Source organism: Trachemys scripta, chromosome 4, assembly GCF_013100865.1.
Source record: "Trachemys scripta elegans isolate TJP31775 chromosome 4, CAS_Tse_1.0, whole genome shotgun sequence".
In the NCBI taxonomy this organism is placed as follows: domain Eukaryota; kingdom Metazoa; phylum Chordata; order Testudines; family Emydidae; genus Trachemys; species Trachemys scripta.
Window position 1 is genome coordinate 27,956,189 of NC_048301.1, and position 138,071 is coordinate 28,094,259.

The following is a 138,071-nucleotide window of genomic DNA, read 5'->3' on the forward strand; positions in this document are numbered from 1 at the left end:
TCGGCCAGAACTGGTGTTGGTGCCCCGGGGCCCAACCCGGGCCCGAGCCGCTGGGGCCAGGGCCAGAGCCGCTGGGGCTGCCGGGCACCGCTCCGCCCGGGCCGGAGGGAGCCACTCAGCCAGGGCCGCGCCTCCCCGGAGCTCTCCTCCCCCCCCATCCCAGCTTACCTGCTGCTGCCACCTGCCTGCCCCTGCTTCTTTTCAGACTTCCTGCGAAGATCTGATTCACGGGAAGCGGGGGAGGGGAGGAGCAGGGGGGCAGAGCGTTCAGGGGAGGGGAGGAGGGGGGAAGACAGCTGCGGGGCCGGACGGCGTGGTGGGGCTGCAAGGGATGGGGGGAGCAGGGAAGGGGCTTTGGCTGCAGAGTGGCACTTGGCCGCCGCTTTTCTGTCTATAAATAGCCGACCGGGGGGAAATCCCGGACATTTTTAGATTTTTAGAAATCCTCCTGGACGGCTATTTATAGACCAAAAAGCCGGACATGTCCGGGGAAATCCAGACATATGGTAGCCCTAGGTTTGTGCACCTTCAACACCTATCAAGATATTGCTTTTCAGAAATTATTCAAAGTGGAATGTTGCTAGTTTTTCATATCATGGCCAGATTTTCCAAAGCAGCTTCTGAAATTGCACCTGAACATTTTGTATGCATAAAAACATGAATTTGAATGTGTATTTGAGGTTTTGCATATCTTGAAGATGATGTACATAAAACTGCAGGGGCATTTGTTGAGGTCAAAGCCCCTGTGAAAATTTGCCTCTGTGAACTTAAAGTTTATTTTTATTTACTTTTCAGGGTTAGCTACAGCGACTCCAGTGTTTACCTCCGAAAAAGGATTCCTAATCCCAGTGAAAAGGTTAGTATGTGGAAAAATTTAGTGTCTCCCATTCATTACCTCTAATTATCTCCTAAAATCACAGGCCTAATAAGTGGTAGACTACTAATTATAAAAAGTAATTATATGTGATTGCTAAAACACAACCAAATATAAACCTGTTGATTAAATGAAAGTCATAGAATTTCTGGTTTAAGCACTAAGATATTAGGAATAAAGAAAAGCTTTAAAGGAAAATACAAACAATTTTTAATCAAACCTCGGGTTATTAAGTATATCCACAAAGGAATGTCTAGTCATGCAATTATACAAACTATTTGGGGACTACATTGTAATTTCAATATTTTTGTAGCAGTCAGTGACTTGACATTTCACTTTGGCTGCCATTCTTGCATAGTGAGTTTTCTTTAATTCTACAGTGACACTTTCTGCTATTCAGTAAATAGCAAGGAACATGATGTATGCTCTGTATTTTATGTGCAGTAGCCTCCCAACACCTCATTTATGACCCGTCCTGCACATTGCTGAGCATTTCACAAGTACCTCATAGGATTGGGTTTATTGCCTCAAACTTGCACGGGTTGTTGCATCATGCCACTTGACTAATGGCTCAGTCCTATGCCACTGAAATTAATAGCACAATAGAACACAGTGGTAGACGTGGTTTGTCTTGTTCTCTCAAGAGGTGTTCATTACCTCACTGGGCCCTAGATTGATGTATGTAGCACAGAGAGGCAATAGGTGATGATGCAGCTGCATTCCACCTCTTTGAGCTGGGACTGTGACTCTCCCAAACACAAGGTGAAATCCAGACCTCCTTGAAGTCAATAGGAATTTTGCATTAAATTTCAGTGGAGCCAGGATTTAATGCACACACACTTCATCCATAAAGCTCAGCTACTCAAAGTGTATGCAAGGAACGAGAATGTCACCCACTGTGAATAAAAAATATTGGAAGCAGCAATGTCTGTGGCTGCTTGTGTTTCACTATTGTTGATATCAGACTGAGGTGTTGGATGCAAGGGGAATGTAGTAGAAGCCAGATCTTATTTTGTTGGAGTAAAATTTAGAAAGATTTTTGTACCTAACTTAAAATCAGCTGCTATCTTTGTCGCTGTCTTTGATGCTTGTTTAAAAGCCATTTGACTCTTTTCATTGTGATTTTGTTTATAAATATGTAATTTTAGGAACACGTTAGTGAAAATAAACAGAAGAACACAGACATGGATGAAAGCACAAATCTGTTAATTATCAGGTGGGTAGTGTCTTTTTCATGGCATCCAAGACTTCTAGAATCTTGTACAAGTGTTCTAAAGTGAGATTCAGAATTATTTTGCAGTGGTTGAGACTGATGTATACTTTAGAAAATTATAGGCACTGGCATGGAATAGGATTCAGCACAACTCCTCACAGGTCTGAAGTACAAAATTTGGTAGGTATAGATATATGGCAGATTGTCAACCTTGGCTAGATCTTCTTTGCACATAGCAAGGGAGACTTAGAGCTGTGTTAATTGGGATGCTGAGGATTCCCCTATGAGCCAACAGCATACCACACTTGGTGGAGGGGACATTCCAGGGCAAGGAAAGAATGGGAGAGGGTGGAGTTAAAATGTGATGTGCTCCAATGATCCTGGGCCAGTGGCCCCTAGGAGACTGCTCCAGCCAGTGCATGGCCTTGTCTATCCTGGGACTTTTTTTGCAGGAGTGCAGCTACAGTGTAGATAAGGCCTCTACTTGAGGCCAAAGAGGGTTTTGCATTGACTTGAATGGAACCAGAATTTGGCTCTTAATTAGTGGTCACAGGAGTTAATTACGGAAAACATGCAAAAATGCTATTGGAAAAAGGAGTGTCCAGTTCTCATTTACATGATTGATAGTGCCACATTTTCTGAAAACTGTGTAAACAATGTATCACGTTATGACTGTTTGCAAAACTCTAGCATGAAACTCACTACCTTTGATATCCAGTCAGATTTTCAGTAAGAAGAATGAAAGCAAATCTGCAGAGTTACTCCGAAAACAAAAGAGAACAGGAATATATTTCACTGAAAAACTGGCAAATTTATTCAAAGTTAAAATTTAAAAAGAACCACACTGAAGAAGATGCTGTGTTTACATTAGTAAAATGTGGATGGTTTGCTGTCCCGGGTCATCTTGTGTCATTTAAAATGTGCTCCTGAGGTCTCTCCTGATTTAATTATGGCACTCTGAAGAAGGAAAGCTCTATATAAGTGCCAAGTGGTGGTGGTGATTTTGCATTACAGGACCCAATGAAATCTTCCAGTTTGCAAATGTTGGAGTTGCTCTTGTTAGTCCTTAAATTTCATTTCAGACTTTTGAGAACTTTGACCAAATAGCATCAGAGAATCCACCCACCCTCAAGAAAAGATTTCCAATGTATGCTATCGATGTATAATTAAATTGTTCAAAACCCATCTGGGCAAGAACTTTCAAAATAAATGGCTTCATTACTCCAAGTATTTGAAACCCTTTTCAGAGAGCATTTTCAGAAGTGACTAGTGATTTGTGAGTGCCCATCTTGAGAAACCTGAATAGGATCTGATTTTCAAAAAGTGCTGCGGGTCCACCCTGTGAAAATGAAGTCCCTTTAAGATGTCTCAAGTTGGACACCTAATATCACTAACAATTTTTGATAATCTTAGCTTTGTTTCAATTAAAAATCCATATTTGAACACTGCCCAATATTCATAGGTGTTTACAGTTAGGGGTGGAACCTCAACCGATGTAAATTGGCATAACTCCATTGACTTCAGTGGGAGTTGCACTGATTGACACTACGTGAGAATCAGCCCAAAGTTGTCAGAGGCTTAAAACAGTTGTGTGCATTGGCTCCTAAGAAGTGATACTGCACAACCCCTTGTGTACCTCACAGTTCTGACTCGCTCTCTAGCTGGCTGGACTGTAAGATTAATTGAACTACTGCCTCATAGTTCTTCCCATCTTTCCATCAACAACTTCAGTCAATCCACTGCACGTTTACAGTTGTTTTCCTTCCCCAACCCAACCTCTCTCTCTCATCCATTTTTGCAGGAACAAAAAAGACTTAGAGGCTCCGGAGAATGCTATTCCACCTCCTGAACCTCCATATGTAGAGCAACCCGAGTTATTTTACTTCATTGTTTTCCTCTGGGTGCTGGTCTACTGCCTGTTGCTCCTTCCGCATCTTGTTAGCAACAAATTTTGATTTCTGTGAGTGTGGGAATAATAAAAGACAGTGGCTTGATTTTTTTCATGTGTATGCATATTAATCGGTTCCTTCAGGTGAAGCACAGATAAATATAGGGTCTGGTTTTAAAGGTGATACGAAGATTAGTCTTAACTTACTAATGTGCTATTTATAATGTTGTAGCACATTTTATATTGTGACATTGTGTAGATATATATATAGATATAGATATATGAAAATGGGATGATTTAATATACACAATTTTTGTACATTTGTGCCTTGCTTTATAAAATGCTAAATAAAATTGATAATTATTAGTAGAGACACAGATGATTTAGAGCTCCACTCTTCAAAAATGGTTCTTCAAAAATTGTTCCTCTGGCTACACTTATTTACCTAGGGCCATGTAGCTGTGAAAGAAGGGTAATGTGTGACTTCATGTCAAAGCTTGGTCATCCACATTGGCAGGGCTTGAAATAAACTCTTTTCTGTATTTCCAGTGGAAATACTTTGGTAGAAGAAGCTTAACCTTCCTCCATCAATTATTCTTCCATTGTGTGTTTTGTTTTCAGTTGAAAGGACTTTTCAAACACATGGGAGCAGATTCTGATCTCAGTTGCACCTATAACTTCATTTACTTCAATGGAATTGCATCAGAATTACACCAGTGTAACTGAGATCAAAATTTGGCCCATATTGTTACTGTGTCTTGGCAGAGGAATTGCAAATATAAATCTTGCTATATTTAATAAAAACCTAAAATGCTACTAAAACAAGTTACTCTATTGCACACACGTCTCCTGGGAATAATATGAGAGAACAAATAGTACATGACAGATGTATAGTCATGCTTTACTGGAAGGCACTCAGAATCTGTGGTGATGTGTAAGTTTTTCTGTTGTATATAGATTCTTTGCTCAAGTCTGGAATGAAGGTGAAGGAGAAGCTAATACATTTCCATTAGTGAAATACAAGGAAACATTATTCTGAGCCTCTCATCTTTGTCCTCTCATCTTTGAACATTGTACCCTCTATATTAGCAAATTGGCTGTGAAAAAAAGAAAGATCAAGGTAGCTGCTACCAGAAGAAATTTAAAGGAAGGAAAGGAGAGCCTGGTATAGAGACTTTGATAGAGGATACCTCAGGAAACATTGACATTTCTTCTTTTTATACACCACTGACAAAGAGGCCACCTTCTAAAATATCTTTCAAGGAGCATCTCTCTAAAATAAATGATTAATCATTCACTCCAAAGCAGATTTTTACAGAAGGAAAACATCAGTTGGGATCTCTTGCTTCTTCTGCTGAGTTATCTACTTCCTTGTCCTTTACCATTCAGCCTCTGGAACAGGTGCATCAGTGAATTGCACTTATCAGATCATATGAAGACTCTGCCTTTGAAGACACTAAAACTCATAAAAAACCCAGCTTATCACCTTCTGAGGTGGAGGTGCAACTCAAGAAGATTATAAGCACTGAGATCAATAGGGGAAGAAATGACTACTGGAGAAATAGATCCAGAAAAATGTCGGCAGCCTGTATTACTTCTTTCTGAAAATTTCAAGTACATATGAAGGGACTTCTAGCGCCAGACAAATAGCAACAATCCTGGCTTGCATTTGGTCTTAGTCTTTTGATCAAAAACAGTATAGAAATGGGACAGTAAAAGCATGAAGACGTCAGTGATTTCTTTATAGCGTATACTGAGCTTTTAGCCAGAATGGGAATCAGGGGTATAAGCTTGGGGTCGCCTACTTGGCAATAGCAATAACTTCTACCCATGGTATTTCTGGTGTAGTCATCTGCCACCACAGGCACATTTTGACTTCACGATGCCCTCATGAGGACATGTAATGTTGCTGGTTCTATTTAAACATCCATACATCAGACCACAAAGTGCCTCATAAAAAAAAAAAGAGGTGTTTCATGGGCTTGCACTCAACTTCATTAGAATAAAAAGTATTTATAATAAGAGGCTGTATGTTTAAGATTCCCTTTCAGTACGCTATTTTTAGTGCTCATCTTAAATAAAAGCTCTTTGAAGACAGGACATATATATATGTACTTGAATGTTAAGCACTTCATTTGTACATGCTTCAAAGTTGTTAAAAGGCTTGCTATCTGCTGAGTATTTCCTTCGTTGCACACTGCACTAAATTATTGTATAGGTTCTTGATATTAGCTTGTTATGACCTCTTTCAGTAACACCTCATCTTGGAGGTGCAATTAGGATTAGAAGATAATGCTGCATAGGATGATAGTTTAAACACTTGGGGTGAAATCATGGCCCATTTAAGTCAATAAGAATATTGCCACTGATATCACTAAAGCCAGGATTTCACCCTTGGGCTCTTTCCATCTGTCCGTTATAAGGATCTTCTAGTCCTTTGCCAACATCAGACGAGAGTAGAGATGGGTCCAAGCCATAAATTTGAGAAGCAGATTCAGATCTGGACTTCACCCAAAATTTAAGGGGAAGTAGGTCCAAGGTTTTGGTTCAGGCCTATCTCTAGAAGAGAGATGACAGAATTGAGAAAAGTCTCCGCATATCTGGCACTTCTCTGGAGGAACTCTGGGTGATCCTGGATAAAGTCTCACTGCCTTTGTTAAAAAGGGAAAAAAAGTACCACAAACCAGACACTGAGCTGAGTACACTTTTTGTTGATCAGACAATTGGACGGTAACTGATTTTTGTATTGTGACATTTACTTCATGCAGCTATCCCTGAAGTCTGATGAGTTATTTAATAATTAGTGGCCAAAAGCCGGTGCTGTTGCACGGTTATGGCAAGTGGGCCAACTAATCCATCAGCTGTGCAGTCTCCCTATACAACCAATCAAATTGTTGGATGCAACTTAGCTGTAGTGTAAGGGCAGTGATTGGTTAAGTTACCTCTGATCTCACAATGGACTAGGACTCTTGGCATGGCATAGATACAGTAACTCCTCACTTAACGTCATCCTGGTTAATGTTGTTACGTTGATGATCAATTAGAGAACATGCTTGTTTAAAGTTGCGCAATGCTCCCTTATAATGTTGTTTGGCAGCTGCCTGTTTTGTCCACTGCTTGCAGAAAGAGCAGCCTGTTGGAGCTAGTGGTGGGGGCTTGGAACCAGGGTGGACTTGGCAGCCCCCCATCAGCTCCCCGCTCCCCTAAGTTCCCTGTGTGGCAGCTGCCCAGCAGGCTATCAATTGCCGGCAGTTCAGCTGTCCCTGCCCCCACATCAGCCGTATGCTGCTCCTGCCCTATGCCTTGGAGCTGCTCCCGGGAGCCTTCTGCTTGCTGTGCGGGGGGGGGGGGGGAGGGGAGAAGAAGAGGGCTAATGTCAGGGTGTCCCCCTGCTCCTGCCCCCCGCCTTCCCCATCTACATAGAGCAGAAGGGACACACAACAGGGCTCAGGACGGAGGGAGCTTACTGACAGCAGCTGCTGTATCAACTTACTGATCTACTTAAAAAGGCAATGTACTTAGAGTGGGGTTAGTGTACTTAAAGGGGCAATGCGCATCTCGCTCTCTCACACACACCGGGTGTGTGTCTCTGTCTGCCATGCTGTCTCCCCTCTCCTCCCCTCCATTTGTGCTGCCTTGTAGAGTGTGAGGCTACATTAACAACGTGTTAACTCTTGAGGGCTCAGCCAACTGCTAGTTCATCATTTAGTAGTAAGGCATTCCCTGGGAAATATTCCACCTTCTTCCACCCTCTAACTTCACCACCTCAACCAAGCTTCACAATCATCATTGCTGTGTAAGGTATTAAATTGTTTGTTTAAAACTTATATTGTGTGTGTGTGTGTATAGATATAGATATATCTATATCTATCTATCTACATATATATACACACACAAATATAGTTTTTTGTCCGGTGAAAAAAATTTCCCTGGGACCTAACCCCCCATTTACATTAATTTTTATGAGGAAATTGGATTTGCTTAACATTTTTGCTTAAAGTTGCATTTTTCAGGAACATAACTACAACATTAAGCGAGGAGTTACTGTACATGCCTTACTGTAGCTGTACACTGCACAAATGTAATTTGTGAAGTCAAAATGTCTGAATACTCAAAAAAAATAGACAGTAAGAGGCCACGAATTCCAGTGATGGTTGAACCTGGTGATAGTCTGAACAAGAAAAACTCATAGCCATGCTTGCAGCTGTTTCCATCACTTCGCACTGACTCAAACATTTTAGGTTTCAGTGGCACACACACAATGACAATTTTGGAATCTTCATAGTTAGATAAATATCTTGTGTTGAACTAGTGCCTTTTCTCCCAAAGGATCCCTTTGCAAAACATAATACGAGAATCACTGCACCCACTTCTGAAGTGCAGCCAACTCCGAGGTAGAGCATGGCAGCTGTTTAACACACATAGTAACACTATACAGTAATTTAGGGCAAAAGACTTCACTTCTCTGTAACATTTGGTTAACGCTACAGGGAGACTCCTTCTGTTCATGACAAATTCTTGAATAGATTATTTTATCAGGCTCTTTCTGGTTCTTGCAAGACTCTTGAGCTTCAAGAGAAATCTCTTGGAACTTGGATATAATCTCTTGTTTCCCAAATATTTAGAAAGCTGGCATTGTTATAACAAAGAAACCAAACATCCTCCTCAAAAAACTGATTTCACCAAGAGGAGCTCATTGGATGTCTCAAGGAAATAAACCAAGTCAACCATGAAGATCATTATGATAACTCAGAAACTATATAACTATATAATACAACCTTTAAAATAGATGCTTTACAGCTTTTGTTTTGTGGTGAAACTTGTAGTTAAGGTTGCAAAATAGGTTAAGTGATGACCCACTTTTCCTCACTGTATCCTTAGCTTTTTAAAAAACTCACTTTAGGGGCTGAAATTTTCCATGCATTGCTCAAAACACTGCTCTGATCTAAAGAAATGTAAGTCTGGAATAACTCTATTGATGTCAATGAATTTATTCTGATTTTATACAGATGTAACAGGTGTACAGTGCCCCATTGATTTCAATGGGACTTCACGCAGGCGCAAGAGTTCACCTGCACTGATCCAATTGCAGGACCAAGACCTTAAAGAAATGGGGTCTTTCATAAGTGAGCACTTAGTAATGTAATCTAATATTCAATTAATCTGTGCCAGTTTTAAGGATTTAGGGCTAAATCCTGCCAAAGCATTGAATGTGTCCTATGAAATCTAAGTGTCCTCAACTTCCATTGAAGTCAATAGGACATATTGGCACTCAGTAGCTTGCAAGATCAGAACCTTATGGTGGCTTTAAATCAACTTAAGCACTTACACCATAAGGCAGACTAAGAGCACCTGCCACTTTAAGAGCCAGCTCACCTAGGTCCTTATTCACTTAATAGTCCCATTCACTTCATTGAGTCTCCCAATGTGAACAAGATGATTTATTTGCATGAATAAGAGTTGCAGGATCAGAACCTTAGTCTTTCAAGCAAGTTAATGGAGACTTTTTACCCCCCCCTTCCTCCCGCCCACACGAGAAGAAAAACAGGGAAATTAAATGCAAAAATGTACAAATGCAATATTAAGATTGCACAGTTAATATGGGGTTTCTAAAAGCCCACGAAATGCAGGAGTGAAGATTCCTACAGTACTGATGCTATGTTCCTCACTTTCTGTTCCTCATTTTCTTAAAGGCTAGATTGTGAGATAGGTATTTGGACAGAGGCTATATCTACACTACAAACGCTACCGTGGCACAGTTGCAGAGCTGCAGCTACACCTTTGAGGCACAGTAATGTAGTTGCTTCCTACATCATCAGAAGGGGTTTTTCCATCCATGTAGTCAGTCCACCTCTCTGACCTAGCTGTGTCTGTCCTGGGGATTAGATCAACCTAATTATGGTGCTCAGGATGTGAAATTTTTCACAGCTCTGAGTGACATAGCTACTAGGTTGTTCTAATATTTAAGTGTAGACCAGACTTAAGTGAGGGGCAGCACATGGGCATGTGACCTCTGGAGCAGCTCAGGGGGGAGATTGTGATTTAGAGAGTGTCACTCTCCCTCCTGGTTTCTTCTTCTCCAAGGAGGGAGTTAACTGTGCTGGATCCATACCAGGCATAGCTGTGCCACCTGGTGCATTGGGGATCAGAGCTGTGGTTCCACCTGCCCCATTCCACTTCCTCATTATTCTTTATTTGTTTTATCATGGTGCCTAGAAGCCCTAGGCCGGGCAAGACACAATTGAGATATACACTATACAAACACAGAACTAAAAGACAGTCCTTGCCCATAAGATCTGACAATCTGTCTCCATCTGTGCAGGGTGGAGGAAGTATCCTGATATACAATATCTTGCACGGTACCCCCATTATGTCCCTGCACTGCCATGCGAGCTGGGCCGCAATCTGCCCATGTATTTTATTGCATACATTTATGTGCAATGGGGACAGGTTAGCATTGCTGTAGGAACCTTACATTTTCCATTTCCTAATGTTATTTATTTACTTTGCAACCTTAACACTGCAGGAAAAAGATTTTTTTTTTCTCAAGAAGCAATACTGTGTGTCAGTGATAATGCTACTTCGATGACATCTAATTTGTAATTGTTATAATCCTCTCTTCAATAAGTATACCACTTGCACTATTTTTTTTTTTTTTTGGAACAGCACAAAACTGCCAAAGCTGTACAGTGAAGGAGTGGATCTTTAGGTATTAATTTATGTGGAAAGTATAATCAGAATGCTTAATCCATTTATATTATTTATTTAAACAGAATACGACAATAAGGCATGGGAGGGAAATGGAATCATGCTTCTTATTTTTAGGAACCTTGGATGATCCCTTTACTCTCAAGGGCTAAAGCCATGTTCATTTCTTGAGTGACCACCAAAGCATTGTTCTTTCACTCTGAAGTCTTTGTCAGGAAAAGTGTCCTTCCTCTTCAGTAGAATTTCTGCTGCCCCCTTTCCAGGCAATGGTTATTGCTGGTAAAAAAAAAAAAAAAAAAAAAAGAAACACTAGGCTTATGTTAGCAATAGCTATCTCTGCTTAAGGGACATGAAATCACCCTTTAAGTAGTGGTTATTATATTTTTAACTTCTATATGAGAAGGAAATAAAATGTCACTAACAGCCTGATTTGTGGTTTTACTGCTGGGGAATGGGAAACAAATTCACCTCTCGAGAATACAAAAACATGCCCATTCAACAAGGACCAGATTCCAATAACCTTGCTCATGTTCTGAGATACCTTACTCCACAAATAGCCTCATTAGTTTCAGTGGGACTTCTTGTAAATTCTTCTTGTAAATTGTTTTGTGTTTGTACAGGGCCTAGCACAATGAGGTCTTGGTGCATGACTGGGGCTCCTCGGTGCTATGGTAACAAATAAATATTAATAATGTCTGGTTAGGTACCCTCAAAACAATTAAGGATGGAGAATCTCATCTCGATGACTAAATGCTGCCCATCCTTAGAAATCAGTGATCCAGTCTCTTCACTTTTTTTTTTTTTTTTGAAACATGGAGTAATGTATTACTTTTGTTTAGTCAAACTCTTCTGTTTTTAATTATAAGGATCATACCATCTTCTTTCATTTGTGATCTCATTATAATTGACTTAACGGACCATAACTTAACTGGTGCTTCAGGTATGCTAACACTTTCAGCTATGTTATTCTTACCTGTAAAATGCAGATGAATTACTGTACTTTTGTTACTGTTTTTCAGTTTAAATTTTAATATGTAAAGTGCTAGGTTACTGAAGGAGTTAGAGGGAGTTTTGTGCCAGGAGTAAACATCCATCAGCAAACTTAAATGAATGTACATTTGTTTTTAATTAGCATTCCCTTTCTTTGACTAATTGTCAAGGATGCTGGTTATTTAAATGAGTGTTTGCTGCCTCACCATCAAACCAACTCTGTGCACGTTGTTCAAATATATGTGCCAAATTCTTTAATTTGGTTACATTAATGCAACCCCACTGATATGATTGTTAGACCCCCATTGACTTGTTCTGGGGAGATAACTGAGGGCAGAACTTGGCCCTCTTTGTTCTACACACAACACACACACACACACACACACTTGCATTGTACTGAATAGCGAGGAGAATTTGAAACTCTAACTGGTATTAAGAAGGAAGTATGTATTTAAAAGACAGTGAAGTTTATCTGTAAATACTTCTGAATATTTTCTTGGTCAGGACAGTAGTCCATCCTGAATGTTTGCAATTATTGTTCAGTGCTGATTTTTGTGAAGAAAAAATTAAGAGAAATAAAATGTTTTGTGTAGAGTTGATACGAATAGCAAAAAGAGGTAACTTTTGGAAACTGTTGCTCTGTAATCACACTAGGATGCAAGAGTGAATAGCTTCAAAATTTATTTTATAAAACCTCCAATTTTGAAATAAATGGACAGAATTTCTGTACGTATCTGTTGTCTGCATATTTTCCCATGCTGAGAAATTCCTTTGCTACATTTACTTTTTCAGGAGAAACCATTCTGTTTCCAATAATGTTATTTTCATGCTAAGAGACGGTATTTGCTTGTTATAAAGAAATCTTAAGAAACAGTTTGACAAGCAGAAAACTTACAGACGGCGATTGTTAGAAAACAGGAGCCTAATTTTCTCTCCCTGTCACTTTTTAAAAGGAGTAGATGTTGAGTTTAGGAAGGTGAAGGTTTACCAGCATGTAGAATCAGGTATATCGGGTCAAGCCTTATGTAAGCTGCCAAAAATAATTTTGCTGAATCATGCATTTCCAGAGGTGGATAAATGTCAGCTTTAGAATAAGACTGACTGAGCTCCTTTTCACTTATGATTTTAAGCATTTGAACTGGTGTCTCAATAGGTGAATAGCTGATGCCTGGATCCATTTTACAGTGTTCCCCAGTCACTTCTCTTGCAGAACATCAGTGATGGGGAAGTAGCAGAAGCACAATGAAACACAGAGAACCAGGGCCTGGATCTCTGTCCTCAAGAGCTTACAATCTAAAATGGACAAACTTAGACATGCACATAAACAAAGGAAGGTGGTAGGGAAGAGAATTGTGGGTTATCTTTCAATAAATGTGTGATAGCCTGAATCAGAGCAGAAAGTTTAATGGGCTATCTATCTTGGGTACTTTAAATGGCCCCCCTTACTGTAGAATCCACACACCTCACACTGTTTAATGTAGTTATCCTCCACAATATCCCACTGAGGTAGGGAAGTACTTAACCTTTGGACCATCCTTTCCCACCTAAATCCTACAGGTAGTAAGTACCTCTAAGGATCTGTTACTAATACTGGCCCAATCCTGCTTCCAGTGGTGTAAATGCAAAACTTCCACTCACTTCAGCAGTGCAAGATCTGGTCCCTAGATATAATAAATGCTTAGAACAATGGAACTCAGCTTGTGGTTTTTAATGGTACTTGCATGAGGATAGAGTTAGGAACAAAACAAAAACATTTGCAACATTTGTTGCTATATGTAGCCCTGATCCTGCAATTGGGACTGTTCAGATGTAATGCCTGGTTGCCAAGGTGGACTAGGGGCAGTCCAAGCAGCAGTCAAGTGTGCATGGGTGGTCAGGTTGGCAGGAGGTCAATCGGTATCAGAGGCAGTCTGGGGCAATAGTTGGCACTCTCACAAGAGTCTGTAGCCGGAAGATCCAATCCATGGGGCTAGATCAGCTGATTGGGGAGGTGAGGTTGGGCGAGGCAGCAAGGCAGGGTCAGGCAAGGCGATCTAGGCAGCATCCAACAGGCAATGGTCTATTGCTCAGATAGCTTCCATCCTCTTCCTGTTGGGGTCTTTAAATAGCCCCGGTACCTAATGAGAGTGCTGCCAGTCCATCCAATGAGGGGCCTAGGGTGTGGCTGCTGTGGGTCTGTATGCCTTTAGCACTAAGGCTGTTGCTTGGGGTAGCATTTCAATGCGCTGTTGTGGTACAGTGGCTAAGGATACTGCCTAAGTACTTAGCAGGCTTGGTGAGATCCTGATATCAGGTGAATATTAACTGCAGAATTGAGGGCCAAGCCTGTAGGGCCAAAGTTCTACAGGCCTTAGGAATAGTGTGTGTATGGAGTGCAGGATTTGAACACTGGGAATGTATGAGTGGATGGACTTGGATTACTAGGAGCTGAAAGTAATGCCACATGTAATTGTTTGTACCATAGGTGCCGACTTTCCCTCTTTCCCCTGGGTGTCGACCCCACCTCTGCCCCCACGATGCCCTCACTCCACCCCTTCCATGAGGCTCCACCCCCATTCCAATCCCTTCCCCAAAGTCCCCACCCCAACTCAGCCCCCTCCCTGCCCCTATTCCAACTCCTTCCCCAAATCCCTGCCCCAGCCCCACCTCTTCCTCTGAGTGCACCATGTTCCCGCTCTACCCCGCCCCCCTCCCAGGATGTGCTAAAGCTGCCAAACAGCTGTTTGGTGGTGGCCGCTCGGAGGGGGGAGGAGGGGAGCTTGGCTGCCAGTGGGTGCAGAACACCCACTAATTTTTCCCCATGGGTGCTCCAGCCCCGGAGCACCCACGAAGTCAGCGCCTATGGCTTATACATTTGCAACAGTCTCAGACTTGACCAACACCTCTGTCCTTAGATATTAATAACATGTATGTAGGTAATTTTTGACTTGCAAAGATAAACTTCAGGAGAGCTTATTACAATCATTTCTAAATGCCTTCCTAGTGACTTTATGCAATCCTTGAGTGGGTAGTGCTGTTAGCTACCGATTTTTTCCCCCTGCCTCGATATACATGCTACCTTTGAACAAAATGTGAGTTGATCAAAGTGAAATATATAGCTCCATCTGTTGTAAATACTTTGAATTCAATATCTTTGCAGTAATGTTTTATGGCTGGTCTGTGCACTTGTGGAATTTACTTTGCCATGTGTATGTTTAATAAGAAAATGATAATCTAGCTACATTATTTGTCTGTCAGCCATTACTATATATTGGAGGTAAATCTTTCACTTTGCAGAGTAATGATTCTTATATACCCCTCATGGTCTAAGAATCTCAAGTGTATTACAATTGCTAGTTAATAAAATTCTCCTAATACCTCCAGGAGATATATTCTTCTACTTGTGTTACAGATGGCTAAAATGAGGCAAGAGAGGATAAATGACTTGCCCAAAGTTTTACCAAGAATCAGTGACAGAGCTGGAAGTAGAATCCCAGGGCCCAATCCTCAGGTGGCATAAAATACCAGAGCTCCATTGACTGACAGGTTATACCAGTTGAGGATCTGGCCCCCAAAGGTCTGGCTACCTGCTTTCTGGTTTAATCACTGGAGAATAAAACCTTTCCCTTATATTTAATACTGTACCAAAGTTAACTGCATTTCCCTTGAAACTGACATATTTTTGTAAGTGTTCCCATGTAAATCAGATCTCTTCATTAATAAATGTTATAGACTTGGAAGGAGAGAAATGGGCATAGTGATGATTTGTGTTATTAGTTGTGATCCAAGTCACTTCCAAAGCTGTCAGCATAAACTTTTTGTTCTAGTTTCTTTATCTCAAGAGATGTGTTTTCATTTCAGGTTAAAACCATTGTTCTGATTAATCATCAAAAACTATACAGCTCATATGAAAAAATTGCTTCCTAGGAATAATTGTGTACTTAGATTTCCCTTTACCAATATTGTACTGTGTGACAGTCACTGACACAAATAAATATTATATTTGATATGCAAAAACAGGAGTGTCTAGATCGTTATTGGTTGTGTTTCTTTCCTGACAAAATGAACAAGCAAGTTTCAGATCAACAAATACAGAAAAGTCTTTGTTTACCAGAGAAACGGATTAATTAATTCAATATTAAGATTTTTTTTAGTGTTTAAGTCATTGGTCCAAGTGTCATTCAACAGATACCATTTTATAGCACATACACAATTTTGATAAAAATGGCAATATGGGGTTTCAGATTTGTTTCTTGCTCTGTTGAGTCAAAATGATGAGTTTTATAACTGCCAGCCTGTGAGCGTAACCGGGGATCTGTAAAGTCAAGCTGGGCTCTTTCCTTTTGAAATCATCACAAGTAAAGATGCTGCATGTCAAATTATAACCTCTGTTTCTCTTGGGCAAACCCATTGCTTAACAGGAATAAAAAGCAGCAAAAGTGTATTTTAGTCACTCAAAACATATACACAGAGAAACACATTCCTACCCCTCACCCCAGGCTCAGTCCTCAGCAGAATCTTCAGCTCTCCAGGGCACTGCAGCACACCAAGAACAAATGCCTCTGCCCTGCTTCACCTCATGCAAGCCTAAATTGGTCTTTGGCAGCTAAACAAGGCAATGGTTCTGGGCTGGGCCTAATTTCCCTCAGGGACACTCTTATAGGCAGCATTTTCCTCAATTTCTGGCTCCTGCGAGCCTTCTCTCCTGCAGTGAGAGTCTGCTCCCCCTCCTTGCTAGCTGCCAACAGAGCTGGGCTCTCACCTTTATAGCTTCTCCCTTGAAGCCTGGCACCTGCTTCAGGTGTCAGGGGAGTGATTGGGTTCCTAGCAGCCCATTAAACCATTCCTGACTTGTGGGATTTGAACACCATGTCATTGAAACATTAGTCTTCATTTACAGATGGGTAGCATGAGGCACAGACCACAAAAGCCCAGGGCTAATAAGATCTGCAAAGGAGCCTTAAGGAGTTAGATGCCCAAATCTAACTGAAATTCCCTTGGGCTCCTTTGAAAGTCCCAGTCTAGGTTTTTAAAATGGACTCTGGGTATTGTTTTGCCCTATATTTTTGTACCAATGGTAAGTCATAAGCATTTGTGCTTGTCATTATTGCAGCTGCAGACATGCTAGTGCAAAATTACGAATTAGAAAAATGGCAGCCAGGTTGCAGTCCAGATGAAAATTAGATTTTAGTGACTTGACCAAAGAGTCACAGCAAGTCCAGTGCCAGAACTAAGAATAGAAACGGTCTGTTGCTTCCCAGCAATTTGCTTCAACCGTGGGGCAATACTCCCTCCCAGAAAATTGTTAGCTTATTTCAAAATGTGTCAGTGAAACTGTATGTAGTGTGTGTAGTAAAGTAACAAGACAACATTGTAGCTAGTCTCAACAGCAGAGAACAATAGAGGTCACCATTGACTTACAATAAGAAATCACTTCAGTATCCATTTTAGAACACTGAGCAGATGCACAGAGCCAAAAAGCACGACCTATTTTCTCCTGGCATGATTTCAAAACTCAATAGCATGAACAAAGCCAAGTACCGGAACAGACTGAGTAAAATAATTTTAAAGGTTGCAATTTTGAGTATTCTAGCACAAATAGGGGGAAAAAAATCTCTCATGACAGAATAAAAACAAAACACAACTAAACAGTATACATTTTGAAATGGAAAAAAAGAAATTTCTCTTTGCCTTACAACATTTGTCACATGGAAGAAGACATCAGTTTTTATTTATTTTTTAATATGGAGATATACCTCTCTCATAGAACTGGAAGGAACCTTGAAAGGTCATTGAGTCCAGTCCAGTCCTGTCCCATGTCTTCACAGCATGAGCAAGTACTGTTGCTGACAGATTTTTGCCCCAGATCCCTAAATGGCTCTCTCAAGGATTGAACTCACAACGCTGGGTTTAAGTAGGCCAATGCTCAAACCACTGAGCTATCCCTTCCTTTTTTGTTAGAGATTTTAATTAGTTGGCAATGCCTATTTCTCTTGCTCAATCCAATCAACCTGTTTTAATAATAATAATAAATAACAATAATAATATATAATAAAAACACATTACAGGATGTCCAGGAAGTTGAAATGCTCTGCATGTTGTACTTGTTTAGTGTTCTGTATTGCACAGGCTACATTACATAGCCTAGTGTTAAAATCTTTGTAAGAAATTTGTGAAGAAATTATCTGAATTTACAGTCTGGGGATAAACATTTAAAATCAATTTTACTTACAAACTAGGTGTCCTAAAATAATCAGTGTTTTCAAAACAGAAAAACAATCAGAATAGGGTGACCAGACCGCAAATGTGAAAAATTGGGACAGGGGATGGAGGTTAATAGGAGCCTATATAAGAAAAAGACCCCAAAATCAGGACTGTCCCTATAAAATCGGGACATCTGGTCACCCTAAATCAGAATGATAAAAGAGGATAAAATACAGCACAAGTGTGATCCTTACTGTATCCTTACATCAAATGTTCCTGTGACTGATTGAGCGAGCAGAGGTGTGGAAATGAAGGTAATTGCCCACAATTCTTTCTCTGAATCCTTAGCTCAGATCTTCAAAGATATTTAGGTGTCTAAGTCCCACTGAAATCCGTGAGTGTTAGGTGCCTAAATACCCTGGAGAATCTGGGCCCTTTTGCTTATTTTCCATGAATAACCTTTCAGTTTAGAACTCTAATTCCCCAACATACCCTTTAGTTGAACTTCCCCTAATCAGAAACAAATTGTTTCTTTAAGGGTGGCCTGCAAAGAATTTTTAAGGGTTGTTTTTTCTGCTAAATTCTACTTCAGAAATTATTAAGAATGCCAATTTCCGCTTGTGCTCCAGACATAAGTGGAGAAATAGACACATGTGTTGTGACAACTCCCACTGCATAGGACTGAACAGCTATTCTTTCCTAGGTTCTGTCACAGGATATAATTATTCTTCTAAGAAGAAGCAGAAGGATGCCCCTTGTATGCACTAGAAGCAATACCTAGTCATTTTGTTGTGTTTAATAATGGGGATAGTGTGCTCAATGTCAGTCAGAGGTTCACCCATGTGACACAGATGATGAAATATTTTGCACCTCTATAGTACCTTTCATTTCAGGTTCGCAAAACCCTTTACATATATTAAATAAGCCTCACAATACACCAGTTGGGCAGTAGAAAGCCCTCCACCAGGGTCACCTACTTGGCCAAATGGAAGCGAGTCACCTGCTGTATGGCAAATAAGGGTTTTTTTCCTGAGCGAGCCCTGTTGCAGATCATGCTAGACTACCTCCTGCACCTCAAGCATCAGGGCTTGTCGCTCTCATCTATCAAGGTCCATCTAATGGCCATTTCGGCCTTCCACCCACTGCTTGAAGGCAGGTCGGTTTTCTCTCAGGATATCACAGCCAGTTTCCTCAAGGGCCTGGAGCGCCTCTACTTGCACGTCAGGGATCCTGGTCCTCCGTGGGACGTGAATCTGGTGCTGTCACAGCTCACGGGCCCCCCTTCGAATCTTTGACTCCCTCCTGTCTCCTTCTCCTCTCCTGGAAGGTCGCGTTCCTGGTCACGGTCACATCAGCCTGCTGGGTATCTGAGATTCGGGAGCTCACCTCGGAGCCGCCTTACATGGTCTCCTACAAGGACAAGGTCCAGCTCAGACCATACCTGGCCTTCCTTCCTAAGGTGGTCTCTCAGTTTCATTCAAGCCAAGACATTTACTTACCGGTCTTCTTTCCAAAGCTGCGTAAGTTGGAGGAGGAGCGCAGGCTACATGCCCTAGATGTCAGGAGGGCTCTGGCCTTCTACGTTGAAAGGATCAAGCCATTCCGCAAGTCGATGCAATTATTCATCGCTGTGGTCGACAGGATGAAAGGTCAACCTGTTTCCACTCAGAGGATTTCCTCCTGGATAACTGCCTGCATTCACCTTTGCTATGATCAAGCAAAGGTGTTGCCCCCGGCGATTATCACGCACACTCTACCAGGTGCAGGCCTCTTTGGCAGCCTTTTTGGCCCAAGTGCCTATCCAGGACATCTGTAGGGTGGCCACCTGGTCGTTGGTCCATACCTTCACGTCCCACTATACATAGGCACAAACTTTCTCTGGCACCAATGGGTGCCCGTGCCCCCCCGCCCCTTTCCCGCCCCGACTCCACCCCATCCCCGCTCCTGGTTCCGCCCCCATTCCAACCCCATCCCCAAAGTCCCCGCCCTAATTCCGCCCCCTCCCTGCCCCTATTGGATCCCTTCCCCAAATCCCCGCCCCGGCCCAACCTCTTCCCCCAGCGCACTGCGTTCTCCCTCCTCCCCCCCTCCCTCCCTGCCCCACGAATCAGCTGTTTCACGGCGCAAGCGCTGGGAGGGAGGGGGGAGAAGCAGGATGTGGCGGCGCGCTCGCAGAGGAGGCGGAGGTGAACTGGAGCAGGGGAGTGGGGCGGGGCCACGGGGAGCTGCCAGTGGGTGCTCAGCACCCACCAATTTTTTTCCGTGGGTGCTCCAGCCTCGGAGCACCCATGGAGTCAGCGCCTACTATGCGCTTACCCAGCAGGCCTGGGGTGATGCTGGTTTTGATAGAACAGTACTGCAAGCCGCCAAGCCGTGAACTCTGAGCCCATCTCCATAGATACTGTTTGTGAATCACCAAAAATGGAATCGACATGAGCAAGCACTCAAAGAAGGAAAAAACGGTTACCTACCTTTTTTAACTGTTGTTCTTCGAGATGTGTTGCTCATATCCATTCCATTACCCGCCCTCCTGCTCCTCCGTCGGAGTTGTTTGCAAGAAGGAACTGAGAGGACGTAGGGCCGGCGGCGCCTGATACAACTCGGCATGAGCGTGGCACTGTAGAGGGTGCCTCAGCTGGCCCAACAGATACTGCTAAGGCAAAACTCGCCGACAACTCTTCATGTGGGTGTGCACACACCTAGAATGGAATTGACATGAGCAACACATCTCGAAGAACAACAGTTACGAAAGGTAGGTAACCGTTTTTTCCTATTTGTTTGCATAGTGCCTAGCACAATGAAGCCTCTATCCTGATTGTGGCCTATAGGTGCTACTGTAGTATGTTAATAATTTGAACCCATCAAGTTATACATATGGTTAATTCATGAATACCTGTATTATTACAATTACAGTGGAGCACCCCTAGGGACACACATCTCAAAGAACTTCAGTTATTGTACACGGTGAGTAACCTTCTCTTTCTTTCCCTCCTAGGGTGACCAGATGTCCCGATTTTATAGGGACAGTCCTGATATTTGGGGCTTTTTCTTATATAGGCTCCTATTACCCCCCTCCCTCTGTCCCGATTTTTCACACTTGCTGTCACACTTGCACCCTATTCCCTCTCCAACTTTCCTCCTATTGTTTGTCACACTCACTTGCTGTGTCTGGTCTTAAATCAAACTGTAAGCACTTTGAAGCAGGGACATATCATCTAATGTGTTTGCACAGTGCCTAGCACCATGGGCCTGATCCTAATTGTGGCCTTGATCTTAAGTGGGACCTTTGAGTGTGACAACAATACAAATGATTATAATTATTCTGAATCCTTCCCATGTCATTGAATGTCACATTGGGCACAAATAAGGCTCAGTCATTTCTGTCTATCCTGGACCGCTCTTTGCAGGTCCGTTGTGTTGTAAAGTCCCATATGCTTTCCCTCCCTCTCTGAGTATGTTGAAAGGAGGGATTCTTTCGGTCAGAGCCTTCTGCATGATCCTCCAGCTGCCCAAAGGCATGCCAGCCGTGGCAGTTGCTTTACATATTTCAAATATTTTCATTTTCTTTTCTGGATAACTTTAGAGATAAGGGGTTGTTGAACTCTTTGAAGAATCTCAAATCTCAGCATTTGTCATAAATTAATTCCATGTAATAGTTTTCTAAGGCACTTGCTTTCAAAGATATTTAGACATTCATCTGTACCTTTGGTGGATTTCCAGCTTTCATATCCATGTGAGTTGGAAATAACATTTGAGTTGAAGATTTGTAGTTTGGCTTTTAAGTTGTAGATTTTTGATGACCAAAACTTATGTAAATGTTGCCATTTTGTGACATGGTATCCTTCTGGACATCGCCATTGGCTTTCATGTTACTGCCAAGATATGCAAATTAATAATATTAATAATTAATATGATTGATATTGCCCCATTCCTGCAGAGAGAAAAATAATATTTTTTTGGTTATAGCTTACTGAGCCTCCTGAATTTTACAGTGCAAAGATACATGCAGAGGACACAATATACAGCAGCATGCACATTATGCCATTGAAAGTGAATTGCAGTAGATGAGAAGTGAATTAAGGAATGAATAATTACTTCAGTGGACCCAGGGTTAAGGTAAGAATGAGCTCTGCTAATGCTCAGGATGTGGGGAGGGGCAAACCTACAGATCAGCTGGCAGAAGTAGAATGATTGAGGTCAGTGATACCTGTTAGATTTCTGACTTTAGTGGAGTTCCTGAGATGCAAAATTTAGTGTGTGCAAGTGCTGGCAAGTCTGTAAAGTACCTCACACTGGGCTTGCTGCTGGCATCTAGGATGGAAAATGGACTAGAAAGAAGCATTTGTAATGGGGTGAGATCTATCAGCTGTTCCCAACGGACACAGTACATCCTGGTTCCAACAATCCACCCTGTCTCCTGCCTATCTGCCCCAGTGTGTGTATGGGAGGGAAGGGGGTAATGGCATGGAACCTCAGGCTTCCAAAATTCTTTCTACCTCTAGTTCCATTTACTGGGCCACCAACTGCCATGGAGTCTTTGGGTTTCAATGTTCCACCCTGTCTGTTGAAGGATGATGCTTGCTATTTGAATGGCAGTACAGGTGAAAAGCACATGACCCCATGTATGCACTGTATTACACATGCAGTTTGTCTGCACCCACCAGTGAGAGTACAGCTGTGGTGAAGGCCAAGTCTTCAGGCTCCAACTGTGTTGCACATAAAATGGACCATCCCAAGGCTGCGATTCTTCAATTGGACGCTGGTGCACAGCAGCAACTCATGCAGCTCACCAAGGCTACAGGAGGCCGTAGGAAGGGGCTGCTGTTATCCAAATGTTAACCAGGCCCAGGTAAATCTTTTCTGGGACTATCATCACTAGGACAGGGGTAGTAAACAGGGGGCCTATGGGCCAGCAGATGCTTTTGAACAGAACCCAAAATCATTTTACTTACTATTTTATTATTTTCTCTGGAATCTGGACCTTGACCAAGAAATATAGACCTTGACAAAAAACTGACTACCCCTGCACTAGGACACCATTGTGTCAGTGTGATGACCTCCCCCACCAGAAGTGCTGGAACTAAGGGTGCAGGGGATGCTGCCACACCCCCTGGCTTGACGTGGTTTCCATCATATACAGGATTTACAGTTTGATTCAATGGCTCTCTGCACCCCCATTATACAAATTGTTCCTGTACCCCATCTCCCATCACTGCCCAGGGTGATAGGAGTGGCAGCTCTATGATGAGATACCCCCATCCCACTGACTGCCCAGGGAAGTGTGAGGAGGCATCTATGTGGGGTAACCCCCCCCGCATAGGGAGGTAAGGATGCCAATTTTGCTTGGACGTATTCCTGGAGGTTTCATCACATGAGCTAATCTTTAATTAAAAATTAATCTTTCAATTCTTGGAGACTCCAGGACAATCCTGGAGGCTTGGCAACCCTAGTGGGAGGGGGCAGCTATGCGGTAACCTCCCCCCCCCCCTTATGTAGGGAGGTAGGAAGAGGCATCTGCGTGTGCTGTCCCCCACCTGTGCAGGGAGAGGGCATCGGCGTGTGATACTGCCTCGCGCCACACAGAGTTCAGCAGGGAATCGAGGGAGAGAAGGAACACATGTGAGTCCACGGAATGCTCTAGCCGTCTCAAGCGTTTGCTGTCTCCTGTCACCTAATTGGCCTTCCTGTAAACCTTTGACCTCTCACCCCCCTTTTTACTCCAATCGCCTCACTCCTTTCATGGACGGGGGAGGTGGAGGGTGTGAGCTGTGGGGGATAGAATTCTCAGAGCACGAGTACGCTGCCTGCGTTGGGCGGGCCTATTGTTGTGGGCGGAGGGCTCGGGGCGGTGCTCTATTTGCGTAGGGCCGGCCTCGCAGGGGGAAGGGAGGGCAGGAGGCTGTCCCGGGCCCAGGTGAATGGAGGAACCTGACAGCTGGGGGGAGTGAGGCGGCGGCGGGGAAATGGCGGCGGGAGCAGCACAATGAGACGCGGCCTGTAGCGGGGAAGCTCTGGGCTGGGTCCAGTCCGGAAGGTAGGAGGCGGCCCTGGCATGTGCCCTCGTCGACGGCTTCATGGCGGGCTCGGGGCCCCAGCACCGGGGATGGGCAGCTTCTGCCGGGCGAGTGGTCACGGCCCGCTCCGGACATGTGCGCGGCTCAGCCCCCTTCCCCAGTCCTTGGCGCCCGGCTGAGCCTCCCTTCTCTCCCGCCGGCTGCAACGCATGGTCCACCTGCCGGAGCCGCGCAGGGCCCCCGGCATAACCCCCCGCCTGGCACTGCCTACCCCGGGCCCAGCCATCCCCCTTACCGCCGTGGCCTCGGCTCAGTGGCGCCCACGGCGAAGGGTCTCTGACGGGGGCCTGCGTCCCAGCCCTTCTCGCTGGCTTTGTCTCCTCTCGCCCCAAGGCCAGTAGCACTTGGGGCCTGCTGGGGCGTGTGCGCTCGGCTCCTGGGCCCCGTCCCGGACACCGCTGCCCGCTCAGACAACAGGCCTGTGGCTCCCGGGAGCTGTTTCCCCACCGCTACTCAGGGACCGTCTGCTAAAGGGGCCCTTGTTCTGGGTATCAGTTGTGGGCGGAGGAGAGAAGTAGTTATAACTTAAAACTCGCCAAGAGTAATATTTTAAGGATCTTTATTATCTTTCTCTTCCTTCGCCACTTCCCCCAGTTGAAACGGCGGGGGGGGGGGGGGGGTGCATGCTGTAAATATACAGTGATAACATTGAAAGATCCTCTTCCAAAACCTGTCTGTAAAATATTACAAAGTGAAAGTAGTGCCATTAAAGCATTTGGATATTCTAGTGCCATATGCTATAGAAAGGTCTACAGTAGGGGGGGAAAAAGTGGGTCATGTATTGATATAACCTGAAACAAACTCAGACGCTTCTTTGTGTATTGGTTTTCTTCCAGAGGTAACAGGCCTTCTTCGGTAGAAGGTATCTTGTTGATTAGGTATCGGGGTAGCCGTGTTAGTCTGTATCCACAAAAACAACAAGGAGTCTGATGGCACCTTAAAGATTAACAGATTTATTTGTGCATAAACTTTTGTGGGTAAAAAAACCGCTCTTTTTCAGATGCAAGATTAGGTTGATTAGGTTAACTTTTGATCACTAAAAACTTAGATCTTTTGCACTTAATATTAGTAGTTGTGGCTGTTCAGTTTTTTTAATGTCAAATGATTGTTTAAGCCCAGTGACAATGCATTCCATTAGTGGGTGAGAGAGTTCCTGGCAATTTAGTTTACAAATCTAGGCACCTCTTCTCCCTCCCTCCTCCACAAAAGTGGAAAAAAAAACTTGACCTATATCTTTAGTCAGCCAGTCAGTATATGTTTAGTATAATGCTCATCCTCCCTCTCCTGAACCATTGTCCTGTGTCTTGTTTTTCTCTGCTAGATTGTTAAGTTCATTGGGACAATGAACATGTCTTTTATATTTGTGAAGTGCTATGTACAGAAGTAGTGTTACATACATATTTTTAATAATGGGTCTTTTTTTGATGGTTTGATGTAGGCACATACAGGAACTGAGTATATTTTCAAATAAAACAGGAGTACTTGTGGCACCTTAGAGACTAACAAATTTATTAGAGCATAAGCTTTCGTGGACTACAGCCCACTTCTTCGGATGCATATGAAGAAGTGGGCTGTAGTCCANGAACTCCAGACTCAGTGCCTGAAATGCATCATCACTGGACTTTTTCCTAGGCTACAGAATATTTGAATGGGGAACTCTCTCATTAGTGCAATCTAATAGTTTTGAGCACCATTATCTCTATGAATTAAAAGTGAAGGAACAGGAGAAAAACCACAACTTTTTACTGGGTGAGCTACTTAGGACTAAAGAGGAACATTTTCATATTTTTCATTAAGTACTACAGATTGTGACCCCACAGATGTGACCAGTGTAGAAGGTCCTTCCCTCTAGAAAAGTATTTTAAAATAGGTTTCAGAGTAGCAGCCATGTTAGTCTGTAGCCACAAAGAACAGGCTACTTGTGGCACCTTAGAGACTAACAAATTTATTAGAGCATAAGCTTTCGTGGACTACAGCCCACTTCTTCATATGCATCCGAAGAAGTGGGCTGTAGTCCACGAAAGCTTATGCTCTAATAAATTTGTTAGTCTCTAAGGTGCCACAAGTAGCCTGTTCTTTGTGGCTACAGACTAACATGGCTGCTACTCTGAAACCTATTTTAAAATACTTTTCTAGAGGGAAGGACCTTCTACACTGGTCACATCTGTGGGGTCACAATCTGTAGTACTTAATGAAAAATATGAAAATGTTCCTCTTTAGTCCTAAGTAGCTCACCCAGTAAAAAGTTGTGGTTTTTCTCCTGTTCCTTCACTTTTAATTCATAGAGATAATGGTGCTCAAAACTATTAGATTGCACTAATGAGAGAGTTCCCCATTCAAATATTCTGTAGCCTAGGAAAAAGTCCAGTGATGATGCATTTCAGGCACTGAGTCTGGAGTTCAAAATTTTATATCCATATTTCTGCTCACTTCATAGCCTTTATTATTGAGTAAGGCCTTGTATCCTGCTCAAGAGGTCTGTAAAATATCATTCCTTCCCATTTTACAGATAGCTAACTTGAGGTCATTTCCAGCAGAGCTGAGGGTAGAGCATGAGCCTTACCAATTCATCCACACTCTTTCATTATGTGTTTATCAAATTAATGTTCCTATCTCTCACTAAATGCCATGCTAACCACAGGAGAAAGTAAATCAGGAATGTTTGTCTATTCTTTTTCTTAGTATAAGAACAATAGGACAACTGGAGAGACTGAGAGATTGAAAGTTAAAAATGATAAATGGAAATACTTTTTCACACACTGTGTGATTAGCCTGTAGGTCTAACTGCATGATATAGTTGAGAGCAAGAGCTTAAGAGGATTAAAAAAAATTATACAGCTATATGGATAACTAGTTATTGTAAATATGAAGAGTATAGGCAAGAGTTTTGGGAAGAATATTAAACCCTCATGCATAATCTAATCTCTGACTGTTCGGAATAACTACCTATTAGTTATTTTTTCTTGGTTGTTTTCTTGGTCTTTTGTATCTTCATCTAAAGTATCTGGTACTGGCCCCTGTTAGTGACAGAATACTAGAATAGATGGATCACTGGTCTGATCTAGTATGATGGATCCTTTATTCCACTCCCAGAACCAGAGGTTCATGATCTCCAAAATTCTGCTGCTATTTGAGAAATATTGTCACTTACTGATAATGTGTCCCATCTCCTTCTGGTGTTTAGTTCATGTAGAACAGAGTTGCTCAACCTTTTCAGATTACCACCCCTTTTTTAAAGTAAAAAACATTCACAATCCTCTTACATAAAATAAGAGTAAAAAATGTAAGTGCATCAATTTTTAACAAGCCTATTTAATTTGTGTTTGTCTTTCAAGAGGATGAAAGAGAACACTTGAGCTTGAAGGGTAAGGGTATGTGTGAATGGGGAAATGATATTTTCTTTGGTTTAGATTGTAATAAAATTTCTAACACTTTATAACTCCCCTAGGAGTCATGACAAACTGGATGAGAGAGGCTGACATAGGGGTAGAGTCCTACTTTAGCTCAAAAGATAGAGGCTTGTGGTGGGAATCTGAAGGTCTAGTATTCAAATGGTGCTGGTGACTTATGTGGGGAGAGCCTTATGGTTGTACATGATGAAATTTCTAGTTTCAGTTTTCTGTTTAAAAGATGGTTAGTTTACACAATGTAAAACTGTTTTTTGTTAATCATTTATAGAGCAGCACACTAGAAAACTCAGGTGTTCCACAGTTTGGTCAGTTGTCACACATTTTCAGGTTTGAAGGGTTAGCAGTATGCCCAGGATCATCTCTTGCTGCTTTTGCTCTTTACTACAGATTGCATCAGTTTAGTGAAATTGATCTGATTTTTGTAAGGGTATGTCTACACGGCAAAATTATGCCCACTTAAGTTATGTCAACATACAGCCACTGCAGTAATTAAATCGTTTTTGCATGTCCACACTACACTCCTTGTACTGGCAGTGCACATGCTTACCAGGAGTGCTTGCACTGATTTAACTGTTGTTGTGGGACAGCTTATGAAAGGTGGTAACAGTCGATGGAAGCAATGCAGTGTCTGCACTGACTCTGCATCGACCTAACTATGATGATCTAAGCACTACACCTCTCACAGAGGTGGAGTTAAGTTGGCATAGTGGGCAAGTTGCATTGGCAGGAGCAACATTTTAGTGTAGATGCTTACTGAGTTAGATCAATGTAAGCTGCTAAGTTTCATATTGCTGATACTCTTGGGGTAGAGGAGCTGTAACATAAGCCTCAAGAAGGTTGCTTTCATTGATGCACCTGCTTATGTTCAGGAACAGCAGTGACAACAAACATGTCTTTTTGCTAGTGGGCAGGAAAGAGGCAGAAAAATAGTAATATCTCTTCTTAGGTTGTCTGCAACAATCTTGTTGTGTGGAGACTAGATTATGTGTTGCTTTCTTCCAAGTCATCCTGACTCAGTGTGTCCTTGGCCAATTCACTTAACTTCTCTGCACTTCTGTTTCTCATATGTAATATGAGAATAATTGTTACCTCACAATATAGGGATAGAGGAGCATTTTTAAAGATGTGACCATAACATGTTCTCGTGTGTGTGAGGTGTGTTTTGTTTTTTTTTTTGGTGTAAACTCTATTATAAACTTTTTTGGGCTTGGGTTTGTTTAGAGCAGGGGTCGGCAACCTTTCAGAAGTGGTGTGCCGAGTCTTCATTTATTCACTCTAATTTAAGGTTTTGCGTGCCAATAATACATTTTAATGTTTTTAGAAGGTCTCTTTCTATAAGTCTATAATATATAACTAAACTATTGTTGTATGTAAAGTAAATAAGGTTTTTAAAATGTTTAAGAAGCTTCATTTAAAATTAAATTAAAATGCAGAGCCCCCCAGACCAGTGGCCAGGACCCAGGCAGAGTGAGTGCCACTGAAAATCAGCTCGCTTGCCACCTTCGGCACACGTGCCAGAGGTTGCCTACCCCTGGTTTAGTGGATAGGCTGCTGACCTGGGGACTATCCCTAGCTCTGTCACTGAACTGCTGTGTGACCTTGGGAAGTTACCTAGCATCTGTGCACCTATTTTTCCTTCTTTCCTTTGTATATCCTTTCAATTTATATTGTTAGCTCTTTGGAGCAGGGATTGTCTTTTACTGTGATTGTACGTTGTCTAGATGATGATGCCTGTAGATATAAATGTAATACAAATTGGTAGTAAAACATGTTACCTGGGAATTTTCTTAGGCAACAGGCCCTTAAAAATGTTAGTTTGAAATTTGTGTGTGCCATGTAGTTAAAAGTATGATCACTAATCGAGGATGCTTGGTGTGTGTTTTTTTAATTTATGGGGATAGCAATAAGTGTGGTTATCTCCAAGACTTTAAAAACAATGGTGCTATCTGAGTTGCATACATGGATGCAAGAGGGAGATGCAAAGGTTCCCTACAGCAGATTTTTTTTAAGAAGTGGCTTCTACCATTTTTATTGCTTTATACTGTGTAAAGAGGGCCTGAAAAGTTCTTTCTAAAAAGGAAAAAAATTAGAAGTATTTGGATTACTAAAATTGGTCTTGCCACTGTTGCTGGAGTAATTCTTGGTTGTCTCAGAGCAGGTGTATTGTGAGCCGTCTTGATTGAAGTGGCAGGGATGTACAATTTTTGGCTAGGACTTCCTTTCTTCAGAATGTTCATTATTAACTGGTGTTAAACAGGTGTTAACAAAACCAAATTATTTTTAACAGCCATTCTAAAAATTCCTTCCTTTTTCAGTTGATCAGCTTTCACTCTCCTAATTCATATATTATAATATCATTAGTTCTCCAGTCACCATAGGCTTCCGGATTGGGCCACCTGAATCTTTTGTTTAAGACAAAAACATCTTTCAGATTTTATAAATTGTAGAGAAGCAAAAAAGCACAGTGAACTTTGCAGGTTACCTTCAAAGCGCTTAAATTTTAGTTGAGGTAGGTCCCCCTAATCCACTCTTCACAGGAGTAAGACATCAAGGACAATTCACCCTTTGAAAGTTAAAATTACCACTTGCTGTTAATATATCTTAAATTTGGATCAGTTCAATTCACAGGGCTGGATCAAGGTATTTTAAATCCTCGGATTATGCTTTGAATAAATAAATAAATTCAATTAGACAGAATTGAAAGTAGTTGGGAAACCATCAGAAGATGCTCAGTATGGTGGAATTTCTCTTGAACAGTGGTAACTAGAGCATTTAATCAGGAATTTTCCTACTGGGATCTTTTTGGGGAAAAAGCGTGAGCTGTAACAGATGACAAATTTTTGGAGGAGCAGGTGTTTTTTTGGAAGATTATAGGCGCTCTAGGCCTGTACTTTACCTTGAAGTAGTTCATTGAAAGGAACTGGGAGAATGCCAAAAAGGTTTGAGCTTCATTGGTCTTGGAAAGACATGCAATCAGGTCCCAAAGGACAAGTAATTTTCTCTGTGGCTTACTTAACATAGTTAGTGCTTTACTTGTGTAGGACCTGAGATGTGAAACCTGTGTCTTGGTTAATAATGAGTTCTCTGGCAAAACTGCAGTCTGTTCAGGACTGCATTTTACTTATGCAGAATGGAAGGGGAGTTCCAGTAAGGAAACTAATGGTTTCAGTAATTCTGTTTACAGACAGACAGCCTGATTGCCTTTATCTCAGTGGATAAGGGCCTACAAGGAATTACTGGATAGCATTTAGTGTATGTTGTGGCTGGGACAGGGAGCAGGTGTGTTTTTCTGGCAGGGTTTCAAGCAATATGTCTAACTATTTTAAAAATGGAAGTTGATTCCCAAGAATATTTATAATTTCTAAAAATGTCCATCAGTCCATTCTCTCCCTGCTGCCCACCACCACTAATGTTCTCTCCTACTAAACTCAATCACTCTCTCCCTGAATAATCAATAAGGGACTTGCTTCTGGAACTCTACATTTATTGCCGTTAGAGCAAGACCATTAACACAAGACAGCAGGACAGAAGATAAGTTAGTGTGTGTTTCTCTGCAACAGTCAAAAGCCTGTTATCCAAATCTCTCTCTCAAGCTAAGTAGCTTCATGTTCCATGATATATAAAATACCCTCTTTCCTTTATTCAATTAATTCTATATCCCACACTCCTCCCTTTCTCTCACTTTCATTTAGGTACTTAGCTTCTTTTTTGTAAAGAGAGATGCTTGATTAGGATAGCTGGTGCAGTCATCTTGAGCTGCTTATGTCACAAAAATTGGCTAGGTAAAGCCATGATTTGGACCAAAGTAAGTATTCTGAAGACTTTCTGTCTAATATATCATCTGGGAAGAAGCAACTAGATTGAACAAACTTGTGTATTTGGCTATCTAATGAAAGATTTCAGCAGCTTCATAAGCAAAAAGCTAGCTACTGTAAAATCTAATAACAAAGGTTTAAATTTGGAAACTCCCACGTCTAAGCTTTTGGTTACTCAAAGCAAGTCTGGAAAGGAGTAGTAACAGAGCAGGGTGGATAAAAATCATGATTTAAAAAAAAATATTTTTAAACGTACATGTTGCTAGTGTTTATACTTTCCATTTTGAAGTCTTAAATTGCTAAAGTGGATATTTTGTACTTGTTTCTCTAGTTTCCTAATTGTTATATGTAAAATCTAAAATTATACTATCTTTTTTCTAAGAAGTTTCTCATTTAACAGGATGATCTATGGAAAGATTAAGATCTCATTAATATCCTGACCATGAGAATAACACAAAATTGATTAGCAAATAGTCTGCACTATATTTACCAGTTGCACCATCTTCTGACACACTGAATTTCCACAAATCAAGAAAGCTGAACAGCTTCAACCTTGTTGTATTCCTCTACCAGGCTTTATCATTTGAAATTAATGGGACTTATGCTCCAGAGTCACTTAAGGCTGACACTGTCAAAAGCACTTAGGTGCCTAAGTATGGGTTTTGGAATCTAATTTTAGATTTCAGTGTTTGAAAATTTTGGCCTGTGTACAAAAAAGTTCACAGTAACTTTGTTAGTGTACTGAAAGTCTAAATAACTTTTCATTGTTAATGCTGCAGCAGTTTTGTTTTGAAATGACAAAGATTTAATGTCACTAAGAAATTTTTAATAAAAATGCAGCTTTAGTGCCTGATGCACATAGCATGCTTATCTTTAAGCATATGAGTAGTCCCATTGACTTCAATGGCACTAGTCATGTGAGTTAAGCTATGTACTTGCTTTTGGCCTGGTCTACACTACAAACTTAGACTTAACCTGGCTTATGTCAACCTATCTAATATATGTCTACACTACCGAGCCCCTTCTGCTGACCTAGGTGGCCTCTAAAGTTAACTTCTGTACTCCACCTCTGTCAGAGGCATATCTCTTAATTCGACATCCACGAGTCGACATAGGGATAGTGTAGACACTGCGTTGTGTAATTCAAATGAATTGGCCCCCAGGAGGTGTCCCACAGTGCTCCGCTGTGACCGCTCTGGAGAGCACTTTCAACTCCACTGAATGCCAGCCAGGTACACAGGAAACAGCAGCTCCCCTGTTAAAGCCCCGGGAACTCTTGAATTTTCGTTTCCTGTTTTATAAGCATGGAGAGTTGGCCAGCACAGCTGATCATGGAGACTCAAGGCCGTAAACGCGCTCCAGCATTGAGTACACAGGAGGTGGAGGATCTTATTGCTGTGTGGGGAGAAGTCTGTGTAGGCAGAGCTCCAATCTAGCAGAAGAAACGCCGATATCTATGCCAAGATTACATGGGGCGAAGGACTACACCAGGGACATGCAGCAGTGCCACGTGAAAATAAAGGAGCTTCGGCAAGCATACCAGAAGACAAGGGAGGCAAACACTCGTTCTGGTTCTGCCCCATAGACATGCTTCTTTTATGAGGAGCTACGTGTGATTTTCGGCGGCGACCCCACCACTATCCCAGAACACTCCCAAGGGACCTTGAGCAACAACAAGGAGGACATTGTTAACTAGGGGGAGAAGAATGTGAGGCAGGCAAGCAGAGGATTCATTCTCCCCGACAGCCAAGAACTGTTTTTAACTCTGGTACATCCCTTCACAGGACCAATTGACAGCAGAGTGTGATGTGGCGGAAGGCACCTATGGTGAGTACACATTTCCAATCAAACTGTAGGGCAGGGGTAGGCAACCTCTGGCGCACGTGCCAAAGGCGGCACGGGAGCTGATTTTTCAGTGGCACTCTCACGCCTTGGTCCTGGCCACCCATCCGGGGAGCTCTGCATTTTAATTTAATTTAATTTTAAATGAAGCTTCTTAAACATTTTAAAAACCGTATTTACTTTACATACAACAATAGTTTAGTTATATATCATAGACTTATAGAAAGAGACCTTTAAAAAGGTTAAAATGTATTACTGGCACGTGAAACCTTAAATTAGAGTGAATAAATGAAGACTCGGCACACCACTTCTGAAAGGTTGCCGACCCCTGCTATAGGGGTTACACGTTTGTTTGTTTGTTCATAAATATGAACAAAAAATTAGGTGTAATGGGTATCTGAAACATTAAAATACAATGCAGTTTGCTCAACTGTAACAAAGATAACTTGTTAGACAAATGGCAATTGAGGGAATGTCTACAGGGCAACTAGATGCCCGTGCCAACTGACTTGGGCTTGCAGGGCATGCGCTGTGGGGCTGTTCCATTGTTGTGTAGACTTCTGGGCTTGGGCCGTAGCCCGAGCTCTGGGACCCTCCCACCTTGCAGGGTCCCAGATGCCAGGCTCCAGCGCAAGCCCAGAAGTCTACACAGAAACAAAACCGCTCCACAGCCCCAGTCCAAGTCAGCTGGCACAGGCCAGCCATGGGAACTCTGCTGGCATCATTGCAGCACACAGCATTGTAGCATAAGGGCCAGATCTCTGTACCCAGAGTGATAACGTATATGGTCACCTAGGGGAAACGGGGACGTTTTCAATGTTAGCCCTTAAACTGCGAACTGTTCAACAAGTAATCGACCCCCTTTCCCCCCATTTGGTGAACTATGGGTGACACAATCATGCTTTCCCAAACATGATGCGGTTGGAGGAGATCACTGTATATTGCAAGCAGTATTGGGGGAGGAGAAGGGGGGGTGGCAGCTTCCTGTTTGTCTCACCCCCCCCCCCCCCCGACCAGTGCTGCTTATGTAAAAAAACAAACTATGTGCGGGGGGAGGGGGAGGTTTACTCTGGTGCATGTCCTCAAGCACCATCCAGGTTGCTAGGGGAACGGGCTTTTTTCAAGTTCCAACCTATGATCCCAGGGATGTCTTCATGAAAGCAGCAGCATAAGACTTCTCGCCCATGCCTCGTGGTCTTATTCACCATGGTTGAAGTAGCAAACCGACTCTTGCAATAGCCAGCAGTTGTGATTATGTTGTGGCTTGCAGTGAAGTGTATTGAGGGGTGATTTTCATTTATTTATTTATTAAAGTTAACCTTGCACCAGAAACAATGTATGCATTGTCAGTGCTCCCCTTGTGCTTTGCTGAAATCTGGTCTGTCGGTGCATCCTTCACACAGACTTTCCCAGATTAGAAGGCGAAAAAAGATTTAATGCATGCCTCCGAGAGTGACAAGACCGAGCTCAGAGCATGGAGGATGAACCTGGATGTGGACAGGAGAGCATGCTGGGAACAAGAGTGTGCCATGCAGGAAGAGATGCTGTGGATTATGAAGGAGCAATCAGACATGTTGAGGTTCAAGAAAGGAAGCTGGATGCTAGAGTCCCTCTGCAGCCTATGCTGAATCTGCCGCCATCATCACCCAGTTCTACATTCTCCTGCCCAAATGTCCTATGGGGTGTCGGAGGAGTGGTTCAGTATCCCTTGCACTCAACACCAGGGGAGGGTACAAGGACCAGAAGGCGCTCATTCCCACACCTTTGATTGTTGTTGCAGTGTAAGCAACAACTGTAAGCAAATTTTCCTTGTCCCCCCCCCACCCCCAAGTGGTGTTAGCCCTTTTGCTCCAGGTTATTTTACTTGTGTGTGTGTGTGTAATAAAACTTAATGGATTGAGGAGAAAAGGCTCTTTTTTGTCAATCAACAAATGGTGGTAGGTGGAGTTTACAGGGGAAAAATTGCAACAGAGGGGACACTTTGGTAAGGAACAACATAGATAAGTGTCACATTACTCTGGCTCATTGCTGAAACTGGTTTTCAAAGCCTCATGGAGATGCAGAGCTCCTCAATGTGCTCTTGTTGTTGCCCTGGTGTCTGGCTGCTCAAAATTGGCTGCCAGGCAATCTGCCTCAACCCCTCACCCCGGCGGAAACTTTTTTCTTCCTTTGTTTCACAGATATTATGGAGCAGACAGCAATAACAATGGGGATATTGCTCTCACTGAGGTTCTAACCTAGTAAGCAAACAGCGCCAGTGACCTTGTAAACGTCCAAAGGCACATTCCACCACCATTCTGCACTTGCTCAGCCTATGATTGAACCGGTCCTTACTGCTGTCCAGGCTGCCAGTGTATGGCTTCATGAGCCACGGGAGCAGGGGTAGGCTGGGTCTCCCAGGATCATGATTGGCATTTCAGCATCACCAATGGTTATTTTACAGTCTAGAAAGAAAGTCCCTGCTTACAGCTTTCTGAGCAGACCTGTTGTGTTCCTGAAGATATGCGTGTCGTACACCATTCCCGATGTTGGTGAAACAGCCCCTGTGATCGGCCAGCGCTTGCAACACCCTTGAGACGTGCCCCTTTGGTTTATGTACTCTTTGACAAGGTGGTCTGGTGCCAAGATATGTATTCTATTTATCGCCCCACTGCAGTTAGGGAACCCCGTCATGGCAAAGCCATCCACTATGTTCTGCACGTTGCTCAGAGCCACTACCCTTCTTAGCAGAAGTCTGTTAAGGGCCTGCAAACTTGGATCAGAACAGATCACACGGTAGATTTACCCACTCCAAAATGATGCAATGCCAGACTGTTACCGGGCAGTGGGGCAAGCTTCCACAGAGCTATTGCCCCTTGCTTCTCCACTGTCAGAGCAGCTCTTATTTCAGTATTACTGCGCTTCAGCGCTGGGGAGAGCTCTTCACACAGTTCCTGGAAAGTGGCCTTATGCATTCAAAAGTTCTGCAGCCACTGCTGTCATCCCATTGTTACCCAGGGTTCTTTCAACCCAAAGCTCTTGGTAACTTTTACTGTGCGAGGAGGTGTCAGGAAATAAATCGGGAGACATGGCTGTCCGACGGATAGAGGGCTGGCACAAACAGGACAACACAACAGTGCTTCCACTTAAAGCTAAACTTTTAGACTCAAGCACTTACACATGTCCGCAACAAAATTAGTAAAATACCCCCAACCCTTTAATTAACAAAGCTGAATGAGGCTCTCGAGTGGCACAGTGGCAGCCCGTCTGCCAGTGGGGTACACAAGATGCATCCAGAGGGAGAGACCAGTCCCAAAGAGGTCCCCCCCCCATCTCAAGCTTTTTCCCCTTATTTATACATTATAGTAATGCAATGACATGTCCCTTAAAGAAAACTTGTCAAGCAAGCAGTTCCCATGGGCAAGCAAGAGGCTCCATCTGATTATTGATTAACTAGGTGTGGGTCTTTCCAGAGTCTGCAGCCTTGAGACCCCAATAGATATTCCTGGGGGTACATCCTGCTCTTTTAAAATGAATGTATCAGCAACTTTAACACAATTCTTATCAGGAAGGACGTGGGGTCAAGCTGCCCTTGCTGTGGCACCCCCAAACCCCCTCCCCTCCTGCCTTGGTCAAGCTGAGATTGCTGAATGGCCAATTTACAGCTTCCTGACTAGGCCGCCTTTAACAATAAGCCATAGTGGTTTTAGGCACTTTACTGGTTTGCCATAGTCTCCCCATACACAATGGGCGCATAATGATGCGGTCCCACCAGCCAGTACTAGTTTCCCGGGCCCAGAAATGGCACTCAGCAGTGTCAAGGTGATGCGTGACTGTTGCCAGCAACTGCCAACTGCTCCGCCCTGTCTTCCAGCAGGGCTGCTTGTGTGACATCACATTGTTCCACACGGCGGCTCCTGTGTAGGCTGTGTAGATGCTGCAGGATAAGGTGCAAGGTGTTTGTAATGCTCACAACAACAGTGTACAGCTGAGCGGGGTCCATGCTTCTTGTGCTATGGTATCCGTGTGGATAATCCAGGCTTACGAAAAAAGATGTGAAAAAGGCTTGGCTTGTTTACTGTTGATTTCAGAGAGGGAGGGAGGTAAGTGCCATCATGGGAGGCTAACACCATGTTTCCATAACCACCCATGCCAATGTTTTGGTCCCATAAGGCATTGCAAGCCCAACCCAAAATTCTACTCGGCTAGGTGCCCTGTGGGATAGCTACCTATAGTGCAGTGCTCCATGTGTCCGTGCATCCTCACTAGCAAGACCTACATCCCGCTGACACGAGTGTAGTGTGGACCCGCAGGATTGATTTGCTTAAATTGGAGGCTCGGTGTCAGTTTATGGAAAGTCGACTTAACTTTGTAGTGTAAACATGGCCTCCGTCTTTGCAGGTCAAGGCCCTAATTTTCATTGTTTTGTTTTTTGCTTGTAGCAGTTCTGTAAATCTCAAATAAAAGACCTACTAGTAGTGGTATTTAACACCTGTTCCCCTCCTCTCCCCTACCAAAATACAGTATTTATAATTTAGTTTGTCATTAAATAAAATTGTTTAAATCATTTTGGTTTTATTTGCTCCACACAGAAACCGAGAAGGCTTTAGTATTTTGTGACGTGCTTGCTAAACAATTCTTCTCTCCACATTTGGCTTAAGCTTCTGGCTACAGGACCATCTTAAGATTTTTGGAGAGTGCCAAAGTTCTTTAGGACCTTCCTTACCCCCCTTCTCCTCCTTGCTATAATAGTACCTTCTGTGTAAAAGAATTGAAGGGGGAAAATTTTGGACTGCCACTAGCCTCTTTCTCTGCAGAAGAAGAAATCCAGTTGCTTATATGGATCTGTTAATGACTATACATTTACATTTTTTGGGACAGTTCTCCAAATAAGGTGGGGATCTTCTTCGAGTGAGTGTTCATGTCCATTCCAAGCAACTGTGTGCACGCCAGCTGGAAGATTTCCCCCTAGCTGCGAGAGCGAGCAAAGTTCTAGCTAGCCGTCACCGGCGGTAAGAAGGAACTGAGGGGGTGGAGGGTCAGCGGACCCCTATATAGGGTGCCATGAAGGCTACACTCCAGGGGGCACATAGGCCGACCCTACGGCGCAGCTAGGGGAAAATCTTCCAGCTGGTGAGCACGTAGTGTGCACACACCTGCTTGGAATGGACATGAACAACAGTTACAAAAAGGTGAGTAACCATTTTATTTGGAGGTGCAAGGTCTTCCTTTGTTCAAGCATTTTGCAGACATTTGGTGAATGTTAGGTTCTTTTTTTCCTAATTATGTAACTCTAGAATCCAAATTATCCATCAATATTATGCAGTCATGACATCATAGTTAAGGATCCCTATAGGAAGATATTTTAAACCTTAATTCAAGGGCTTAAGATATCCATTCCGCTCCTTTTCTCTCAAACTTAGAGAGAGGGAGTACATAAAGGAACATAAATTAAATATGCTAACCTAAAAGTTGTGCATCTTCCTTCATCCCATTTTTTTCCTCCTTCCATGCGTGATCTATTTTATGCATCTACATACCTAAGATTTAAGACACTTACTACTCGGAGTAGAGGGTGGGCTCTAGTGAAGGCTAGGGTAATGCCCGGGTGAGACACCCAGATCATACCCCCTTGAAATAACTGTGAGCAAATGGGCCCTTAACTCCCGTTTTGAAATTAATCCTCTTTGATCCCAAACTATCCACAATAAAAATCATGAACTGTATGGGAAATTGTAAGCAGTAGCTACAAGGTGAGCTAGATTGAGATAAATAAAAGTGAAAATCACAAATCAGGGTAACTTTTTAGTGACTTACAGGTTAAAAACAGCCTCTTCTCTTCCCCCCTCCCCCGATATTGCAGAAATATTTTTGTCTTAATAGCAAAAGTGGAAAATTTCAGGTAATGGAAAATTTCCAAGCCATAGTTTTAGGGGGCCCAAAATAGGGCTTCATAATGAAAGTTGGTTGCAATCTTTAATAGGAGAGGCTACAATCTTTATAATATATGAAAAGGAGATAAATGGGTTCCGAGGGATAACATGGGTGAGATAGGAGCCTTTTACCAGAATTCCATCAAAAACTAAATTGAGTCACTTCCAATGTTGGTTATTTGGAAGCTATTATTGGGGTTAATGCTTGCGTGGTTTGTGTAGATTGTAGTTTATCAGTTTGTATTTACAGGCTGAATAATTGATGTCAGCCTTACTGGCAGTTACTGACATTATTGGAGCTAGTTTCACAAGTAACAGTTTGAGAGTTAACATCTGTAATATTTCACGGTTCTATTGAACACTTTTTTGTGAAATATTTATGTGAACACTTTGTTGTAAGAAGTAGGGCTTTTACACCTCTAAAAACGTATGCAGTTGGACTTCAAGTTTCCTCTTGCTGTTTACATTGAAAATTCCTGATTTAGTGCCATAGGATTAAATAGAAGAAAACAGATTGCTATGTTGCTAAACAACTTTGAATATGTAAATTTATAATTTAAAGCATTTGAAGAGCAAATATAGCTTGACTCTAAAGGAACAAGAAAAAACTAAAGTACAAAGGAAGTTGTATTTAAACACTTTTTAATCTCATTTTATAACACACACAGTAGTTAATACAAATTTTCATCTTCAGCATGTGTTTTATAACATTAACTAAAAATAACAGACTCAAAGACTCTAAGGCCAGAAAGGACCATCATCATCTAGTCCAGTGGTTCTCAAACTGTGGGTTGTGACCCCAGAGTGGTTCAGGGCTCTGTTTTAATGGGGTTGCTGGGCCTGGCATTAGACTTGCTGGGGCTCGGCGCCGAAGCTGATGCCTGAGACCCACTGCCTTGAGGATGGCGTGGATTGCACCCTCAGCAAGTTTGCAGATGACACTAAACTGGGAGGAGTGGTAGATAAGATGGAGGGTAGGGATAGGATACAGAGGGACCTAGACAAATTAGAGGATTGGGCCAAAAGAAATCTGATGAGGTTCAACAAGGACAAGTGCAGAGTCCTGCACTTAAGACGGAAGAATCCCATGCACCTCTACAGACGAGGGACTGAGTGGCTAGGCAGTAGTTCTGCAGAAAAGGACCTAGGGGTTACAGTGGATGAGAAGCTGGATATGAGTCAACAGTGTACCCTTGTTGCCAAGAAGGCTAATGGCATTTCGGGCTGTATAAGTAGGAGCATTGCCAGCAGATCGAGGGACGTGATCATTCCCCTCTATTCGGCATTGGTGAGGCCTCAACTGGAGTACTGTGTCCAGTTTTGGGCCCCACACTACAAGAAGGATGTGGAAAATTGGAAAGAGGGTAACAAAAATGATTAGGGGGCTGGAGCACATGATTTATGAGGAGAGGCTGCGGGAACTGGGATTATTTAATCTGTAGAAGAGAAGAATGAGGGAGGATTTGATAGCTGCTTTCAGCTACCTGAAAGGGGGTTCCAAAGAAGATGGATCTAGACTGTTTTCAGTGGTAGCAGATGACAGAACAAGGAGTAACAGTTTCAAGTTGCATTGGGGGATGTTTAGGTTGGATATTAGGAAAAACTTTTTCAGTGGGAGGGTGGTGAAGCACTGGAATGGGTTACCTAGGGAGGTGGTGGAATCTCCTTCCTTAGAGGTTTTTAAGGTCAGGCTTGACAAAGCCCTGGCTGGCATGATTTAGTTGGGGATTGGTCCTGCGTTGAGCAGGGGGTTGGACTAGATGACCTCCTGAGGTCCCTTCTAACCCTGATATTCTATTCTATATTCCATAGTCTATGAAGCCCTTATGCTTTGACCCCTCTCCCCCCCCACCCCTTGCACCTAGGGCGGTGGGGCTTGGGCTTTGGCACCTTCATCCCCACCCAGAGCAGTGGGGTTTTGGCAGGCTCAGGCTTCGGTCCCCCCCTCCTGGGGTCATGTAGTAACTTTTGTTGTCAGAAGGGGGTTGCAGTGCAAAGAAGTTTGAGAACCCCTGATCTAGTCTGATTTCCCACACATTGCAGGCCACAGAACGTCACCCCCCACTTCGGTAGTAGGCCCATAACCTCGGGCAGAGTTACTGAAGTCCTCAAATCTTAAAGACTTCAAGTTACGGACAATCCACCATTTACTGTAGTTCAAACCAGCAAGTGACCCATTCCCCATGCTGCAGAGGAAGGCAAAAAACAAAACAAAAATCCCAAAACAATCCAGGGTTTCTGCCACTTTGATCTGGGGGAAAATTCCTTCTCAACCCAAAATATGGCAATCAGGTACACCCTTAGCATGTGGGCGAGACCCACCAGCCAGACACCTGGGAAAGAGTTCTCTGTAGTCACTCAGAGTCCTCCCCATCTAGTGTCCCATCTCTGGCCATTGGAGATACTTGCTGATAGCAGTCACAGATGGCCACATGCCATTGTAGGCAATCTCACCATACCAGCCCCTCTATAAACTTCTCAAGCTCTGTCATGAAAGAAGCTAGGTTATTTTGTCCCCACTGTCCCTTTGGAAAGCTGTTCCAGAACTGCACTCCTCTGATGGTTAGAAACCTTTGTCTACTTTCAAGCCTAAACTTACTGATGGCCAGTTTATATCCATTTGTTCTTGTGCCAGAATTGGCCCTCAACATAAATAACTCCTCTCCCTCCCTGGTTTTTATTCCTCTGATGTATGTATATACAATAATCCTATCTCCCCTCAGCCTTCGTTTTATTAGGTTAAACAAGCCAAGTTCCCCAAGTCTCATCTTGTAAGGCAGGTTCTCCATTCCTCTGATCATCTTACTAGCTCTTCTCTGTATTTATTCCTGTTTGAATTAATCTTTCTTAAACATGGGAGACCAGAACTGCAGACAGTATTCCAGATGAGGTTTCACCAATGCCTTGTATAATGGTGGTAACATTTTTCTATCTACACTGGAAATTCCTCACCTGATGCATCGTATGATTGCATTAGCCTTTTTCACAGCCGCATCACATTGGTGGCTCATAGTCATTCTCCTTCTTTGTCGCTTTCAACTAATATATCCCCAGTTTATAGTAAAAATTCTTTTTGCTAGTCCCGAAGTGCTATTAAATTAAACCTTGCATTATTAAATTTCATCCCATTTCTGTTACTCCAGTTTTCAAGGTTGACCGTATCTTCTTGTATGATTCCTGTTGTCCTCCATATTGGCAGTACCTCCCAAGTTTGTGTCATCTGTAAATTTTATTAGTGCACTCCCACTTTTTGTACCAAGGTCATTAATGAAAATGTATGGGTCCAGGACTAATCCTTGAGGAGCTCTAATCGTAACCTCCCTTTCCAGGTCTCACTCCTGCTCTTCTTTTCCATCTCATGGCCAGCTAAAGGAATTTTCTGTTTTGTAATAGAGTGTAACCGCTGGAATGGATTCACTCCCTGAACACCAGATGTTTTCCCCATACTTTCTCTTGCAGCCAAAGGTCTTTGGGTGCCTTTTGAATAGCTTCAAAATGAACTGGGGCTGATTGAGACGGTCCAGCAAGGTGGTTTTGGCACCTGAACATTAGTCTCCACTTCCCCCCCCTACCCCCTCTTTCCGGATGACCATTTTACTTCCAGTGGAACCTCTACTTTGCTGGCAATCAGTTTGGGATCACACCGAGAGAGCTGCAGAGCAGTCTTAAAGATAACACCCTGCCTATCTGCTGCTGTTCCCAGAACCTGCATCATACTGGAAAGACTACAACCATATTCAGATAGGAGGAGGAAAAACACCTTCAATGGCACTTCACACAAATACCCACCATAACTACTTCCACTTGTCCTGAGAGTCTTGGTACCAGTACCCCCCCCCCCCCCCGCACCATACTCCTTCTGCTAAACCCTTAAGTCTTGTAATTCTCAGAAATGCTCCCTGCAGTGTACTTCAAAGCTATGTATACATGCTCCCTATACTCGATTTACAACTCAATAACTGTCTATAATACAGTCAATTAAGGGGAAGGAAGTAATTTCCTGTGCCCGTGGTTGTGTGTTGGTTAGTACTGTGTGGTTCCCTTTTAACTGAAGGTCTCTCCCAGCTCTACGTGTACTTAGCCTCAAAGCAGTTTGTTAGACTATAGAGAGAGTTAGGGCTAGTTAGAAAATTTTGTACTGTCTTCACTTTCAAAGCTCTGCAACAGGCTTCTATGAAAGGTTGTGGAATCCCCATTAATGGAAGGTTTTTAAGAACACATTGGGCAAACACCTGTCAATGATGTCTAAGTTTACTTTGTCCTGACACAGCACAGGGGGCTGGACTTGATGGCTTCCCGAGGTCCCTTCCAGCCCTACATTTCTATGACTATCTGCCTCTAATGGGTTTTCTAGCCCTATTCAAAACTCAGGTAGGAGTAGAGAAGTTATTTTACCTCTCTGTTTGGCACTGATGCAACTGCTGCTGGAATACTATGTCTAGTTCTGGTGTTCTCAATTCAAGAAGGATGTTGATAAATTGGAGAGGGCTCATAGAAGAGCAACGAAAATGATGAGGATTAGAAAATCTGCCTATTAGTGACAGACTCAAGGTGCGCAATCTGTTTGGTTTAACAAAGAGAAGGTTAAGGGGTGACTTGATTACAGTGTATAGACAACATACAGTTAATAATGGGCTCTTCAATCTAGCAGAGAAAGGCATCACACAATCCAATGGCTAGAAGTTGAAGCTAGACAAATTCAGACTGAAAATAAGGCATACATTTTTACAGTGACAGCAATTAACTGCTGGAACAGTTTACCAAAGTCGTCATGATAGTGAGAATTAAGTGCCCCACTATAGACCCCTCAAAGAGACCTGACTTTTCAGAGTAGAAAGTCAACATTTCTGAAAATCAGACTATTTAAAGTTGTCTCAGGTGGGAGCACTCCAAAAATGAAATCCCTAGTCACTTCTGAAAATATACACCACTGTTCTGTATAATCATAGTGGGAGAAATGTTCCCAAGTGATCAGTAGTTCGGTTCACAGTAGTGATGAGGAAAGACTTTCTTAATGTTTGCCCTTAAACTATTTGCTTAGGAGGCTACTTGGAGACTGATGTGAGTTTTGCTACTGACTTCAATGGCAGAAGGATTGGGCCCATGGTTAGTAAGAAATCAGACAGTAAGGGTAATTGCTGACAGAATTTTAGCCCTACTCTTATACGGGGCTGGATTTAGGAAGTGCAGGGCCTGATTCGAATACCCGGCGGCGGTTCGGGTGTTCGGCGGCACTTCGGCGGCAGGTCCTTCACTCGCTCCGGGTCTTCCGCGGCACTGAAGGACCCGCTGCCGAAATGCCGCCCAAGACCCGGAGCGAGTGAAGGACCCACCGTTGAAGACCCAGACCGCCACCGGGTGAGTAAAAATTTAAAAGGCGCCTAAGTTAGGCGCGCTTCTTTAGGACGCGGGGCCTTCTTAGGTGCGGGGCCATTTTCGGGGGAATCGGCCTAAAGCAGGCCCATCTCTTATAATTAGGATGGTATTTTATTTTACTGTATGTATCTTTTTGTGTACAAAACGTGTCTATTTATAATGCTAATAATTGCATCTAGTCAAAGAACTAATTTTTTTTGGTTACTGTAATAGTGTCATGGCTTTGTTTTGTTGCATTTTGTTTTCTAAAGAATAATTTACATTTAAACACTGCTTACCTTAGGAAAAGGTTTATTTGTTACTTAATGTTACTATGGGCTGCCAATCACCCTGATCTGTCAAACCATTTTATTCCTTCTGAATGCTTTGTTTGGTACTGAATGGGAAGAATGAAGATTTTTTTTTTTTTTTTTTTAATCCCGGAGATTTTGCATAAAGTCTTTAGCAATTTTAGAAATGACTTGGCAACTGTTGACATAAATACTGTTCCTGCAATTGGACCCATGCTGGCAACCCTTACTCCTGCATGGAGATCGATTGACATGAGATGAATTGTGCAGATCCAGCAGCAGGATAGGGGCCTAATGAGTGAATTTTGTGAATTATTTTTAATATTTCCATGATTCCCTATGGTTTTATTAGAAAATTAGTGTAGCAGTTTGAGGGGGGAAATTTCTTTATTTCAAACTATAGAAGATTTTTAAATCAAACAGCAGCTTTGATAATTTTGTGTTGGAAAACACTGTCATTGCCACACTTCTGGAGGTTTTTTAATTCTGAAATTCTATTTTGGCTTTTTTTCTGGCAATCTTTGAATTACTAACTATAGATAAAATAAATTAAGTTTTTATTCTTTTTACAGCACAGCTCTTTGAATTACTTTTTAGGTACCACAATGCTTGTGAATCAGTGTCTGCCCTTCCTACTGGCCTGGTGTGTTTTGGCTAAGTTTACTGACATTTGGCTGAACTTTAAGTAGCAATTAGACAAAATGCCTGGAAGATTCTTGCCAAGGTTTTCAGAAGTGACTATTGAGTTTGGAAATTATATTTTTTGAGTGCTCAACTTGAGCCACCTTAAAGATGCCTGATTTTTAAAGGGAGGGTCCTCAACACTTTCTGAAAAATCAGGACCCTTTAAAATTAGTATAGTTAGGCCTCCCAAATCAATAGTTACTCTTGGAAAATCTCAGCTTTTAGCTTTAATTATAAATGAATTGTTTTATATTGCATAAACAACTCAAAGAAAATTTTAGTTACATACTGCTAAACTAACCTTGTAAAACTTATGAACCAATCATAGGAAGTCCCCTTATATATGTTATATTGTTCTTAATGAACATTTGTCATTCATTTTACCTTTATTAATCACAAATGAATGTGTGAGTCCTATTATCCTACAAAAATGAAAACTTACTTTGGCTATACAATTTCTTTCTCCACAGTAACGCCATCGTACATTAAATATCTTCTCTTTCTAGTTTTGTCATTTAGCAGTGTCATGGTTTCCCCTTTTCTTCTTTGTGTTCATTTAACACACTTCCCACTTACTGTAGATTGCTTGTTCAGTGTATAGTAAAAGAGACCTTTGACTGTAAAATTTGACTGGTATCTGCAACACACTTCAGTGAAGGAAGGGAGTGGGTTTTGTAGTTTGTTTTGGTAACCATTTGCTATTGCCATCTTTCAGCAGTGCTCACTGGCAAGTTGTTGATTCCTTTGGCCTTCAGACAGGAAGGGTTGGCTGTCTGCTGCAACAGGTCTTTGTCCAAGGTTTCAACCAACATCATTTAGATGCTAATGTGTTGTAAGCTTGCTGTTTTGTACTAGAACTTGACTGAGTTTCTGGTATGTGGCCTATCTGGAATACATGTTAGTTTTGGCCTTAAAAGGGCCTATCGTGCTGAAGGGCGGTCAGTGTCTGCGATTAATTGATGCCCATCAATTAAAATTTCAATCCCCTGTTTTACAGCTATGTAGTGTTAAAACAGAAGTTGTCAGTGAATTTTTCATGAATCAGTGATACTTAATCCATTTCCATTTTGTCACCTTAATGTGTTTGCCTCCTACATTAATAATCAAAAACTAATATTATGTAGTATATGAAGTTAGATATTATGCCAAAGGATTCTGTCATTTTTTTCTGTTCAGATTAGTACATCACTGGAAATTAAAAGTTTAATATTATAATATATTTTGACTACCTCTCTGCATCAGAGAAAACATTCTGCTCCCCTTGTAGAGAGAACCATTTCTATCTTTAACAAGTTTTTTTTACCAGATTTAGCAATTTTACTAGATAGAAAACAATGATTTCTTTAATAATATACTAACAGCATCTGAAATGATTTTACTGTTAGACTATATGCTATTTCAATAGAAATTATGCACGTTTTAGACTGTGCGAATGAGCAATTTGATGGTAACTAACAAATTAGACATAACAGGAACTCATTAAACTTCAGCACTGATCACTAAATGTACCAAGTGGTTGTCTGTACTTTTCCGGAGAAAAGAAAGGAAAAAAGAAATTTTATCCTGGAGAAAAGGGTCTTTACATGAGACAGATGTTTAATATGGTAGCTTGGGATATAAAGTTCAAGCAGTTCTCTCTTTTGCACAAGAGTGCAAAATATATCATTTGATTTTACATACTGTACTCTATATTTTCCTGAATGTAATGGAAAACCCTTTTGTAAAATGAAGTAATAATTGTGTTTGCATTTATTTCACCATAAAACTAATGCATGCTGTAAGCCTTTTAAAGTATGGTCAATATTAAGTTTCTTTAAAACTCCATTTTGGTAATAAATGAAACACACAGTGAAGTGTGGCTTTTTTTGTTTGTTTGTTTTTGTTTTTTAAAGCTGTAAATCTAATTGGACTTTAGCAATTACTTTAGCAAATAAAACAAAAAATATGCAAATATCTCCTGAGCACTTAGAACCGATATTTTAGACACTCACTGTCTGTATCCCCAGCCAAGAAAGGACATATGATGATTAGATTTTGAAGGACCATGTGCTGTTGCCACAGAGCTAAATATTAAAATGCAAGAAAACAGACTACCACATGGCATGATTGATTTTTATGGGAGTTCATGTTAAAGTGTTCTCTTTTTATATTACCTTATAGGTTACCTAGGGTGAAACAAAATTACAGGCTTGGAAACTCTGGAAAAGCTCAGTAGCAGCATTGGAGATAAAAATGAACACACTGAAGTAATCTTTAGGAATGTCCTTTTTTTGTTAACTTTATTAAAACTGATTAGGATAGAAATTCTTATCAAGGTTCATTTTGTATTTTATCTTTTCAGTAACAGTTTGTTTACAAAAATGGATTTTAGAGCTTTTTTCTTTTGGTGAATGGTTCAGTCATTCTGGGAATAAATTGAGTAACTTCTGTTGCTCCCTTTTCTCTATGGGGATGTATATAGTTGTGAATACACGAAGTACAATTGCTGCTTAGAGACTATCCATACTTTTGTGGTTCAGATGCAAATCTGTGGAGCAGCAATTACAATGTTTGTATTAAACTAAATTATTGGTTAAATCCTGATAGTTGCATTTATACAAATGACATTTAAATATATGGATACTTTTTAATTTGAACTTCGATTTTGGACAATGCACCATCTTACTAGATATTAATCAATAAGATATTTTAAAATTAATTCAAATATGAATGTATTGACATGTTCAGGAGGCAGTAAAATACACTCAGTGCTTTTTCATGCATTGAGGGCGTTTGTTGAGGCTCAAATTAAAATTTGCACAAAACATAATTTGAACTGTTTTTGCCTTTTTCGTTTGTTTATCACTTAGAAGTGAAATGAAAGGAATTCTGTATTGGTGTGTGTGAAAAATGTAGCATAATTAAACGAGATACAGAACAACTGCATTTCTCTTCTAATTGTCATTCTTGTTAACTACTAACAGCCTATTGGTTTTCAGCAGTTGCTGAATTTAAAATATGATTTTTTGTAGTCGTTTTAAAATGTCCAGGTAAAATAAATCTTGTAATTTGTCTTTTCACTTCTTGCTGAGTCTTTTCCTTTTTTGAACTTTCATTTCTTGAAATATTTTTTACTCACTTTAAAAAATACAAATTCTGAAATTTTTACATCCGATTCTCACTGTTAAACTAAAATACTGGAGAATATGTTGTCACTTTCAGGATAGACCTTTAACATAAGAGCTTACCTTTCCTGTGTACTGATATAGATATATCTCTCTGGATGGTTTTGAGAAATTACATAAGGGACCTTTACATTACTACTTATGACCAAAATATTATTGTCCGTTCTTTTACAAATTCCTTGTATTTTGCACTATTTACAGAATTTTTGAGCTATCCTTTTTTAATTCCACACTGATGATGTTAATTTTTTTCATTTTAGAGCAGAAGCTTGCAAATGATGCAATTAATGTACAAACTGATATCATGATGTCAAAATGCAGTTCAAAGAACACAAACACAGAGATCTCAGAAATTAAAACGGTAAGTCTGCTTTATAATATGAGAGAAACAGATTACAAACAAGTATATGTGTATCAAATTAGGCATTAACATGTTTTATTGAATTTCTTTAAATGGCTAAACCTTTAGAACAATACTGTAAAGGCTTTTTAGGTTCACAATCTAGGCTAATATAAATATAAAATTATTGAATAATCTGTAGTTTAATTTTATATACACACACACAATTTTTACAAAGTAGTAGCATTATTTTCTCCGTAAGTGCGGACTATGTAAGAGGCAGGTAGCTAACCAAAAACAATTATAAATGCTTACTATTAGATTAGTCATAAACTACAGACCTTTAAAAATCATATTACGTTTCATAAAATTAGAAATGTTTAACTTATTTTTAAATTTCAATGATTTTTTAGATTTAAACATTTGCAGTATTGTGAACTCAAGCATTATGATGCAAGTGAATTAGACTCAGAATGAATATATACTTTTTAAAAAAGGATGGAGGGGTGGAATCTTGCCAGTGTGCTTATCTAAACTGAAAGAAATACAGGAAGTAAATAGCACAAAATAAGTCAGACTTGATTAAAAAGTACTTTGTTTTAATGATAAGGCAAAAAAAGTAAGGATTTGCACTTGACTCAATTTTAGCTCCATATATAACTTCAGGAGAAGAAAACACTGTCAAAATTATTTTTCATAGCGGGGGGGAAAAGGTGGGGTTTTTTTAGTTCTCTAGGAGGTTTCACAATGAAGAGTGATGCAGAAATTATTTATTTATTTATTTTAATTTGCAGTAGTGTGCTTCTTTCTGTGCTACATTTTTAGCTAACCTGGAACTCTGCTCAGTTAGCTGATGGGGTGAAGGTGTGCTGTCCTGATTCTTGTGACTGTTGGGAGCCGGGGCTGCTCTGACATAAGCTTGAAATGGCCCCAGTGAGCAATCACACGAGGCTGGGACTTCTGGAGCTGGGTGCTTTGGCTACACTGGCTCTGTCAAGGCTAATTCCTCACTCAGGCACTTCGAGTGCAGAAGGTGGGGGCCTGCAAGGATTCTAAAAATTAATACTGGCCACTTGAGGCTTGTATTAAACTCCCAAGGTTACAGCTTTTCTCTGATGTTGGATTGGTAGATGCTGCCACCATCCAAGTGCAGAACCCCTTTGAGAGCTCAGGAAGGTGCACTTGGGAATTTCTTCCTGTTGGGTACCCTCAAGCCCTTTTACTCCCCCCACTCCCCCCTCCAGGGAAGAGCTGAGAGAGAGAGAGGGGAAAAAAAAGGAAATCAGCTGTTGCCACCAGCTAATTAAACAACATCTGCACAAACCTCTTAAGACACACAAATCCAATTCTGTTCTTAAAGGGAAATTTTATTAAAAAAAAAAAATGCATCTGGGAACTCAGGCTATTGCTAGATTTTAAAAGAGCAACTACAAGAATTATGCACCAAGAATAGCTTTCTTGAGGTCCACCTTAACGGTTGCAAGCAAAACAAAAGCACTTGGGGTTAGCACAGAGGAATCCACAAGCCATAAAGAAATAAAAGGGATAAACCTAATTGTGTCTTCCTAGACATTTCCTGATCTACTTACATATCTGGGGTTTTAAATGAGTAGTTTCTAGGTATGATACTGATAATTTTTTCATACCTGGCCTAAGCTTCTTACAGCATAGTTGCTGCGCTGTCTGCCCCTCCCCAGGAGAACAACCACAGTCAAACAAAAAGGGGAGTTTTTTCTTAATTTTAACAAGTTCTAGCCTTTCCATTGGCTCTTTTGGCCAGGAACCCACTTACTTCCTTTTACCTATGAATACCAGTGAGACTTTTTAACCCTTTACAGGTAGGGCCATTAGAGAACAGCTACTAAGAGGGATTTTATAGCTGCTGGCTGACTGGGTGCCCATAAAAGGGAGCGATTCCTCCCCTCCCCCCTTCATTTATCACAGCCTCCTACCGTCTGAGCATCCCCAGTATATCCTCTGTGTCAAGGAGGCCATAGAAGGGGAATCTGTGTAGTGCCAGCTCTGCACCTTCCAGGGCAATCCTTAGCTGTCTGTTTAGGGCAGCTTTAGAGCCCCTCTCCTTCACCCCTTTGCAGGGTGGTACAAAAGGGCTATAATGTGGACCAGAATTTGGCTCTATGTATCTTTGTTCTGCTAAAGTGGGAACTTTCCTTTCTAAAACTTATGGACACTGTTTTGTTATTTCTAAGGCCGGTCTCCATTAGAAATGTTTGCTGGCATATCAGTGTCAGTTAGGAGTGTGCCAATTTGTGCACTGGCAAAAGTATACACATTATATGCAGCTATGCCAGCATAAAAGCCCTTTTGCTGGTATAGCTTATTTCACTCTGAGAACTGGTTTAAACTATGCCGGCAAAATCACTTTTTTGCTGGTATAAACTGCATCTACATTGGAGGATTTGCTGGTATAGCTATACCAGTAAACATTTTCTAGTTTAGACCTGACCTTAGTGTCAGTTCTTTAGTCCCCTTTCTCATTAGAGATACCACAGTTTTAACCTAGGATAAGGGTGGGCAAACTATGGCCTGCGAGCTGTTTCAAGCCAGCCTGCGAGCTCCTGCTGGGGAGCCGGGTCAGGGCTGCACCACGTTGCTCCCGGAAGCCGCGCCATGACCCCACTTTGAGGGTCAGGGGCCGCTCCACACCTAGATCCAGAGAAGGGACATGCCACTGCTTCCGGGAGTCGCTTGAGGTAAGCGCCGCTTGGAGTCTGCACCCCTGAGCCTCTCCCCATGCCCCAACCCTCTGCATCAGCCCTAATCCCCCTCCTACTCTTCAAACCCCTCAGTCCTAGCCCAAAGCACCCTCCTACACCCCAAACTCCTCATCCCCAGCCCCACAACCAGAGCCCTAACCCCAATTTTGTGAGCATTCGTGGCCTGCAGTACAATTTCTATTCCCCGATGTGGCCCTCAGGCCAAAAAGTTTGCCCACCTCTGACCTAGGATGAGGGACTTCAAAGGTCCTAATTTGCTGAGACTAAGTTCTAAATTGTCCACCATTTCAGCAGGTCAGGAAGAATCCGTCAGGAACTCCAGCTATTGACAATACTACATGGGTTATAGAAGAAGCTCTTCAGAGGCAGGTCAGTCTAACATGAGCCTCAACATAATCCTGATCTTATTAAAATTATTAGAGAGGCTTTGCTGAGCAACAAAAAAACAGCCTTTTATTCTCTCAGTATGCTTGTTGAGAAAGCAATATTCTGCTTACATGTTGTATAGCGTGTATATAAAGATGATATCTTGTTGGTTCACATCTTGTTATACATTGCCTAAAAAAGTCTAGGGTTTTTTGGTTCAAGAAGGGAATTAAAAATGAAGTTAAATAATTGCACCATATTTCCAGTGAAAGATATCTCAGGGAAATTTGTTCCTAGAGGGCTTTTGAGTATTTCAGCTACAATACAATCTCTTTGCACTTTTCTTGAGTTTAAAGAAAACAAACCTGAGATCCCAAACTTTTCTAAGAGATTATTGGAACACAAAACAAAAACTAAGCCCTGGTCTACACTACAGGGTTAGGTCGCATTTAGCCACGTTAGGTCAATTTTATAATGAAAAATCTACACAAGCAACCCCGTTCCGTCAACCGAAAGGGCTCTTAAAATCAACTTCTGTACTTCTCCCCGGCAAGGGGAGTAGCGCTAAAATTGACCTTGCTGAGTTGAATTTGGGATAGTGCAGACGCAAATCGACGTTACTGACCTCCTGGAGCTATCCCAGAGTGCTCCAATGTGACCGCTCTGGACAGCACTTTCAACTCTGATGCACTAGCCAGGTACACAGGAAAAGCCTCAGGAACTTTTGAATTTCATTTCCTGTTTGGTCAGCATGGTGAGCTCCATGCTTGTGGTGCTATGGCGTCTGCACGGGTAAACCAGGAAAAAAGGCACGAAATGATTGTCTGCAGTTGCTTTCATGGAGGGAGGGGAAGGGAGAGGGAGACTGATGACATGTACCCCAAACCACCCGCGACAATGTTTTTGACCCATCAGGCATTGGGAGCTTAACCCAGAATTCCAATCGGCAATGGAGACTGCGAGAACTGTGGGATAGCTTCCCACAGTGCACCTTTCCGTGAGTTGATGCTAACCACGGTAGTGAGGATGCACTCCGCCGACTTAATGCGCTTAGTTGGGACCTACACAATCGACTGTATAAAATCGATTTCTAAAAAGATGAAAGAAACTGACTTTACACAAGATTCTGAAGTGCAATCCAGAATTCTTAACTCTTAATTTTGGAAATATTCAAGAAATCAATTACTGTAGAAAGGAAGAGAATCCTATTTCAATGAAAGTGAAACTTTTCTCACTTCATCTGGTTATTGTTGAGGTTTTTCTCCAAGGTTAGAGTGTCTTTCATGTAAGACTTCTACTTCTCAAGTGAAAAACAAAGTGAAATCTTAGGATAAATAATCCCAATACTGTTTTAATTTTCAGTTCTTATGGTCACCAAATATATCTTTGATAAAGCAAATGGAAACGAATAAATGTTTAATGCTGGTTTTAAAATTAGCTAAAAATGTATATGCTACCTTTTGTTAAATATTAGTATTGTGAAAGGTATATTGTGTGTGTGCCCCAAGTTTGGCAAAGAAAGGACAACTTCTGCCTCAAAGACGTTATCCACCAGGATGGCAGCAAATTTAAAAGCAAATAAGTCATCAAATGTACAAAAATAGGTATAGAATCTCTCCACATTTTGCAGGAACTGGCATGGAATGCTTCCAGTTAATATTTTCCATTTCATGGTTTAATGTTTACTTTCATCTGTTGATGCTCAAGTTCCATTACATTTTCTTTCTTGATACCCAACAGATGGAAATGATATCATTTTTGATCTTTCTGGGTTTTATTTAAAATGATGTATTTGGCTGATATATATAACTTATTTTTCTAAAAATAAGTGTTTGAGTATTGTAGCAAATGAGAGCAGTTAAGCAGAGAAATTCTGATGCAATTTTTGTATAGTTGATGAGTGACTTGCTTTTAAATTTGCTGCCTATCCTGTGGATCCATTCCTGGAAACACATTTCCTGAACATCTGAGTGTGTTATTTAGAGGGGAAACTAGAAGTTTGTTGGTAGAGTGAAAGCTAGGTACAGAACTTTAACATCACTAGGATTATGTCAGATAGAAATTCATAGATCAAGATTAGTAACTGCTGAAAGAACAGATCACTTAACTATTGGGTATGAAAACAATTATCTTCTGTTGATGAAACAGAAAAATCCTAAAATGTTTCACAGATTCATGTATATGATATATTACACATACAAGAACTATGTTAAAAACATTAAGTTGCAAAGTCAAGTACTGAAAAGTTAGGAAATGCATATGCAACCTTAATTCAGCCCCTTTGTGGTTACATGATCACATACTAGTTTTTCCACAGGACTCCTGTCCTCATTTAATTCACAAGAGAGACAGTGCTTACTTTCTGAGCACCTACTCTATATTTTGTTTTCTCATTGTTTGTGACCCCAGGTCTTATTTATTGTATATTATACCTCTACCCCGATAGAACGTGACCTGATATAACACAGTAAAGCAGCGGGGAGTCCCTGGCCCTTTAAATCCCCACCCGAGCCCCGCTGTCAGAGCTCCGGCGGTGATTTAAAGGGACCGGGGCTCCCCGCAGCGGCTGGAGCATGAGACCCTTTAAATCACCGCCGGGGAAGCTGGTCCAGTCTGGCACGGCGTCCTGGCCCGGATATAACGTAGTCTCACCTATAAGGTGGTGAGATTTTTTGGCTCCCGAGGACCGCATTATATTGGGATAGAGGTGTATTCAAATTCTGCTCTGAACACGGAATTATTAATTTTTCTTTGGGTTTTTCTATGGCACTCAACACTATAGTATCCAGGAGCTTCACAAACATTAACGAATTTATCTTCACAACACTTCTTTGAGGTGAGGGGATGGTATTATCCCCATTTTACAGATGGTGAGCAGAGGCACAGAGATTAAGGTCAAAAGTTTCCACTAACATCTAATTTGAGATGACTGGGACATGATTTTTTTCAGAGTACTTAGCATTTTGTAACACTTTATATGTTCAAAGCATAGCTCCCAGTCTTCCTAACTTGACATTTCCTAAATCAAGTGATTTACTTTGCAACTTTAATATGTTCTTTTAACATAGTTTTTGTGTTTGTAATATGTTTTATTTATACACATGTGCACACACACACTTTTTGTGTAAAATCTATAGAGAAAATAAAAATGTACTCACCTGCTGCTGAAGTGCAGCTACCTCAAGAGTAGAATGTAGTAATTTTTAATGATGAGACTAGTTACTCAAACTGAAATTACAAAGAAAATATTTACTAGGCAGAGTGTATTACTGAAGTAGTAATGTGAGCAGGATTCTGGAGTTAACATCTTTTGCTCTTTCAAATCTATTATGGAATCTGTTTAATGAATGGGCTAGTCAGGACCTTGGTTTTACATTTGATCTGAAAGATTTCAGCTCCAGCAGCACATTTTCTCCCCATGAGACTCAGAAAGGGTATAATTTCAATATTGCTGTGAATGGAAATACCCCCTACTGAATCACAACCACTCTTCGCTACATCTGGGTTTTTCTTGGAGGTCTCCCATTTAAACAGTCACCAAACAGTCACAGCCCAAAGTGGTATGGCTGCTATCCTACCAAGGCTAGTAGGCCTAAAATTGAACCTGTCAGTTTTGTTTTGACACAGCAAATAAGCTTGCATGTTGTGCTGCCTCTGCTCTGTTTTTGTGAGCCAGCAGATAGCTTATACAATAATTCTGAAGTATTTTTTCCCTCCCCAAGTTTGGCTTCAACAGCTTCTTTGGGTTTTCTTTTTCACTTCCACTAATTTACAAAGTAATGTAGAAGATAAAGATTAGCAGGTATGTTCATTGCCCACACTGACCTGGCAGGCCAACTATTTTATTTTGTCCAGCTGCTGTCTGCTTCCCTTCTTGGATAGTTTCAGGGTCCAGTTAATTCCTCTCAGTAGATTCTGAACACAAGTACTTAGTTGTTGACTGTTTCCAATCATAACCTTACATTTTTTTCAGATAAACCGATACATTTTTTTTCTTGGTTTCTAGATACTTCTGTACTATTTTAGTTTATTAAAGGACTTATTGTTTTTCTTGCTTTTGAAATAGAAACTTTGAAGGGTACAAATCTTTCATTATTCTTCTTCCAGAGCTTGCTCATGTCCATTCCATGTTAGGTATATGCATTCCGCATGCACTGTTGCCAGAGATTTTTCCCTCAGTGGTGTCGGTTGGGAGCTGCTGGCCACGCACCCTCTGTTCCATCTTATCGCTCATGATGGTTGCTGGAACGACCCCTCTTTCTTCGGCCGGGCTTCTTCCCAGTGGTTTTGGGGTTCTAATCCCTAGTTTGTTAATTAAATCTAGTTTTCAGTGTTCATAGATTTTTGTAGTTAGTGTTAGTGTAAATAATTAGTGTAGCTATATAGTCCCTATCATCGAGGGACTTCCTTTGCCCCAGGGGCCGGGCATGCCCCGATCCCCGGGTTTCAAACCCTGCATAAGTGCCAGATTTGTCAGGACTTTAGACCCCGCACCAAAAAGGACAGAATAATAAAACTGAAGGCTACCCTAATCTCAGACCAGCTTCAGAGCCAAGTTGCTCCGATTCTGCACCGAGCACTTTGGCTTCAGTATGAAGCCCTTCTCCGACACCGCACTCTTCCTGGCACCGTTCACCGTCTCCAGTGCTGAGGAAGAAACACAAAAAACAGGGTGCTCACCGGTGCAGAAAAAAGAAAAGCATGGGGAATGGCAGCACAGTGCAACCTGCACCATGCTACTCCTTCGACCCCTGTCCCATGGTGGCACAGTTGACTCCATTCAGAGCATTGAGTCTGGTGCAGGACCCTTTGCTGACACACAGAAGCTACTGCGGCTCTAGCAGTCTCTCTGTCCCATCAACCCTGGAGGCATTTGCAGTGGCCAGAGATTTACTTTCACTCCCGGTCACCCCAGCTCCAATGGGAAAGCTGTCTCCTCCGATGACTGAGAGCAGGAAAGAGCAGTGAGTGTCAAGCTCCTTCCTGCCACTGGGCCCTGTGGCACCCTTTAGAGGCAAACTGGCCCTAATCCTGTCATCGCATCCATCTCCATTCTGCTGCCAGTCCCTGTACCCTCGGCACCATATGGAGGCAGAGAGAGGTACCGCTCTGGTCACCAGGGGAGGATTCTTCATCAGAGTCCGAAGGGGAAACGTATGTGCAGCCTAAGAATCCCCACCAGTACTCAGCCTATGTGCCACCGGACATCGGTGTGGGTCCCCTCGCTGGCACTGGCCCATGAGCCAGTGGCCTGTGCAGTGGCCATACTGGAACCATTGGGGAATTACTCCGGTACCAGGTCCTCCCTCCCATTGATCGTATTCTGTGGTTTCATAGAGGCGGAATACTGTACCTTCCCGCTCGGCGCTGGACCTTGACTCCGGTACAGACATGCAGGAGTTGGCTCCCATATACATTGTTGATGCTGAAGAAGAGGAAGGAGCCCCATCTCCGGTGCAAGCTGCCTCCTCATCCTCCCCAGACGAGGATGTCTCCGGGCCCAGTAACTCGCTTCCGCAGGACATCTTCAAGGCCTATCAGGATCTTCTGGGGCTGGAAACTGAGGAGCTTAAGGAAACATCCCACAGCCTTATTGACATTCTGGCTGCAGCAGCTTCCTCCAAAGTGGCCTTCCCCATTAATGAGGCTGTAATGGGTCTGGTCAAGGCTCTGTGGCAAACTCTTTCTCTGCCTTCCACCTCAAAGAGGGCAGAGGAGAAATACTACGTGCCAGCAAGTGGGTTTGAGTACTTGTACTTGCGCACGCCTCCCACTCCCAAGTTCCCTAGTTGTGTTGGCAGTCAATGAGAGGAACAGGCAGGGCCATTTGAGCGCTACCCCCAAACAAAGACACCAAAAAACTGGACCTGTTTGGGGGAGAGGTTTATTCAATGGGTAGCCTTCAACTGCATATCTCTAACCAGTAAGGTTTGTTAGGGAGATACAATTGCAATCTGTGGGACTCCCTGGCCAAGTTTGAAGGCTCTCTACCTCAAGATTCAAGGCAAGAATTCTCTTGAAGGAGTGTAAGAATGTGACCAGGACCTCTCTCCAGGCGGCTCTGGACATAGCTGACACAATAGTCAAGACAAAGGTCTCAGCTGTCATCATGAGGTGTCGCTCTTGGCTCCAGTCCTTGGGACAGCCACCTCGTTTCTTGGTGCCATCTCTGAGACAGGAGCCTTATAAAAAGACAGGGAGGGTTTACTAGTGGCATCAACCTCTCCTGTCCACCTCAACTTCCCAGCCAGGGTCTCATAGGTACTTCGATGGGCCCAAGCAGGCCTTTAGAAGGTGTGCCTGGGCGCGCTATACCAGCTCACTTGTCAGATCCTGCCTCCTGTTTATTTTTGGACTGTTTGTCGCACTTCAGCCTGGTGTGGTCCTGCGTAACATCAGACTGCTGGGTGCTAAGTACAGTGACAGTTGGCTTTACCCTTCAGTTTTCATCCACTCTTCCCTCTAACCCACGTCCTCCTTCAGGGCGGATCACCTCAGCAGATCCTCTTTCTCTGATCATAAGTGGTCCCTTCATCTGGAGATCTCCAGGTTCTTCTTCCAAAGGTGGGGTTCTCCACAGGTAGACCTGTTCACAACCAAGCAGAACAGGAACTGCCATCAGTTTTGCTCACTGCGCAGGCTCAGTCTAGGCTCCGACACCTTCCTATTCCCATGGATAGGGCTCCTGCTGTACGCTTTTCCCCCAGTTCTTCTGGTTCACAAGGTCCTCCTGAAAATCAAGCGGGACAAGATGAGGGTTGTTGTTACAGCCCTGGTGTGGCCACGTCACATCTGGTTCGACACACTGCTGGATCTATGAATAGGATCCGCTCTTCCACTTCCGCTCCGTCCGGACCTCATCTCAGAAGACCACAGCCGGTTGCTCCTCCCCAGCCTTCCTCCCTTTACCTAATTGCATGAATGTTACATGGCTGAATCCAGAGGAGCAGGCCTGTTCGGAGTAAGTTCGACAAGTCTTATTAGGTAGTAGGAAGCCTTCCACTTGGGCTACTTACCTGTCCAAATGGACGTGCTTCTTCCTGTGGGTATCTCACTGAGATCTCTTTCCCGTTTTGTTCTTCCCTCCAGGCTATCTTGGACTACTTGCTCTATCTAAAGCAGCAAGATCTGGCCCTGGTATCTCTCAAGGTGCACTTAGCAGCAATCTCGGCCTTCCACCTGCCTGTGAACAGCAGATCAGTGTTTTCTAATAAGATAATGGTTCGGTTTCTCAAGGGATTGGAGAGATTCTACTCCCAGGTACGCGAACCGATCTCTCCATGGGACTTAAACCTGGTTCTGTTGGGGCTCATGGGCCCTCCTCTAGACACACTAGCATTGTGCCCTCTACTACTTCTCTCTTGGAAGGTTGCCTTTCTGGTCACCTCATCCAGAAGGGTCTCTGAAATCAGGGCCTTATGTCAGAAGCACCATACACAGTGTTCTTCAAGGACAATGTCCAACTGCACCTCCACCCGTCTTTCCTGCCAAAGGTGGTCTCACAATTCCATAGCAACCAGACAATTTTCCTGCCAGTCTTCTTCCCAAAGCCTCACGAGAACTCTGAGGAGCAGCAGCGTCACTCATTAGATGTTAGACCTCCCTTTGCCTTCTATATTGAGTGGATTAAATCCTTTTTCAAATCTAAACAACTCTTCGTAGCAATAGCAGAAAAGATGAAAGGGCTTCCAGTATCAGCCCAGGACCTCTCTCCAGGCGGCTCTGGACATAGCTGACATAACTGGATAACTGCCTATATTTGGGCTTGTTATGAGCAGGCAAGTGTCACACCTACAGCCTGTCCTAATCACTTACTCTACGGGAGATCAGGCCTCTTCATTGGTGTTCCTTGCACAAGTCCCAATCCAGGGCAGCAACTTGGTCATCAGTACATACTTTTGCATCCCACTACGCCATCACTAGACAGGCTCAAGATGATGCCAGGTTTGGAAGACCACCGTTGCAGTCAGCATGTCCATGAACTCCAAGCCCACTTACTGAGGGTACTGCTTGTGAGTCCCCTAAACTGGAAGCAAGCACTCAAAGAAGAAAAAATGGTTTCTAACCTTCCATAGCTGCTGCTTTTTGAGATATGTTGCTCATGTCCATTCCGCAACCCACCTCCTACCCCTCTGTTGCAGTTGATTGGGAGGAAGGAACTGAGAGGGTGTGTGGCAGGCGGCACCCTTTAAAGTAGCACATGAGCACGTGGCTTGAGAAGGCGCTAGAGCCAGCCTGATGGATACCACTGAGGGAAAAATCTCCAGCAATGGTGCACACACCTAACATGGAACGTGAGCAACACATCTCGAAGAACAGCAGTTATGGAAGTTTAGTAAAGTTTAGTAACCGTTTTTTATGGCTTACATCCATACCCATTTTAGACTGTGATCTGGTCAAATCTTAAAGCTAAGCAAACATGTCCCTGCCCTTTACTCGGATGTGAGATATATAAGGAAAACCCTGCTGCTGTAGAAGATAATGGTAGTGGTTCAGAAGGAGGCCTTTTTTCCTCAACTTAACCCAAATTCCCATGACATTATGCTATTTCAGATGCCGTTTACCTGATGAGACAGTGTATGTCATTGTATGGCATTACTCATGCCATTTGTGCTCATTAGAGATCCCATGGTACTATTTGTTTCACTGTAGGGTGGTGGTTGCTTCAGTAGTATGACCAAAAAAAATCCAACTATGGTAGTTATCTTCTATCTTCTTACATTTATCCTGAGTTTAAATTGGATACATAATTCTTCATTTGCCTCCAGAAAAGACTACTGCTCTGGCAGAGGGAGATTGCTGTACTTTAACCCTAGAAATGGCAACTTTACCTGATAGGCAGAAAACCAAAATTATGGTTTTAGAATAAATGTGGTGTCCACAGTCTTACAAACACAGCCCAAACTGCTTATGAATATGACCTTTATGCCATAAATTATAGACGTCTCATCAGATAGATGGCATCTGATAAAGCATAATGTCATGGGAGTTTAATGTCTGGCTTAACAGTGACTAACTTCCTGCAATTCCATTTATCATAGAGGGGTATGAAAGAAGGGAAACATGCTCCATTTCTGGCTTTATGTCCAAAATTGAAATTTTTTGAAAGTATTTTAGTCACTGGAACATGTTCCTGGAAAAAGAAATAAACGTTCATACAAGTTTTCTGAAATGAGTTTTGATGTCTCACCAAATTTTATACCTGTATGAACATAACCCATAGCATCCCCAACTACAAAATTCACAGTATTATCAACTTCCCCTTTGTTTGAACTGCACTTTCTTTTTTGGAATTCTGTAGCTGTTCTCTTCCAAACTTGACAATTTCTACTTAGTGGAAACTAAAATGTTCAATCCAGTCGGCCAAATTTCAGCAATATTGTCATACAGTTCCTTGGCGTGTGTGTGTGTGTCTTCTCCATCAGAATACATTTTGGCCTAGGGAAAAATGCGTTGGGCTGGGAGCCTGAATACCTTGAGTCCAAGTCTTTCCTCTTTTGCTGACTGGTATTAATTATGAGTGATTCATAGCACTACTTATTGAGCAAGGTCTTGGGTGTCATGCCCCTGAAGTGAAGACCCTGAGACACTGCTGAGAGTAGAACCTCTATGACAGAGCCAAATCTCATCAAGTAAACCAGACTACCTCTCAGAATAATTAGGCCAAAGCTTCATGCTTGCCTGTGCTGTCTGTGAAATGGGACTACTCCTGCATATATCCACAAAGCACGGTGAGGCGCAAAAATGAAGGATCCTGTTGAGCTATGGAATCACATACCGTTTTCTACAAGGTGGTGAAACAGGATTGCTATGGTTTTTAATTCTTTGCTACACATTTTTGAGGTCCTTGATACACACTTAAATTTTAAGTATCTCTTACACCATTACAAAATTAAAATATTGATTTGACCTCTACATGTGTCTGGCTTCAAAATCAATATATTTCTTGCTGTCAAAAACTTTGTACCATTGTACCCAATGAGTTTCTAGTTTCCCTAATCTGACTGATATTCTGCATTGTTTTTTCTTCTGGGGAATATTCAGAGGGAAATCTGTGTCCTATTATTTCCTCATCAGAATTTTTCCAGCAAAAGAGAGACTTTTCAGAATTTTAGAGAGACAAGGTGCGTGAGGTAATATCTATTATTGGACCAACTTTCCAGAATTTTATCATCTTACTCTGTTTCACTTAAAGTGGAACTAGCACAAGTATGTTATTTCTCATATCTTGTAATTGAACATATTTCTGGACCTTGTAAATAGAGACTGTATTAACAGAATTAAGACAAATTCAAGAATGTGAACTTGATGTTACTCTGGGTTTCCCCTTAAAAATGCAGGTTCTCTGAGTTTCTGTTACATTGGTTAATAATATGCTGTCCTCAGTATAAATATGAAATTGAAAAATGACTGTTTATTTAGACCTCTTAGTTTACCTCTTACTTATTGTTACTATTCTGTAGATATGAGTAAACAAAAAGCTAGAACTTCCAAGAAATAAAATTCCAGTAAAGGTGTTCCCAGATAAACTCATACCGAAAGTCTGTCTTTTGCTTTGTGCTTTTAATAATGCATGATTTTAATGCCTTATTTTTTTCATAGTAAGCTGTGCTGGAACAAAAATGCAATGAAAAAAACACTGGATGAATGAATGAATGAAAAGCCCTGCTTTGCAATACCTCAGCATGGCAGGACTGCAGCTTATGACCCCTGCTTCCTCACCAATGGGTCCTTTTTTTGGACTGCCATGGCAACAAGAAGCAATTCACGATAACATTTACACACCAAGAAAATATCAGGTACTAATGACAATATTATTTTTCATTGTCTATGCAAAAGATTTAATTTTCATTTTATCTGTTTATTCGAGATAACCTTCTTAAGACTGGTTTTCTTGTTTTATGTGCATTTGTGTTAAGAGCTTTCCATTGCAGAGGGACCACTGGACGGTTGAGATGATAAAGGAGCACTCAAGGACAATAAGGCCATTGCAGAGAAACTAAATGAATTCTTTGCATCGGTCTTCATGGCTGAGGATATGAGGGAAATTCTCAAATCCGAGCCATTTTTTTTAGGTGGCAGATCTGAGGAACTGTCCCAGATTGAGGTGTCACTAGAGGAGGTTTGGAACAAATTGATAAATTAAACAGTAATAAGTCACCAGGACCAGATGGTATTCACCCAAGAGTTCTGAAGGAACTCAAATGTGAAATTGCAGAACTACTAACTGTGGTTTGTAACCTATCATTTAAATCAGCTTCTGTACTAAATGACTGGAGGATAGCTAATGTGACGCCAGTTTTTAAAAAGGGCTCCAGAGGTGATCCCGGCAATTATGGGCCAGTAAAATTTACTTCAATACCAGGCAAACTGATTGAAACTATAGGAAAGAACAGAATTGTCAGACACATAGATGAACATGATTTTTGGGGAAGAGTCAACATGGTTTTTATGCCTCACCAGTCTGCTAGAATTCTTTGAGGGGGGTTAACAAGCATGTGGACAAGGATGATCCAGTGACTATAGTGTACTTAGATTTTCAAAAAGCCTTTGACAAGGTCCCTCACCAAAGGCTCTTAAGCAAAGTAAGCTGTCCTGGGATAAGAGGGAAGGTCCTCTCATGGACTGGTAACTGGTTAAAAGATAGGAAACAAAGGGTAGGAATAAGTGGAGAGAGGTAAATAGTGGTGTCATCCAAAGGTCTGTACTGGGACCAGTCCTATTCAACATATTCATAAATGATCTGGAAAAAGGGGTAAACAGTGAGGTGGTAAAATTTGCAGATGATACAAAACTACTACAAAACTTCATAATTTACTCAAGATAGTTAAGCAGACTATGAAGAGCTATAAAGGGATCCCACAAAACTGGGTGAGTGGGCAACAAAATGGCAGATGAAATTCAATGTTGATAAATGCAAAGTAATGCACATTGGAAAACATAATCCCAACTATACATATAAAATGATGGGGTCTAAATTAGCTGTTACTGCTCAAGAGAGAGATCTTGGAGTCATTGTGGATAGTTCTCTGAAAACATCCACTCAATGTACAGTGACAGTCAAAAAAGCTAACAGAATGTTAGGAATGATTAAAAGAGAGAGAGATAATAAGGCTGAAAATATCATATTGCCGCTATATAAATCCATGGTACGCCCTCAGCTTGAATACTACATGGAGATGTGGTTTCCCCATCTCAAAAAAGATATATTGGAATTGGAAAAGGTTCAGAAAAGGGCAACAAAAATGATTAGGGGTATGGAATGGCTTCTATATGAAGAGAGATTAAGAAGATGGGGGGTTTTCAGCTTGGAAAAGAGACAGCTAAGGGAGGATATGATAGAGGTCTATAAAATCATGACTGGTGTGGAGAAAGTAAATAAGGAAGTGTTATTTACTCCCCTTCTCATAACACAAGAACTAGGGCTCGCCAAATGAAATTAAGAGGCAGCAGGTTTAAAACAAACAGGAAGTATTTCTTCACACAGTGCATAGTTACCCCATGGAACTCTTTGCCAGAGGATGTTGTGAAGGCCGAGATTATAACGGGGTTCAAAAAAGAACTAGATAAATTCATGGAGGATAGGTCCATCAATGGCTGTTAGCCAGAATGGGCAGGGATAGTGTCCCTAGCCTCTTTTTGCCAGAAGCTGGGAATGGACGACTGGGGATGGATCACTTGATGATTACCTGTTCTGTTCATTCCCTCGGGGGCACCTGCCATTGGTCACTGTCGCAAGACAGGATACTGGGTTAAATGGACTTTGGTCTGACTCAGTGTGGCCATTCTTATGTTCTTATTGCAGTGCTCACTCTACTTCTTAACAGTTGCAGTAATGATAGTGGTACCATACCTCTAGCCAACTGGAAATTCAAGACATTGTTTTTCTATACCAGCCACTGTTTAGTTTGCAAATTGGCCAGAAAGCATGGCTCAGGAGTATTGTCATGCTCATTTCTTTAATTATTTGAAAGCCTTATGTGTGACGAGTGATCTGAAACAGCTGCTTTGATGACCTAAAATGTTGGTCATCCAGCTATCAGAATAAAAATTGCTTTAAGTTGATGTACATTTTTCATCTAGCGCTGTGCTAGGGTGAATCATACAAGTATTTCAACATGTAGAAGCCATACAAGTATAAATGTGTAACCCATGTTAACATGCTATGGTTCCTTGTCCTTCTCTAGTGGCTACACCACATAGAGATTAGAGACTGCTGCTGCCTTTGAGCTAATGGATCTGGTCTTTTTGCTCAACTGGTGAGGCTCATATTTTTTGATCCAAAAGTCATCTGCAGGAATTAAACCAAGGACACCGAGATATCATTACATGTAATAAAGATGTATTTAATCAGATATTTACAGGACTAGCAAAGTGAGGTACTATAGCTTTTAAAACACAACCTGGTTTATATGTTTCCATGTTTTGAGTGAAACCAGACAATGTGCTTTGTGGTAAATAAATTTCTTGTACTATAAAGTCAGTGGCAGTTCTCGGGGACTAATTAGTTTTAAAAATACCCATTGGCTCATCCACAGTTCATACAGGTACAACTTCTGTAGATAGTTTTTGCTTTTGTTCATTGTTTTTAATTACTCCACCTGTGCAAATAGTGACTTTTATCATTTGTAAATTTAGGTTGAACTGCTTGAAGCAGCTTTGGATCATAATACGATAGTCTGTTTAAACACTGGCTCAGGGAAGACTTTTATTGCAGTACTACTCGCTAAAGAGCTGTCCTATCAGATCAGGGGAGACTTCAACAAAAATGGAAAGAGAACAGTTTTCTTGGTCAACTCAGGTAACAAGAAAATGGGGTTTATTTGTTTGGTGTGTGTGTTTGTTTATTACGGGAATAATCCTTAATAAAAATTAGATAAAAGTGACCAGTTTTGTTTCTGACGTGTTGCACAAAATTGCAGGATAGAATTACGCTTATTCAGTCAGGCATAGTTTCCATAAAGGGTTTGAAAGCTTCTGTGTGTTCTTTACCCCCATGACTTTTGTCCACTAGAAACTCCACATTTTTTTTCTGTTGTTTTGCTAGTTCCCAAGACCAGACCAAGAAGTGAGTGAGGGCCAATTTACTTTGAGATGTTGTTTAATTTCTGATCTCTCTTGGTGGGGGATGAGAGACAAACATGGAATGGTATTGTGAACCATTATGCTTCTCTGTATGGTGCTTGATTTTTGTCTTCTTATAATTGTGTATATCTAGTTTAGTTAATTTGTTTATCTAGTTTTATACTAATTTTAAAGGTGTTATAAAACTCATGGATACAATGGCATGTACACTTAAGACTAAAGTATTTAAAAATTCTTTGCCATTTTGTAATTGAAAACTGTAAACTTTTTTTTTTTTTTTTTTTAAAGCAAATCAAGTTGCTCAGCAAGTGTCAGCTATCAGGACCCATTCAGATCTGAAGGTGGGGGAGTATTCAGTTTTAGAAATAATTGAATCATGGACAAAGGAGAAGTGGAATCAAGAATTTGCTAAACATGAGGTAAGATATGTAATATAACTGCCAAAAAAGTGAAAAGTTTACAGTGCAGGTAATCTGGGAAGAAACAAATTTTTACCCAAACTAAATGCTATGTTTTGATCAAGTCCATCTCATGCTTGGTGCAAAGTTCAACATACTTATTTAGATGCAAACATAGAGATCCAATATTCCTGAGAGTACCCACGGTGTGTCTTTGAGAAGCTGGGCTTTCAGTACTCCTTTTTTCAATCACCATATCTCTGATGATGGTGCCCAATCAATATTGGTATTGTTGAAATCCCCCATTATTATTGGGTTTTCTGAGCATTTCACAGTCACCATCACCACACTGGTCAGGTGGTTGGCAGTATATTCCTACTGCTATACTCTTATTATTCAAGCATGGAATTTCTATCCATTTTACTATATTTGACTCTATGCTTTCTTTCACATATAGTGCCACTCCCCCACCAGCACAACCTACTATGTCATTTCTATATAGTTTGTACCCTGGTAATACTGTGTCCCATTGGTTATCACATTGGCTAACATTGGTACCATAATAGAGGTGCAAACTATATGTATTCTCCAAATAATAATAATAACAAAAACAGTAAGAGGACCAGAAAAATGCCAGTATGGCTAAACAGAGTAAAAGAGGCAGTTAAAAACCAAAAGATTTCCTTTTAAAGTTGGAAATCTAACATCCTACTCTGGTAAATAGAAAGGAGCGTAAACTCTAGCAAGTCAAGTGTAAAAGTATAATTAGGCAAGCCAAAAAAGACTTTGAAGAGCAGCTAGCAAAAGACAAAACCTAACAGCAAAAGTTAAGGTACATCGAAAGCAGGACGCTTGCCAAACCATCAGTGGGACTGCTGGGCAATCGGTGTTAAAGGAGTACTCAAGGGGAAAAGATTGTTGCGGAGAAACTAAATGAATTCTTTGTATTGGTCTTCATTGCAGAAGATGTGAGAGAGATTCCCATACCTGAGCCATTTTTTGAGGTGATACTTCTGAGGAACTGTCCCAGAATGAGGTGTCAGTAGAGAAGGTTTTTTGAACAAATTGATTAAACTAAACAGTAATAAGTCACCATGAGCACATGGTCTTCACCCAAGAGTTCTGAAGGAACTCAAATATGAATTTGCAGAATTACTAACTGTGATGTGTAACTGATTAAATCAGCCTCTGTACCAGACTGGCAGATAGCTGATGTGACATTTAATTTTTTAAAAAGGCTTGTGAAGCAATTCCAGTAATTACAAGCTGGTAAGTCTAGCTTCAGTACCATGCAAATTGGTTGAAACTATAATAAAGAACAGAATTATCAGACACCTAGATTAACTCAGTATGTTGAAGAAGAGTCATCACGGCTTTTTTATAAGAAAATGATGCTCCACAAATCTATTAGAATTCTTTGAGGGTGTCAACAAGCATATGGACAAGGGTGATCACAGTCAATATAGAGTTCAGTACTTGCACTTTCAGAAAGCCTTTGACAAGGTCCCTCATCAAAGGCTCTTAAGCAAAGTAAGCTGTCATGGGATAAGAGGGAAGGTTCTTTCATTAATTAGCAACTGGTTAAAAGACAGGAAACAAAGGGTAGGAATACCTGGTCCATTTTCACAATGGAGAGAGGTAAATAGTGGGGGTTCCCCAAAGATCTGCACTGGGACCAATATTGCTCAATATATTCATAAATGATCTGAAAAAAGGGATAAATAGTGAGGTAGCAAAGTTTGCAGATGATACAAAATTACCCAGGACAGTTAAGTCCAAAGCTGACTGAAGCGTTACGAAGGGATCTTTCTAAACTGGATGACTAGGCAAGAAAATGGCAGAAGAAATTCAGTGTTGATAAGTGCAAAGTAATTCACACTGGAAAACATAATCCAAGATAAACATACAAAAGGGTGGGTTGTAAATTAGCTGTTCTCACTCAAGAGAGAGATCCTGGAGTCATCCTGGATAGTTCTCTGAAAACATCTGCTCAGTGTGTAGTGGTAGTCAAAAAAGCTAGCAATGTTCGTGGTAACGTGCTAATAGCTAGTATTTGTTGCATTTCTCTTTGTATTTTTAGGTTCTGGTTATGACATGTCATGTCGTTTTGAACGTTTTAAAAAATGAATACTTATCCCTGTCAAACATTAATCTTCTGGTGTTTGATGAGTGCCATCTTGCAATCCAGGACCATCCGTATCAAGAAATTATGAAGGTAGGTCACCATTATTTAACCTTTTTATCTACAGCGTCTCTAATTTCACTGAGGTTCAGATCACAAATCTGTTAGTGAAAAGTTCACTGGCTAATTTGACTTAGTGTAAAGATTATTACTTAAAATCATTTTGGTATGTATTGCTCTCAAGAAGGAAAATATTTGAATTGTGGCTACCATTTTATGACAGAATGATGTAGCAACTGATAGTCAATGCTTTAACGCTATTCAAAAATGTAACTCTTCATAAAATTGTTTTATTTGGTGCTGTGTAGGTTTTTGATTAGTCAAATTATAAATATACTGTAGAGTTTCTTGATTAGATAATTTATTCTAGTGTATTCATCTCAAATAATTTTATATTCTTATGGTGTTCCCTTTTAAAATATGTTTAGTACAATTGGGGCAGTAAGAACAATAGCACTTTATTTTTTTTCATGTAGATAACATGGGCTTCCTTCATTAAGTAAGTTGCTTGGAAACAAGAACTTAACACTTGTTTGTGGTAAAATTTCAGACTAGAAACGTGAAATGTATCTAACTTTTGCATAGCAGCTAAAATATGGATTTGTATCTTAAAAGGTATTTCATGTTTTTAAAATAAAATGCTTAAGTGTCACTCCTCTTCACTACAAAACTGAGGATGAGAAACAATGGAAAGTGTACAGTGTATTTTGGGTTGCTGAATTTACTGAAGAGTTATTGGAGTAAATTGACATCATTGATCCATAGAATGGTGAAACCAGTATCTTTACCTTAACGTACATTGGTGATTGGTCAGGAATTGATGTAGTAGTGCAGCTAATTTTATTGTGAATTTAAAATTGAATCTTATTTTGAGTAAATGGAATTACTGAACCTTTAAAAAGCCATTGATAAAATAACCATTTGAGAGAGTGTGGATTTTTTTTTTTTTTTTAAATACATAGGTACTGATTTCTAAAGCTTTAAGCTTTTGTTGTGAGGGCATTTTTGGCCCTGTGCGTTATTTGCCCTAACTGAAATGAACCAAGCAACTCAAAGAGCATCTCCTTCTGTATCTTTTTTTTCTTCATCCTTCCTTCTTCCTCCACTCCTTCCCCAATGAATGACAGGCTTAACCAGGGATCATGTGGTAGGTTTAATTTTTTTATAGTGGTATTTTAATCCTTTGACATGTTGTAAACACTTAAAATGTGGTCGTTTTTATGGTATAAATGTTGACAAGGTACCTCATACCTGCTTTTATGTGCTTTGAATATCTCTACTTAATAGAATGTTTAGCAAATTTCTGCCTTTGCATACTTTTACTAAAACAATAAAAGTTAAAATTTTATATTTAACATGTTTCAATTTTCTAATTTAACTATAGTTGGTTAGTTATATTAGGTTGAAAATATCCATTGTTCTTTTTCTGACACCTGGTGCTGAAATATTAGTTGAACCTGAGATCTAGATATTTATCTGTAAAGATGCACTCAGGATGCGTTGGTGGAGGAATTGACAGTTTTATTACCCTGCTGTTCTGGTTTACTTCACAGATCTGTGAGAACTGTCCATCCTGTCCTCGAATCCTGGGATTAACAGCTTCCATTTTAAATGGGAAATGTGATCCTGCTGAGTTAGAGGAGAAGATTCAGAAACTGGAGAAAATCCTAAAGAGCAATGCTGAAACTGCGACTGATTTGGTCGTCTTAGATAGGTAAATTTTAATACACAATTGTCAGTGTTAAATTTATATTTGTGTTTTCATATCAGTAAGATTGAGGAAAGAACACTATTAGTAGCTATGTTTTTTATGCTCATGAATATATATGTGTGTATATATAAAATTATACATACAGTGCCATCACTTTATTAAAAAAATCGATGCTAAGTTTCTTTCTGAATAGTGAGAGCTTTTAAATATTTTTAAAAGGAGCAGTGAAGAATTACCTAAGAAGAGATTTCTGAAAAATAACTGTTCCTTAGATTGAGAGCTTTTGGGGGCAGGGACTACAATTTATTATGTTTGAAAAGTAACTAGTATATTATCGAGTTTCATAACCTGTGAGCTGGTTTTGGCAGGATTTTACAACTCCCACTACAAGGTCTTGCAGATTTTAAAATTTTACTGTGGTTATTAAAAAAATGACAAAAGCAATTCAGAAAAACTATCGCTGATAAGTACCGTTTTCCGTATATTTGTATAGAGTCAAGAACATTGTGGGTGCTACCTAAATACAAATAAGTAGTAATAATAGCCTCTGCTTGTCAAGTAGCAGAAGAAAAATGTGTACGTTCATCAACTTTTGCATCCATAGTCAGTGAGTTAATCGTAATTGACCCCCTTCCCCCCCCCCCCCCCCCCGGTTTGGTTGGTATAAACATAAGTAGATGCTTTATTTAAGACAAAGTAAAAGATGGTACAATCGCTTTATCCACTAGTATACACTTCAAAAGGAGCTCTTATCTAAACTTGAACAATGCTCTTTTGCAAAGCTCACTTTCTTCTTTGAGTGCTGGTTCCTATGTGTATTTCACACGTGGGTATGCATGTGCACCATGCGCATTCACCCAGTTTTTCTTAACAAGCACTGTCTGTTGGCCTGCATGTGAGCATTTGCTCGCCTCGTGCTCCAGACGAAAAGCATAAGAGACAGTGTGGGCCGATGCCTCTACAGGACCTTCTTACCACTGCATTGCCTGAGTCAGAATCCTCTGTGTCCAGTTATCTTCAGATTCTTTCTTCTAATATCCTGTAAATAGATATTGTAAATGCGTTTTTATATTAGAATAATTAGTTTTTATAGTATAGTTAGTAGAGCTTGCTTTTCCTTTTGCTGGGGAGCCCCTTCCCTCAGTCTGGGACTGTGCTCAATGTCTCGGGGTTCAAGAACGTTGCATCACTTGCCCTTGCTCCTTCTCCAAGAGTGGTGACCACCAACATTGCCTCTGCTGTTTGGATGATACTCAGATTTCTGCAAAGTGCAGCATCTGTTGCTCATTTCCCCCTGCAAACACACACAGCTCGTGAACCTTAATTGAAGAAACACCTTCTGGAGAAGGCTATGAGACCTCACTCTGATCTCGGTCAGGGAGACCCCTGTACGTCGGCCCCAACGGACAAGCAGCACAAGCTTGGGAACGGAGTTAAGAGCTGCTAAGCTCAAAGACTTTGTATGAGAGTAAGTGAAACTCATGGTTATGAGGACAAATCCCTGTCCAGGTCTCTTCCTAAGAGAAGAGATCCCTTTCCAACACCAGACAGGTCGAGCAAGTCTTTGCATGCAGATGTTAAGGGCTCAGGACTGCTTAAGACCCCCTAGCAGGAGCGTAAAACATGAAAGAAAAAGGATCCATCTGTTCCATTGGGGTAAAGACCAGCATCCCAGAACTGTTGGATGGAGTTGGTGATCTGACACTTCAGCAGTACCATCTCGTCCTTCAAAGGACCGGCCTACAGCAATGTCTCAGGACACATCGTCACTTTCAGTCATGACCATCGGAGCACCCTGAACACTTGGATGTATGGACACTTATGTCTCCTGAGAGGATATCTTTTTTCCCTTATCCTCAGTCCACTCTCCTGTTAGGCCTGATCTTCCTGTGAAGGACTGCCATACCAGAGGGTAAAACTACTTCAATAACACAGGAGCCATCTCCACTTTCACCCTCAGAGTCAGATGCTCCTGCCAGTCGTTTATCTCCTCATAGAGAGATGAGCCCTGGCAGGGAGTCAAGGAGATCTGGACTCCCTTCTCCCTGGTATGACTTTCCTAGGGATTGCTGGTACCCGATGCCATGGGAGCCCCCTCAACTGGTTGACCCCTCATATAGGCCTTATTGGAGCTTTTGGGATCCATATAGTAGACTCCTGGATCCATCCAGGCACGTCTCCCACTTGGCATCCTTTGGATCTGTCGAAGTAGGAGGTGGAGGAAATTGATCTGGATCCATAGGAATCAGTGATACCAACATCCTCATTTCTGGATGAAGGAATCCCTCTGTCTTCACCGGACAACCACAAGCAATACCAGGAGCTACTGCAGAGAATAGTGAATGACCTTCATAACCCACTGGAGGAGATCCAGGATTCCCAGCAGTGACTGCTTGATGTTCTGCAACCTACAGGTCCAAGCAAGGAGGACTCTGAGGTTGGACCTGTTGGGAAGATAGGTATTCTCCTGTGAGCCTGCAATTCTGTATTACGATCTGGCTTTGTTACCATAAAAAGATTTTAACTTCTACTTTAGACTTGCAGACTTTAAGGACAGAGCCCAATTTCAGTCCTTCATCGAGGAAGGCCGGCTAGTGGCAAAAACATCCCTACAAGCTGCAGTGGATGGTGCTGACGTGGCAGCCAGAGTGCTAGCCACTTCTATAGTTATGAGGTATAAGTCTTAGCTTCACTCTTTAGGGTTCCCCAGAGAGGATCAGAACATACAGTGGACTCACCATTCAACAAATCAGATTTGTTTAATGACAAAACTGATTATTTATGCTTGTTGAAAGACTCTAGTCTAGATCAACCATCCACACCCTGGGAATTTACACCCTGGCCCTGAAGAGAAAATACTGCAGGCAGGTGTATAGACCAAAACCCACACCCTCCACAATCTTTTTATCACCAGTGTTCAGCCAAGCCTCTGTGCAAGCTGCAGAGGACTCATGGGCTGAAAATCGAGTCCTCTACCACCATGACCTCCACCCATCCACCCACCTGTAAAGGGTTACTTTTGACTCTTCGGTTGAGAATCTCCCATCGTTATTGATGCCAACAACTTCTAGCCCCCGTCTTTGGGGGCCAGCTCTCACTTTTTGCCCACAATTGGAATGCTATCACAACAGATATTTGGAGTCTAGAAATTATCCACTATGGTTAATCCATCAATCTTCTCTCCTATTCTTCCCACAAATCCACTTCCTGGTTCCTCTTCAGAGATCACTTTCACAAGCAGATTCTTCTCCAGAAGGTGGGTTCTGTTCTCCAACAAGGGGTGATAGAATGACTGCCACCTCAGTATTGAGAGAGGGTTCTATTCCACAGACTTTTTTTTTTTTAGTCCTCCAAACAGATGGAGAGTGGATACCTATTCTGGACCTTCAAAAACTGAACATTTTTATTCAAACGTCAAAATGCAGGATGGCTATATTAGCATCAATAATTTCCCTCCTCTATGTGGGGAGGAGTGGTTCATGACTCTTAACATGAAAGATGCTTATTTTCATGTAGATATTCATCCATCCCAGAGAAAGTTTCTTCAGTTCCTGGGAGGTCAAGTGCGTTAATGATTCAGAGTCCTTCTCTTTGGACTAGCAACAGCGCCCAGGCTAGCCACAAAGATTTTCTCTGGGCTGGCAGCCCAAATGAGATGTCACAGTTACTTCCCATATTTGGATGATTGTCTCCCAATAAATTGCTTCAACAATAAGGTCAGATTGGTGACTTTGTTACTGCTTTATCTTCTAGCAGCGCTGGGTGTCTGCATGAACAAACAGAAGTCCATTTTGATCCCCACACAGACAATAAACTTTATTGGAGTGACATGACTTAATTTCAGCAGGAGCTTTCCTCCCCACAGAAAGATTCCAATCAGTGAGCAATTTGATATCACAGGTTACTTGCAGACCAAAGACTACGGTTAAAGTATGCTTATCTTTTATTAGCCCAGTTGGCCTCTTACATTTATGTGACACTATTCGCCAGACTTCAGCTATACTGACTACTGGCTTGGCTCTGGTCTATCTACTCACCAGACAAGGACCACATCAAGAACAGAGTGACCGTTCCCATAAGGATCATCACCTCTCTTACCTGGTAGTCGAACTTGGAACCAGTGCAAGTGGGAGTTCACATCACCATTCCCATCCCTAGTGCCTCCATCATAATGGACTCATCCCTTCTGGGTTGGTGTGCTCACTTGAATAACCAAACCATACACTTGGACGCCACAGGAGGCCAGGCTGCACATCAACCTGCTAGAAATGAGAACAGTCTACCTCAGCCCATTGTCTTGCTCTCTTGGTCTGCAATCCCTCTCTTGCTTCAGGACAAAAAAGACTTTGAAGAGCAACTAGCAAAAGACACAAAAACTAACAGCAACATTTTTTTTAAAGTACATAAGAAGCAGACCAAAGAATCCAGGTGGCCACCAGATGACCGAGGTGCTAAAGGAGTGCTCAAGAAAGACAAGGCCATTGCTGAGAAGCTAAATGATTTTTTTGCATTGGTCTTCACTGGAAAGGATGTGAGGGAGATTCCCACACGAGCCATTCTTTTTAGGTGACAAAACTGAAGGAACTCAAATTCAAGACTGCAGAACTGCTAACTGTGATAAGTAACCTATTGCTTAAATCAGCCTCTGTAACAGATGACTGGAGTATAGCTAATGTAACACCAATTTAAAAAAATAAAAATAAAAAAGGCTTGAAAGACAATCCTGGCAATAACTTCAGTACCAGGCATATTGTTTGAAACTATAGTAAGGAACACACAGATTAATACAGTATGTTGTGGGAGAGTTAACACAGCTTTTATAAAGGGAAATCATGCCTCACCAATGTATTATAATTTTTTGAGGATGTCGTTAAGCATGTGGACAAGGGTGATTCAGTTGATAGTGCACCTGGACTTTCAGAAAGACTTTGATAAGGTCCCATACCAAAGGCTCTTAAGCAAATTAGGCAGTCATGGGATAAGAGGGACTGTCCTTTCATGGATCGGTAACTAGTTAAAAGATAGGAAACAAAGGGTAAGAATAAGTGTTTCATTTTCACAGTGGAGAGAGGTAAATAGTGGGGTCCCCCAAGGAACTGTATTGGGACCAATACATATTCATAAATGATCTGGAAAAAGGGGTAAATAGTGGGGTGACAAACTTTGCAGACAATCACGTCCAGAGTTGACTTCGAAAAGTTACAAATGGATCTCACTAAACTGGATGACTGAGCAAGAAAATGGCAGATGAAATTCAGTGTTGTTAAGTGCAAAGTAATGCACATTGGAAAACATAATCCCAGCTAAACATACAAAACGATGGGTTGTAAATTAGCTATTACTGCTCAAGAAAGGGATCTTGGAATCATCCTGGACAGTTCTCTGAAATTATCTGCTAAGTGTGCAGCAGCAGTCAAAAAAATCTAACAGTGTTAGGAACCATTAGGAAAGGGATAGAAAATAATACAGAAAATATAATGGCATTATATAAATCCATGTTACACTCGCATCTTGAATGTGTGCAGGTTTGGTCACCCCGTCTCCAAAGAGATATATTAGAATTGGAAAAAGTATAGAGCAGTGCAACAAAAACTATTAGGGATATGGAACAGCTTCCGTATGAGTATAGATTTAAAAAAAAACTGGGACTGATTAGCTGGGAAAAGAGGCAACTAAAGGGCTTTATAATAGAGGTCTATAAAATCATAAGTGGTGTGGAGAAAATGAATAAGAAAGTTTTACATACGCCTTCACAAACACAGGAACCAGGGGTCACCCAATAAAATTAATAAGTAGTATGTTTAAAACAAGCATACAAAACACAGTCAGCCTGTAGAACCCATTGCTAGGACATGTTGTGAAGGCCAAAGGTGTAAGTAGGTTCAAAAAAGAATTCGATAAATTCATGGAGAATAGGGCCATCAATGGCTATTAGTCAAGATGGTCCGGGACACAACCTTATGCTCCAGGTGTCCCTGAACCTCTTGACTGCCGGAAGCTGGATTGTATGACAGGGGATGGATCACTTGATTAAATTCCCTGTTCTGTTCTTTTTCTCTGACGCATCTGGCACCGGCCACTGTTGAAAGACAGGATACCGGGCTAGATGGACCATTGTTCTGACCTAGTATGGCCATTTTTATATTCTTATGTTCTTTAAAATATGGAAGAGTCAAGTAGGAACTGCTACCTAGCTAAATGGAGATGCTTCTCTACCTGGGTGCAGGTCAGTCAGTCTTCCTCAGACTCTGCAGATATTCCAGTCATGTTAGATTACCTCCTGTCATTGAAGAACTTGGGTCTGTCCCTTAGCTCACTGAGAGTCCATCTCACAGCAATCAGTACTTTCCTTCCTCCAGTAAATGGATGTTCCATTTTTACTCGCACAACAATAGTGAGATTCATAAAAGGCCTTTCCATCAATGGTCAAGCTTTACCTCAATGGGATCTCAAACTTGTCCTTTTAGTACTCACCAGACCACGATTTGAACCTTTTAGATATATGTTCTGTGTTCTCACCTTTCTGTGAAAGATGCATTTTTAGTTTTTAATTCAGCCAGAAGACTGAGCAAGATGGGGGCACTCATGGCAGACCCACCATATACAGTTTTTCACAAGGAGAAGGTTTCCCTTCATCTTCATCCTAAATTCCTCCCTAAGGTAATTTTCTGAATTTTTTTGTCAAACAACCAATCCACTTACCTGTTTTCGTCTCAAAACCTCATGCTTCCATTGGAGAGAACCTTCATTCCCTGGATGTCAGATGTGCCCTGACATTCTATTTTCAAAGGACCAAGCCACTGAGAAAATCACTAAGACTGTTTCTCTCTCTATAGCAGAAAAGTTGCAAGGACCAGCAGTATCTTCTCAGAAAATCTCTAAGTGGATTTCTGATCACATCACCACGTGCTACTAGTGTATCCATCCTCTGGATGGAGTAAGGGAATACTCAACAAGAGACAAAGCTGCTTCTACAGCATTTCTGTGGGAAGTACTGATACTGGATGTATGTAGAGTGGCTATCTGGAGTTCCAGTCACATTCACAAAACATTGCATGCTAGTTCAGGCCTCAGCTTCAGTGGCAGCGGTGGGGACTTTAGTCCTTCAAGCATCTTTACTGCCAGCCTTCTCGAACCCTGTCTCCAGTCTGAATACTGCTTGTCACTCACCCACATAGGCACTAGCACTCGAATAAGAAATAAAGGTTTACTTACCTGTAACTGGGAGTTCTTCAAGATGTGTGGTGTCTAGCTGTAGTCCATTATCCACCCACCGTCCTCTCTGCTTTGGATCCCATTGGATTCACAGTTAAGAAGAGGAACTGGAGAGGCATTGGCCCTCACTGCCTCTTATACCCTCAATCTGGAGCACAAAGAGAGCAATTGGGCACTGCTTGTTGAGAATCTCCAGATGCGGGCACGTGGCAGGCATGCATACCCACATATGAAATATAGATAGGGGTCACACATCTCGAAGAACGTCAGTTACAGGTAAGTAACATTCATTTCATACATGACTTTGACACATACTCACTCATTCCTGAAAAGTTCAAATATATGTGTTTGGCTCCTGCATAGCGTGTGAATTATATTTATGTCGTCTTTTTTGAGAGATACTAACTCTTAAGGCATTAAAAAATAAGTACACTATTTTTGATGTACTATATAATATCTTAAACTGTGTATTCATTTGTTTTCTGTTTGTTACTACTAAAAAATTAAAAAAAACTCAAATTGTTTATGGCTGTCCTTCCTGCTTAATGTATAGCCTTCGTAGCTAAAAGCAACTCTGACTTTCAGCAGCTATAGTTGACCAAATCTTTTGCTTCTCTCAATGAAGATATACTTCTCAGCCATGTGAGATTGTGGTAGATTGTGGACCATATACCGACAAAAGTGGGCTGTATGAAAGATTGTTAAAAGAATTGGATGAAGCACTTAACTTTCTAAATGACTGCAACATATCTGTACATTCAAAAGAGAGAGACTCTACTTTAATTTCTAAACAGGTAAGGACATTATGTCCGATGTGAAACACATACTTAGATTTTTATCGTTGCTTGTTCATTGCTTTCCAAGTTAATTACAGAAGCTTTTATTTTAGTTCAGCCAACCTAAAATATATTAACAAAATTAATCTTAATTTCCTGTGACTGATTGTGAAGTTTTTCCTTTGAACCATGGGTGAAATCTATTGAAGTCAATAGCAGAACTCCCACTGATGTGAATGCGTCCAGGATTTCACCCCCTAATTCTGTGACTTTAGAACTTCGTCAGATTTGTGGATCATACACCTCTACCCCGATATAACGCTGTCCTTGGGAGCCAAAAAATCTTACCGCGTTATAGGTGAAACCTCGAACTTGCTTTGATCCACCGGATTGCGCAGTCCCCCGCTCCCTCCTCCCCCCCGAGCGCTGCTTTATCGCATTATATGTGAATTCATGTTATATCGGGTTGCCCTATATCGGGGTAGAGGTGTATTTTCTCTTTCATTCTGCAGAATTATTTTATTGCTTATATATTGGCCATTATTGTTAAGGCCCAGTGACTTTTCCAAATAAGATTTTAATAGTGCAATAAAAAAAACAAACAAAAAAGGGAAATGGTACTTCAGGAAGTATTCTGAAAAAATATCAGAGTCTTCCTGGTACCTCTGAGCAGTCAGGAATGGAGAGGCAGAGAAGAAGGGGAAGAGAGAAGGATAGTGTTTTCGAGTGGAATTTTGTAGAGCGATAAGAAACCTCATGGTGCAATATTTTAACTGTATTGTGATGCTTTCATTGTAATATTGCATCAGGATGTGATGGGTCATGAATCTGTTTTAGTGATATAGCAACATCACAACACAATGTCAGGATGTCACAGTATAGTGTTTTGTGGCATTTGGCCGCTTGACTCAATGACAAAGATGCCTTTCGAGCAGGTTAAGTACTGTTGCACTAACCCTATTTAAATTAATTGAAATGAAATTTATTTTTTCTTTAAACTGTTCTTTTCTCTGTTTAAAGTATAGTTTTCATTTTCTTAGTTTAATTAAAAAGATTTCCTTTGATAGAACAGACTTCATGAGCTCTAGTTAAATACAGTGAATAATATATAATGAATCGAGATAGTTATTTGTGGAATTTCTTGGCAAATTATCAGTCTCAGGTAATAATGCAGAAGTGCCTATTGAGAATATTGCCTTGTTTAAAAACTTGTTCCCCATTAGACTAGGGGGATAATACTGTCCAGTTGCTCATAACTGCATTATGAATTATTTTTTAGCATAATTATTTTGAGGCAGATTTCCAGATTCAGTGCCATCTGACTACAAAATAGTAACTAAATCCATCTTGTCCAAGGACAAAAGTGATAAAATATAGAGTGTAGCTCTAGCGGCTGGTGTTTCTGGTGAAGTATTTTTACGTTTTCTCCTATTGTGTTTGTGGGGGACTTCTAAATGAAATAACTGTATATATCTTTTACAAAGAAACCAACCACTATTGTGCTTACAATGAAGATTATCCTCATATTATAAATGAAAGCCCAATATAAAATGAATAAATTATTTACTATATCCTGTTGAACTGGGGTTTGAATTCATTTGTTGTAGATACTGTCAGACTGTCGAGCTGTGTTGGTGGTTCTGGGACCTTGGTGTGCAGATAAGGTAGCTGGAATGATGGTGAGAGAGCTACAGAAGTACATCAAACATGAGCAAGAGGAGCTGCACAGGAAATTTTTATTGTTTACAGACACTTTCCTAAGAAAAATACATGCACTGTGTGAAGAGCACTTCTCACCTGCCTCACTTGATCTGAAATTTGTAACCCCGAAAGTAATAAAACTGCTTGAAATCTTGCGCAAATATAAACCATATGAGCGGCAGCAGTTTGAAAGTGTTGAGTGGTATAATAATAGGAATCAGGATAATTATGTGTCTTGGAGTGATTCTGAAGATGATGATGAGGATGAAGAAATTGAGGAGAAAGAGAAGCCAGAGACAAATTTCCCTTCTCCCTTTACTAATATTTTATGTGGAATTATTTTTGTGGAAAGGAGATACACAGCAGTCGTCCTAAACAGGTAAAGCTTTTAAAAATGAAAATCTTAAAGAATGTAACACATTGACAAAGGGAAAGGTGTGTTGTATTTCAGGAAAGCCACTCCATTTTGTATTTGAGTCAAACAAGAGATCTAGAACATTTTGTCCAAGAACCAATATGAGCTTTTGAGTAAAATTTTCAAAAGTACCTCAGTCACTTTTGAAAATAGGACTTAGGCTCCAAAATCACTTAAGCACCTCTGAAAATTTTATCCTGTGACCATATATCAATGTGATTCCAGCTTAGTGGAGCACAAGCTTATAATTGTAAGTTTAAAAAAAAGTTTATACCTGCAATATTGGAAAATTTGGAGTTTACAAAACTCCTTATTCAGTAAAATGTCAAGTCCTTGTGTTCCTTATCAGCAACAAAAAAGGTGGCCACTGGGGCATCTGCCAAAAAATATTGAAGATGTGTGCAATACTCTTGTTGCATAAGGTATTTTTTTTTTCCTGAAAAGGTGATCTGTATTAGCTATACAAAAAAACCACTTTACCAGTAAGTGCTGATTGCCCCAAGTAAACAATGAAAGAGGTACTTCAGCAAATAAATTAACTTTTTTTTCTGTTTTTTTAAACAGCTAATATGCTGAAAAAATACCCCCATACAATTTATTTTGTGCATTCATCACATATTAACATTAAATATTTTTTCTTAAGTTATAAGTTTAAACAAGATCTCTCATGGAAGGAAATGAAAAGTTATTCAACCTAACAGTACATGTCCTCTACTCCACCATGCACAAGCACACCTTGCCATTTCCACAGCTGTGGTACACCACAGATCTTGCTCCACAGCTTTAGCGCTGTTCCGTTTTCACCCTTCTGTTCATATCATTGTACCAGAATATTTTTTCCCCAACAATAGAAGTTGGTTGTGTAGGAAGATACTAAAGGGTTTTATGCAGAAGGATGGTTTTTTTTGTGGTAATTTCCTGGGTTATTTCTACAGCTTAATTAGGGAGGGTATCACACCTGCGGGGATGCAAGGACAGCAAGAGAATGTTATCCTTCAATAGTTGTGCATGAACTCTTAGTTATAGGATAAAATCTGTAGAAAAACCTCCATGGGGAGCAACCCTTATGTGCAACCAACCCCTATCAATCAAGTTTGCATTCCCCAGTCCCTATCAATCACGCTTACATGTATCTACCCTCTCCTCATTCTCTCTTCCCTCTCCTCACCCCACCAAATCAATCAATGGGATTTGTATGAGCCTGCTCCTTGCACGCATCTTTCAACCCCTCTCTCCCTTTCCAATCAGTCTTCTGTGTACCCAGTCCCCATTCAGCAAGCAAGGTTATATGCCCCATCAGTCTGGTTTGTGTTCACTCCAAATACATTTTCAGTTATAAAAATAGTGGATAATTGTTAAAAGTGACCCTAAATCCAAAACTGTCTTTAAAAACAAAAGCACACTCTCTTGCATTAGGGCTCCTCAGGATCCACCTCTCCGCCAATTTTTGTGTAGATACCTGTTAAAAATATTGTCTATCAGTCAACAAAGAAAAGTTTCAGACAGAGCCCAGATTTAAAGACTTCCTGTTTAGTTTCTTTTCATATTTTTTTTTTTACATATTTTCCATAGAAAATTCAGAGGACATAAAAAGTAACTATGTTTGAAACTTCACACCAACTGATCCTCTTCCATTTAGAGAGAAACAGGATTTTATGCTGACTGTTAAGCCCATTTTGGAACACAACTGTGGAGTCACTACTAGGCACCTCCATAATTTTTTGTGGGGTCAGTTTTCCCAACTGTAAGACACATTGGCTAAAGTCAAGATTTGGTAAAACTTTGTTGCACTCATAAAATGTTTGCATATCTAATTACCTGTTTGCCTCCAGAGACACACAAATGAAAATGTTTGCCATGGATGCACATATGAATTCTGAAGAGGCATAAATTAAGTCATGTCTGTTTGAAGATTTGGCCCACATTTTATTGAAAAGCCTGTAGCAGTTACAACAGCTTATTGATATTTGTTCAGTGGAGTTTTCAGTAAATGCTTCCTATTTTTTTTTAAACTGCATAGCTAAATAATTTTATTTCTTTTGGAAAGAAACGTAATGTTCTGCACCTGCCAGTACTTAATATTTATTTGGAATTTGGGCCTGATCCAAAATCCAAGTTTTGGATCAGAACATTTATGAAGTGTGTGTTAATTGAATGTGCACGTTAATTATTTGATCACTGGACATATCCTTTGAACTGTGCATTTCCCCACATGCACACTTTCAGTGTATTTTATCCTTTTTCTTTTCCTTTTTGCACCCATAAATGGATATGTTCATGGAAGTGTATTATGTGATAAAGTCAAGTCTTCAGTGAAATGAATACATGTTTTTAATAATTTTTTTTAAAAGGTCTTTACATTTAATGAAATCTGATAAATATGCCTGGCAACCTGAAATAAATATTACATTATACTTCAGGGAGTAAAGGGGATTATGAAGCCACAGTTAATATAGACTACTAAATTATACATTATACATTTGATTCAAATGCTATTGTACATACCTGCATACTTTACATGATTTATAAATCAAACTACACCCTGGCTGCCACAACACTTCAAACTTACAGTACATTTTATTTATTTAGATTGATAAAGAATTAACAATAAGGCACTTATCTTAAGACTCCGGGCAACCTTCACATCAATTATGGTGACCAAAGTATAAAATGAATATTGAGCATCTAACTCCCCCTCCAAAAGTCAACCACCGAACAAAGATTCTCAAAAAAAAAGTTTCCCCACCCTCACGCAAGTTCCAAACTTAACCTTCATCAAACCCTTCCTTCTGCATAGAATCATATGGTTAAAAGGTACCGTAAGGGTCATCTAGTCTAGCCCCCTGTCAAGATGCAGGATTTGTTGTTTTTAAACCATCCAAAACAGATGGCTATCCAGCCTCCTTTTGAAAACCTCCAGTGAAGGAGCTTCCACAACCTCCCAGGCAGTCTGTTCCATTGTCCTACTGTTCCAAAAACATTTGTGAATAGATTGGGTTTACAGATTATTTGGAAGGTCAGCAGATCCAAGGTGTTTCAGACCAATGGCTGAAGACCTCTCACTACTGCCAGTTCCCTGTCCTTTCAATTGAGAGGGATTCAGCTCAAAGGCATCCGCTAATTGCAGTTTCAGCAATAGGGCACACAGAGAAAGGCAGTCTTCCCAAGTCGGAAGATCCCAAAACATTTAGGGCTTTATACGTTTTATAACCAACACCTTAAATTCCACCCAGAAGCCAATAGCCAAGCCCTGCACATCACAAAGTGGGCCAGATCAATATATAGGCACTGTTGACGTCTACGGCTCCTGGAATTATGTAATGGAGTCTGATACTGGTGATAAAAAGGGGTGCATGGATATGTCTACACTGCAATTAAAAATCCTCGGTTGCCTTGTGCCAGCTGACTTGGGCCATGTTTAATTGTGGTGTAGACGCTCAGGCTGGTGGGAGGGTCCCAGAGCTCAGGCTGCAGCCTGAGCTCGAATGTCTGTACCGCAGTTAAACAACCCTTTAGCCCCAGGCCTGCGAGCCTGAGTCAGCCGGCACAGGGCAGCCTTGGGAGTCTAATTGCAGTGTACACATACCCTGTGGCAGAAACAGGTAAGAATTTAATATGAAATGATACTTAACTACTAATCCCTTTCTTCAGAACCTAGTATTATTGCCTAAATTGTAAATATTACTGGTCAAACCAAAATTTGCCTAATCTGTGTATAGTAATGATCACATATCATTTTCACCCACCAGTTACAAATGCACAACAAAATCAGTTGTGTCATAAATTATTAGATGTGTGTTAAAAGCATTTGTTCATTCATTGCCATTGGTATTTTTTAACGTGTATTTCAGTTGTATACCTCAGGGAAACATGGGGGAAAAAATCTATTTAAGAAGGTTTTTGATATACTTTTTACTGTTTTCGTTTGTCCATATAGGGAAAACACAGTATATGTGTGACATTTCTGGGTACAATCCAGACTAATGAACAGTTCTGTCACTCCTGCTTTGCAACATGGGATGCCTTACAATGCCTTACTGAAGGGTCTCCCACCTGTGCCACTCACAAGCAGCCTTCCAGCATGCAAGCCACACCCTGAGTGTTTGTGTGTAGCTACAGCCTGCCAGCCACACTTGGGTTATACTCTGGCTCTCCCCAGCCTTGGTTATACTGCAAGGTGTCCCCAACACACCCTCAGTCTTAGATTTCCCCCCCAGAAATGTATGCCCATTACTGCCCAGCCCTCTCCTGAATAATACAAGCTTTATATAAAGTCCATTATTACTTTAATAGAAATAATATGCATGCAACTTGCCATCCCAATTGGATTTTCCCAGAGACTTCAATTTAAACACACTTGTTTAGATAAAACAATAAAACAAGTTTATTAAGTACAAAGGGAGAGATTTTAAGTGAGTACAAGTAACGAGGCATAAAAGTCTGAAATGGTTACAAGAAAAACAAAGATAAAACACAGCTGGTGCCTAACTTAACACACTGTCACATTCAAAGCAGAGCTTTCTCTCCACATCCTTCTTAGGATCAGGTCAGGACCCCATCTCCCAGAATCCAATGAATGCTCTCTTTGTTGCTTCAGGTACTGCCAATGCAATGGATAGAGAGAGGGAGGGAGGTGCTTTGGGGTGTTTAACCTTCCTTTTTATAATTTCAGTCCTCCCTTTGAAAAACATTTCCAGCTGGGTACCAGGGAACCAAAAGCCTATGGGGAAGGATGTTCCCTGCCGCTTGTTCCTCACCAGTTTGAGCTTTCTTTGTTTCCCTTCCTGTTTGATGACTCTGTTTATTGCTTAAATGCAAATTAAACAGATCACACATTCCTTTGTTTGAGACAGACCTGTGTGGAACATACGGCGTTTACACCATATTGTAGAATCTTATAACTTCACATACAGTGTTACCCCACACATTTTATCAGGAGGATACTGACCAGCAAATTGAGGTTTTCAAATGATACCTTACAAGACATATTTGTACAGAGATAATTACAATACTGTGTAAGTTGTGAATATATGGATACATTCTGTCACAGTATGTTACTAGTTTATGGTTAAAAATAGAAGTAAAGCTCTTAATACATTTTCATGTAAGTAATTGCCTATAAAATTGTGCACTCTGAAATGTTATATTGCGATGTCATTAATTGTATATTTCTCTACAAGTGAAGTGCATTTAAGACCTTATGGGATCTTTAAGTAGAAATCCAAATTTGAGATTTCTTACTTTTGATCATCTTTGATGGAATAAAAGAGCTTTAGAGAATAGGAATATCATCTATAAGAAGAAACAATGGTAAAGATTTTCAGGGTCTGCCTCCCCCCCCCCCTCCAAATCAGGCACATAACTGCCCTCCCAATTTTCTGCAATATCTGGACCAGGGAGGGATTGATGTCCATACAGCCTTTGAACTAACAGACTCTGGGTCTTTTAACACAGGCAGTAAAGACACATTTTTAGACCCAGAGATTCCAGGTTCATCCCCCACTGCAGAGGACTCACCATGGGGCATTGCATTTCCCAAGCAATTACTGTGATTATACACACACACACACGTGTATTTATACAGACAGATGGCTAGTTGCTTAACTTATTCATGAAATCACAGTGTTGTACAGACAAATTTTTAGCTTATTAGGCCTATAAGAAGAAGGGGAAATACAAAAGAAGAGACCTATTTAAAAATGAATGCAAAAGGATGAATAAATATGTATAATCATATAATCCATGTTCAGTATTATTGAGGAATTTATTATGTTTTCAGTTAGCTGGTGAAATTAATATTTAGATTAAATAAGAAAGATACAGGTCTATATTTTTAATCACAGTGCTAAACATATCTATATTCTCATTTCTCAAAACATTACAGCAAATTCTTAAAACTTTTTGTCATTATCATATATGAACAGAAAATATAATTTAAATTGTGCAGGTATTATCCTTAACATTAACCTGATGATCTTGCAATCCAACACCATTATCCATAACAGTAAAACAATTTCTGTATATATCACTTTCTAATACTACCTTATTTAAGCTGCAAAGAATCAAGTGAGTCTTGAACTGTTTTGTGTTGTGATTGTGGAGTCGGTGTTCTTTCCGAAGCATTGTTAATTTACAGAGCTAAGCCTTGATGGAACAGCTAGTTCCCTGGTGCACGGGGTCCACCCTCACACAGATAGTTCCAGGATACGGGACCTTACATTTCATATTCAAGACATTTTTATTTGTGTGTGTGTGTGGTATACACACATACGCTTTTCAGTTTGTTTTCTATTTATGAATGTGTGCATATGTACACCTATACAGAATACGCATTCAATGTAGTTGACAACGCCACAACAGATAAAGGTGTAAAATGTTTGAGTACAGAGGTTTGTAACATTTGGAATAGATGTGAACCCTTGGTCCTGGTTTCTTAGTTTCTGTCCTTTGTAGATTTTAACAAATGACTAATGGTGTGGGACCCTGAGTTCTAGGGTGTCCAACATGAGGTACCTTGGGGTATGTCTACATAGGAATAAAAAACCTGCTGGAGCCCGAACTTGAATGTCTACACTGTGACTTTTAGACCCACAGCCCGAGCTCAAGTCAGATGATGCGGGCCAGCTGCAGCTGTGTTGCAGGTCTTTTACCCCTATGTAGACATACTTTACGAGGAGCCTTTTTATTCCAGTGGGGATACTTGGCACTTCCTGAAAAGTAAGCCCCTTTAAAGGTGTCTCAGTTTGGGCACCCAGAAACTGAGGAATCCCAAAATCACTGGTCCCTTCTGAAAATCTTGGCCTTCAAGTATAGACTTTTCCATAATAGACCCAAAGCATGTGCGTATCTATGCAGTCCATCTTTGATTATCCCTACAGAAGTTTTCACCATAAACTTTCACTTTTAGAAGAAAAACATACTAAGGTCATCTGTATATATGTTAGCAAAATACCCGATTACCAAACTTCAATTTTTAATATAGGTCTTACAAACGAAAGATTAACTTTCATTTTCTCACCTGTGCCCGACTCCAACATGTGTGTCATATTCTTAGGTTGATAAAGGAAGCTGGAAAACAGGATCCAGAGCTGGCTTACATCAGTAGCAATTTTATAACTGGACATGGCATTGGAAAGAATCAGCCTCGTAACAAACAGATGGAAGTGGAATTCAGAAAACAAGAAGAGGTAACTTAAGTGAAAAGAATTATACCATAGTACTATGTTCAGAATCATTTCATTTGCAGGCAAAATCTGTGTTCAGTAACTCCTGGAATCTCAGGAAGTATTCTGACTTGACAGATCTGCACACTTATTTGTGGTGCAGATGTTTTTTCAAAAAATATGTGTTTAGAAAAATTGGGTGTTCCAGTTATATAATTGAATAGAATTTAAAATGGTCTGTATAACTAGTTTCTTGTCTTGTCACATAATCAACCACTTAATTCTCCTCTAATGGGCTAACAGTGCTACATTACTGTTTCACAGAAAATAAAGTGTTTTGGAATTTCCTGACTGCTGTGTACAATATTAAGCTCTTTTGTAATAACAGTAAATTGCTGATCATTAAAAGCTCAGATTTACATTGAGTCTACTGTAGAATAAAAATCCATTGTCTTGAATTTCATGTTGGGACCTTAAAAAAAAAAAAAAAAAAAGTTTTAACTGCATTTTGGATTTGAACTTGATAAAAGCCATATTTATAACCTGAACCCCAGTAATTGCCTTATTAAAAAAATTAAAATCACCTACCCTATTACAGCCTGACGTACTTTGATACCATTAGCTTATTAAATTCAAAGAAATAAAATGTAACACTTTTAAAAATTCAAACATAGCTTCCAATTTGATGATAAAATCTATGAAAATGGCACATCCTTGCACTCTGAAATCTGTATTTGATTAATTGGGCTGGGTGACTGATTAATTTTGCATTACAAGGTTTGTTAGAACGTATTATTGGCCAGGATCCTTTTAACAATAAATGTTGTGTGAAATGTTTGTTTGGGCTGTATCCATGATAGGGAGTGGGGGAGCATTCATAAATGAAAGACTTATAATATTGCTCTGTATTTTTCAAGGCTGTTGTTAAATGGTGATGTGGTGTAATAGGTATTAAGTAGAGTCCATTAATGATTTAGCAACCAACTCATTTAAAAAGCCAATAGTTATTTTAATAAGATCCTAAAACAAAAGTTGAAGAGGACCAAAATTAGGGAGATGATTAGTATTTTAGTTGAAGGGAAAATATTTAGAAAGAACCCTCATATCTATCATTTAAAATACCTACAATTTAAAAACAGTTGAAAAATTAATCTTTGTTAATCCTATTTCAAAACGGAATCTCTTTTGAAAATTAGTATGTCCAACATTGCCAGAAGCTGGATATGGGCGACGGGATGGATCACTTGATGATTACCTGTTCTGTTCGTTCCCTCTGGAGCACCTGGCATTGGTGACTGTCGGTAGACAGGACACTGGACTAGATGGACCTTTGGTCTGACCCAGTATGGCCGTTCTTATGACCTTACCTACATTGAAATTTGGAATTAGTAAATACTGTTGGCAGTTGTTCAGTAACAAACTTGATTTAAAAAGTAGCCTAACACCACATGAACTGCAACAAGTAGTTTACTGTAGTTTATTTTGTAGGGGAGGGAGGCTATTTCTTTCACACATAGTATAATGGGCTATAAATTCTTATGGGTTTTTTTTTTTTTTTCCTTTTAAGTGAACCTGATTTTTACTTCCTTTATATTCCTTTTCTGGGTTTTACAGTATAGTTTGACATTGTTATTTTTGCAAGTATTTTTGTCTGGATTTCTTATTTGTTTGTTTTTATATATCTGTTGTGACTTTTCTTTTAGCAGGTTGACCATAATTAGCAGAAACATCAACTGTGGAAATTGTCGTTTCCAAAGTAATGCTTCAACATCAGAAATGCTGATTGGTTATTCCCAAATTGATGTTCAGAAATGCTTTTCTGAACACAACATTGCTGGAGCATAGCCAAAAGATATGCAGCATTGTAAATAATCAGGTTTTCCCCACCCTCGTGATTAGAGGTTCCCACATTTGTTTAGATTCCCTCATAATTTGATATTTAAGATTTAATTCCTAGGAAGCCATACTGTCTTTTTCATTAAATGTTGTTGCTCTAAGAGTCTCTGAAAAGATTTTTTTATTGTTGTTTATTTTGGTTGAACACTGTAATCCTTCTGATTCTTTTTAAACATGTTTTTAGAATTCCAGTTCCATCCTTTTGGGGTTTTTTTCCGTAGCATTACAAAATTCATTAAAAGAAATTCAAACAGTTATGTACAGAACTGATTTCTTAGACCATTTCTTTTCTTGATTACTTTTATAGGTACTTAGAAAATTTCGAGCACATGAGACCAACTTACTTATTGCTACTAGTATTGTTGAAGAGGGTGTTGACATACCAAAATGCAATTTGGTGGTTCGTTTTGATTTGCCCACAGAATATCGTTCCTATGTGCAATCCAAAGGAAGAGCCAGGGCACCAATCTCAAATTACATCATGTTAGCAGACACAGACAAAATCAAAAGTTTTGAAGAAGATCTTAAAACCTACAAAGCAATTGAAAAGGTATGTATCCAAAGGAACATACTTCTTGGTTAGCATAATAGTAAAAAAAAGTTGCCTGTTTCTCATCACATACTGTTCTTAAAATGTTAAGATCCTCAGAAACAAATGCTCGAAGTCTGTTGATACTAGTGAAACTGAAACTGAACCCATCGTGGATGATGATGATATCTTTCCACCCTACGTGTTGAGGCCAGATGATAGCAGTCCAAGAGTTACAATTAACACTGCGATTGGACACATCAATAGGTATGAGGCAAATTCACTTTTTTCCTTTCACTTTGACATCTTCAGATACTGAAGTTCTCCATTGACTCTCACAACAGGGCAGCATAAGGCATGGCACTGCAAACTTCCCCATAACACTATACCAACATGCTTCAACTCTATTCTCAATGAGATCGCCCCGAGTTAGAGAGGGCAGGCCTGTTGTCAGATCCATTCAGTCCTTGTCTGAGACTGCCAACAAGGATACCAGTTCTGATGGTTGGCATTAGTGATGTGGATTGACTTTCTACTAGGAACCGCACAGGGATATGAACATAACATGACTGTGTACTCCCATTGCTTAATGCATTGCTGGAATGTACTGAGTTACTATGGTGATATAGGCTGTATAAAAACCTTTGTAAAATAGAGACCACCAGCACATTTAATAAAGTCCACCATTCAGCTATCCTATGGGTAGAGATGTAGTTGCTTTTGACAAGGCCAAATTTTAAAAAGTGCTATAGTTGAGAGAGGCCACATAAAATCCTCTCGCTCACATTTCTGATAGTTTATGATCTGTTGCCTTATTTTAAAAAGGGTATTGGATGATGACATTAAATCATTTTACTTTACTAAATATTAATTTTGGGAAATTCAAGAGATAGGCAGAACTAAAATCTTCCATACTTCCTGCATTAGTAATTTGAGAGTCCCTCTAAGCTGTACATAGGATCTTGCTTTTGGATTTAGAAAGATAGGCTTTTTAAAATCTATTGTCAAATTAGGTACTGCGCAAGATTACCAAGCGATCCATTTACTCATCTGGCTCCTAAGTGTAAAACCCGAGAACTATCTGATAATACATTTTATTCAACTCTCTACCTGCCAATCAACTCACCTCTTCGAGCCTCTGTTGTTGTAAGTATTTGGTATGGGGATGGAAATAAGTGAATTATGTATGTATATATGCGTGAATGAATTTTCCATTGATATTAATTTGTAGCCAGTATATATATGCTTTTTTCTTTTGCTGTAACACACTCTGTAACTACTTGCAGACCACTTCAGCTTCTTTTATTTATAGTCTCAGCAACTTCCTTTCATTGTACATCCCAAAGACTTTTGTTGCTTTTCCTGCAGCCTCTCTTCCTACACATTTGCTTATTTGAGTTGTGCTTCAGATATATATTTCTGCACTTTGCATAGGCAGTATAAGAGTTGATAATGTTTTAAAAAACAGTAACTCTTTTGTGATGAGTTTTAATGTCTCTTCTGTCTGAGTTTATGGAACCATTATAATGTTAAGTTCTGACCATTTCAATATATTAGTAAAGTATGTACTGTTAAAGATAGATTTAAGATATTTTGTGAAATATTTTGTAGGGTCCGCCAATGAGTTGTGCAAGACTGGCTGAGAGAGTGGTAGCTCTTATTTGCTGTGAAAAACTTCATAAAATTGGTAAGAGTCTCTGAAAACAAGGATCTCTTCGGTTAAGGAAAAAAATCTTTATATTGAGGCATTTGGAAAGTTGTAGGTAAAGACTTCTGTCATATATAATATGGTAGTGGAGTTCATGGTTTGACCCGATTGCGCAGTGTTCTGTGATATAATCATATAATGAAATAATTTAACATGCATCCATGTAGAGGTGTAGAGTTTAAGGTTGTCAAGGGAATCTCACCACTGAATTTCTGTGGTTTTTAAAATGGTAAATTCAATATCGATTGCGGTAACATGGAATATGGTCTTTATATAGGAAAAAATTTCAGTGTCAGCTAGCAAATCACATTTCAGAGTTCTGGTGTAATTTGAGAGCTATATTTCTCAGACTTGAGATAACCATAGAATATTATTTTCTAAAAGTTCATTATAACAGCTTTTGTTATGTACAATCCAAAATTCAATGCTTTAAGTGGCAGCTTCTCTAGTTAACTACAAAATATTTGAAAACTCTAAGTTCTTCAAATGCTGGTCCCTATGTGTGTTCCCTGTGTAAGTATGCATGTGCACCATACACCTGAATTCACAGAGATCTTGCAAGTAGTGTCCCTTGGTCTGCCTCCAAGCCCAGGTTCCCTTTGGGTTCTGCGCCAGGGATATAAGGGAAGGTGTGGACTGGCTCCTCCAGTTCCTTCGTACCACCACATGGTCTGAGTTGGAATCCTCCAATGTCTGGAGCTATCCTCACATCAAGTTTGTCTTCATCTTGTAAATATAATTGTATATACTTTAAGTGGTTTTATAGTTTTCTGTATTGGTAGTGTAGCTTAGTTCCTCATCTGGTGGGGAACCCTCTCTGTCTCCCCTTTTGGGAGTAGGACTATGCCAGAATTTCAGGATTCAAAAACTCTTCATCCTGCCCTTGCTCTTTCTTGGTCAGTGATGACCACCTAAGTTCTCTCTTGGCTGCGTGGCAGGGCAGCCTGCACACCAAACCCCTCCTCCCCAGGCCCCACCCTAGAGCCCTCACCCCCACACACACCCCAACCCCCTGTCCCAGCCGCCTTCTGCATCCCAAACCCCTCATCCCTAGCCCCACCCCAGAGCCCGCACCCCCAGCCGCAGTCTTCACCCCTCTGCCCACAGCCCTGTGAAAGCTTCCATGATATCGGTACCAACATTGGTGCTGACCACAGCCTTAAAGAGTCGAAGTACCATCAGCTGCCAGTACCGATGAGCACCAGATGGGATCCTCTCTCCCCAACTGTACCAACCCGGTCCTGAAAGCACCCGTCAACAACTAAGTATGTCATGGCACCGGATCCAACAAAACTGACAACCAGGACTGTTTGTACTCCAGAATGGACTGAGACATACACTACACCAGAGGAAATCTTCATCCTCCTGGACTCACAATTTCCTCTATTTTTTGGCCTGGTCCTTCTGAGGCCCATATTGACCCCAGAAGAGGACACCACTTCAAGGAGGAGGAGTCACTCCCCCTATTCCATCCATAAGCCAGAGTTTTCTTCCACTGGTACTGACAGTACTGCTGATGGAACTGGATCTGTCCTTGCCATAGACTAAATCTGATGCCCAAGGCAAAGCATCATCTCCTCAACCTATGGAGGTTATCCCAGACAGGACTTTGAGAGTGTCTTGGACCTGTCTTCTGCGCAAACAGGGTTACCCTCCAAGAGAGCGCTGGTACCCACTGTCCTGAGGTTCATCCCAGCCAGCCTTCAACCCTTCATACTGGCCCTGTTGGCATCCATGGGACCCTTATGCATGACATACCGAATCCATGCACTCAATCAAAGAGTCTCACCGTCCTCCTCCTACTAGACAACAGCAGCCAGCTCTGCAGGAGTATGTGGAAGAGGAAGATGATGAACTGGATCCTCTGGTACTAGCAGTGCCAACAGACATCATATCTTCCTCAACTGATGAGGTAGTTGCCCTGTCTTTGTTCTCGCCCAGTGGGGCAATACCAAGCACTGTTGCAGACATTGGCAGCAGAGCTTCAAATTCCATTAGAGGAAGTTCAAGATATGCAACACAAACTCTTGAACATCTGGCAGCTGACTGGACCCAACTGGGTAGCATCCCTGTGAATGAGGCATTTATGGAGGCGAGCTAAAGTGGTATGGCGTACCCTGACAACTTGTACCCCTACTCCTAAGGGGAAGAATTCTTGTTCACCAGCTCTACCCCTAACTCCCTAGTAGTGCAAGCAGCCATGGAAAGATCCAGGCAGCGACACCCAGGAACTACCCAAACGTACAAGGGAGGTCAAGATGTTGAGCTCCCCAGAGAAGGAAGGTATTCACATCCATCAGCCTTCAGTTGAGAATTTCTAACTACCCGGTCCTTTTATGAACGATGCAGTGTTACTGGAGTTCAAAGATAAAACTCCTCCAGGAGGACAGGGCTCAATTCCAGACCCTTTTTGAGGAAGGTAGACTTGTGGCAAAACCTCACTGTAAGCTGCAGTCGAAGCAGCTGATACCGCACCAAGATCTATGGCAACCACAATAGTAATGTGCCAGGAGTCATGACTCCACTCCTCAGGGTTCCCAAGAGAGATTCAGAACACCACCAAGGAGTTGCCTTGTAATGAAACTAATCTTTTTACCGAGAAGACAGACAAGTCTTTGCACTTGTTAAAAAAACTGCAAGTCAACCCACTGCTCGCGAGGCATTTATTCTCTGGGCCTGAAGAGGAAACATCATAAATGATCATATAAGCCAACGCCTCTTTCCTTATCCTTTCTATCACTGATGATTCTCCAAAACTGCGCAACAAGCAACAAGTTACAGAAATCAAGATATGCAGTCTCCATATCAGTGATAGCTACCCAACCTCAGCCACCAGCTAAACTATAGAGTGCCACCTCAGCATCAAGGGAAAGGGTTCTATTCCAACTGTTTCATATTTCCTAATAAAAGGGGAGGCTGGAGGGATTCTTGACCTACGTCAGCTAAATACCTTTATTTACAAATTAAAATTCTGCCAATGGTTATATTGGCGTCAATAACTCCTTCCTTGGAAAAAGACGCATGTTTGCAGCTGTCCACATACAAGATGTTTGCTTTCATGTGATCATCCATCTATCCCGCAGAGCGTTCCTCAGATTTCTGGTAGGTCAGGAACACTGTGAATACAGGGAACTCCTGCACAATCTGGCAACAGCACCCAGGGTCTTTGCAAAGGTCTTTTCAGTGGTGGGAGCACAGAAGAGATGAAACAGCTACACCATCTTCCTGTACTTGAATGACTGGCTTCGAACAAGTAGATAATGCCTAGGAGCTCTGTTGGCAACCTCGTCCATTACTCTGTTTTTTGGCATTGTTGGCAATCTGCATTAAAAAAATCTATCCTGATTCCATGCAGATCAAAGACTCTATGGGGGTGACCCTGGACTCAACTACATCAAGGGCCTACTTTCCTGTGAACAATTCCATGCCATGAGCAGTCTAATAAACCAAGTCACTTTCAGATGTCGAATGGCCAGTTCTGTCTTTCTGTGTTAGGCCACCTGGTTGCCATTATGTCAGTCAGGAGGGTGAATGAGCTGAGGGCTCTTATGGCTGACCCACCCTATACTACATTTCATAAAGATACAGTATCCTTTCTCCTTCATCCGAATTCTACATAAACTAATAGATTCACTTATCAGTATTCTTCCCAAAGTCTCACACCTTGAGAAAGGACAGGAGACTTCTTTCTCTTGAGCTCAGATGAGCACTGGTGTTCTACATGCAAAGAATGAAATCTTTTAGGAAATCTCCTAGACTGTTTGTTGTTGTTGCTTGACCTCATGCTTGTTCTGCTATATCTTGTCAGAGACTCTAATGGTATGTCTACACTGTAATTAAAAACCCACGTCTGGCCCATGCTAGCTGACTCGGGCTCATGGGCCTCAAGGTAAGGGGCTGTTTAATTGCGGTGTAGGCTTCTAGGCTCAGGCTAGAGCCTGGGCTGTAGAACTCTTCGAGGTGGGAGGGTCCCAGAGTTCAGGCTGCAGCCTGAGCCCAAATGTCTATTCTATAATTAAACTGCCCTGCAAGTCTTAGTCAGCTGGCACGGGCCAGCCATGGGTGTCTAAATGCAGTGCAGCCATACCTTGCATGGATTTTTTTTTTTTTTTTTTAAATAAGCGCATCTATTCCACTAGAGCACAGAAAGCCTAAGTCTTCTCTGAGAGAAGTTACCCTCTACTGGACGTTTAAGGTGGCAACCTGGAGTTCCAGGAACACTTTAGCAAAACATTATATATTGGCCCAAGGCTCTTCTTCTGACATAGCCTTTGGAGCTGCAGTGTGGCAAGCAATATATACTGCCTGCATCCTTGCATCCCTCTCCTCTTTGAATACTGTTTGTCAGCGATCGTGTGGAATACACATAGGGACCAGCACACAGAAAAGAAATGGAGATTACTTACTTGTAACTGGAAGTTCTACAAGATGTGTTCCTATCTGTATTCCACTACATACCTCCTTCCCTCCGGCTTTGAATTACAACTGGATTTGTGGTAGAGAAAGAACTGGAGAGGCATTGGTCCGCACTTCCACTTATATCCCCAGTGCAGAGCACAAGGGAAACCAGGGTGCAGGCATGGACCAATAGACACTATTTGCAAGATTTTTCTGGTCTCGGGCTTATGATGTGCATGTGTACCCACATGTGGAATTCAGTCAGGGACCACACATCTCGAAGAACTTCCAGTTAAAAGTAAGTAATCTCCATTTCTAAAGAGGGCAAAGCAGATTTTCTCTGAACCATAGAACATGGTCAAAAAATGAAAATCTCATGCTGACTTCAGCTGTATTGCTGCTAGTAAATATGTCATAAGTACATTTCTCTATTAGTGTGTTTTTTAAACCAACATCCCATAGAATATTGCTAGAGGTGCTGTAAACCAGTACAGAAAGTCTGTACCTATCCAAAGAAAAGGGAGTAAGAAATCCTGGGTAGTTGACATTACTGTGTGCAAATCAGTTCAATCAAGTAATTCAGTCCCAGGCTGCCTTTAATTGGTGTGGGAAGTTGATTTTTCCATGACTACTTCAGCACAGGGAGAATATTTACATTTTTTATTTTAGATGTACTTTGGAAATCTTAGAGTTCTGCATCAGTATTATTTTTACTCAGAACAAATTAGCAACTTTAACTGGTAAGAAGTTAATGTGTGAACGGTATCATGATTAGCATGTTCTCACTACTATTTAGTCAGGCCACCTAAATATTATGTAGCCTCTAAGGGTATTTTTACACTTTAATCAGACATTGCTGGGTGGCCTGTGCCAGCTGACTCGGGCTTGCGGGGCTTGGGCTGTTTAATGGCATTGTAGATGTTCAGGCTTGAGCTGCAGCCTGAGCTCTGGGACCCTCCCAGCTCACTGGGTATTACAGCATTGGTTCTAGTCTGAACCCTAACATCTACACCACAGTTAAACAGCCCCTTAGCTCAAGCCCTGTGAGCCTGAGTTAGCTGGCATGGGCCAGCTGCAGATTTTTAATTGCAGTGTAGACATACCCTCAATTCCAAAAAACCTGCAAGATGCTAGTTATTTCATTGAATGAACACAGCTAATCCATAATATTTGAAAAATTGAAATGTGATTATTCATATTACTATTCACCTGTACTCATTAATAAAATTAGGTGAACTGGATGATCACTTGATGCCGGTTGGAAAAGAAACGGTTAAGTATGAGGAGGAGCTTGATTTACATGATGAAGAAGAAACCAGTGTTCCAGGAAGACCAGGATCTACAAAACGAAGGCAATGCTACCCTAAAGCTGTTAGTATCATTCATTGCTGTCCACATCTAAGATTTAATAGATTCTGTTATAGGCAGGAAAATAAGACAAGTTTTCTAAGTTTAAGTCTCCAACTTGTCTGACAAAGGAGTGTTTTTCAACTGAAGGTTTTATTTTAAGGTGTGTTTCAAACTTTTTAGCAGGATGGTCTTTACATTAAAAAATATATAGTACTGGCTTCTCTCTGCATGTCTGTCTCTCTTTTAGAGAAAAGAGGGTAGGTACTAGCTGTAAAGGTAAATCTGTTCAGAGGAATGAAAAATATTTTGCATGCTAGCTAGCACTCTTTTTTGTTTAAAAAAAATTAGCTAGTTGCATTTTATCCCATGTATAATTACTATGTATAGTATAGCTTTCAAAGCTGGTTGAAAGAAACAAAAAGAAATTGTGAAATTTTGGATGACATTTTTCCCTGGTTTTTTTTTTCTTCTTTTGAAAAAAAATTGTCTAGTTGTAATATCCAGACCGTTTTTCTTCTGTACCTCACAAAGATAGCTCTCTATCCCTGATGGAGTCTTGAAAATCATGGACCAAATTCTCTGTTATAACAGTGCAATTCTGTTGAAGTCAGTGAAGTTTCACTAATGTAATTGAATGGAAAACATGTCCCAAAGAAACTAACAAGTGTCAGAAGAAGTTTGTAAAACTTCAGCATCCAGTACAATATGTCAAAGTATAGAATTTCTTTTTCTAAAGTCTGTGAAATGAAGTCATGTGACTCAGACTGTTGTAGTGTTGTGGGTAATTTTGACTTTCGGACATTTTCAGAGGCAGAACTTGCTGCTTTTTATTAATTTCAGATATTTAATTTTGATTTAAAGATTTACCATTTGAACATGGAACATCAAATTTCGGTTTGAACCTTAAGTTGGTAGAGATCACTTTTTTCAAATAGAGATTTATTAAGGCACAGTGTTGGTATAAGTCACGTTAGTTCATAAACATGTTTATCACTCTACAGGAGTATTCTTCTATTAGATTTGTTTAACATAATATATAATAGGACAACTAGTGCAGAGTTGATCTGTCACTTTGGCAGGTTTGTTATAAGCTGCATTCTTTATTCTTCTTCATGGAAAGTTCCAAAGATTCATTATGATGGGTCTTCAACTTGCTTCCATGGATGTAGAACCAGCCCTGTCAGTCACTGGTAGCAGAAAAAGGCCCCATTCCCTGACATTCCTTCCAGAGGATTGATAATTAGTAGTACAGGATATATCCTTTCAACAGTGTATTTTGTAGCTGCTCAGGAGGGCCATGGCAACCTCAATTAAAAACAGAGCCAAGAGACTGGAAAAACAACGCAAAGATTCTATCATATGCACCAGTCTAGATCCAACCTGGTGTCTGTCCCAGAAATAGACTTGGTGCACACATGTATCTCACTCCTCTCCATCAAAGAGTTGGTGATCCCAGCTGAGGGAGATTTTTCCACCAAAAAGACACCATGGATGGGAGAGTGGACTCCTTAATCAGAAGGAGTTGCAAGGTGACTGGACATCCACAACCTCTGTGTACTTTGCAAGAGAAGTTTTGTGTCATCTTTCTGGAAAAATTCTTTATCAACAGCCTTCAGTCACATCTAGCGATATCCTATTGCTCTCACCCAGAGCAGTGGGATACAATTCAATATCATGTAGGCATATGTAGCATCAATCATAGAGAATATTTGTCCAGGTAAATCAGCTTCTAGAAATTCCCACACACTCCAGTAGGAAGCTTTTTGGAAACCAATGGATAAGGTAGTCACAGACATCGGAAAAGTCTAGGGAAAACTTGACCCTAGTCAGCTATTATAGAAAGGAATATAGATAACATGAAATTTTCAGTCTCAGAAGTACAACAAAAGAGACAACCTCTTCAGAAGCAGTAGATTGAACAATCCAGGGTAAATGGGGAAAACCTGTTTCTTAAAGCACTAAGAACTCATCAGTTTAAACCACTGGAAGAGGTATTGGGAAGGACACTCTGATGGAAAGGAAATATGACAATATCTATCACCTCAATAAAGGTGACTTTTTGCAATATGGAGTATGCTCAAAAGGCTCGGTAAAATACCTGTCGTTCTGAGATAATTTTTCAAACTGGCAAAAAGAAAACTTTTTTTCATAGAAATCAAGAGTTTTTCATGTGTTTTTGTCCCAACTCTTTGCATCTGGAAAAGAAACTTTAGCACACTTCAGATCTATAAGAAGCACTCAGTGTTTTTTATGTAAAAGCCAGGAGGGTATCTAAAACGTCTAGTTTTTTTATTAAACCAGATGGATCATTTTTCACTCCTACAAAATAGTAAACCTTACTCATCTATCAAATATCAAATCCCATTTCTTAAGAGCAATGATGAGCACAGGAGCAGAGAAGTTGTATCGTTTCTACAAGGAGAGCTGGAAGGCAGTCACATAGTCACCATAAATGCATATGTTCACTGAAATCCTCAGATTGGTCATCCAAACTTCAGTCAATGTCATTTTAGGCAGAAGAATTCTGTGGCCAGTGCCACAGCCAAGGAAAGGTGGGGTGTAGATATAGTTTGCCTCATTTTTTGGTGTACATAAGTAAAGGTTGAACTTGCTTCTCATTCTGGAGGCATACTACTGAGAAAATCCTAGTGCAATCGGTCTTTGAATCTTAGCAGAATGTAGAATGGGAAGACTTATCCAACCTTTATATAAAAGCTGCCTTTATTTGAGAAATAAGGTCCAGAGAGCATGGACACAAAGGGCTCATCCAGAGGTGGATAGATATGGAAAATGGCATTCAGCACTTTCATTTTATTCATAGGGAATATTGTTCTGGTGCTCTGCAGTAGGAGAGACTTTTGTTTTTCAGCGTAGAATTAACACAATTGTTAATTTAGGAAAGTAATACTTGTCTCAGCTAGCAGGAAGTTCTGGGTATGAGGCATTCTCCTCCTGGCTAATGACTCTGAAGTCTGGTTTTGACCCCAACCTGCAAGTAGGCTGAAGACCAGTTATAATGGGTCTTGTTGTTCAAAAAAAAAAAAAAAAGGGGGGGGGGGGTGGGGGGGGAGAGAAATTCAGGTTAGTTTGGGTGAATTTTCCTGTTCTGCCTTTTAGAAACATATCTCCAAAGGTTTTAATAAAGTATTATGATTTTGTTTCATACCAGTCTCAACAGATCTTATGAAATATTTATTCTAGGAATGCGAATTCAATGAGAATTTGCTGAAATAGTCATATTAACATATTTTTCTCTCTTTGATTGTAGATTCCAGAATGTTTGAGAGATAGTTACCCCAAACCTGATCATCCCTGTTATCTGTATGTAATAGGAATGGTGTTAACTACCCCTTTGCCTGATGAGCTCAACTTTAGGAGGCGAAAGCTGTATCCTCCTGAGGATACAACACGATGCTTTGGAATACTGACAGCCAAACCTATACCTCAGGTAATGAATCTGACTTTCTCTTACCCATCTGTGCCTGACAATCCTACTACTATTCATGACTCAAAGCACTGAGGCAGGCCAGAGACCAGAGCACATGTCAATTCTGCCTTCCTGGCGCAATCTTGAAAACTGGATCTCCAATTATCATAGAGTATTGTATACAGTTATTTCCACGGTTTAACTTCTTCCTATCAAACTTTTCTCATTGTAATTTTATATTCTCTGATTGAGAGTGCCAAATTCTTCTTCTAAGGTAGGACATTTCTGACTAGCCTCATCTGAGCTGAAAATGGGAGATAAGGCTAAGCACAGGCTGAGGAAATATACCTCTTCCTTTGCTTTTTCCCAACCATCCATCGAGAGGAGATCTGTGCTTATGTTGTGCTCAGAACAAATCATGTTCTGTTACCTGTTCAGAGGGCTTGTCCACACAATACCAACCATGGCCCTGCACTCAGCTGTATCACCAGCACTCTTCAGCTCCTTCAGCACCTCTATAGTAGCAGGAGTCTGTGGCATCACAGTGCAGGGGTTATGGACACTTTTAGAGCTCTGCTGCTCCCTCACTGTAGTGTCCACCTAGCATTCCTGGGGTGCCTGTCCCACATTCATCAACTCCCTCACTCCCAGAAGTTTGCATCTGACTATTGGTAAAGGTAATATCTCCCTCCCCATAAATCATCCCATAGATTTTGTGTTTTATAGGGATACAAGCCCCATTACACATCCTCTTTCTCAGCACACTCCTCCCCCAATGTTGTTAAGACCCTTTGGGCCACTCATTTATAATTCTATGCCCTTCTGGGCACAGAATCTTATCAGACTCTAGGAAACTATGTAATTCCAATTTCACTAGTGCCTGCTCTTTGTGTATCAGCTCGTGCACAGCATCACAACCGAGCCCGTTTCTAGCAATGGCTCTCCACACCTGCCTCCTCTAAAACTTGCTGACAAGTTGAGAAACAAGTAAAATCTTTCATGCTAGTTCTCAGTAGCGCAAGGAAAGGGATGATTGCATTGTTTTTGATTCAGATTCTGATCAATCCTGAAAGAAACAGTTAGGGATCAAATCCAGAAGAAAATGTCCTTCACCTAGTCTCTCTCCACAGGAGAGAATGAAATCCTCAGTGAAGATATGAGGATAGCATTGCCCTTGTTATTGATAAGAAAATGCAGGGCAATTAAGAATAACTCTAGAGAGAAGCCAAAGTTTAAAAAGGGAACTTTATCAGGTAGCCCCTGCTCTCTAAAAAAGGGTCATTTTCTAGGTTAGAGAGAACTTAAACTTTTCTGAACAGTGAAACTGTATCAAAATGATGGCTTCCACTTGCATTTCTGTATGTGTAAATTAATGTTCATTAATACCTAAATCCTGACAAAAACATGAATCACTGTTCTATAGGGACAGTCCTATTCTGGAAGAAGTACATATGGTATTTTCTAAGACATCTTTCAGTATCTAATTTTTGTTATCTTTTGGTTTCTCTTTATGTACTTAGATTCCTCATTTTCCTGTGTACACACGTTCTGGAGAGGTTACTATATCTATTGAGCTAAAGAAGTCTGGTTTTATGTTGTCTTTACAAATGCTTGAGCTGATCACAAGACTTCACCAGTACATTTTCTCACATATTCTTCGGCTTGAGAAACCTGCACTAGAATTCAGACCTACAGAAGCTGATTCAGCCTATTGTGTTCTACCTCTTAATGTTGGTAAGGATTGAGTTTCTTTAAACATTCCCTTTAGTTTGCTTTATAACAACAAACTAGTTGCTTTAGTATTTTGTCAGCCTTCAGAGTTATCATATTTCCTATATCATTTTAATATAGTAACAACAGGAGAAATATGTTAGTATGCAGGTTGGTTTCTGTTACCTTTCCCCACTTCTTTGCAATTCTAAATGTGCTTGAAATTAGTACAAATCATCTTTTAGCAGTATGTTTTCAGGTGAACCAGGAAGAATCTAAAACTATCTAGATGTGCTGTTATAAGTGCAAGGTTTTCCTCAAGATTTTAGGGAAGAGGGGAGGCAAAGAGTGTATTGACAGCAAATAGTCTTTGCAAGTTAAAACTATACAACTTCCATTTTGGGAAACCCAACAAAATAAATGAAATATGTCTTTTCTTTTTAAGTTGATGACTCCAGCACTTTGGACATTGATTTTAAGTTTATGGAAGATATTGAAAAATCTGAAGCACGTACTGGCATTCCCAGTACAAAGTACACAAAGGAAACTCCATTTATTTTCAAATTAGAAGATTACCAGGATGCAGTTATCATTCCAAGGTGAGGATTGTATCATCTGTGACGTTCAGTGTGTAGAAAATGTATCATCTGTATAAATATTTGCCATATAAGTTATGTAACTTATGTATTGGAGCAAAGCAATTGCCTATATTTAGTATACACAATTAACCTGATGACATTTGAAGATAAATTACATTATTTAATAATAGAGTCATTTTGATGACAAGTTTGTGGTATGATTCATACAGAAATCTAATACTGGGATTTTAATGTATTGTCACTACAAAATCTGTTACATCCCCATAAGGAACAGAGCAAGTCACCACATAACTTCCATAGTATTCTGCCAAAAGCTGACACAATACCAGCAGCTAGTTTACTGGAACTATTTTAAATTGGGGAGACTGGTGATGAGCCTGTCTCTAGTTACATCTCCTTGATACAGAAGTCTTGCCAGAGCAGTCCCAAAGACAGTGAAGAATGACCCTCTCACTGCAGCTCCATCAGCAGTATCAATGATGGGAATGATTGCAGAGACAAGCTGCTAGTGGCCACCAGTGTTTTAACCACCATGTCCTCTAAGAATGGCTTAATGACATGGGGGTAGGTCCTAAACTGGCATAAATGTCATAGTTGCATTGACTTCAGTGAATCTATGACTTTTGATCCCAGCTGGGGATTTGCCCAGTTGTGGTTAAAAGACAGTGGATGGTCTTCACTAGCACCCCCTCTGTTGCTACCCCCAGTGGAACTGCATTGGTAGTAGTAACAATGGGAGACTTAGGAGTTGAGGAGGGGGAGACTTGAATTACATTCCTAGCGAGAATTATTTGTTGCCAACTGGTAATGGCTAGGCAAGGTGAGTGGACAACACAGACTACTGATACAATTGAATATTCTGTCTCATTTGTTTGTATCTTAAAATAGAAAACCTCTTAAAACCTGCAAATAGTGCATGTATTCAGTTTACGTAAACATGTTTCTATCACAGTTACTCTTGTTATACCCCTGTTTGACTGCAAGGGATTGTCTCTTAACTATGTGTTTGTACAGTGACCAGAATCATTAGAGTACACATAATAAGTAAGCAAGGGCTGATAAGTTAAACGAGTTTCCTGAAGGCTGCTTTAACTTAAGCATCCACAGTTTTCTAGAATTTTGAAAAAAATTTAAAAAAAAAGATGGTCATGGAAAGTAACAGTCTTTGTTGCCATTTTGGAATAAGGTTGAAAAGATTAAATAAATTATTAGAGATTTTACTTCATTTAGAGAAATCTACTCAGATATGTAAATATTTAGATAGGAATTGAAAATGACAGACACATCAGAAACTAAGACCAAAGTGCCAAAAAATAAATATGCAAATCTCATAGTTAAGAATATGTCTTGCTAGCTATCTCAATTTGTGCAAAATGGTGTGTGAACATCACATGTATACTAGCTTTAAAGGGCAGTACTAAACCTCTGGAGTATTCCAGTGCTAGAAAATGGATATTTGAAACTTTTTCTACTTTTGTAAGAAGGAAGAGGCCATAAATGGGTTGAGAACCAGACTCAAATGCCAAGTGTAGTATTGGTATAAGTTTGTATCATCCTGGCTTCTGTGGAACATTCACCTACCCTATGGGAACATTCACCTACCCTATCCTCCCATCTTTCTTCAAGGGATTTTTTAATTTTGCATTTGGCTTGTGATGTTTTTGGTTTGTCTTAGGGATTTTTTTATTTATTTGAAATAACAGCTTGTTGAAATAACAAAAAAAAATTCTGTTTATTTATTTAATCATTCTAAAATTGTGTGATAGGACCAACGTCTTTTTATAGAAAAGTTTAAACATATTTAAGAGCTTCTGAAAAATTAAAAATGTTGGGACTAAATTTCTATATTGGTTAACAAAAATATTTATCATTTGTAAAATAAGTACTCAGATTGAAGCAGACAGTCTAAAGTATATATTTATTTCATTATATATAACCCCTTTAAAATTGATACTTAATTTTATTAAAATTAGGTGTTCTGGGTTCCTATTTTTTCACAGAAAATAATTGTATAGGGTAATTAATTTTTTTTCTACTCTGTTGTGTATATAAGTTCTTATACTGCACTCCTCATCACCATAGTCTTTGATTTGGCACATCTATTCAGTTTCTGCACAAAGAACTAATTACTTGAGTTATGTAATAACTTAGAATCATAGACTATCAGGGTTGGAAGGGACCTCAGCAGATCATCTAGTCCAACCCCCTGCTCAAAGCAGGACCAATTCCCAGACAGATTTTTTGTCCCAGATCCCTAAATGGCCTCCTCAAGGATTGAAGTCACAACCCTGGATTTAGTAGGCCAATGCGCAAACCACTGAGCTGGCCCTCCCCACAATGCAGAATCAGAGCCTTAGGTAGAAAATTTGTTCAAAGAATGCTTTTCATTCCAAACTATCTGATTTTGTTTAGGTATCGAAATTTTGATCAGCCTCATCGATTCTATGTAGCTGATGTATACACTGATCTTACTCCACTCAGTAAATTTCCTTCCCCTGAATATGAAACTTTTGCTGAATATTATAAAACTAAGTATAATCTTGACCTGACCAATCTCAACCAGCCACTGCTGGATGTGGACCACACGTCTTCAAGGTGAGGAGATTCTGAATAGTATAAACCTAGTTTAACTCTTTTTTGGGTTTTATATCTTATGGTCTTGCAACATTTATAATGAACCATTTTGTTCTGTTGTAAACTGTGTGATAAAGTTGACAATCTTATTTTCAAAAAATTTTATGTCATTTTTTTTGGGCAGTCATCATTAAAGGGCCTGATTTTCAGCGGGCAAATGCTTTCTGAAAATAAGTTGTTGTTTTTTTAAAAGTGTTGGTGGTCAAAATCATTTGAAAACTTAGTTCAACATGGTTTAATTAGAATTTTTTGTATATTTACATTAAAGGAAATATTTTCACAATATATTTTTAGACTTAATCTTTTGACTCCTCGCCATTTGAACCAGAAGGGGAAAGCTCTTCCACTAAGCAGTGCTGAGAAGAGGAAAGCTAAGTGGGAAAGTCTGCAAAATAAGCAGGTAATGAACTGCTCTCCATTCTAAATTGTTTAATTCAGCTTACTTTATTAACCATACTTTAGAGCTTTTGAGATTATTTTTAAAAGTAAAACTCTCTCCCTCCTTCAAAGATATTGGTTCCGGAACTCTGTGCTATACATCCTATTCCAGCATCGCTGTGGAGAAAAGCAGTTTGTCTCCCCAGCATACTTTATCGTCTGCACTGCCTGTTGACAGCAGAGGAACTGAGAGCCCAAACAGCCACTGATGCTGGTGTAGGGGTTAAATCACTTCCTGCAGACTTCAGGTATTTACTATGCCACACATATATGCATTATAAATCTTCTTGAACAACTAAGTGAAAATTTGCAAATGCTGCAACAGTGCAAAATTGATCTGCTCTGTATGGCTCATATAATTTTTTCAGTTGGGCATATAGCTAGAAAATACTTGATTGTAAATAGTGGAGTTCGATACTACAATGATCTTTCTTTAAAAAAAAAATGCCCTACTTTTTTAATATGTAAAAATGTACATACATAAGGAGTTTTCTCATGCCTTTGCTTTGAGATTTTTTTTTTAATCAAAATCAACATTTATTTTGCAGATATCCTAACCTGGACTTTGGGTGGAAAAAGTCCATTGACAGCAAATCCTTCATCTCTATTCCTAGCTCTTCTTTAGCAGAGAATGAAAATTACTGTAAGCACAGCACAATTGTAGTCCCTGAAAATGCTGCACATCAAGGTGCTACTAGAGCCTCCTCTGCAGAAAATCATGACCAAATGTCTGTGAACTACATAACATTGCTCAGTGAGTCACCCAGTAAACTCCAAATCGATGTATCGGTAGAACTTGCAGCAATTAATGGTGTTTCTTATAATAAAAATCTTGCCAATGGCAATTGTGATTTAGTTAACAGAGACTTTTGCCAAGGAAATCAACTGAATTACTGCAGGCAGGAAATACCTGTACAACCAACTACCTCATATCCCATTCAGAATTTATACAACAGTGAGAACCAGCCCAAGCCCAGCAATGAATGTACTCTACTGAGTAATAAATACCATGACGGAAATGTTAACAAATCTACCTCAGATGGAAGCCCCAAAATGGCAGTGACCACCAATATTTCAGAAGCTCTTAATTTTTCAAAAGACAGAATGGATTCTGAAAAGAACTGTTCCAGTGGATACTCCTCAAAAACTCTTGGCCCAAACCCTGGTCTCATTCTTCAGGCTTTGACTCTTTCAAATGCTAGTGATGGATTTAATCTAGAGCGGCTCGAAATGCTTGGTGATTCATTTTTAAAGCATGCCATCACTACATATTTGTTTTGCACTTACCCAGATGCTCATGAGGGACGCCTGTCATATATGAGAAGTAAAAAAGTGAGTAGCTAATGATCTATCACTATTTTGTTAAACATTGGCTACAAACATGATTTATAGATAAAATATTTGAACACTGAATAGGTAATATGTTAATACATATTTATATGTACCAGATATTGTCTGTCTAAAAGAAAATTACAGCCTGTGTTATAAATTTGCTCGCATGCATGTTAGGAATACAACTGTACAATACAATCCTCTCTTCTTTAAAATGACTAAAATAATTCATTTGATATACAGTCAAAATAAATTAATATCTGGATTATATCATAATTAAAGCTACATTTATGGACAGACTTCTCCTCAGAACTGTTAATTTTTTTTTATGCCAAGGTTTAATTTAAACAATGGGCTTGTGATACATCTTGTTAAGGTGGTAATCAAGAATGCTACTGTATAATGGATGTGTATTGTGTAAATTTTTACTGTTGTTCAGAAAGTTATAATTTTATTTATAAATAAGGCTTTAATTTTTCAAGAAACTATAGACATAAATGTTAAAAAGTTACTTCTGTTTTTAGGCCAGGATTTGGCCAGCCACAGGTACAATATTAGGAAGGCTGCATAATAACCTCTGAGAACTGGAAAATATATCTGTATATAAATTATTATATGCGTGTTTTATTTTAAATAAGAAATGCATGACTGTTTTACAAATATGCTATCATTTATTTTAAAGGGACAAGAATTTGTTTAGGCATATAAAATTGAATACATTTGTATTCTCATATACTTTTGTATGCCTGTATACGTAGATGTTTATAAGTGTTTTTTTCTTAAAGGTCAGCAATTGTAACTTGTATCGTCTTGGGAAGAAGAAAGGGCTGCCTAGTCGTATGGTGGTATCTATTTTTGATCCACCCGTCAACTGGCTCCCCCCTGGTTACATAGTAAACCAAGACAAGAGTAACGCAGACAAATGGGAGAAAGATGAAATGGTAAGCGCTCATTGAAATATGTAAAGACTTAAATATCTTTTTGTATATAATATTATGTCACAAAGTGGAGGGACGGGAAAACTAGCTCTCATTTTATCAGGCTTCAGCAAAATGTAGCTTCCTACATCTTCATTTCCTACCTTTCTTTAAAATATCTATATCATTTATGAAAAATATGGGGGAAAGAGATGTTGATGGAGAATTTAGGAAGGGCAATTTGTGAAACAAATTACTGAAGATGGTTCAGAAATGAGTGTATATCTTAGTGGCATAATAGCTTAAATATTTTAAAAGAAAGCTTCCATCCATTATTCTCAGCACACTTTTGTGGAAGCGCACATAATTTGAAGTGTATCCCCACTCATGCAAACTGAAATATATGCATAAATGATGTTTTTGACTAACATTTCTGTACTGCACACTATTGGTGGCTAAACATCATTTTGCTGAAATATGAGCCCATCTTTGGCAAAATGGGCAGCACAACATCAGATTCTGTGAGCTAGTTTTTGTCCTGCTTTACCAGGTGCCCTAACTGCTACCTAGTACAACTAGTATTTTCTTAGTTGTGTGATTGAGTGGAGGTGATGATTGGTTTGAGAAGTTTCTCAATAGTAATTTACTGTTGCCAGATGGCATTTTATCTTTAATGGTTAAAGATTGATCATTCCTTTTCTACAGTGGTCTCAAACAGAACCATTTTTCTTTTTTGAAATTTAAACTTTAAATAGGTGAGGGCTGAAGAATCTGTTTAGCTCCTATCCAGAGTGAACACAAAAATATCTTGACTACTTTTAGATATTTTGTTTGTCTCGTACAGTGCAGTTCTAAACATGTTGTGCAGTTCATCTGCTGATCCTAAACCAGAGTTACAGCTGACTGTAGACTGATCTTTGGTCCCTAATGTTAAGCCCCGATACTGCCAAGGTGATGGACTTTTCTGTGAGATTGTGCCCACCAGCAGGCTCAGAATGGCAACTCTCAATTAAAAACTTTGCAGATTTCATTTTGTAAATGACTTGTAATACCTGCATGTTTCACCCTATGAACTCTCAAACAGTTAGAGTAAAAATGGGTGCTCTTGCTTTAAAAAAAAAAAAAAAAAATCACTAATCATATTGCATTAATGACTTAATCTGGTAAATATTCAGAATGTTTTCTTTTTTTTACTCAATACAATACTCTGAATACAGAACCACCAGAGGGCACACAAGAGGACTGTTAAACAGATGTACTGTCGGACTAAATCTTTATTGAAGAATAAAATCTGATTATTGTAGTTCTGTATTCTGCCAAAGTTTCATTTCAAAAGGATTTATCATTATACTATTCTAAAACTAAAATGGCATATTTGAGGCTGCAGCTGATAAATTACTTGGGGGGGGAAATTATTCTTCGTAACCCTTTAACTGCTTATGTCCTTGCCATTCACAGATTTTATATATATTTCAGTCCAGTACTCATATTGGACAGTGATCTCACAAGATACATTTATTGCGGTCAAGTGTAAAATAGTAATTTCACTGTCAAGGAATAAATTCCATTCTTCTTGGGGAGAGGGTTAACTAGAACTCTGATAATACTTTGAATAACTGTTGTTAAAACATTGTAGACAAATGCTGGGATTCTTGGCCTGGCCGAACCATATAAGAAAAATGCAAGTAGTTTAGTTGTCTGATTTAAATAACTAAATTTGAAAAAGCATAAAAGGAACATTTAAGCATATTTGATCTTTGGTTTGAAATATAAGTAGTGACAGGAAAAAAATGTGTTTATAATTTATTTAAAATAAATTGAAGGGTTTTTTTGAGCTGTGTGGGTTTTGAAGCCTAGGGGCAGTAGTTTCTGAAAAAGTGCTATCTAGCACAAAGCAAAACGATCAGAATTTGGCTTCCAAATGACTATATAATGAAATATTAGGACTAGTTTGTTCTTTCTCACAAAGTTCACGTATCTGTATCAAAACTCTCTTCTTTGCTCAGAGTTCAGGGTGGTGGTGGTGTTTTTTCCTTTGGGAAAATTTAAAATTGATAGATCTCATTCATAATCACTTAAGTCTATTTTGAAACTGCTGTTTGGGCATCTGTCATTCTTAATTGGAGTGGTCAAAATTCTGCTTTCAGGCCAGATATGGAGTATGGAGCTTTTACCGTTCATTTTCCTTTCTAATATGGAAATGTGGCCTCCTAATACGTCATTTTCCAAAATACTATATGCTCCCTTCTGATCAAATTATTTGGAGCACTGCATGTTAGGGCCATAGTATCTCCAAGCCATTCATCCATACTTAAAAATGAGGGCAAATATAAACTCTTCCATTTTATTCAAAGTGGAATGGTCCTTAGGCTTGTAGGCCCCAATCCAGGAAAGTGCTTTGGGTCTGATCCTGCTCCCATGAAATGGCAAAACTTCCATTGACTTCAGTGGTGCAGGATCAAGCACGCAAGCAACTGCACTGACCTTAAGTGATTTCTTGGGTGAGGGCCTTAGCAAGCTGCCAGTGCAATCCTTAGTTAGGTAACATTTTGACATACCTGTTTTTGTTGATTTACTCCAAGCCATACAAATTTGATACCTGTTATTTTTCATTAATCATATGTATCACTAATTTTTCCTCCTTTCAATGACAAATTCACAGAGCAGAAATAAAATCGAGCAACAATGTAAAACAAAAATTATATCTACTTCTAATTAAACTAAAATGTAACCCAGGAGATTTTGCTTAACTGAATACCTCTTAAGAGAATTAACAGTCTCTTAATGTATCCCCTTTGGAGTAGCTTTTGAGTTATTGTATTGTTTCACTCAATGTGCACATTAATATTTTGTCCAAAAATGCAATTTTTAAGAAACATGATGTCTCAATTTGTGTTTTCTCCATTCTTAGCCTGATCTTACGAAATATTTGCAATATTATAATAATGCATGACAAATTGGAAAAATCTTTTTGGCAAAACAGAGTGTGGAAGGTTCTCTGTTAGAACCTACATTGTCTTAATTTTTTTCTGACTCACTTTTTTCAAATACAGCTCATATTGCATAATCAAAAATTGGCCTGTGCTTCTCCCCACCCCACCCTTTTTTTTTTTTTTTAAAGTTAGATGACTTACCAAGTTACTGAATCCCCAGCACAATCTATCCAGGCCATCACCCACATAAACATTAAACTTTTGCCAAACTGCCATTAGAGCTCCTGGGTTTTTTTGTCTTTTCTGTCTATATATAAAAATCACTGTATGTTGATTCTCTAAATTTGTTTTCCTTCATGTTTGCCAGTAGACTACAAACTACTTGATAATGTGGGAAAACTGGCACTTTGCTGCTTAGAGAAAAATTATTACAGTAGCCCAAGGATAAAAGGGATTTTTATAATTGTTTCACTGGAACCCTTTTTCATGTTTCATGTATGTTGATGTGAATATCTCAAAAGCATGAATATGGGGCAGCTTGCCTATGATTTACCTCTAATAAGGTTTGCAAAAACCCTATAATAAAATTTATGTACTGTAGAAATGTTCATATTACCTTCCTTGATAGTGTATGGTAGCATTACTTAGCAACCAGAGAGAGAGAGAGAAATAAATTTTGGTACATCTAATGTCACTGTTTTTAAATTGGTGTCATGTCTCCCCCCCACCCCCGTTTCTATGTGCATAAGTGGGTTATGGGTGGTTTTTATTTTTTTAAAGCGACTTCTGTACTAGACACAAGTAAACAAAAAAAAAATCCTCTGCTTTTTTTGTATTCCTATGAAACTTAAATGCTTATTGTAAGAAATTATATTTAATATATATTGTAACAATAAAGGTTGCTTCTAGAAAATTTCATTGTACTCCAAGGCTTTAGTCTTAGAATGAGAATAATAATTGGTATTGCTCTTTGCATCTGATTAAACAAGCTAATTCATATCAATTAACAAAAAACAAATGGTCATGCTTTTAAAGTTAGCTGACAGTGGTTATAACTGAAAAGTTTTATCTCTTGTGCTTTCAGAGTTATGAAACTCGTTTAAAAGGTAATTAATTATACCTTTTTTTTCCCCCGTGCCTCATTTTATTTCTTCTTTCAGACAAAAGAAAGCTTGTTAGCTAATGGTAAACTTGATGACGATTATGACGATGAAGAGGACGAAGACCTAATGTGGAGGTTACCCAAGGAAGAAGCTGACCTTGAAGATGATTTTTTGGAATATGATCAGGAACATATCAAATTCATTGATAATATGTTAATGGGATCTGGGGCTTTTGTGAAGAAAATTTCTCTCTCACCCTTTTCAACCACTGATTCTAGCTATGAATGGAAAGCACCCAAAAAATCATCCCTGGGTAATATTCAATTTTCTTCAGATTTTGATGATTTTGACTACAGTTCTTGGGATGCTATGTGTTATCTGGATCCTAGCAAGGCTGTCGAAGAAGATGATTTTGTAGTAGGCTTCTGGAATCCGTCAGAAGAAAACTGTGGTGTTGATACAGGAAAACAGTCCATCTCGTATGACTTGCATACAGAGCAGTGTATTGCTGACAAAAGCATTGCAGATTGTGTGGAAGCCTTGCTGGGCTGCTATCTGACTAGCTGTGGTGAAAGAGCTGCTCAGCTTTTCCTGTGTTCATTAGGGTTGAAGGTGCTCCCAGTAATGAAAAAAACGGAGTGGAACAGCACTTTGTGTTCTAGCAGGGAGAATTTTAACAGTCAACAGAAAAATCTTTCACCAAACTGTGCTTCTGGCTCTGTAGCCAATTCAGAGTGTTCTCTGTGTAAAGAAATGGAGTATGGCTGTTTGAAGATTCCACCAAGGTGTATGTTTGATCATCCAGATGCTGAAAAAACCCTGAATCATCTGATATCTGGTTTTGAAAATTTTGAGAAGAAAATTAACTACAGTTTTAAGAATAAGGCTTATCTTCTTCAGGCATTTACTCATGCCTCCTACCATTACAATACCATTACTGGTAAGTTGTCTGAAAGAAATTACTTCATTTCAGTATTAGATTGATATAAATAAAGGATGTACAGTGCAGATTATTTTTTGTGCACAGATCTTGACTTTTTTTTATATGTGAAAATAATTGCCTCTTAATACAAAAATGAATACCAAGAAGGATCTTCTTTCTGCTGTTTTTAAGGGATCTGCCAGTTAACTGTGTGTGACCTCTCACTCCCTAAAATGCTATCAGGGCACATGAGCGACTCACAATTCCCTAGACCAACTGCGTGGTATAGGGCACCATAACACAGGTTTTTTTTCTAGACTGTGGAGTTTTTTCATATTTTACCTCTGTCCCCTCTCTCATCAGCTGTTATGTGCTCAATACTAATCCTACATTCAGCAGGGTGACTTAGCAAAGAACCTCCAAAACTGCAGTGCCTCTAGAACTAGCCACCGTGGTTTAAAAAAAAAAAAAAAAAGTTTTTTTAAAAAATGGTGTGTTTTTTTAAAAAAAAAACAGTAGTTATTTCATTGATTTTTTTATCCCAAGAGCATCACCTTGACAATATTCACGAACCACCTTGACTTCACTGGAGCCGAGATTTCACTTGTAGGCTGAATTAGTCTGTTTTTGGAGTGGCCAAGTTTGGGAATGCTCAGGAGTACCTTTAGAGCCCAGTCCTGGGGGGTATATGTATTGAGTTTCCTCAACTCATACTGAGGTCAGTGGTAGTTGAGGGGTGTTGTACCTAATGGGATCTAGATCTTAGGAAAGGATCACTTTCAATCAAGTGACGTCTTGACCAAACATCATGGGGCCTCGGAAAGTGGGAGTAATGATTTTCCAGGAGAAACTCCTCTCAAAAAATCCTCAGCTCTTAACACAAATCCTATTGAAATGTTAATATGCTACGATAGCGGTCTAACAAGGAGAATATACGTAGTATTAAAAATTAACATAGCATTTTAAAGTGCTTTACCTGGAGAAAGAGCTGTTCTTCTACAAACATTAAGCTTCACAGTACTCATATGAGGTAAGTGGTAGGTAGTTATTCCTATTACACAAATGAGAAAATTGAAGCATAGTGTTTTGACCAAAGTTAAACAGTCAACGGCAGAAACTTGAATGGAATCTAGGAATTTAAATTCCCAGTCTCCTACTTTAATTGACAGGGAAGAAGATTTTGGGGAAACTATTAATGTTAGTGATAAATGTTTTCATGAAAAGTAAAAGTTAAAATGTGTCAGGATCCATATTATAGGTACTGAAAACTGCTTCATTCTAGTCATTTCATTTTTAAAGCTTTCTGTTTGTTTCATTTTTTTCTTTCTTTCTTAACCTATTTCTCATGCCTTTCTAGATTTGTGCTGGCTTTTATTTATACATTAACAACAAAACCCCTAATTCAAAATTAAAAACAGCACATCTGAGAGTGAAACATCATTGAACACTTAAACTACAAAAAATCTAAAGGAATAGAAAATTAGCTCAGAAACATTTAAAAAAGAAAGTGGGACACTTTCATAATTGTGTATTGATTTCTTTATTGAATTTTTGAAAGCTTGGTTATCATTGTCTATTCAGATGAACACAATTATACTATCACTTGATGTTCTTTTCGATCAGTCAGATTTAAGGCATTTGAGCCTTCATTATAAGCCCATATTTTTGCCACGATGCTGTAAGTATTTGGTTCAGAAGAAGCTTCATTATTACATATAATTTGTGAAGCTTTTCCTTATATTTGGAATCCATTAAAACAGGCAGAACAACCTTTTAAGATAACACTGAAAACAAAATCCAGTAAAAAGATATCTATGTTTAAACATGGATAGATATTTATCTTTTTTTGAGCATTGGTTAACTTGTGGTATTTACATAGTAAAAAACCAAACCTTCTATCCAGAGAGGCCAGGAAAGAATGTGTTACTTAAATAAACTTAATTGTATTGCTGTACATTTTTTTTTATTTCCAATGCTTTAAGATTGTTACCAGCGCTTGGAATTCCTGGGAGATGCGATTTTGGACTACCTCATAACCAAGCACCTTTATGAAGACCCACGGCAGCACTCTCCAGGGGTTCTAACTGACTTACGATCCGCTCTAGTCAATAATACCATCTTTGCATCATTAGCTGTAAAGTACGACTACCACAAGTACTTCAAAGCTGTCTCTCCTGAGCTGTTTCATGTTATTGATGACTTTGTACAGTTTCAGATGGAAAAGAATGAAATGCAAGGAATGGATTCTGAGGTTAGTAGTTTTTGAAAGTGTTTGTGTTCAGCGTCTGATTTTAGCATGTCATCAGAATTCTTAGCACAATACAGATTTTTATAATGTGTTAGTTTTGAATGTATAGCAGCCAAAGAAGCAAATGGATGCCAATAATGTAGTAATTTACTTAGCATAACTGCATGCTTTCATTAAGCAGTTTTTACTAAATGAAAGTGCTCAGAAAATAACTTCTTAATTGGATGGAGACCAGATTTTACGCCTGGGATCTTCTGTGATATCCAATGAAGGTGATATCACACCATGCTTATACCACAATTTTTCCCCACACCACTTCAACAGTGTTCATCATCACTGACTGAGAGGCCCTGTTTCCACTGGCCAGGGAAACACTGTTAGTATCTTTCAAGTGAACTATTTTAAGAGCAATTTGGTTGGAGATTTGTAAACACAGGCTTTGGACTGGCCAAGAAAACTTAAGTAAATTACATGTTGATGGACACTTGTTTGCTGGGAAAGGAACTAAACCAAATCATTTCAGATAAGCTACTAAACAACCACATCATGGCAATGGCTTTCTGTCTCAGCTGATCTGGGTCAGATTCAAACCAATTACCAAGAAAAGAAAGATGAGACCCTTCTTTCTATTATCAACCCCATCCAGTCTTCCTTAACATTTTGGGTTGATCTTTGTCTGATAAGTGTCTTCTGTAGTAGTCTTAAAAAGTGTGGTTTAATTGCTTTTAGAGCAAGAACCTACCTTCAAATAATAGTGTTGATTAAATCTGTGACTAAATACTTGCCATCTTTATCTTCAGTAGTTTGTTCACTCCATTACTCAGTTTAAAGGAGACAAAGGAGTTGAATCTATATAGATATATATACATTTTTGTCGCCCTTGCATTTACTACAAACCAAAACCTTTAAATTTTCCATTGCAAGATGAGAAAACTCAGGGGACAAGTGTCAAATGATGTAATCACAAAGGATCAGTCTCTGCCACCGTTGTATTGTGTAGTATTCATTACAATGGGTCTACCCAGTATGAGTAAGTGGCGTAGAAGCTAGATTTAAAGTTTTACAGCAGTGGTTTTTGGCTTTGTGAAAGTGACCTAATCATTTTAATATGGTTGAGGTGGTACCTCAGAAACACCAGCAGGTTATCAAATGGCTCGAGTTCTTTAGTTCTTGTTTCTATCTACTACTCTACCTGCTCCCTGTGCTAGTCTGGCACTAGGTTACTGTGTCTCTTCCTTTAATTTCATCACAGTTAATGCAAGAACCTTTGCTTCAGCAGATCCTGCCAGTTGGACCAATCTCCATGCATCTCTCCATGTCACCAGCTCTTCTTTTTTCAAATCTCACTCCTAAAACCTCTTTTGTCCCTTACCTTGGACCTTACTTTTATTATTTATAAGGGGAATAGAACTTCCTAAAGTGTTTTGCAGTACATTTAGTGTGAAATACACTGTGCAAATACAGGTGCATATTTGTTTAACAATAAGATTGCTGTTTGAAGAGTTTGCACATTCAATCTAATTCCCTGTTAGACCTATTTTAGGAGTAAATGTTGGATGGGACTAATACATGGAGTAATACTGTACCTTTTAAGAGGTCGGACGAAGTATTTGCCATAGAATTTTAAACTCCTGAACGACAACCAAGTGAGTGAGAGGCGGCCAGTAGGGGAAGAGAAAAGATAGGAAAATGTTCATTTCCATTTATTTGGGGGTGTGATGGTCAAAAACAGTTTTATTCAATTCAGCTTCCTGTGTTGTTTGCACTAAGGCAAAATGTGGACAAAACTGTATAAATTGAAAAAAATATTATTGTAAAGGACTATATTCAAATCAAGATGTACACATAACACAATACGTACACCTTTTTACAGTGCAAAAATAACAGAACTGCATAAAAGCATAATAAACCATTGAATAAAACGCTGCATATATGTTAAAGGCAGCCTCTCTGGCATCAAGTAGCTAAGCATACAAATAGTATAAACTCAGTCTGACACTGAGTTGTTGTTAATAATGACTCATTTCAATTACACTTATGCTACACCTGCCTTTTGTAACTAAGAACGTATGGAAAGAGTGTATGTGAGTTACATACCATTTAAACATGGTCTATTCAACCAAAAATTAGACTTAGGCTTTGAAAGCCTCCTTATAGGAGATGTTTAAAATATGAACTCTCTTGGTTATGCATGGCTTACTAGCATTAACTGACAGACGCAAGTCTGTTTCTTACTGGGAAAAACAGACCTACGGTGAAATTCTGCAGAATTAGTACAAGTGGGATTCAAAAAGCATATATGGTATCTGTATGTGGTGGGTTTATTTTATTTTACTGTTTACACTCACATGTTTGAAAAACACTAGATCCAGCTACTTGGTTTCATTTGGGAATACAGCAATGATTTAGCTGTGGGAAGGTGTCATTGAAAGACTCAAAGAAGGCACATAGGACAGGGCATTAGAGAGAACTTCCATATCTGAAGATGGTTTCTTTTTAAAAAAAAAAAAAAAAATGTTCAGTGTAACAACTGTCTCTTATAATTTCAAACAGCTCAGAAGATCTGAAGAGGATGAAGAGAAGGAAGAAGATATTGAAGTACCAAAGGCCATGGGAGATATATTTGAGTCACTAGCTGGTGCCATTTATATGGATAGTGGGATGTCTTTGGAAATGGTTTGGCATGTGTACTATCCTATGATGAGGCCATTAATAGGTAATGTGTCAGCTTTCATAGAGAAAAAAGTTTTAGTATTTAATTGTCTTGTAAGGGGGGGAAAATCAAGTTTACTTTTTTTTTTTTTAAACTATAGAAAAGTTTTCTGCAAATGTGCCTCGTTCCCCAGTGCGGGAGCTGCTGGAGATGGAACCAGAGACAGCCAAATTTAGGTAAGAGTAAACTTGCTTGGTAAGTATTGCTGTAAAATATTTTTTAAACCATGCTTCATAGACTACTGAGAAATTTTAATGGATATTGATTGTATTTAATCTGGCCTGTATTGAGCAAGAAAGATATTCTTTGTGCTTACTGATTACTTTTTTAGGACGTTTTCCCTCAGAAAACTTTCTAAGTAAAAGATACAAATAAAGCCTATTTAATTATATATTTTATACACATTATATATTTTATCCATAGGAAGACCATGTGAAGAGTCTTTTTTCACCTTTGCTTATGTTGGTGGTAATGTGTGTGGTTTTTTTTTTTTTTTTTTTTTTTTTTTTTGCAGTCCTGCAGAAAGAACTTACGATGGAAAGGTCAGAGTAACAGTGGAAGTTGTAGGGAAAGGAAAGTTTAAAGGTGTTGGCAGAAGCTATAGGATTGCCAAATCTGCAGCTGCAAGAAGAGCACTACGAAGCCTCAAAGCAAACCAACCTCAGGTCCCAAACAGCTGAGATGCCTCTTTAAAAAAAAAAAAAAAAAAAAAAAATCCCGCAAAATAATTTTTTTTAAAGTTGATGTTGAGAGGAACAAATTGAAGACAGAATTTAATGTTTGTTTGATAACAGAATAGCTAACAAAACATTTAACGTGTATAAAATTTTGGAACTAATTGTAGTTATAGGTTTTTGCGCAAACACAATCTTGTCTTCTTTCCTCACTTCTGCTTTGTTTAATCACAAGAGTGCTTTAATGATGACATTTAGTTAGTGTTCAAAAGAATTGTTGTCAGGTTTTTTTGGTTTATTTTTATTGTCAGTACAGCTTTGCTTAGTGTTAGAAGGCCAGGGATCTTATGCCTAATGCAGATGCTTGATTTATACATAGTAATCTTGAAATTCCTCAATCTGTGCACTAGTGCCAGTCATAAAGCAGTTTATAAACTGTACAGGATGATTTGGTATAAGAGAGAATAAGTGTGCCAGTATTGTTGTCCCTTCACACACACACCCCCCCCCCCAATGTCATCTTTGCATCAAGATGACATTCTCAGTCATTATTGCACTTATTTGTTAGGGACAGGTTTTTAATTGAAATGGCTGGCTTACTGGCAGAAATAAATTTCAACTTCCTGATGCCACATAGTCTTGCATAAAAAGGTTCTTGCCTTAAAAGTAAATAAACCCTCATTAACAATCTTTAATTTCTGATCTTTTTGGAGCAAACTTGTTTTACATTCCCTTCATTTTTATTATGCATTTTATGATGATGCAGCTCTATATTTACAGTACAACACATTAGTATAGCTGTGACTTAACTTATTACAGGATTATAATAGAAATTGTATTCATATATATGTAATGAGGTTATTTTTAACAATTCAGAGGAGGTGGTAAGTCTACAGAATTTTTTTTTTTATACTACAAACAAAAAATGGTCTTTGGCTAAAATTCCAGTTTTACACAAACCTGCAAACTAGATAGTTCCAAGACTTGGAAACAAATAGTAATGAATAACTGCACAGTGCAGACTGTTGCTCTAACAAAATAACCTTAGACATATCACACCTAAAATATGCTGCAGATTTTATAATCAATTGGTTACTTATTTAACAAATGGAGCACCTTTACACTTGGAAATGTTTCCACATAAATTTCTTACTGTGCTTTTCACAGAGTTGCATGCATATTTCACTTACCAAAGCTGTGCTGTTAAATGCCATGAAAGCTGATGTTTGAGATAAACTGCCGTACTTTTGATAAATCTGTGATTTAGGTCCTTAATTTAGAGAAACTAGCTCATTGTTGTTTCAGTCTATTTGAAAAAAATCATACATTTTTAGGCTTTGCCTAAATCATACATGTTTCTTTAATTAGATTTTTGTAGGCACTCTTCACTTAAATACCTCAGTTCTGTTCTGTTCTTTTCTTTTTTGCATGCATTGTTTTTTGTTTTGTTTTTGTTTTGGTGCTATGTTTATATATTATGCTTGAAATTTTAATTTTTTGCACTGTAACTATAATACCTCTTAATTTACCTTTTTAAAAAAGCTGTGGGTCAGTCCTGCACTCCCACCAATATCAGCAGAGATTTGCTGCAATTTTGCCCTGTTAATTATGCTTGAAGTTTGAGAAAGCTGAGCAAGGTGTTTTAATGTTTTCCAGCACATTGGTCTGAACTTGGTGCTGTTTTATGTGTTTAAATTACAAATAAATACTGTATTTCCTGCTTTGAAATCCCCACTCCCTTCCATACACTCTCACTAAATAAACAACAACAAAAAACCAAACCCTGTCAGCTGTAGCTTTCTAGAAAAAGAAAACAAAAAGCCTTTGTGCAAGGGATGGACATTAATCTTCTCTGAAATACAGAATTTTGTCATTAGATTTTCTATCTCAATTTTTTTTAATCTTAAAATTATAATAATTCTTACAGAAACCTGAAAACAAATTCCTGGTATCAATAGTATAATAATACAAGTGCTATGTTTTTAAAACAAAATAACATTACTGTTTTTGTTCTTTAATCATGAGAGCAAAAAAGTATCATGGGAAGTTTAAAACCTGCAAGTCTTGAAATATATTTAAATTAAACTTGTTTTATACAAAAGAAAAAAAAAGAATTAACTTTGTATGAGTAAATTGGTATGAACCACCACACAATTAAACATTTATTGATAACCATTTCGTTCAGTCAGGATTTTACAGCACACCAACGGAAAGTGGATTATCACTAACATGAAAATTCCATGGCACCTGGCCCAAGGGTCAATTTTTAAAATAAGTCATACCATCCCTAAGGCTTAAAAAGAATAAAAGTTAATTATATTACAATGAATAATATAAAATAAAAATGGTGGGGTCCTCTGCAAACACTTTAAGAAATAGGTTTCTTTCTTGGATGCCTGAAGGTCATGGATTCTCACTGTTTTGAGGTAAATCTGTTAGCAGTAAAAAAATGATATGGAAAATCAAACTTTTGCTACCAAGTGTTTGATGTAAAGAACACAAACAAACTGAATTTGGTGTTATGCTCTGTATTTCAGCAGTGGCCAATGATCCCCTTGTTCCGTGTTTCCTATGAATTGGTAATAAGAAATGTGTAGTGGCTGACTATAGTTTCTGCTGCTGATGTTTTTTAAATGCCGTAACTCTTTTCCAGTGTGACCTCATTGAAATGTTTCATATCCTTTGGGATAGAAAAATCATCCTAGTTTCCATGCTGTACAACTATGTGTTTCACTCTTCAGTTGATATGATTGTGATATTGGATAGTGTATGCTATTAAAGACCTAAATCTGATCATTTGAAGGTTGGGATAGAAATCACTTGGCAATGCTGTAAGCACAAGTGTAAGTGGACTGTTGCAACCCATCTTCAAAAGCAACCACACAGACTCCTCATAAATAGTATGGGGGTTAGTTGGCATGAATCTTGTTTTTGATCTTCTTAGTTCTATTATACTGTACTTTAAACAGTCCTCCTAACTATGCTGCATTTTTATTTTTATGGCTTTTTTTTTTTTTTTTTTTGCGCTGTTCTATTCATGTAGCACAAATAAGCATTGCACTTGGTACCATGCTTTACCTCATTTCAAGGAAAAAAAAATATGCTTAACAGAGAGGAAAAATGTGGTTTGGCCTTGCTGCTGTTTTGATTTATTGAATTCGAAAAAGATAATTATAATGCCTGCAATGTGTCATTTACTTGCACAACTTATATAGGTCATTTGTAATGTCTGTGGCATTTTTACTGGGTATGAAAATACAACAAAGACGTTATGAAAATCTTGATTGTATTTTAAAGCTATTGTTTTTTATTACATCATTTTTACTGTTATGTGAAGTAATTAAAATTAGAATGACCTCTGACACTCCTGTAGTTATCTCTGAACAAACCAACATGTTGTGCGCATAGTGTAGTTTTTACGAGAAGACAGCTCATAGCAATTTGGTCAACTTTAACTAAATCTCCCCTTTTTCTGGATATTGAGGGATCTGTAGTGACTTCTGAAGTGTTTATTCAGCTTGATGCTGCTAACATTTATATCAAAAGGCCTACTATTTTTCAGTCTCATTACATGAAGCTATGCTGTGACCACAGAGTACAGAATTTAACAAGAATTCAAGCCAATCTGAGTACCAGTTCAGGGTATGTCTTCACTTACCGGAGGGTCCGGCGGCAGGCAATCGATGTTCTGGGATCGATCCCGGAAGGGCTCGCCGTCGACGCCGGTACTCCAGCTTGCCGAGAGGAGTACGCGGCATCGACGGGGGAGCCTTCCTGCCGCGTCTGGACCCGCAGTAAGTTCGGAATAAGGTACTTCGAATTCAGCTATGTTATTAACGTAGCTGAATTTGCGTACCTTAGTCCGAAGTGGGGGCTTAGTGGGGACCAGGCCTCAGAGTATAATGCAAAGCCTAATAGATACAGGGACAGATCCTTAATTGGTGTAAATTGGCGTGGCACCATTAAGGTTTAGAGTCATTTCAGTTTACATCCGCTGAGGATATGCCATTAATTGTTTGTCTGAGTTTGGGTTTCTGTCCCGGTGTTTAAAAATAGTCATCATCTGGGAAATGTGTTTGCTTATGTGTATGACATACGTACTACAGACACACCTATCTATATAGAAAATACAAGAGGCTTTGGATCACAATCTTAGCAGCACTTATGAAGCTGAAGACAACACATTCCTATGTAATTTGTAGTGATGTTACATTTGTCTATATTTGGCCACATCCCATTCACTTTTTTTTTTTCCACATGAACAGTCTCATTGAAAATCAGTGGATCTGTTGTGAGTCCAGTGAGAAGGATTTTTACCTGTGGTACTTGATTATTGACACATTTTGTATTTTTCAACCACTTAAATCCATTTAACTTCTTGAAAATTAATCTTTATTTTACACATTAAGTTAAAAAACATAGAACTACAATTTACGACCCTGAAATGTAATCTAAATATCAGCTGTAGCTCCATTAGAATTATGTTGGCAAATATGAGTAGAGGTCATTATTGTATACTCCACTAGCAGTTAAAATTAAGTTATTTCAAAAGTAACTAAAAATATATACACTTTACCCAATAAATCCTTTAGATCTCTTCCCCCTTTTAATTTGGATAGCAACCACAGACTATTTAAATTGCTTTGTAGAGACACTCAAAATGCACTGCAGCAACAAGTTATGTAGAAAAACAACAGCAAATGTTTGTGAACAAGAACTGAGAATTGCAGGTGTTTTTATTGTGTATATAGTTTGATATAAAAGATGGTTAAAATCAAGTAGAATGAATAACAAATAAAATTTGATGAACAATAAAATATTTACCATCACATGCTGCAGCTATCTTTAAGGGACATAAAATGTAATTCATTCATACTGTAATCATGCTGCAGAAATGTGCAGCCTGCACCTTATGGATCACAATTACCTTTAATAGTTTTTTGTAACAATTGTAGCTGAGTATATCTCCAATAAAGTTATGGTCTGTTCACTGTGAGTTGTCTTTCTTTAGTTTAATTAGACTGTTAGAGCCTTTCAAAAAATATTAATCTTTTATTACTCACAATTTTTACTTTTCAGTTTGCATCTAAATAACAGTCTTGTTATGTAAATGTAAAATGTATTTAAACTAGACTAGGAAGTAATGTGTGTGTACAGTTCCACTCATCCCATCCCATCCCATTCCACTGATGGCCAGTCAGAAGAAAATTCTCAAGGTTTCTTTAGAACTATTTTAAAACCCCCATATATACCTCTTAACTCAGATATGAAAAAATGGCCCTGCAACCACAACTGGGTCGGTGTGGGTGTGCCCTTACGCCTGCACAACATCCCCTTAAAGTCAGTGGGACGTGTATGCACCCAGGTCTGTCTGCACAGGTGGGATTGCACAATTTGGGCCAATATTTTTAAGAAACAAATTTGTTAACCTATGCAAATAAAAATACATTGACGGTAAAACCATTTTTCCCCCATTTATGGTGTTTTGGCATCTCACTCATCTGGGATACTGAAAACAGACTAGTCCAGCTTATGCACTAGTCCCATGCTGCAAAGTTTAAGGAGGCAAGAGAGACCTGTCAGTCACCAATCAAGGATTTGCTCGCCCTTCTAGAAAATCCCAGTTTGATCTGCCTCTTGGTATCAGCAACGGGCAATTTCCAGCCATCATCCTCCTCTCTAAACTAAAAATCATAAAGAAACTCCTACCCTGTTTCCCCGAAAATAAGACATCCTCCGAAAATAAGGCCTACTTACAGTTTTGCCTCTCGTTGTAATATAAGGCATCCCCCCGATAATAAGGCATCCACCGATAATAAGGCATTTTTCATTTCTGAAAAATAAGACATCCCCTGAAAATAAGACCTAGCGCATCTTTGGGAGCAAAAATTAATATAAGACACTGTCTTATTTTCGGGGAAACAGGGTACTAAAATGCCAGTGTGGCGCCACCATTTTTCTTTTCCTTTTCCAACCTGGTATTTGGTTAATGGGTATAAAGTTAGCCATCCAGACAATAACCAGCATAGTTAAGTAAATAACTGTGCTCTGGACCATTTTGATTTTTGGGGGGGGATGGCATGGGGGGGACAGCCTAGAACGGGGATTCTCAACCTTTTTCTTGCTGAGGCCAAACCCAATATGATATAAAAACTCCATGACCCACCTGTGCCACGACAACTGGGTTTCTGCATATAAAAGCCAAGGCCAGCAGTAGGGGTTAGCAAGCAGGGCAATTGCCTGAGGCCACCGTAAAGCTATGTTTCTCAGGCTTTGGCTTCAGCCCTGGGTGGCAGGGCTCAGGGCCCCAAGCTTCCGCCTCAGGCAATGGGGCTTTGGCTTTCTGCCCTGGCCCCCAGTGAGTCTAACACTGGCCCTGCTTGGCAGACCTCCTGAAACCTGCTTGTGGCTAATTGGGTGATAATTTCATGGATTCCATTTAATTGAGTCTAAAGTACTGAGTTATATGAAGAAGATGCAAGACCACCACTCAGACTGCCACATTTCTTAACATTTATGTAAAATTATCAAAGTGGCTTGTGTGCATTCCCTTAAGGAAAATGACCTTCATACTTTCAGGTGACACTGTACACAAGAAGAGGGCAGCATTATCTCCTGCAAATGTAAACAAACTTGTTTGTCTGAGTGATTGGCTGAACAAGAAGTAGGACTATGTGGACTTGTAGGCTCTAAAGCAAGGATCTCAAACTCAAATGACTATGAGGGCCATATGAGGACTATTACATAGGCCCGAGGGCCGCATCACTGACACACACAGAATCCGCTACCCCTGGCCCCACCCCCCTCCACCCCTTCCATGAGGCCCCACCCCTATTCCAACCCCTTCCCCAAATCCATGTCTCTTCTCCGCCTCCTCCCCCTCCCTCCTAGAAAGCACTAAGCACTGCCAAACATTTGTTTGGCAGCAAGAAGTGCCTGGAGGTAGGCAGAGGAGCAGGATGCGGTGTGCTGGGGAGGGGAGCTTGGTGGCTGCAGGAAATAACTTGGGGGGGAGCCACGGGGAGCTTGGCAGGCCACAGCTCATAAATCCGTGGGCTGCGGACCCCTGCTCTAAAGTTGTATATTGTTTTGGTTTTGAATGCAGTTATTTTTTGTACATTATTCTATGTTTGTAAGTTTAACTTTCATAATAAAGAGATTGCACTACAGTACTTGTATTAGGTGAATTGAAAAATACTATTTATTTTGTGTTTACAGTGCAAATATTTGTAATAAAAAATAGTGAGCACTGTACACTTTATATTCTGTGTTGTAATTGAAGTAATATTTGAAAATGTAGAAAAACATCCAAAAATATGTAATACATTTCAACTGGTATTCAGTGTGATTAAAACTGCAATTAATCATGATTAAATTTTTTGAGTTAATTGCGTGAGTTAACTGCAATTAATCGACAGCCCTAATTCCTATTATTTTCAGGATGATTTGAATAGTACAGAATAATGTTCCAGCCAGCAACACTTCAACTACATAAAAGGTTGTTACAAGGATGAGGGAGAAAAAATGATGTTGTTAACTTCTGAGGATAGGACAAGAAGCAATGGGCTTAAATTGCAGCAAGGAAGGTTTAGGTTGGACATTAGGAAAAGCTTCCTGTCAGGGTAGTTAAGCACTGGAATAAATTGCCTAGGGAGTTTGTGGAATCTCCATCATTGGAGATTTTTAAGAGCAAACACCTGTCAAGGATGGTCTAGATCAGACATGGGCAAACTACTTGGCCCGCGGGACCATCCTGCCGAGTCCCTGAGCTCCTGGCCGGGAAGCCTAGTCCCCAGCCATGCCGTCACACAGGCCGTGCTCTGGCCCGTCACTCCTGCTAGGCAGCGTGGGGAGTGCAGCTGGCTCTGGCCGGGTGTTACGGCTGTGAGCTCCTGCTGCTGGTAAGGGGGCGGGGGGTCTTGGGAGGCAGTCAGGGAGGAGGGGGGTTGGATGGGGCAGAGGTTCTGGGGGGGATGGGGAACAGGGAGGGTTGGGAGTGGGAGTCCGGAGGGGCCTGTCAGGGAGCAGGAATAGGGGTCGGGAGGGCGAGCAGGGGGCATTGGATAAGGGGGTGGGATCCTGGGGAGCAATTAGGGGTGGGAGGGGGCGGTCAGGGGGCGAGGAGCAGAGGGCGGTTGGATAGGAGGTGGGACTGTGGGAGTCCCGGCGGGGAGGGCTGTCAGGACAGGGAGGTTGGATAAGGGGCGGAGGTCCCGGGAGAGGGCGGTCAGGGGACCAGGAGCAGGAGGGTTGGCACAGCCCTCAGGCCAAAAAGTTTGCCCACCCCGGTCTAGATAATACATAGTCCTGCCAAGAGTGCAGGGGACTGGACTAGATGACCTCTCAAGGTCCCTTCCAGTCTTATGATTCTATGACTCATCACCCTCCTGTTAGGTGATGAGCAGCATGCATGAGGGTAGAGGCGAAGGATCAAATATATGTTGTCTTTTGTATGGATTGGAAGGGGAGAGATTTCTGTCAGGGAGACGAGAAAGGTAGAGATTGCAATAATCAAGACAGAAGATGATGGGTGGAGGAGGGACGAGAGGGTGCTGGGTAAAAGTTTGAGCTGTATGCACAGAAACAAAGGGTCAGGTTTTAGAGATCTTACAGAGGAAGACGCTGAGCTTTGGAGACAGCCTGGAGGGGCGAGATGGAGGAGTCACAGGTGACTCCCAGATCATAAACCTGATACCCAGCAAGGGGCAAAGGTATTGCCAAGAGTGACAATGGGGGAAGTAGAGAAGGTTTTGGAACAAAGATCAAAAGTTCACTTTTGCTGAGTCAGTTTTAAGCAGACAGGGAGATATGGCAAACTGAGATGCAGGACTGCATAGCGTGGCCAGATGTAGTAGTGAGCTATCAGTGTAGTAACATGATGGTCTTTGCTGCTCCCATCGCTTTGTAAATATCAAAATTCCCAGAAGCTTTGGTGTAGTCCTATGATGTCTAGAATCCTTTATGAAGCAAATCTTACCACTCACACGTTGGCCTGATCATTGTCTCCATCCATAATGACTTTGTGGTGAAATGGTTTGCCTGAGCTCACTCCCATGTGGACAGTGGCTTGAGGAGATTTGATATGTACAATATTCAAAACTCTGGCTGCCCATCTCCAGCAGTGCTCTCACCAGTGGGCTGCAATGGTGGGAAAGTTTTCAGAAAAATCCTAGTGGTTAAAGGTATAAATGAGGTGACAGCTCAGCTGCTTTAGGGGTTAGAAGTATTCAACTCCACCCCATATTTATGCTGTGTAATGAAGCCAGGATAGGATTCAAGGATGCTCCTTACACCATGCTAGGACTCTTGCTTGAAGTGAGTTCTGACTGTTCCTGCCTCCTACCAGATAGGAACGCCCCCTGCCTGCATTCCCGGTGTGACCATCTTCCTTCTGCTGCTGGTTCCTGACCTCTCTCTTGGTTTTGGAATCCGTAGAAGGAATTGGGTCTTATCAGACAGGTGCCAACTGCAGAAGAGACAGTAAGAGGGGGTGAGGATCTTGTCTGAGAGGCAGGTGTTACCCGCCACACACACTAGAGCACCCGACATTTAGCCCTCTGTGGGGTCAAGGCGTAACCCAATTAATTTAGGCACCCCACCCTTTCCCAGTTCGTAAGGCTCAGGGCCTAACCTGGTTAATTTAAGTACTTGCCCTTACCCAGTTCCTAAGACTCAGGGTGTAATCTTCTGTGGGTTTGCAGGGCCTTTTGCCAGTGAAAAAGCCTTACACAGTAATATCTGTAACTTCTATTTATTAACAGTTACCAAAACAGAATGCACACGCTAAGCATACAATACTCACCACTTCCAAAAAGGCAGACCAACTTTTCCTGGTGGCAAGTCAGGATCAGGTTGTACGGGGATCCTCCAGCTTCTGCACAATATGGGTGGGAGGGTGCTGAGGGCTGGCACCTCTGATTTTGGGCTGTATCCTGGAGTTAGGGTCCAAAAAACTTCTCTTTGGACCCCAGTTTAAATAGTTAAACTTGAGTCCTGCTTAGCTAGCCCTTAACCAATCACTGTAAACTAAAGTCCGACGAAACAGCATTTTCCACCAATCCTAGCCCATTATGAAACAATTCTTTAATCAATCAGACCCCACCTCCTTAGTTGATTTAAATCTTGCAAAATTAGTTATGTAACAGACAGAAACAATCAAAGAATCGGATAGCATCCATGCAGATAAACAATAGAGAAGTAGGGACCGTAAGGGCAAAACAATAAGAAGTATAGATTTCACAATCACAACTGTTAATAAGTAATGCTATCAAACAACATTTTCTTTCAGTATCTTAAGATCTGTTTATCTATTAGGCCAGAAGCGCCTTCTTAACAGCCTGATGTTACATGGTTTTCATGTAACTCTGTTTCTTAGCTTATGCCTGCTGCTGCTTACTAAAGAAAAAGGCCTCAGACCTTACAGCAGCAGCTGACTAGATTAGTGGTCTTTTGCCATCAATCAGTTGAAAATCCCCAGATGATGACTACACTCCTTGTGAGTGTTAATGTTTAGTGGCACATGGATTCAGCACCTTTCCCACATGAACAGGATCCTAAATCATGCTCTGCAGCAATCTATCTGACATGCAGCACAGCAAATTATTTGGCTCAAAAAAGAGAAGCAACCGCTGCTGGTCATTTCAGCTGCCTGGTTGAGGTAAGATGGGCTGATCTAATCTATTTGAGATTTAACTCTTTGACAGAGTGGCGCAATCTTTAGCTCCCTATCGGGCGGTCAATCCTCTTACTGAGTTAAATTAGCTACCCTAACTTAAAGAAGAACTTGACTTCTCCCAGAAAGTAGAGAGGTTCTGAGCAGCTCTGAAAAGAGTAGGGTGCCCAGGTGCCCAGTTTTCGACTGAAACACCTGGTCAAAAAGGGATCCTGGTGGCTCTGGTCAGCACTGCTGACCAGGCCATCGACTGTCCAGTTGGTGGCACTGCGCAGCGGGGCTGGCAGGCTCCCAGGAAACAGCTGGCATGTCCTCCTTCCGGTTCCTATGTGTAGGGGCACCCAGGGGGCTCTGCACACTGCCCCCGCCCCAAGTGCTGCCCCTGCAGCTCCCATTGGCCGGGAACTGCGGCCAATGGGCGCTGCGGGGGCGGCGCCTGCGGACAGGGCAACACGCAGAGCCACTTAGCTGCGCATCCATGTAGGAGCCGGGGGGACAATCCTTTGCTTCTGGGAGCTGACTGAGGTAAGTGCTGCCCGGAACCTGCACCCCTAAACTCCCCCCAGTGCCCCAACTCCCTGCGCCAACCCTGATCCCTGTCCCACCCTCCAAACCCCTTGGTCCCAGCCCAGAGCCCCCTCATACACTTCAAATCCCTCATCTCCAGCCCCACATCAGAGCCCATACCCCCAGCCAGAGCCTGCACCCCAGCCCCGTGCCCCAGCCCAGAGTCCCCTCCCACACCCCAAATCTCTCATCCCCGGCCCCACATCAAAGCCCACATTCCCAGCTGGAGCCCTCACTACCTCTTGCATCCCAACCCCCTCCTTCAGCCTGGAGCCCCCTCCCACATTCTGAACTCCTCATTTTTGGCCCCACCTCGGAGTCCACATCCCAGCCCCCTGAGCCAGCCCGGTGAAAATGAGGAAGTGGGGGTGGGGAGAGCAAGTGACAGAGGGAGCAGGGATGGAGAGAGAGGGGTGTGTGGCCTTGGAGAAGGGGTGGGGCATGGGTAGGGTCTCAGAGGAGGGGCGGGACAGAGGGTGGGGCAAGGTGTTCGGTTTTGTGCAAGTAGAAAATTGGCAACCCTATAAGAGAGGCCAGACTGAAGGATTCAGTGTTGACTTGAAGCCAGTGGAGGTTATTTTGGGTTCCATAAATATAAGTATGGCGAAGCTGGATGGATGCAACAGTGACAGAAATCAAAATCGGCAATGTGAAAGCTTTTCAACAGCGTATGGAACAGCAGTCTTTGATGGCCAACTTCTAACTGGATCAGTGGCCTGATCATAAATCATAAATTCCTACCAAACTGTCATTGATTATTTTGGACAATTTAACTGTGGAGTCAGCTATCCATTCCCCAGATTTCTGTTCAGTATGTCTCTGCCGCTACACTAGCCCTACGTTCGTTAAGTTGGATTCCCCGGGAGTGTAATTAGCAGTACATTTTAGGATTTTGGGAGACCCTGTGTGGTGACAGCAGGCATTGCAGGCTCTGTTGATTTGTCTGGGAGCTAGAGAGAACTAACTACAGGATCTGATCTGTAGTCAGCAGCCCTAACTCCCTGAGCTCGCAGGGACTGCTGTCCTCCAGGCAGGATTCATCCTTGCTGTAAGGCACGTGTGTTTGCACTGCCACCTTCCCTCAGGGTTTACACCACAGGAGCACAGCTTTGGTGAGTGGTTGGGGCTTTATAGAAACCTTGCTGATGGTGGCTTTCCAGGCACTGAATTAGCATATGTTTCAGCTAACTTGGCGACATGCCTCCCTTGCCTGTCATGTGCCTACTTATGTCACGTTATGCTCTTGATACGTGGACATCATTTTCTTCACTTCCCATCCAAACCATCCATCTAACCTGCCAGCATGTGTACCAGTTGTGTACTGTGACTAAGCTCTGTTAATGCAGTATTGTTGTGGCGGTCTTGGTCCTGGGATACTAGAGCAACAAGGGGGCGAGGGACTATTAAAGCACATTCCACCCCATAAGCAACTGTGAATGGTGAATGAACTCATCCCCACGTGTATGATTTTTAAAGTGCTTTGGGGTAGAAGGTGCTATTGTACAAGATACTGCTGAAACAGGAATCAATGCAATGGTTGATAAATGTTGATACTGTATGTTTAATACAGTACGGTGGGTGTAAATCCAGTGAATTACTGTAGGCATTTGCTATGCAGTGTATCTTGATATTTCACACAAAATGTGAATTATATGATCGCTTAGTAATATTTCATATTGGACTCCTATACACTATAATTAGCTTTTGAAATCTTAGTCAATGGCTGAATTGTTTGCTGGTCAAGTTCATACATAACAAGGTAAATGAAACAGCAGTGTAGGGTGAAGGGGTCTGCGGAAGTGGATTTCAGATTTATTCCTTAAAGCCTTACATTTTAAAGAAGCAGAACTCGGGAGATTAGTATTTTCTAACTGTATCTTAATACGCTTCTGACTAGAAGGACTGTATTTAGATAACAGTGATCAAATAGTTCTGTGAAAGTTTGTGTTCAGTGGCAATATTATTAATAATAAACATAATGAAGACATTTCTGTACTGTGGATATTAATTGCATTTCAGAGAATTTGACTTCTCTGGGTATATTTAAAATAAGATACCAAATTGGTTTAATCCAGAACCTAGGATCATTATTTTTTGTTTTTGTTCGACCACAAAACTCTCTAAAACTTAAAAAAAAAAAAAAAATTCCCACCATCTCTGAAGAAGAGGTAAGTGACGCATTTCAGAATTCCATCTGATTTTACATTACTAGTCACGTTTCCTCATGAGCTGGAATGAGACTTAATGAGGTAGCAACACACTGTTTATAAGAAGGGCTCTTTCAACCCAAATGATTCTAGGATTCTGTGAAGGGTAAATTGTTAGTTTTATTAATGTACGATTACTACAGTTCTTTTGGGTTCATAGCCCTTTGTTTATTCTCCTTGTGAGGGCGTGTGTGTTGCTCCTGGTATATGTTGTTCTGTACACCACACCATAGCTGTCCAGGGCACTTTCCAACAAAATAAGACTTATAGCCTGATTTTTCGGAGTTGCTGAGCACTCACAACTCTAGCTGAATTCAATGGCCCCAGAGAGCGCTTAGCAGTTCTACAAAAATTGCTCAACTTTCCTTGTCATGCAGAGCTTAGGGCTCAAAGCATCAAGGAAGCATTCCTCTGCCACTAGAGTCAGTGGGGACTGAGGACCCTTACTACCTCCCAGGATCAGGGCCCTTAGTTAGGCCTTGACAGCATCGAAGTACAGCATTACAACCTGGTAGCTCAAATGGAGGTTTATTTAAACATTTTGTTTCCATTTGACATGTAAGAAAAACTTGTTTGCAGTTCTCTTCCCTGTCCGCCCCGCGCTAGTCTGTGTATGTGTAAAATGTGCCCTTGGCCCCCAGATGATATGTTTGCATTTTATAATTAATGCTGAACTTGACTTGAGGCAGATACCAAAGGACAATTTTTTAAACAGATGTTGCAGGTCACTTGTAAGTTATTTGTCAAATAAGTTTCGGAACACAAGCCGCTGCTTTTGCCATTGTAGCCAAAGGCGTATGCTGTTCAGCAGCAGTAATTACAAAGCCAGGGCATTGCAGGGAAAATTCATCTTATTTAAATCTGCTTTAGTGTCACTAAACATCTTGCTTGGCCATTAGGCAAGTTTTGTTAGACACATTCAGCTTGAGGTTTTTAATTTGTTTGAAGTATTCTCTGAAACAGAATTATGCTGGAGTTTACATAAAATGAGAGAATGACATGAAAAGTTTTAACTTAAGCAGCAAAATATAAAGGCTAATCTTATTTAAAAGTAATATGTGTGTCTTGATTGAGTGCCCAGATACACTCAACTGGGACATTTTAGTGGAATCGGTTCTAAGCTGTTACACTGAGTTATACAGAGTAGGTTTTCCTGAGCTCACATTGCCAGACCTGAAATACTCTTGTGGCTGCATTTAATAAAGAAACGAAAGTCTTGGGTAAGGGGATATGATTTTTTATGACAGAAGGAATGCAAATAACTTTTAGTCTCATTGCCTAGACCGGGTTTGGGCTGATTTGATGGAGTTTAATAATGACTTATAACCTGTGCTGACAATGTGCAGACCCGCACAACGTCATTTAACTCATTTATTCTGCTTGCTGTAAAAACAAAGAGATGGCAAATAAATATATGGAAAGTTCATTGTTTGTCAGAGGGCCCAAGCCAAAAGTTTTCAGTGACCTTTTAAAATATGGTCCCAGGCTAGTACTAAAATGTCTGTCACTCAGCGCACACACTTGCACAATTTGGCCTTTTAACCCATGCATCTTGTTTTTCTCTCTTTCAACTGGTTGTATGAATTTCAAATCAGCTGCAGCTATTTAAGTTTTTGCATTGGAGGATTACTGTAAATTGCAGTCTGACAATTACAATGTACAGCGCACTAGAGAGTTATTAATGGATAGGCCTACTGATGGCCTTTCAGCGCTGACTTGGGCCTGGTATTCTTCAGTCATAATTAGATCCAGTGGTTGAGGCCTATATGGATGATGCAAGGGAGGGGGCTGTCTGTGGAACTCCACTTTATCAGAGGAAGATATCAATTGATCATAGATAGTTACTATCGGCAATGTCTAAATCTCTAATTCACCTTCTTCTTAATGACTTGTATTGGCTTAAGAAGCTAAGTTATTTGACAGCATGGAGCTCAGCTGACAAAGGCTTGCAGGTGGTTTTAATAGAAGATTGCTGTTGCTAGAGATTTTACTAAAGACAGAGCAACAGTTCAACAGACACAATAGAGGCCAGTAAAAACCCAGTCTGTTACACCACTCACAGAGAATACTAATAGGACTGTAGCTGAAGTTAACCATCACTTCCATTTACTTGGCACTTTTTTTCTTTACAAATCCTGCACAAGGCTTTTCTCTTGGGATTCAGTATTTATTTTAAGGAATGAATTATGTGTAGGCATAAATTATATTTGACAAATGCAAACTTTTTTTGGAGGAAAAAAACTTTAAAACATTTTTTTTTTTACTGCCCTACAAAAAACATTTTTCAGAGCTCCTGAAAAATTAAATATATATCTTAGTGTAAAGATTCAAAAGGCCAGGAAGAACTACTAGACTTAATAAAAGTTGAAAATAACGGTCAATTACTCAGAATAAAATAAGGATTAAAAAGGCAACAGATAGATCATTTGGATTATATGTGATACTATGAAAAATAGTTTTAACTTTTTTTAAAGTCCAAGAAAGACACTTCTACATGAGCCCTATTAGGAAAGTTTTATGTGTTCTAAAGTTTGTATCCTGCCTGATATTCACAGTATTTCCCATCCTGTTTTTTATATTTGTATTATTTGTACTTATGACAAACATTGTTAAGGGTCTGTTAGCTTTTTCAGTCATTTTCAGGGGGTTTAAATCTTGCCTAATCTTTTAAAAACATATTGAGATAAAATCTGATTGTGTAAGTCATTGGCAAAGGTGCAAAAAGTTTGTGTTATGGAGAGCTCCAAAATAAATCTAATTCTTGAGTTTTATATATTTTTTGTAATGCTGCAAACCAAAAGCAGCCTTCAGTGTTTTATTTTTCAAATTGCTACATTTTATAGAGATGCATTTAACATCGTGGAGCAAGCCTTTTAGCAGTTTTGGAAAGAAAAAGTAGCATAACTATAATATTAAAGAGCCACTCAGCAAACTAGTAAACTATAGTGCTTTATTATCTGAGGATCTCAAAATAATTTTCAAGCAAGTATTAATTAAAGTTCATAACACTTTGCTGAGTATTATTATTCCTGTCATCAATGGGGAAACTGAGGCATGGAAAAATTAAGTGACTTGCCACGGTCACATAGCAAGTCAGTGGCAAAGCCAGGAATACAAATGTGAAATCCTGGCTGCATTGACATATATGGCAAAATTCCCATTGACTTCAGTGGAGCCAGGATTTTACCCAAGAATTTCTGACTCATTTGTTTATTATTTGTGTTGTGCCAGCACCTAGGATCCCCAGTCATGACCCCATTGTGCTAGGTATTATACAGACATATTCTCTACTCATTAGAATAAGCAGCCACCAACCAAGACATTAAATTTAAATGGTGCTCAATTGTTATTGAAATTCTTATTTTAGGCATCAATACAAAGCTTCAAGTATTAAAGAGAAAGTGGGTTCATTAATACATGGGATTGACAATGAAATCAATGACCAAAATGACAGAAATCTGGAGTGCTTATAGACCCTGATTCAGCAAAACACTTATGCACTTACTTAAATCCATCCCTGTTCAGCAAAGCACGTAAGTGCATGGCGATGACCCATTAACTACAACAGAACTTAAGCACGTGCTTAAAGTTAAGTACGTACTTAAGTGTTTTGCTGAACTGTGGCCTCAAACGTGTCTTTCAAAAGGATATAAAAGTTCGTAATTTCAGGGTCAGGTTGTGAACCCCTTGCTCATACTCCTCAATGTGAATAAGGCTCTCACAAGCTGACCCTTAGGAAACAGTGAAGATTTTGTAAAGGCAGCTATTGAGACACCTGGGTAATCTGAACAGAGCATTAAAAACCAGAACAAGTTGAGGGGAAAAAAATCACTCGACATTCCTGGTGCAGGCGGCTGGCATAAGATGCACTAACCACAATAGAGTATCTGGCACCTTGCAATCTGTCCTGAGTAAGGGGCAGTGCAGGTGTTGAATTGTGGCTTAGAGAGTTGACAGGTGCACTGAGGGAAGTTTGGGTGGATACAAGCTCCTCTTAAGTGTATGGGATGGGGAATATTAGGCTGCCAACTTCTCTCCCCCAGTCTCCTTGTTGTGATCTCAAATGTGGAAGTAAAGGTGTCTTATGTCCCCTTACTTTCCTGGGCAGGTGTTATGTTCACGGTCTGTACACAGACAAGTTAGAAAAAACACAAAAATACTGTAAGGTAAAAATATTCTGTAAGGCTGCAACATAACGCTACTGTCTTTTTTAGAATCCAGAATCCCAATATGCAAGAACTAAAAACAGAGACAGACAAAGCAGGCTGCTCCCTAAGGCACAGTTCAACCCACCTTGCTCTAGGCTGGCTTGTCTTTGCCAAGTGTCCAAAGAGGACCAACATCACATGATTTCTCTCAGAACCCCAGAGTCTGCAGGCAGGGTTAGAAAACCCCTAATAATTTAAAGTGATAGCGTGCAATTTTAACACAATTTTTAATACATGAGTGTGTAGGCCAGCTCATGTTTGAGCCCTGTGTTCTTGTGCTTTGTGTATTGTGAGTTCTCCAGGGCAGGGACAGTCTTTTCATCTGTGTGTGTTACAGCACCCAGCACAACGAGGCCCCAACACTGACTGAGGTCTTTGGGCATGATAACTTTGATGGAGGTTATAGGGGGAGTGGATCCACAGGGGCATTGGTCCCTGCATACCACAGAGCAGGTCTCCCCAACACCCCAGAATAAGCTCTTGTGTAATTGAGCTGGGATAGGCCTGGCACTCAGCCCTGCAATCTCTGATTATACTTCAAACAAGCAAACGCTGAATGAGCTGTTATTGGAAAAGGAAAGAAATCGGATTCTTGGCTTTGGGTAACCCTGGCTAAAAAAAGGAAAATATTGGTTCCAATTTTAAATGAAGTAACATTTATTTGTTTGTTTGTTTGTTTGTTTTGCCCAGGCTCAGCCCAGCTCAAGGGATTTTACTCAAACTGAAAAAAGAAAAAAAAACAAAAACACTTCACTTTGGTGCAGAGACCCAAACTGGAGGATTTCAACATTAACGTTGAATGTTTTGGAAAGTTCTGAGAGTACTTGAACAAGGCAGGGTAAGATCTTCTGCTGGTGTCAATCAGTTTACTGCCACTGACCTCCATCGAGCTATGCTCAATTACACCCGCTGAGGATCTGGCCCTGGGTATTTGTATTACAGCCATCTCTGTACCAGGCATGGCTGATCGGCCCCTGTAATGTGCTGGACAGTGTGAATATACCAGTATTGTTTCAGCCTGCTGGCATTGTAATCTAATTTGGTGTAGCTTCATAGAGAAACTCCATCTGAGAAATTCTGTCATTTGTGTGAGTAGCATACATATTAGGGTTGCCAACGCTCCAGGATCAGAGGGGTAGCCATGTTAGTCTGAATCTGTAAAAAGCAACAGAGGGTCCTGTGGCACCTTTAAGACTAACAGAAGTATTGGGAGCATAAGCTTTCGTGGGTAAGAACCTCACTTCTTCAGATGCAAGAAGTGAGGTTCTTACCCACGAAAGCTTATGCTCCCAATACTTCTGTTAGTCTTAAAGGTGCCACAGGACCCTCTGTTGCTTTTTACAGATTCAGACTAACATGGCTACCCCTCTGAT

At 40.3% G+C, this 138,071-nt stretch overlaps 2 protein-coding genes across 4 annotated transcripts in view; both read left to right on the forward strand.

Moving 5' to 3' along the window:
• Positions 1–7,047, forward strand: part of CLMN (calmin) — a 92,704-nt gene extending 85,657 nt beyond the window's left edge. Inside the window, exons 11-13 of the mRNA XM_034769203.1 lie at positions 796–856; positions 2,023–2,090; positions 3,889–7,047. Coding sequence (XP_034625094.1) covers positions 796–856; positions 2,023–2,090; positions 3,889–4,042 — 283 coding nt within the window. The 3' untranslated portion in view covers positions 4,043–7,047. The remainder of the gene's footprint in view (positions 1–795; positions 857–2,022; positions 2,091–3,888) is intronic.
• Positions 7,048–23,795: 16,748 nt separating this feature from the next.
• DICER1 (dicer 1, ribonuclease III) lies at positions 23,796–120,083 on the forward strand. 3 transcript variants are annotated; one of them, XM_034768031.1, is made up of 29 exons: positions 23,797–23,890; positions 48,684–48,784; positions 51,793–51,870; positions 62,470–62,666; positions 65,506–65,668; positions 66,241–66,371; positions 68,431–68,565; positions 70,086–70,246; positions 78,084–78,252; positions 79,842–80,314; positions 87,405–87,537; positions 89,717–89,959; positions 90,051–90,205; positions 90,952–91,084; positions 91,550–91,625; positions 97,276–97,415; positions 100,663–100,842; positions 102,342–102,555; positions 102,977–103,130; positions 105,543–105,725; positions 106,059–106,164; positions 106,275–106,450; positions 106,751–107,534; positions 108,320–108,475; positions 112,545–113,427; positions 115,392–115,660; positions 118,211–118,373; positions 118,471–118,546; positions 118,885–120,083. In XM_034768031.1, the coding sequence occupies exons 4-29, from the start codon at positions 62,523–62,525 to the stop codon at positions 119,048–119,050; spliced, it is 5,766 nt and encodes a 1,921-aa protein (XP_034623922.1). In that variant the 5' UTR covers positions 23,797–23,890; positions 48,684–48,784; positions 51,793–51,870; positions 62,470–62,522; the 3' UTR covers positions 119,051–120,083. The 3 variants fall into 3 exon arrangements, with proteins under 3 accessions (XP_034623924.1, XP_034623922.1, XP_034623923.1); XM_034768032.1 differs by having other exon boundaries at positions 51,796–51,870; XM_034768033.1 differs by lacking the exon at positions 51,793–51,870 and having other exon boundaries at positions 23,796–23,890.
• The last annotated feature ends 17,988 nt before the right edge of the window (positions 120,084–138,071 follow it).

Excerpts from the sequence above, each read along its gene's own strand:
- DICER1 (XM_034768033.1), top strand. The coding sequence starts at position 62,523 with ATGAAAAGCCCTGCTTTGCAATACCTCAGCATGGCAGGACTGCAGCTT. Across the intron at positions 91,626-97,275 it reads TGAAAAACTTCATAAAATTG|GTGAACTGGATGATCACTTG; the intron begins GTAAGAGTCTCT and ends TAATAAAATTAG. Across the intron at positions 118,547-118,884 it reads CCAGAGACAGCCAAATTTAG|TCCTGCAGAAAGAACTTACG; the intron begins GTAAGAGTAAAC and ends TTTTTTTTGCAG.